This window comes from Schistocerca serialis, chromosome 6 (genome assembly GCF_023864345.2).
Source record: "Schistocerca serialis cubense isolate TAMUIC-IGC-003099 chromosome 6, iqSchSeri2.2, whole genome shotgun sequence".
Taxonomy (NCBI): domain Eukaryota; kingdom Metazoa; phylum Arthropoda; class Insecta; order Orthoptera; family Acrididae; genus Schistocerca; species Schistocerca serialis.
Window position 1 is genome coordinate 405,420,182 of NC_064643.1, and position 144,179 is coordinate 405,564,360.

At 43.2% G+C, this 144,179-nt stretch overlaps 1 protein-coding gene across 1 annotated transcript; it reads left to right on the plus strand.

The window, feature by feature from the left end:
- The first annotated feature begins 4,854 nt into the window (after window positions 1–4,854).
- Window positions 4,855–67,447, plus strand: LOC126484889 (serine/arginine repetitive matrix protein 1-like). The gene is made up of 5 exons (XM_050108487.1): window positions 4,855–5,057; window positions 18,895–19,157; window positions 23,417–23,554; window positions 48,678–49,121; window positions 67,323–67,447. Exons 1-5 carry the CDS (start codon window positions 4,855–4,857, stop codon window positions 67,445–67,447), a joined length of 1,173 nt encoding a protein of 390 aa, XP_049964444.1.
- The last annotated feature ends 76,732 nt before the right edge of the window (window positions 67,448–144,179 follow it).

Below are 144,179 nucleotides of genomic sequence, written 5' to 3' on the forward strand. Positions count from 1 at the left end.
GTTATACTTGTAGAAGAAATGGAGAAGGTCTTACGAAGTGTGGCATGTTTCCTAACGGTGTTGTTTAGTAAACGCGAAAGCATTGCGGCGATGATTTATAAGCTCTAAATGTTCCGTAAAAAACAGGTGCTGACAGGTATTACCGAACTATCAGTTTGATAAACCATGGCTACAAAACTCTGAATTCTTTACAGGAAAATGGAAAAACTGACAGAAGCCGACCTCGAGGAAGATCAGTCTGGATTCTGGAGAAACGTACGAACACGCGAGGCATTACTGACACTATGACTTACTCTGAAAGATAGATTAAACAAACGCAAATCTACGTTGTTAGCGTTTGTAGGCTTAGGGAAAACTTTTGACAGTGTTGACTGGAATATCGTCTTTGAAATTCTAAATGTAGCAGGGATGAAATACAGGGAGCGAAAGGCTATTTGCAGTTTGTACAGAAACTAGAAGGAAATTATAAGAGTCGAGAGGCATGAAAGGGAAGCAATGGTTGAGAAGGGAGTGAGACAGGGTTGTAGCCTAACCCAGGCGTTATTCAGTATGTACATTGAGCAAACAGTAAGGGAAATCAAAGACAAATTTGGAGTAGGAGAAGAAACAAAAATTTTGAGGTTTGCCGATGACACTGTAATTGTGTCTGAGACAGCAAAAGACTTGCAAGACAAGTTGAACGGAATTGACAATGTCTTGAAAGGTGGAAATAAGATGAACATCAACAAAAGCAAAACAAGTATAATGGAATGTATCTACATCTACATCCATATTCCGCAGGCCACCTCACGGTATGGCGAAGGGTACCTTGAGTACCTCTATCGGTTCTCCGTTCTATTCCAGTCACGCACTGTTCGTGGAAAGAAAGATTGTCGGTATGCCTCTGTGTGGGTTCTAATCTCTCTGATTTTATCCTCATGGACTCTTCGCGAATATACATAGGAGGGAGCAATATACTGCTTGACTCTTCGGTGAAGGTATGTTCTCGAGACTTCAACAAAAGCCCGTACCGAGCTACTGAGCATCTCTCTGGCAGAGTCTTCCACTGGAGATGTCTATCATCTCCGTAACGCTTTCGCAATTACTAAATGATCCTGTAACGAAGCGCGCTGCTCTCCGTTCGATCTTCTCTATCTCTTCTGTCAATCCTATCTGGTACAGATCCCACAACGGTGAGCAGTATTCAAGCAGTGGGTGAACAGGTGTACTGTAACCTACTTCTTTTGTTTTCGGACTGCATTTCCTTAGGATTCTTCCAATGAATCTCAGTCTGGCATCTGCTTTACCAACGATTAATTTTATATAGTCGTTCCATTTTAAATCACTCCTAATGCCTACTCCCAGATAATTTATGGAATTAACTGCTTCCAGTTGCTGACCTGCTATATTGCAGATAAATGATAAAGGATCTTTCTTTCTACGTATTCGCAGCACATTACACTTGTCTACATTGAGATTCAATTACCATTCCCTGCACCATACATCAATTCGTTGCAGATCCTCCTGCATGTAGTCGAACTACATCAAATGGTGCGGAGGGAATTAGATCAGGACACAAGTAGTAGGTGAGTTTTGTTATTTGGGCAACAAAATAACTGAAATTTTGGAAATTTGTCGTAAGTTCTATGGGACCCGCGTGGCTAAATGACTGATAATAGACGATGTAGGGATAGCATAAAATTTAGACTAGCAATTGCAGGAAAAGCGTTTCTAAAGTCGATGAATGTGTTAACATCGAATGTGGTTTTAAGTTTTAGGAAGTCTTTTCTGAATGTATTTGTCTGGAGTGTAGCCATTTATGGAAACGGAACATGAACCACAAACAGTTTAGCACTTAAGAAGAGATTAGAAGCTTTGGAAATGTGGTGCTGTAGAAGAATGCTGAAGATTTGATGCGTAGATTACGTAACTAATGAGGAGGTTCTGAACAGAATTGGGGAGACAAGAAATTTGTGGCACAACCTGACTAAAAGAAGGGATCCGTTGATAGGACACATTTGGGGCACCAAGGGATTCCCAATTCAGTATTGGAGACGGGGTGGTGAGAGGTAAAAATTGTAGAGGCAGACCAAGAGATGAATACAGTAAGCAGATTTGAAGGATGTATGTTACAGTTAGTTTCTCAGACATGAAGAGACTCGCACAGGATAGAAAAGATGGACAGATGCTGTAAGGTGTCAGGCAAATCCAACACCTTCCATGAAAATCCTGACATGATAAGCAAATCCAGTAGTATGTCACATAGCTCCGAATAAATCGTGACATTACATTAACCAAAGTAATACGAGTAACGAGTGAGAAAATGGAATACCACAGACTAACACAAGAATGCCTAAATGCATGTCATACCTTCCCACCGTGAGACAGACGCATTTCCGAGGGGAGAAACGAGAACAGAACCGTGTTAAGCGAGAAGGCCCTACGATAAAGGATGGACACCCACGTAGCCAGCAAACCGCTACGACTACACCACCCGCAAGTTTTAGCGTGAGACTTTTTCACGTCTCTGTTACGTTAGGACCACCCCCCAGCCCACGTTAAAAGCTAGAGCCCTCCAGAAGAACAATATAGATCTTACGATAACACAAAAAGGGCTACACCACCCGCAAGTTTTTAGCGCGAGACTTTTTCGCGTCTCTGTTACGTTAGGACCACCCCCCAGCCCATGGTAAAAGCTAGAGCCCTTCAGAAGAACAGTATAGATCTTACGATAACGCTAAAAGGACCACACCAGCTGCAAGTTTTAGCGTGAGACTTTTTCGCGTCTCTGTTAGGTTGCAAACTTTAAAAACATTGCCCCACCATGAAAAGTATAACGTTTCTCATTGGATAGACAGAATTTTTGTAGGCGGAGCGTAAGGTTAACATTGAGACCCTGATTGGTCAGATGAAAACACAGCCAGATAGTTTTTTTAAACCAACTTTGGTAAATTGTAGTAAGGAGAAGTTAGGGGAGTTGCTTCCAAGAGGGCAGGCTGGACGGAGCTGCGCCGGCCGCCGCCCCCTGACGAACACTGACAAGGTAATGGTTCAAATGGCTCTGAGCACTATGGGACTTAACATCTATGGTCATCAGTCCCCTAGAACTTAGAACTACTTTAACGTAACTAACCTATGGACATCACACAACACCCAGCCAACACGAGGCAGAGAAAATCCCTGACCCTGCCGGGAATCGAACCCGGGAACCCGGGTCTGGGAAACGAGAACGCTACCGCACGACCACGAGCTGCGGGCCAAGGTAATGAACGCAAGCGATGCAGCATTTTTGAACGCATAACGCTTCACTCAGAACTGCAGAAGTCTCATCTGTTACATCCCCTTTACGTAATACTAGTGTCGATCGTCAATTAAAGCTCATGGTGTTCACATTTGCCACTTGAAGTAAAAATCTGAAACGCGATGATTTTTCTGTTATATAGTTATTGAAAAGCCACATCAGCCACTGTAATTTACGACAAGTTAAATAAGTAATTAAAGATAATTGAGGGTTACTGTAGACCATTTTGATAGTTTTCTCTTTTTTGAAACTTAATTTAAACCTAGATTATAGATGTGATATGGCATAGGTCATCCTTCGATCCATTGTAGAACTTGGAAACCCACTCAGGGAATATTCGTCCACATTTTTGTTGAACGCAGTTGGTTTTTACCATCCTGTATTAAAACATTTCCTTTTATCAATAGTGCAATTTATAAACGATGTTTTGTGAGTAGAATAAAATTTCCAATGGTAAACTTAACTGCTTTTTCGACGTTATTTTACCAGATAACCAAAAATAGGAAAGCCTTGAACCCCTCCCACTAAATTTAGTTAGTATTAAAATTCTTTTACAGGGAGTGCAGTGGAGCTGACGCTGATATCATTAAGTATTTGGTTATATCATCGCTAGTCTCACTGAACTCTTCTGAATTCTACATCTCATGTGTGGTCTGGCGTCTCATTACCAGCAACAGGTCCCAGGTTCAAACTAGTCAATTCCCCAAAAAACACGCTCAGAGCGTCGTTGCGCGAAAGTGGTAGGGAGACACGATATAGAACAAACAGACACCACGCAGAATGTTTAGAATGCATCAAAACAATCTTCGGACGGAAGACTACGATAATAACGGAAATTTATCGAGTCGACCTCTTTAACTACTAAAGGGGGACGGGGGTATGGAAGATTTTGTAACCAAGATTACCCTCTGACATACACTGGAAATTGGATTGCGAAGTATAGATGGAGATTAATGCACAGCATGTGACATTTATATATGTTCTGGACCAACTGGCAAGGCCTGCAGCAATCATCGATAATCTGCAGGTGCCAAGGTAATTTATCTTAGACGCTATGTCCTGATTTTATCCTTTATCTGGAACTGTCTAGCGGACGAGGGGGCTTCTGCAACAACACCTCCACACTTTCCACCCAGATGTCCTCCAGCAGACACAGTTGTTGGCAAGATGCCGAATTTTCTTTCGATTCGTCCCAAATAAGTTCCAGTCATTCCTCAACTTAATGGTAAGCCTTAACAGGTAACGATGGACAGACTAGGTGCGTTTTGAAGTTTCCGTGTTCATCAGTTCGCGTGACAGGCGAGTCGGCTGGAATAAACTTGTTTCCACATAGCCACTCCCACCACGACGCCGCCATAACCGGTATACTGGCGTAAGGAAAGAGAGCTGAGCGCCGATGCGTGGGCGCCGCCGACACTTGCGCGGCCTGCCGGCCGGCCGGCTACAGCAAAGTTTGGTGAGGCGGGCGGTGCGATGCAGCGCTCTGCCGCTGCCTCTGCGCGATACCCATCTGAGATATCAATCAGGGCGTGCGCGGGCGGCGAGTGAGTTATAAGCCGCTGGCGCCAAACAAGATGGCTATCTGGCGCGCGGAGGCGAGCCGGACCGCGGCCCGCGGCCGGACGCAGACATCTGATGGAGCTGCGCCGCCGCCGACGCCACGGCTGATGTCCTCGCAGATCGGACGGCCCGCCCGGTACAGGCGCGTCGCAAGCCGCCGGCACACGCGCCCAAACCTCGCCAGCTCCTGCCCCGGCACTCGCTATTCGGTTGCCGTGTACCGCACTATTCCGAGCCTCTATGCGATTGCGCAAATAAATCACCCTAAGAGTAACGGAAAATTAGACACAAAGTTAAGTTTCATAATTTCAGTTTAAGGTAGGACACCTACTGCATCAGGTCCTACACATTTCGCATAGCGTGTCGTTCTAATAATGATACCAAGCTACAGATAGAGATGTCAAATATTGGGCCTGTCTAGCCCTGTTCCTCAACCAAACCTCTTTTCATGTTGCTTTGCCAAACATGCACTGAGGGTAAACCTCCGATTCTATAAAGAATCGAACTCACAGCTGTTTACAGCTTCAAACGATTGGTTGACTTGGCGGAGGGGACCGAACAGTGAGGTCTTCGGTCCCATCGGATTAGGGAAGGATGTGGATGGAAGTCGGCCGTGCCCTTTCAAAGGAACCATCCCGGCATTTGCCTGAAGCGACTTAGGGTTCAAATGGCTCTGAACACTATGGGACTTAACATCTGAGGTCCTCAGTCCCCTAGAACTTAGAACTACTTAAACCTAACTAGCCTAAGGACATCACACACATCCATGCCCGAGGCAGGATTCGAACCTGCGATCGTAGCGGTCGCGCGGTTCCAGAGGGAATCGCCTAGAACCGCTCGGCCACACCGACCGGAAATCACGTAAAACCTAGAGGAGGATGGTCGGACGCGGGTTTGAACCGTCGTCCTCCCGAATGCGAGTCCAATGTGCTAACCACTGCGCCACCTGACTCGGTAGTGTCAAACGATTCATTACTTCAAAAGCTAATTAATGTGTTAAATATCTGATGTTGGGCACATAAGCGAAAAAAAGTTTACAATGGTTCGAAACCACGTTGCTCGTACGGAAAGATATAGGTGTATGTTCTTTTCGCACGCGGTACGAGACTGGAATACTAGTGAATTGTGAAGATGGTTCGATGAATCCTCCGCCAGGCGCATAAAAGTGATTTGCAGAGTATCCATGTAGATGTAGATGTAAAGTTTGTTGCAAGTCGCTAAGCACTCTCACTACCAAACACTGGATGGCTACAGTCTGGGTAATGGGCGCTCCGTTGTAAGCAAAAGCTACATTTCTTACGCATCTCAATTTTTAAGACGTCATATTTCTGGAACTATGTGTCGTATAACAATAGAATTTTGCAGGTATATTCAGCATTCAGTAGTATAGAGGGCGGTTACAATTAAACTTAGTTACTTGAGAGGGTCTCCATGAAAAACGAGTGAACATAGGACAATGAAACTTTGTAGAAGCATTTGTAAGGACAGGCGGAAGAGAAATAACGAATAACCGTTGAACGAAACACATTTTAGTTTCCATATGAGAGGGTAATATTTGTGAATTGCATACTATGTTTACGTTGCAGGTAACGAAGGTCGCTATTTGTGACGACCACCTACATCCACGACAGCCTGGAACCGCACTAGAGAAACCGTATCACAATTGTTCGCAACAGTTTTCGAACGCTGGACCGAGGAATGTTGAGCTGTCATGACACAGCTCGTATACCGCTTGAAGGTCACACAGTGTGTGCAGCATTCTCAGCGATGGCAACAGAAAGAGTTTGCGGCGGAATTGACCGTCGGTTTCTCCGAGAAACAATTCCCAAATCTCCAGTTAATTCGAACCTGCGAAACGTGTTCTTCAACACCTGTGCGGAAAGAAGACATCTCCGTATTCCTTCAATGCGTCGATACTCGCGAAGAACAGCAGCACTATTTTGATCAAACAGCTTTACGAGTAAAGCCCTCATCTTGTCCAGACATGAGCTGACTATCTGCAGCTCTAATCCACACTGATGTTTATGTTTTAAGCCCACGTCGCCTTACCAGTACCGGCGCCTAACGGCAATTCGTGACACTAACGCTACTAACAACCCAAATCCTGCAGCGTGGAGTCTGAACATCATTCCTATTAACTTGCGAACAACTATCTCCAACACCAATTTATCCAATTTCCTTGTTTTTTCTCCTCTTAACAATTAATTTTTTTTTAATTTTCCATTTTGAAATTTCAAGTATTATAATTTCAAGAGGTAATCACAGCTCTTTCTTAAAAAAAGGACAATAGACCTCTACGTAGCTCCACCTCCATATGGTGCTGTATGGGCAATAGTACCCACAGCTTTAGCAGCATATTCAAATTTCGTTGTACGGTGGGGTCTATGGGTACCGGGCAGCACAAAATTCATCAGGTGCCGGGCTCCAGTACTCTAAATGCAGCGTTACACATACGGTAAATAGTTTCCGCCTACACTGGCTCAAGTAGCGAAACTTTTGCTATAGTCATCCTGTATGGGATACTGTCTGCAAAATGTGATGCGAATAAAATTACTGTTAAAGAATTATTAAATTAAAACTTTATACACGATATTGAAATTTTCTGGTGGATAACAAAAATGTACTAAGCGATACACTTTTAGTCCTCTCGCCCTTTTTTGGGTAGTGTCAGCGAGAAACAGTTTCGTAAGGAATCGAAAATATGTATAAAATTTGTTGGAAGCTGGTAAGTGCTCTCATTCTCAAACACTGAATGAATATAGTCTGTGTAACAGGCGTGTCGTGAGTTACGCTGCTTCAAGAAATACAGGGTTATTTCATGCTGATGTTGAAGCTTTCAGGGATGATGGATAAGGGTAAACGTATCAATCTGAAGTAAGGGACTATGGTCCCGAAGCGACCGAGTCGAAAGCTGTAAGCTAAAATCGTTCTGATACCTCAGACAGTGAAGGACATGTGCCCCTACTGTTGTTACTGAGACTACAGGATAGGCAACTTTCAGACAAAAATGTCTAGTAAACATTGGCTCTAAAATGCATTCCTTAAGAGCTATGAACTGCTGTTCAGTAGAAAAGATGTGTTTCACATCAGTGAAGATGAAAAATGGCTCATAGCTCTAAAGGTATGGATTTTAGAGCCCACGGAAAGATAGCCTTCAGAAGACGAAGAAAAATGTATAACATCCTGACAGCGACGAGGTCACTAAGGACGGAACACAAGCCCGATCTGGGGAGACGAGTGGATCATTTGCTTTCCAAAGGAATTATACTGACATCTGCGTTTAGCGATCTAGCGACGTCCTGACATGTCGGCGGGAATTTAAAGTGTTCTACACCTGAAAGCGAGACTACCACTGCGCCTCCGAGCCATCTCAATCAGTGAGCTCTACGGCACGGTGGCGGAAGCTATGTCGTAGTCAACATTTACCTCTGCGTCTCATAAATTCAGTTTCTTACTTTTTCATTTCATATGTGCTCAGTGCCGTGCATCTTACGCGAATTTGGGCAACGAGTCCAGTGCGCGTTTAAACGGGAGAGAGAATCTGGCAGGAAACAGCACCTAATATTACTGCGGTTCCACAGTAGAAGTAATAAATTCGGTTCGGGCACTCAGTTCTGTTTCACCTCACTAGTTATTTCACATATGAACACTTTATGAGTTACAATATACTACAGGACCTTACACAAGTGTTAAGACTTGCACAATTACATGACGTGATGCTCTGGCGAATAGCGGAGGCCTTGCCCGAACCTTAAATGACCCGGAGACTATTACTGTCTTGTAATTTATTTCGAACATAATATTTCATCTAAGATCGTGAAAGGTTGCGTATCGCGTGTTTTATGACAATAGAGTATTTTCAAGTGTCATATTGCAATTAAGAGATATTTCCTACAGAAAGAGGAAAGCAGATAAGTGAAGGTAGTAAGTTTTCGGTTTTGGATGGAAACACCAGATAGACAATGTACTGCAGCGACTCATATACATTTCACTTTATGTGTAATTGCTAATAGTGACAGTAAGGAGAAAATTTTAAAAAATGAGTAGTTGCTTCTGTTTGTTAGTGTCTCTTACCGAGGCCCACAAGGAAGACAGGCCGCGGCGCGTACGTCACGAAGGTAGTCCTGGACTCGTTCGCTCGCTCAGCTCAGCAGGCAAAATGCGTTTCTAAACCTGTTAACTCGCAGCTGGACGTGTAAGTACTAACGATAATTGCATCTTCCACTGGAATCTGCTATTATGAGATCTTAATGATTAACAGTACTACAGAAAAATTTTATGTAAGATCAATACTCGATATAAATGGTATAACGGTTTGTTTATAGCATTTAGTCTCTTCTCCTTAACAGTACTCATTACATGCTGGAAGTGGTGCCTTATGCAATTGATAATCATTTTAGCACGATTTTATTTTATTGTACGCCAGTACAGCCGTAACAAATTATAAGTAGGCCCATGAACTTCCCATCATTTTAGGACTAATAACAGTAATATTCCATAATAGCGGATTCCAGTAGAAGATTCAGATTTCTTTTGTACGGTCACACCTGGTTATGAGTTAACGGGTGTAGAAACGTAGTTTGTCTGGTGATTTGAAAGAGCGAGGGACTACCTTCGTGACGTACGCGCCGCGGCCTGTCTTTCTCGTAGGCCTCCCTCTTACCCAGACAAAAGTAACTACTCTTTTTTTTTATTTTCTCCTTACCGACACTATTAGCAATTACACGTAAAGTGAAAGATATATGAGCCGCCGCAGTACATCGTCTATCTGGTGTTTCCATCCAAAACCGAAAACTTATTACCTTCAATTAGCTTCTTTCCTCTTTCTGTAGGAAATATTTCTTAATTTTAACCCTCAAACATTTTTTCGCTGATAGAAAGCAGCGAAGCTTATTTACCACTGTACGTAAAATGGTGATTTCAATCAGATAAAATACATGTTATGTATTTAGTTTTCATGAACCTGGAATTCGGTCGTCTTCAGATGTAAATACTTGAGTCGCTTGGAGTCTACAGACAAAAACTCGCACGCAGCAAAACGGCACCATTTTAGCGACGGCATTACTCTTCGCTTGCCGCGCGGGATTAGCCGAGCGGTCTGACGCGCTGCAGTCATGGACTGTGCGGCTGGTCCCGGCGGAGGTTCGAGTCCTCCCTCGGGCATGGGTGTGTGTGTTTGTCCTTAGGATAATTTAGGTTAAGTAGTGTGTAAGCTTAGGGACTGATGACCTTAGCAGGTAAGTCCCATAAGATTTCACACACATTTGAACATTTGAACTCTTCGCTTAGCCACGATTTACTATACCGTAACCAGCAACGCAAGCATTTTGGTGATTTAGTTCGCACAACTGCTAAGTTCATTTAATAGCCGGTACTATCCGCGAACATTCATCCAGTTGTCCTGTCAGACCGTTGCACTCGGTTGCAACAACGCGACGCCTTCATTTGCATCCAACTACCTGGTTCTTGTTCGCACAAGATTGTAATCTAACACAAAATGTCGTATAACTATAAAGCGCAGAAATTTATACTCAGATTGGAGTAAGATGGCGTTCTACACACTAAGATGATACATACAGTAAATGCTTTGCTTCTCTGCCACACACATCATTAAGCAAGAATAATGCAATACTTGGCTCAAAAAATGTTATTCCACCCCGTGTTACACACAAAATATTCTTTATCTTTCGAGATATCAAGCCACAAGAACATAAAAGAAAGTAACATTTGTTTGACACAGAGGCATATACGAGACATTATGTACGAAAATGTGTTACACGAGTAACACCATATACTCAAAGGAAAAAGGCAAAGGATGTACTTTGTAGGAATGAAAGTTTCATTCTAAGTTTTAAAAGTTCTGTGCTTACAGATTAAAGAAGAAATGCTAAGCGAGAACGCAATAAAACTGACGTCAAAAAACATGCATTAGTTCAAATGAGACAGACGAAAACTGTGAGAGTCAATAAAATGTGGTTAGCCAATAACTTATCAGTTGTATAAGATTAGAGCCAGATAAAGATGCAGTAATACTTCAGCAATAGAGGGAAATCATCCTAGGATATACATTATTCTAATCGTCTAGTAAACAAATAACAGTATACACATTGATTCAAACTTCGCATTCTTCTAAACAGTATTACATTTTCTTAGAATGAAACTTCCTGGCAGATCAAAACTGTGTGCTGGACCTAGACTCGAACTCGGGACTTTTGCCTTTCGCGGGCAAGTGCTCTACCAACCTTTTTCTTTTTCATTTTGTTCGCTTTTGTTCGTTGCATCTGCTCGGGGCGGACGCCGTAAGACATCCGTTTTAAGTTCGTTCTTGATCGATTAACTCAGTTTTTTTATTGCAGAGGGTAGCTAAGCCTCTGACCGAACACGCTGAGCTACCGTGCCGGCAACCAACTGAGCAAGCACGACTCACGCCCCGTCCTCACAGCTTTACTACTGCTAGTACCTCGTCTCCTACCTTCCAAACTTCTGGAAATTTTCTTAGAATGTTGTTTTCATGAATTAATTACATCTTCAGAGAATTACATTCCTTATAACATTTGAGATAAAGGTGCGCTCTGGATGACATTTAAACTACTCAGGCGAACACCATGTCACAAATTAAACTGCGGAATTATCGCGAGAAGGAAGCGATTAGCTGCGGAACTGGACAAAATGAGGTACAACAGAAGCAGAACTACAAATCCCTCAAATCGAATTCTGTTGACCGTATCGCGGCATTGCCGATAAATAGCGCTGATGAAACTGGTAACAAACCATCTTTTTTTGAAACATTAAAAAACCAGTTTTAGGTAAGTGAGTTTTAAACAGATGCTTAGCTACGATTTTTTTTTACATTCTTCGTGTTGCTTTGTTTTGCTGCTTTATAATGTCATTTACTTTTCAAAGTTGCATCGCAGTAAAATCTTTTGTTCAAATCGAATAATTTGTAAACGTTTCGATCATCACCGCTTAATTAAATCATAGCTTGAACGAGATCTGCGCTTTTCCCTTATTTCCCACGTTATGGTAAGTTAATAACGGTTATCAACTTGAAACTTTCGTTTCTCGCAGCAAAAAGGTACCGTTCCATACACACAGTGTGACATCTTAGTACGATGCAAGAGTATAACGAAAGGATTCAGTGTAAATGGTGTTATCGAGGCACATGTGAGATGAGGGGATACATTACAGAGGATGAGGATGTTATAAGGATTAAAATGATTTGTCGGTTCCACCATTGAAAATTACACTGAAAAAAGAGTAGTTTATACTTAAACTGTGATTCTGTTCTGATGGATTAAATATAATAATATCTGACATGATCATCTTTAAACTTTTGTGTAAATAAAGCCTTCAGACATGAGCTGCTTTAGGCCTCAGCATTTATTATCCTGGAAACAGAGCTACTCCTGCTCAGAAGTTTAATCATTGATGGTAGTAGACACTGAACTTTATTTGCGACATTTACTGTATTTTACTGTATTTTAGCACTTCTCTGGTTTGCGCTAAACCGGCATCAAAAAACCTACGGATTTGTAGTCGATATGAGCTACTAATGGAGTCCAAGCCACGGTGATTATCGTTCTCTGCCCGACATTTTGTATCAGGGTCACTAGCCTTCGCTCTTATCCAGTTCGCGATGGAGCGTGCTAAAAACTGATGTGTGTGTAACTTCCATATATGCTGCAATTTCCCTTATCTTATCGCTATGACATTCACGCGAACTGCGCTTGCGTGACGAGTTGGCTCTATGAAATCATGTCAGTAGTCTTTCCAGAACAGTAACGACGCCTGTTATACAGAGAGCAGCTATTCCACAATAATCGCTCCACTGCAGTGTGAACGGAGCAGCTCAATCAAGTAGTGTGTCTCCCATAGCTTGTTCGATCGCTCTCTCCTGTTTGTCGTATTTTCGAATGATTGCGAAAAGGAACAGTTTTGAACGTAAGTTGAAGCCATAGCGTTTGACGCTTTAAGCACGGAAGTAATCCTCATGACACAGATGTTAGTGCCTATGAGTGTTCTCTGGCACAAATATGACTCAGAAGGGTAAGAAATTAGTAAGTTTGTGTGGTGTACCACTTCGAGCTCTATATGGCAACAATTGGTAGCTCACCAGTGTGAAACGAGTACATAATTACAGGTAATGGACCTGTGATTGACATGATTCAGTGCTTCAAGATACGGTGTGCGTGAACGCAAAGAAATCGAAAAGACCACTGTTACCACGATTACTCATCCAGCAAAAAGCAACTAACATGTGCGAATTTCAAAATGAATTTTTCATTCTGCAAGTCCCCGTTTAGTGAGTTCCCTTCGTGTTGTTTTGTTGCTTCAAATGTTCGCGACTGCGACATGCACTTCTACAGAGACTACTGCAGCTTTGATTTTCGTCACAACCATTCAGTGACGTGTAAACGAGCAACAACAATTTGCCCACGTTCGAATTCACTAAGCTCCAACATAATGCGCTCACAACTACACCGAACACTCTTCTGACCACGACTGACGCTTGAAACGTATTACGGGCACCGCACAGGTGGCGTTCGCAGTGAAATACAATACCGCAACTCGCAGGCTTCGGCAGAATCTGTATTTACGGTCAGTCATGCAGTTCTCGTGACGTTTCTATATTTTTGCACAACTCCTGTACTAGCAGAACTTGGCGCCCAAACAGGTGCCAGATGTGTAATTCCGTCCAGGTTGACATATTGCTGTACATCAGCAGAAGAAGATGACAATTTTTATTGTACAATACTGGAGATACCGTAGATTCCACGTTTTGTTATATCTCCTAATGTCCCCGTCCAGTGTCTCTTGTTCATATACAAATCAGATACACAACTAAATGCGGAACAACAACTGTCGCAGAGATCGAGTTCGTCAAGTGCCCTTCACCACTGGCAGCAGTTCCCCGTCGTATAGCATACACTGAGGCGACTGAAGTCATGAGATAGCGATACGCACACAAACAGATGCCGGTAGTCTCTTGTGCACACGGTATGAAAGGGCAGTGCATTTGTACTCAGGTGAGGCACTTGAAAACGTTTCCGACGTCATTATGGCCGCACGACGGCAATTAACAGAATTTTATCCTAGAATGGTAGTTGCCGCTAGACGTATGGGCCGTTCCATTTCGGAAATCGTTAGGGAATTCAATATTTAGAGATCAGCAGTTCCAAGAGCGAACCGACAGTACCAAATTTCAGGCATTGCCTCTCACCACGGGCAACGCAGTGGCCGACAGCCTTCAGTTAATGACCCAGAGCAGCAGCGTTTGCATAGAGTTGACAGTCGTAGCCGGCCGGTCTGACCGAGCGGTTCTAGGCGCTTCAGTCTGGAACCGCGCGACCGCTACGGTCGCAGGTTCGAATCCTGCCTCGGGCGTGGATGTGTGTGATGTCTTTAGGTTAGTTAGGTTTAAGTAGTTCTAATTTCTAGGGGACTGATGACCTCAGATGTTTAGTCCCATAGTGGTCAGAGCCATTTGAACCATTTTTTCTCAGTCGCATCAGACAAGCACCCTCTAACTATGGGATCACCTTCAGAGGACGTCATGTTTCCAAGTAGCGAAGGAATTAGCATATTTCATCAAAATATAAGAGGTACTAGAGATAAAGTTAGAGAATTGCTTATAGATGTTGAGTGAAACTATTGGTATATCGGAGTACCACTTAAATAATTTGACAATTCAGAGGTTTCCTTTCCCAGGATACAGATTAGCAGGCTGTTTTTCAAGGAGTTTCCTGCGGAGTGATGGAGTGGCCATGTACGTAAAAAAACAGTATTCCATTTGAGTCCATGGACATATCACGGCACTGCACTGAACAGACATTTGAATGTTGTGCAGCGGCAGTTGAATTTAGTGAACTTCTAATTTTTGTTGTTCATAGCTCCACTAATTCTAACTTCAGAGCATTTCTGCTCAAGCTAGAGAGGGTTCTTGATTCAATTTATAGGAAGTGTTAGAAATTATATGTGGTGACTTCAATATTAATTACGTATATGCTGGTGCAAGGAAAAGGATGTTGGCAGATCTCATAAACTCACATGATCTGATGCAAACTATGTTTTTTCCAATTAGGGTGCATAGCCATAGTCAATATTTTTATTCATTCCTCATTACTAGATTGGCATTGTGTTAGCAAAAGCGTGAATGGCCTTTCAGACCATGATGCACGAATTTTAACACTAAAAGGCTTTTGTACTCAAACAAATGTCACATATAATTACAAAGAGTGTAGGAAATTTAAACCAACGGCATTAGAAAGTTCTTTAAAAGTCGTCAAGGAACAAGAGAGGCAGGATATTTATAGTGCCGATAACATAGATGACAAATATAATGCTTTCCTTAACACATTTCTCATGCTCTTTGAGAGTTGCTTTCCATTAGCACGTTCTAAACGGGGTTCTATCAGTAAAAGGCAGCCTGGGTGGCTGACTAGTGGGATAAGGATATCATGTGGAACAAAGCGGGAACTGTATCAAAATGTTAGAAGTAGTCACAATCATGCCACAGTGGCCCATTACAAAAAGTATTGTTAGGTGCTTAAAAATGTTATTAGGAAGTCAAAGAGTACGTGGTACGCAAACAGAACAGGTAATTCACAGGGCAGTTGTGAAGGAAGTGTCTGGTCAGCAGCACAAGGCCGACGATATATAGTCAGTTCGTAGTAAAGATATTTCTGGTCGTAATAAATCAGATAAATGTGCAGTATTTAACAATCATTTTCTGAGCATTGTTGGTGAATTAAATAAAAATTTAGTTTTAACAGGAAATCATACAACTCTCTTGGCAAATGCCTTTCCGAGATTGATGTCTCAAATACTCCTCCGTGATACAGACAAGAGGGAGATTGAGTAAATAAGTAAATCACTGAAGACTAAGGACTCTCATGGATATGATGTAGTGCCTAGCACAATATTAAAGTACTGTGCCACACATGTCAGCCCTGTATTTAGCCGTATTTGTAATTTTTCCTTTAGGAATGGACAGTTTCCTGAACGATTAAAGTACTCAGTGGTAAAGCCGCTATATAAAAAGGAAGAAAGGGATACCATAGATAATTTTAGACCTATTTCTATGCCATCTGTGTTCGCTAAAGTTGTTGAAAAGGCTGTGTATGTAAGGATAATTTATCATTTTTTAATTTTATATATATATATATATATAAATTATATGTATGATAATTGATCATTTTACATCACATGATTTGCTATCAAATGTACAGTTCCGCTTTACAAGTCGTTTAGCAACTGAAAATGCTATATTCTCTTTTCTTTGTGAGGTACTTTCAAATAGTGCAGTTCATGACATAAGTTCATGGCTTGTAAAAAATAAACTAACGCTAAATCACAGTAAGACTCAGTTTTTACAGTGTCTAATACACAATTAAACAAAACCCGACGTTTTAATTTTAGAGAATTGGCATATGATTAGTGAAACTGAGCAGTTCAAATTCCTAGGTGTTCAGATAGATAGTAAACTGTCGTGGAAAGCCCACATTCAGGATCTTGTTGCCATTTTTACTATTCGAACGGTATCTGAAGTAAGTGATCGTTCGACATGAAGCCGGCTGGTGTGGCCGAGCGGTTCTAGGCGCTTCAGTCTGGAACCGAGCGACCGCTACGGTCGCAGGTTCGAATCCTGCCTCGGGCATGGATGTGTGTGATGTCCTTAGGTTAGTTAGGTTTAAGTAGTTCTAAGTTCTCGGGGACTGATGACCTCAGATGTTAAGTCCCATAGTGCTCAGAGCCATTTGAATCGTTCGACACGAAAATTAGTCTACTTTGCCTATTTTATATTTTACTTTGCCTGTTATAAATTTTGGGGTAACTACTCCCATTCTAAAAGGATATTTTGGGATCAGAAACGGGCGGTTCGGGCAATAAGTGATGTAAATTCGCGAACTTCTTGTCGATCCCTGTTCACTAGTCTGGGTATTCTGACATTGGCCTGTCAATATATACATTATTTACTGTTATTTTTTGTTACCAGTATCAGCTAATTTCCGAGAATAAGCCGCTTTCATTCAGTTAATACTCGGCAGAAATCAAACCTGCATTTGGATCAGACTTCCTTAACTCTTGTGCAGGAAAGTGTGTAGCATACTGCTGCATCCATTTTCAGTAAGCTACCACAAGAATTCAAAAATCTTAGCAGTAATCCAAGCGCTTTCAAATCGAAACTGAAGAGTTTCCTCATGGGTCACTACATCTATTTTGTCGAGGAATTCCTTGAAAAATTAAGCTGATTCTTGTTGTATTGTTGACTGCGTTTACTAAACTTACGGCATGACTTTTTTGGGGTGATAAACATTTTATTTTTATCTGTTATTACTTTTACGTTGTAATTTCACGTATTCACACGTTCCATGATCTTGGAGATTTGCTCCTCAATTTAGTCCTGCAGAACTTGACGTGTAAATAAAAATAAAAAATAATAAATAAATTTCGTTAAGAAACCGCAAAAATCAATGTGGGACATACGACAAATGTATCCGTTAGGACAGTGCGGCGAAATTTGGCGTCTATGGTCTATGGCAGCAGACGACCGACACGAGCCTTTGTTAACAGCACCATACCGCCTGCGGCGCCTGTCCTGGGCTCGTGACCATATCACTTGGAGCCCATACGATTGTAAAACCATGACCTGGACAGATGAGACCCGTTTTAGTTGGTGAGAGCTGATGGTAGGGTTCGAGTGCGGTGAAACCATGGACCCAAGTTGTCAACAAGGCACTATGCAAGCTAGTGGTGACTCCAGAACGGTGTGGGCTGTGATTACACGGAATTGACTGAATCCTCTTATCCAACTGAACCGATCATTAATTCTAAATGGTTATATTCGGCTACTTGGAGACCATTTGCAGGCATTCATGGACTCCAAGATCCCAAACAACGATGATTGACAATGCGGCGTGTCACTGGGCCACTGTTGTTAGCGACTGGTTTGAAGAACATTCTGGGCAAATCGAGGGAATTATTTGGCCACCCAGATCGCCCGACATGTCTCTCGTCGAACATTTATGGGATCTAATCGAGAGGTCAGTTCGTGCGCAGCGTCCTGCACCGGCAACACTTTCGCAATTATGGTCGGCTATAGAGACAGCATGGCTCAATATTTCTGCAGACAATTCCAATGACTTGTTGAGTTTATGCCACGCCTTGCCGCATTACGTCGGATGAAAGGAGGTCCAACACGTTGTTAGTGAGATATCCCATAACTTTTGTTACCGCAGTATAATAGCTGAGGCACTATACTACGTGTAGTCAAAGCATACTCGGAGCTACATATGTTTGTGGGGCCTCAGCGGGACGCCCTGTAGAATTAAGTTCTCTCTGCAGTTCACTGGCTGTTACGTTGCTGTAGCTGGACATCAGTTATCGTCAACAGTCGTTACTGCCCAAGCTATTTTCAGTTTGTCGGTTCGAACTGCAACGTTCCTTCTTGTCTGTTGCATACGTCTTTGTGACTAGTACATTTACTCTCTTCGCATTTTACGTCGCCTACTTAACCTACCGTTTCTTCTGAAGCATTTTCTTGTATTTTTTGTCTTGATTGAATAAGAACGTATAGACAAACGCCAAAATTGTTTTCTTCTTTTGCAGACTTAGTAAAATATTTTCAAAAATATTTCCAGCACCACAGCTGTGCTTTTACTTTTACGAAATTCAAACGGTTATATTTTCTGCTGCCTAGTGTAAATAAAACAGAAAGATATGCTGGGAGTTGTGGTAGTCTTTTGAAATTCCAGTACTCGCGGTAAAGGTACGTATAACGTGGAGAGCTGCGCCAGAGCGATCTGTGAGCCACATTGTATGCGAGCGCGTAGACACTTTAGAGCAAGCAACAGTGCCGTCCCCACGGAGCGCGGGACACCGTTGGAGATCGCCGCAAAATCCGACAGCAGCTGGCTCGTGCCGAGTAACGAACTCGCGAGCGGCTCGTGAGCCGCTCGGCTTGCAAGTGTGGATCCACCTTGAGACGTAGTCTATTGCTTCTACGTAACTGTCGAGCAGTGTAGACGTGTGGAGAAATGAATCATTTCGGACAGGGAGTGGAATGGTAGCGAGTGGTCGGGAAAACAGGCGGTCGGCGACGGTCGGCGCCGCTGCCGCCGCCGCCGCTGTAGGCCCGGCCAGATGAAGACGCTGGCGGGCGGCGGTTGGCGGCCGCGACGGACGGCGTCCGATGCGCATCTCGGCCTCATTAACGCGCCCTGCTCCGCTCCCTACCCCGGCAGGCCACGCGCTATCGGACATCGCGGGCCGCGTTGCTCTGCTCTCACGCGACACGACGCTGACTCGCCCGCTCTCAGTGAGCGGCGGCAACGGCCGCCTGTCTCCCAAATGTTCGTCTCCAGAAAACACTCTACGTCGCCTAGAAGAACAGTTTCAGAATATATCAATCAAATGTTGGCAAATACTGTACATTTCTTCGACAATTTCCACTGCGTTTCAACTTCTGAACGTTAAAAATATTTGTGGTTCCTAACGCTACCTGTCCACTATATGACCATTTCCCCGAAGCATGCAACAACGCGCGCGGCTAAAGTGAACGGGAAAAACTGGATCTGGTTAGACGGGTCACAAAGGTCACACATCAGTACTCCACGAGCAGAGTGCAAGCAATCGTCACACCGAATGCTAAAATAAATCAGCAGTGATTGCTTTCTCTGTGGCCGCTGCGTTATCTGACGTGGCAGTGAACAGCACGAAAAGAAGAAAACGGTCTTAATGGGTGAAAAATGGACGATCAGGTGCCAGGAGAGGAGAAGCTGACAGTTCTTCGAAAAAAAACTACTTTTAGAGCACGAATATTAGTTTGGAAAATAATTGAGAATGAGCTAGGATATTTATCTATCACTACTCGATTTGTGCAACAGAAATTTACGGAGCTCGGACCTGATGAAATAATTAATTACTTCTTCCGAGAAGTTATCGGCTGCTCTAATATTCCGTGCCATCGAAATCTAAAAATCATACTTTTGGTACTTAAACATCCTCACTGTCAGCACCTCTTCGAGATCTTAATGACATCTATTTCTTGACGGACGATACTATGAAAGCATAGTTGTTCTTTTTTAATTCCGTCCACTTTTCTCTGCTGCATACACTTCTTAACGTACAGTATATTTCATTCAATGTTGCGTCACTTTTATTCCTCTTGCGATAATATTCAATTTTCACGCCAAAAAGAATATGACTTCAGTTCATATTGTTTAAGTAAAACATTCACGTGGTTTTGCAGATATCTCACAGCCGTTCCTTATAAACTCTCTTTCGTAGATGTTCTACAATTCCCAAGAACTCCGCAAAGGGACCTTTTAGATTACTCCAGTACATGTTCTCCCATATTCTTACTCTTGTTTACTATACACCCTGAACCATTCCACAAGTGACTCATCAATGCACAACTCAAAAATGACAATACTCGTATCTTTCACAAGATTCTAAACTTTGTGGGTCGCTACATTTAAAGGCAGGAAATCTTATACATCATCGGCTTTCTTGTCTGAGCAAAACAGTTACATTTAAAAAGTTTTTCGGCGTGCGAATCCGACCGGATAGAATTTCGGATTTTTTTCTGAAACAAAGAGTCTTCTGTTGTGAGCAACCGCAGCTAAAGTAATCTATGTTTCCGGAATACGCTGCTTTCAGCTGTGTATGGACTTTTACAGAAACACGACAGGTTTGGTGATTTACAATCACATCTTCAGGTGTATATAAATCAGTAAAATATTTAAGCCCTCATTTGGGAAGGAGGGGGACCCAACCTTTCAAAAGTAAAATACCCTTACCCGCAACAAGTTGGTCGTCATAGATCAAACTGAGCAATCGAAAACCTGACATGTCAAAAGCACGTTTACTCCATACAGAAAGCGGCGGTTTTACGAGGATTGCCCAGATAGTAATGCACCACATTTTTTGTTCAACAATTCTTTATCGAACATAATGAGAATTACACACAAGAAAGAATGATGTTTCATCCACACACCCTATTTTTTCACCTAACCTCCATCCCGTTCTATGGCCCTCCTCCAGGGCGTGTATGCTCTGTCGGTATCAATCCTTGTCCTGGTGGCGGAGCCAGTTCTTCATTGTGTGTATCAATTCCTCATCGTCCTCAAAATGCCTTCCACGAATGGCATACTTTAGTGGCCCAAATGAGTGGAAGTCCTAGGGGGCTGGGTCAGGGCTGTAGGGTGGATGGGGTAACATTGTCCAACCCTGTTTTGCGATGTGTTCAGCAGTAAGACTTCTGTCGGCCTGGGCGTTATCGTAATGCGGCAAAACATCTCCTGACCTGCTGTGGCGTCGAAGTCGCCGGAATCGCGTCTTGAATTTTGTTAATGTGTTGAGACATGCTTCTGAATTAATGATAATGCCTCTTGGCATTGAATCAATGAGAATCATACCTTCATAGTCCCAGAACACGGTGACCATGACCTTATCGGCGGAAGCAGTTACTTTGAATTTTTTTCTTCTGTGGGGAATGGGAATGTCGCTATTCCATCGAATGTCGTTTTGTTTCGTGCTCAAAATGGTGGATCCAGGTTTCGCCAGCTGCCACAATCCAGGACAAGGGGTCCTCCCCCTCAGCTTCAAAACGTTGCAACAAATCAAGACAAATGTTTTTTCTGTGCGATTTGTGATCCACTATTAGACACCGCGGGACCCATCTTGCACACACTTTTGAATATCCAAGAGTGCGGATAACTGCATTCACACTTCCTTCGCTGAACGACAGATGCAGCAACAACTGCGGAGTAGTAATATGTCTGTCCTCGCGAATGACATCAGCTCGCTGCAACATGTCAGGTGTGACAGCCGTGGGTGGTCTCAAGGACAGCTGCAAATCGTGGAGTTCCGCCGAACCCCCTTCTGATGACCTCACCCTCCGTGCCCAGCTGTAGGACAGTTTCAAAATGGAGATCTCCATTTTGACAGCAGATCTCCATTTTGAAACTGTCCTACAGCTACGCTGTCTGTCGGAAGTGACGGAAACTTGGCGCACCATCTTAGGAGAGATTTCAAATAATATATACCTAAAGTTTCGCATTCGTAGCGTTGTTTTCGGCTGAGAAAAAAAATGCGGTGCATTACTTTCTGGGCAACCCTCGTAACACGTCACTTTTCTAACTGCTTAATTTGAACTATGACGCCCTGTTTATTTTGAAAAGGTTGAGTCCCCTCCCTCCCGCACCAGAGCTTAAATATTTTACTGACATGTACAACTGGAGATGTGATCCGTAATCATGAAACCGATCGTGTTCCTGTGAAAGTTCGTACGCAGCTGAAAGCAGTTTATTTCAGAAACACGCTTCCTGAAACCAGAAATTAACACTGTCAGAGCACGCTGCCGAAGTACCTCAGCGCAACTGGCCAGTGAGGCCCTTACTACATAGGCCGCCAGGCGGCGCAGCCAGCCACGCCATCGGTGGAGCTGCTCATCATTGGGAATAGACTGCTAGGGCGCTTATTAGACTGGGGTAGCCAGTGGCGCCGCCAGAAGCTGGCTGCCCGTCTGGCTGCCCGTAGGCCGCCATTGGCGGGGCACTGTATGAAACGAAGCCGTTATTACACTGGGTCACCAGTCCTGCCACCACCACCACCACTCGGTTTGGCCACCACGTCGTCAGTTCGCTGTGCACTGGTGATCAGGGCACATGTCGGACAACTACTATACATATGAGGTCCTCCTAGCACTTTTAATGAAAAGGAGAACGCGAAGGGAGAGGAAGATGCATGTACACCCTATGCTATCGTTAAGAGAATCTAAAAGGTTGTACTATACTCTTTTTGATGAATTGTGTTTGGACGACGACAAGGTTTTTAATTACATACGAATGTCTAAATCGTCTTCCTTTGAGTTATTGTCGTTAATAAAGACTGATATTATAGGGAAAGAAACGAAAATGAGAAAATGTATCTCACCAGAAAAAAATAACTCGTAGTCACTTTGAGGTAAGTAAACCGATAAATTGTATCGAAAGTTATTAAATTTGTTGCTTTGAATACTTACAAAGTTTATTTCTTTCAACGAAGTAACGCTGCTCAAAATCCGACAGGAGTGAACAAATAATTTCATTCCAAACATTCAGTTTTAACTGCTTATTATTGTAATGTTCAGAATTGTTGTCCCAAACTGCGGGTTGTTGTTCAACTGTACAAATTAAATCTTCGATATTCACTTCTGTGTCCAATAACTTCTGGCATTCTTTCAGTGCTTCTTCCAGCTTCATGTTTTTCCCTTTTGACGTGTCTACACTTTCACTCCTTTCCAGAGTGACACTCTGCAGTTCACTTGACATACTGAAGCAAATGAAATAGTGCGCACAAAAGTTTGCGAGGAAAACAGACTGCTCGACTAGCGAGAACTGCCGAACTACCGTTGCCTGAACAACAAGTGATTGTTGCGCCTCCTGTTGACTGCGCCGCCTATCGGCCTAGAGTAATAAGGAGCTAACAGGTGGAGATCATTCTATTGGGAAGAGTGCGCTTCCCTCGCCAGCAAACCAGAAGAGCGCTGAGGCTGCGCTCTGCGCACGGGCCCCATCTGTTGCGGCCGGGCAGGCAGGCTGGCCGTGATTACCCGCCAGCAACAGATGGGCCGCCGACAGGTGGCCGGCCGCGGCGGAGGCTGCGCGCACAGTGGGCGGCGCCGGTGCAACCTGCCCCTAGGGGATCTCCAGCTGCTGGCGCGCTCTACAAGTAAATCAACACGCGGAGCCGAGGACAGCAGGACGGAAAAAAAACATAACGACTCACTCGAACGTACGTAGAAAAGGCTGAAAAAAGAGCTATCTCTCTATTAACACGCTTGCATAACCAGTCTGCTGATCTCTGTTCACAGAGTGCCATGCGAAGCGGCTCTTTTGAAATTCTCGCGGACAGGGCCAAGGTTTTGACGGATTTTTCGTGGAGCAGTCCGCCAGATGGCTCACCCTGTGCGCAGATTTCGACGCCAGCGTCTTTCGGGCCAAGTTGTAGGCACGGAGAGAAACGGAGAGCCACGTATAGTAGGTGCGAACAGTAGTAAGAAAGTGGCCAGTAGCCAACACGGAGTCAGTTGGGGCCTGATACGGCGTGTTGGGTTGTTTATAAACCCAACTGTCAGCACCGGACGTGGCTGAGATGTTGCAGACATCGCCTACCTGGAGGGCGGTCGGTATTTTTTTCCCTGTGGCCAGAGAAGACTGCAACTCCAGCCAATTAAGAAGGGTGGTTTTGTTACTACTGCAAATACAGAACATTAGGGTTGTTGTTGTTTTTTTTGGGGAGGAGATCAAACAGCGAGGTCATCGATCTCATCGGATTAGGGAAGGAAGTCGGCCGTGCCCTTTCGAAGGAACCATCCCTGCATTTGCCTGGAGCGATTTAGGGAAATCACGGAAAACCTAAATCAGGGTGGCCGGACGCAGGATTGAACCGTCGTCCTCCCGAATACGAGTCCAGTGCAGAACATTAGGAGTGTGCTTTAACGGCCTACAGTGATTCTCAGACAGTTGACAAGTGATCAGTTTCAGAGCAGTGCACGGTTACCCTTTACAGTAATGTGAATAACCTATGTGTTTTGAGTTCCACGTATTCGTTACGGTCGGAGAATTGCAGAGTACGGCTTTGAGGGCATAATGCTGTGCCTTGTACCGTATTTCATTACAGGCTGTGGGCGTGAGTTACTGTGCCGGCCGGGATGGCCGAGCGGTTCTAGGCGCTACAGTCCGGATCCGCGCGACCGCTACGGTCGCAGGTTCGAATCCTGCCTCCGGCATGGATTTGTGTGAGGTCCTTAGGTTAATTAGGTTTATGTAGTTGTAAGTTCTAGGGGACTGAAGACCTCAGAAGTTAAGTACCATAGTGCTGAGAGCCATTTGAACCATTTTTTGAGTTACTGTTGCATCAAAGGGAAAGGTTCTGTACATTCGTGTATCCATCTTCTATTTCTTTTGGTCAGCAAATGAGAACTAACAGTAACATCATCAGCCGTATCTTTAACTTTCCTTATTTAAAGTGCAACTGGTTTTAGTGACACATCGCTCCATCATCAGGCCTCTGTGTACATCATATGTAACAGTAGCGACAGTAACCCACGAAATAAAAGGTATAATGTCAACATAAATGCTACCACATACTCTTATGTTAGTGAACAGTATGACACAGCAAATCACTTCAGCAAATCACATTACCAATTATTACTGATCAAAATATTTTACGATTAACGTATGGCTTTCTTCATCTAACAGATAACGTGATTTGCTACAGTGATTTGTATTATTACGCGTATGGTGTCTGTTCCTTCCGATATGTCCGAAAAACAGACACCATTGATTCGATCAGCCGCTGTATTCAGTACATGACGAAAGAAATATCATATATTTACCTGCAGTAAAGCATTAAGCGAACTCAAAGGCGACAGATGAAAATTTGTGCCGGACCCGGGGTCGAAACTGGATTTCCCGCGACGACATTACGATATGTCGTTATGGATAGGGGGCGCTATTCTGTAGCGTGCTGCATTTGGAGGTGTGGTCGGATGGGGGACCTGCTCGGATAGCCGAGGCGGTCAAGGCGACCGCTCACGTAATCGAATATATCTTTCATCATTAAGTCATTTTTTGTCATACTGTTTATCGAGATAAGAGCACTTGGTAGCACGTATTTTGATATTATGTCTTTTATTTCTTTGAACACTAATGCCGCGTATGATGTACATAGGGATCTGATCACACCACATTTGATGTACACAAGGACCTGATGACGGCGCAGTGCCACAGAAACCAGTCGCATTTGAAGAAAAATATTGTAAAGCACAGAGTTTGAATATTCTGTTGTATATTTGTTATTCGTGCTTGGTGTCCCCTTTCTGTGTCAAAGAGACTGAATCGAACTGCGTTTTATTTATATTATTCCATTAAGAGTTCTTTTGTTTCTTCTATTACTGTCTGTTGTTCAATTTATACAAGGATCAGCGCTTGCAAATACGCCTCTTATTTCTTGTTATTCTTTAACATTCATTTTGCCCGTGGAGAACTATTTACGTCGGTAATAAATGTTTTTGTAAAATAAATCCACAGTTGCACGGCTGTCAGCCCAAATCTCCTTCCACTCAACGCTACAACAGTTCTACGCTGAATGAAATACCGATTACGGTGACTGCAGTACTCGTTCTACATTGTATAAATTATAGCTTTGTCGAAGTTGTTAACGCCTTTTTTCAGTCTTCTGGCTGGTATGATGCGACCGAACCGGCATTTCCTCTGCTGTGTCAACCTCTTCATCACAGACTAAACACTCACACCCAGCTTCATCAATTATTTGTTGAATGTCTATGTCTTCCCAAACAGATTTTACACTCTACAGCTCCGTCTATTACAATGGAAGTTACTCCGTGATGTCTTTACACATGTCCTATCATCCTGCAGCTACTTCTAGTCGGTCTTTTCCATGTATTCCTTACCTCTGAGAAACCAGTTTCTTACCTTATCGGTCGTCCTAATTTTCAGCATTCACCTACAGCAACACATTTTGAACGCTTCGATTCTCTTCTGTTCCAATTTTACAACTGTCCATATGTACATACAGCGCTGTGCTCCAAACATACATTCTCTGAGTCTTGTTCTACAAGTTGAGATCGATTTTTAATACCAGTAGACTTATTTTGGTGAGGAATGCTCTCGTTGTTTGTATTGGGTTAGTTCTTATGCATTCCTTTCTTCGTCCGTCATGTGGTAATTTCGTTCCAAGCAGAAGAATTCCTTTTTGTTCATCTATTTCGTGGTCCCCAATTCTAATACTGAATTTGCCACTTTCTCGTGTCTACCGTTCCTCGTTACTTTCGTCTTTCCTGCTGCTATTACAGTCCTCAACTCAACTGCGTGGTACAAATATTTCTCAAATTTTGGAACAAATGCATTTATAACGATGTATTACTCTAGTGGCTCTGAGCACTATGGGACTTAACATCTATGGTCATCAGTCCCCTAGAACTTAGAACTACTTAAACCTAACTAACCTAAGGACATCACACAACACCCAGCCATCACGAGGTAGAGAAAATCCCTGACCCCGCCGGGAATCGAACCCGGGAACCCGGGCGCGGGAAGCGAGAACGCTACCGCACGACCACGAGCTGCGGGCGATGTATTACTCTGAATTGGAATTCCTTGGAACTTACGCTAGAGTCACGCACTAAGCACTGATATAAAGGGATTCTGAATGTTGTGTTAAAGCATTTTATATAGTTATTGGGGTGCTAGCAAATTACATTGACGGATGACGTCGACAGTAAAAAACTGTGTGAGACTCCTCCATCAAAGGCCTGTGGACAGTTTGGAGGTAATAGCAGTCGTGGTTCCTGGAAACGGTTCTGGAGAAGTCACAGTTTATTAGTGTAGCCGCCCCCCTCTCAATATAATGTTTTAATATAATATAATAATTTGTTTAGTCAGTGCTTTGTACCTCACTTTAACATAACTCTCAAGAAATTACAGTACAGAGAAATACAGCATTTGAAAAGCATTCATCAGAAAAATTCAAATCAGCAAGTGTCATGCAATTGATTGAATAATTTACACAATATAAAATCGAAGTGTGCGCTCACTTTTATCAGTTTTCAATAAGCACTGAGACTGTGAAGACAGATCTGCAAACTATGGTTAAGCGGTCGGGTAAATAAGGGAAATACTGTTACTTTCCGTCTTTTCCGCATACGTTCGGGATAGTAAGTCTTTCTTTTGGTTATCTTTCTAAGTGGAGAGTCTTTTTCTTTCTGTCCTGTCTTTCACAACCTCCTGTGGTTTGGCAGTTCTACATGCGGGTTCGTGTACTGTGTCTGGTTTGCTATTGACAGCAGGTACGGTCAGCCCGTGAATCTGCATCTATACTCCGCAAGCCACGTCACAGTGCGTGGTGCGGGGGTGCTTTGTGTTCCACTATCGCTGCCCCCTTTTCCAGTTCCAGTCGCGAATGGTTCAGGTGAAGAATGACTGTTGGCAAGCCTTCGTGTGAGTTCCAATCTCTGTAATTTTACCTTCATGGTCTTCTCGCGCGATATACGTAGGAGGAATCAGTATATTGGCTTCCAGGAACGTACTGTCTTCCAAGGTTCACAATAAAGTACACCGTGATGCAGACCATTTCTCTTACAGCGTCTACCACTGTAGCTGATGTGACGCTTTGGCACTTATTAAATGAGCCTGTAATGAAATGCACTGCTCTCTCTGGATTTTCTCTGTTTCCACTGCCAACCCTACATCGTATGGATCCCAGACTGACGAGCAATATTCAATTATTGGTCAAACAAGGGTTTTGTAGGCTACCTCCTCTGTTATGGACTACATTTTCTGATGATTCTTCCAATGAACCTGAGTCTGTCGTCTGCCTAATTTCACGCAGTCATTCCACAGTAAATCGTTCCGCACGCATACTATTAGATGTTTCATGGATTTAACTCCACCATTTCCAGGCTGGAATGTCCCCTGCAGGCGGTCACGCCGCAAACCCACCGACGTCAGCAGGTCTTGACACAAGCAACTTCAAAGTACGATCTTGTGTTAAATAAAACCAGTAAATTCCTACAACTCTTTTTCATATTCGAGACTCTCATTTTGCGCGCTACTTTATACTCCGGAGGGGAGGGGGGGGGAGGATTCCGTGGTAACATAGCGTCCCCCTTACATCCATCCGCGTCTGGATGTGACGGCAGACATTCCGTAAGCCCGTCCAGACACCCAGATTGTGTTGGGCCGCGGTTTTTCGCTGGGAGAGAGCGGCCGCGCTGTGGACGCAGCACTGCGCCGGCCCGCACCTGGCGCCTCGCCGCCACGCCACACTCCCTGCAGGTACCCGCATGGCCCGCCGATACGGTCGCAGCCAGCCGGCCAGCTTTCCACTCTGCTAGTCTGCTACTCTGGGGACCTCAGCTACCAGCTGCCCGCGACTCTCCGGCAAGTGTCGTCTGCAAACTCCTCCATCCCCCTCCCTGACACACACACCACACAGCAGGCAGTTGCCGGAGAAACAAGTCCCTCGACAAACGAGCGACGCATGGTGACGTCCGCCAGGTAGGGCGATCTGTCCGTGGATCGCACGTGTGTGGGCAAATCGCAGATCGCAGCGATCGATTGCCGATAGTTCGTAATTTCCATACATTGACCCACATGCGACGAATCGACCGCATGGTTGTCACTTACGTCAGGAAAGAATATAATCTAGTAACACTGATAGTTCTACGATATGCAGTGATCAGCTTTTGCTGTATAAGTAGAAATTCATGGGAAGCTTATAGAAATAGTTACAGATGGTGATCTTGAGTTCTATGTGAAACAAATAGCACCGTTTTTAAAATTTTTAATTTCTAGACAGAATGAGGTAATATGAAGTGGACATTTCAATTCAAATGCTTAATAAATAAAAAGAAACACCGCATGGGTCACAGTTTCTGTTCAACTCCCTGCAGGTACCCGCATGGCCCGCCGATACGGTCGCAGCCAGCCGGCCAGCTTTCCACTCTGCTAGTCTGCTACTCTGGGGACCTCAGCTACCAGCTGCCCGCGACTCTCCGGCAAGTGTCGTCTGCAAACTCCTCCATCCCCCTCCCTGACACACACACCACACAGCAGGCAGTTGCCGGAGAAACAAGTCCCTCGACAAACGAGCGACGCATGGTGACGTCCGCCAGGTAGGGCGATCTGTCCGTGGATCGCACGTGTGTGGGCAAATCGCAGATCGCAGCGATCGATTGCCGATAGTTCGTAATTTCCATACATTGACCCACATGCGACGAATCGACCGCATGGTTGTCACTTACGTCAGGAAAGAATATAATCTAGTAACACTGATAGTTCTACGATATGCAGTGATCAGCTTTTGCTGTATAAGTAGAAATTCATGGGAAGCTTATAGAAATAGTTACAGATGGTGATCTTGAGTTCTATGTGAAACAAATAGCACCGTTTTTAAAATTTTTAATTTCTAGACAGAATGAGGTAATATGAAGTGGACATTTCAATTCAAATGCTTAATAAATAAAAAGAAACACCGCATGGGTCACAGTTTCTGTTCAAAAATAGTTCAAATGGCTCTGAGCACTATGGGACTTAACTTCTGAGGTCATCAGTCCCCTAGAACTTAGAGCTACTTAAACCTAACTAACCCAAGGACATCACATACATCCATGCCCGAGGCAGGATTCGAACCTGCGACCGTAGCGGTCGCGCGGTTCCAGACTGTAGGGCCTAGAACAACTCGGCCACCTCGGCCGGCCACAATTTCTGTTATTACCGTCTACTGGTTTCTATGTTCTCTGCAGTTCATCTACAGGCCTGATACCACAAGGTGCAGTTTGTCAACAGTGTCGATGACACTGCTGTTCACAGACAGTACCGTGCAGCGCTAGGCCGGAAGATCATCTCCAGGACAGATCGAAATCGGTTGGTGTTAATAAAAGAAATTGTGACCTAGGCGATATGTCTTCGTTTATTATAACAAGCGGGACCACGGATCATATGGCATTTTGTCAATTATCAAATGTTTAGGAACTACAACTATTGTTTCTTCCATAATACCAGTTACAACAAGCTTTATGGCAATTAGCAGTGCTGCAGCTGACAAAATTTCTGCAGACGCATCGAGACTGCAAAACAACTGACTAAATCCTAAGACCTACCATAGAAGAAAGACTGATGAAATGCGAACCAAACCTTATAGCATTCGTAGATTTAGATTAAGCTTTTGGCAATGTTGACTGGGGTAGAGTCTTTGAAATTCTAAAGGTAGGAAGGGTAAAATACACGGAGCGAAAGATTACCTGAAACTTGTACAGAAATTTGACAACTGTTACAGGAGTCGAAGGAATGAAACTGAAACAGTAGTTCCGAAGAAACGGACGCAGGGTGTTATTCAGTCTGTACTTAGAGGAATTTGCCATAAACTTGAGAGAAAAGTTCAATGGAATCGATAATCTCCTGAAAGAGACCATAAGATAATTATCAGCAGAAGTATAATAGCGGCAATGACATTCATCGAATTAAATCATACGATTCTGAGAGAGAGTGAAAAATGAGACATTAAAAGTAGTAGATGTGTGCTGGTATTTGGACAGAAAAGTAACTGACAGTGGCCTAAGTTGAAAGGATATTAAATTGCAGTTTGGCAGCAGCAAGAAAAGCGTGCCTGAAAAAGACTTGAAAAGTCTTTCCTGAAGGTATTTTTTTGGAATGTGACGTTGTGTGAAACTGATAGTTAAGACAATAAGAGAAGCTTAGGAAATTTGATGCTACAGAAGATTGCTGAAAATTTGATAGCTAGATCGAGTAACTAATGAGGATGTATTGAAAATCACTGATGATAAAAGAGATTTGGGTCAAAACTTTCTAAAAGAAGGAATCGGTTGATGGACATATCCTGAGGCACGAAGGAAAAGTTAGTGTGGTAGTGGAGGTAAGAGTGGGAGGCGAAGACTGTAGAGGGACACGAAGGACGGACTACAGTGAGCAGGTTCACATGGATATGGATTGCAACAGTTTCGCAGAGGTGAAGTGTCTTACACAGGGCAGAGCAGCATGCATGAAGACCACAAAATAACACATAATATCACCTCATCAGCCACCTCATTAGGGATGAAGTAATAGCTCACTATCTCAACTGAATAAGCATGTTGGAAGGAACAATCCTTGAATTTTCCAAAATCGATTTAGAGAAAGATGAAGATCTTATTAATACAATTGCACCCGCATACCAGTCTACTGTCTAAACAATTACATTGTTTCAGTCGACAACACTGACTGCAGCAGGTATATGAGGCTCATGTGTAGCCGTATTACAGCGATATCCCTCCAAATGGTTTGATGATGTTTGGTTTGTGGGGCGCTCAACTGCGAAGTCATCAGCGCCCGTCCAGAGTTCCTATTTTTTCACAATCCAATTTTTTTCACGGTCCAGTGCAGCCACTGTCACGAATGATGATGATGATTATGATGATGATGATGACGATGACGAAATGATGAGGGCAACACAAACACCCAGTCCCCAAGCTGGGAAAATCCCCCACCCAGCCGGAATCGAACCCAGGACCCGGTGATCCAGATGGTGCGTAAGGGCCTTCGTAGCAGGTGCTGGTTACGCACCCATGCTGACTGCTGTTCATGGGACACGATGCCAGAATCTGCACGCCAATACTGCAAATGGACGTCCAATGAGTGATGATAGGTGGCCTTTTCAGATGAATCGCGTTTTATGATCCATCAGACAGTTGACCGTTGGACCGTTGAAAGGGTTCAGACCGGAGGAGGAATGATTTCGTGGCATTGCCTGGGTGATCCCGTCATCCTGGAAGGGACATTGAATCAACACAAGTATTCATCTCCCTTTAGGGACCATGTCCACCCCTACTTCCAGTTTGTTTTCCTCGTCACAATCGCATCTACCAGCAGGACAATGCAACGCGTCCACAGCTCGCAGTGTACGTGAATTTACCGTAATCCCCCGACCACCAATCTCTTTGGTTTTAAACCCACTCGGAAACCCGTGGTATCACCTCGATCGAGCTGTCCGCCCCATGGGTCCTAAACAGAGAAATCTGCCACAGCTGGCCAAGCGACGAGAGTCATGATAGCTCCACAGCCCTGTGGGTACCTTCCAGAGCCTAACGTCCCGCAGCAATCCGCGGTGCAAAAGGCGGTTATTCACGTTTTTGACAGGTGGTCACGTTACTGTAACATGATAGTGTAAACGCAGACACTGAGAAAATGTGTAATTGCTAGTTTTACGCTGCTATGTTCAGTAGACTTTTTTTTTCTTGCTTCCAGGAAGTGACCACACTAATACTGCTGCCGGACGTGTTAATCCTCGCTTGCACGTCTTGTTTGTTCCGTCTCGAAAGTGCAAGCTGACAATTAGTCTGTGTGTTGGATTAGCTGTACCAAACATGCAGCAGTGAGGAAGGGGCGGGGGCCGGTCTCAGAGCAGAGCCATCTACAAGGCAAAGCGTACCCGGAAGGCGGCAGTATTCATGAGGGCGGCCGATTACCATCTGTCGCGCATTTGCATGCCGTGTCCTTTGCCGTCCGTCCCACTTGCACAAAATGTTCGCCGATTTACATTCGGCCCCGTGGACAGACCGAATCCCGCTGCTCGGCGAGAATACGTTAAGCGGTGGGGGCGCCTGCATGCAGCCCAACACTCAGTTCACTCCGCGTTATCTCAGAAGGCTGAGCTGCCACAGTCCCTGACCTTCTTCCATAACCAAGGTACAGCGGTGGCGTCTCAGTTCTGGCGCGTGTGGCTTCTGCTGGTGAAAGAGCCATGACTTGACCCGCAGTGAGGGTGCATATAGTGTCGTACCGTTATAATCATCACAGTACGGGTTGATGTGCTAGGTTAAAATAACCCTATATCCTCTCGCCCCGAAGAATAAAGGCTGTTGCAATGTTGCTGATCTGTTGCTAAGCAAAGATAGCAGGGGTATCATAATTACACGTCATTCTAATGAAGGTAAAAATAAGTTATCAGACAGCTCATGAACTCTAACAACACGTCTTCAGATCGTAAAGAGCAATTTACGTTCTACTGATTCTCAGAGATGCAAAAGTTTCGTGTAAGATACAAGACCAGGAAAACAGTGAAATGGTACTAGTTCTGACCTTTGCCATATGGGTCTTTTCCAGTCGCACGAAGTCTATGCTCTTATAATTCTTAGTTTCTTTCTCCTTTTCTAAACTTTTCCATTTCGCACTCGAAGTAGGCAGAGAGTTACAGAAGAGCCTCAGAGTCAGTTTATTAGGCAAGTCGGAACTGAGGCAAGGAAAACATCAGTACGTTTTTTTTTTTAAAGGTACGTTGCTCATAATGCGACCTGAAGAACAAGTCGTCAGCCGTTGGTCATGAAGTCATTACCATTCCGTTTTACAGAAAAATAGTCGCACCTTCTATCGCAAAATATACAGAAACATTAAATTATAACTTTATGTACCGGGTGATCAAAAAGTCAGTATAAATTTGAAAACTGAATAAATCACGGAATAATGTAAATAGAGAGGTACAAATTGACACACATGCTTGGAATGACATGGGGTTCTATTAGAACCAAAAGAATACAAAAGTTCAAAAAATGTCCGACAGATGGCGCTTCATCTGATCAGAATAGCAATAATTAGCATAACAAGTAAGACAAATGGTTCTGAGCACTATAGGACTTAACTTCTGAGGGCATCAGTCCCCTAGAACTTAGAACTACTTAAACCTAACTAACCTAAGGACATCACACACATCCATGCCCGAGACAGGATTCGAACCTGCGACCGTAGTGGTCACGCGGTTCCGGACTGTAGCGCCCAGAACCGCTCGGCCACTCCGGCCGGCTAACAAGTAAGACAAAGCAAAGATGATGTTCTTTACAGGAAATGCTCAGTATGTCCACCACCATTCCTCAACAATAGCTGTAGTCGAGGAATAATGTTGTGAACAGCACTGTAAAGCATGTCTGGAGCTATGATGAGGCATTGGCGCCGGATGTTGTCTTTCAGCATCCCTAGAGATGGTCGGTTGATCACGATACACTTGCGACTTCAGGTAGGTAACCCCAAAGCCAATAACCGCGCGGACTGAGGTCTGGGGACCTGGGAGGCCAAGCATGATGAAAGTGGCGGCTGAACACACGATCGTCACCAAACGACGCGCGCAAGAGGTCTTTCACGCGTCTAGCAATACTTAGTTTTTTTTGTTCTAATAAAACCCCATGTCATTCCAAGCATGTGTGTCAATTTTTACCTCTCTACATACATTATTCCGTGGTTTATTAATTTTCAAATTTATACTGACTTTTTGATCACCCTGTATATGCTGTAGCCCCTGAACACTGCTTGAGTTTCAGTAATTCGAAAAAAGTTGTGCGAATTCATTGTCAATACTTATTTTATTGTATTACGTACCCACTCGTTTTAATTTTTATGAAAACGTGACACGACGTCAAGCAGAGATAAATCCGCGACAGCTGAATTATTGTTCTAATATTTCTCATTGGAGTTTACTATCACATTTATCTTACAATGATAAATTGTTTCGTTGATTTTTGAACATTTTCAGATCCATTCCAGATTATAATTTGTGTACTTTAGTGAGTTATAGAAACTGCGCACAGTACATGAAACTGACGGGTTGCTCCGCAATTACAGTAGATCTGAAGACACACTATGAACGAAACCAGTTATAACTGTAAAGACAAATGCGACTATAGACTGTAGCAAAAAATCAGGATGGTATTATTTTGTTTCCATGTGGACTTAAATCTAGGAGCAATCGTGTGAAAGTATTTTGATAGAAGTACATCGGACGCAGAAAAAACTTAAGAGTGCTATTATAAAGTGTACACGATCGTAACTTTTGTAAGGTTAGTTATGAGACACTTAAATAACATTAGCAGATTGAATTGTGCCTCCGGCGTAGAAAAATTTTACATGATAGCACGCCTCTGATATTTATAATCTCTATTTCGGTGCTAAATCGCAAAATATTCGAATTTTACTTGTTCTGTGAAGAATTATCAGCAATGTGCTTTGCCACACACTTACAATTACTTACCTATGGAGCAGTAATCATCCTTAAATGTACGGTGTCATGGGCTAAATTCATTGTAGCGTTTCCGTAAAGTACCCTTGTATATTTCTGAACTTTCGAAAACTTTCCGTACTGCATGTTGTGAGGTATCCGTTGCTGCAACTCGATCTATCCGAGAACGAATACAAACTCAGTCAGGTGCGTTAACGCGCGAGTAAGCTTCTCTGGACACAGCGATGAATTTTGCGGTTGCTTGTCTGTGCGCCCACGACAGAGCAGCAGTCGTTAAAGAGCAGTCTACAACGGCGGGCGTACGTGAATCGTCAGTTGGAGTAAGCAGTCGAATGACAGCCGAGCAGTGCACTGAATTTTACTGTCGCATATCGGGCGAAGCGTAATAAGAACACTGAGCAATATTCCGCAAGTCGGAATGTCGTCAGACATTGAAGCATTCATGGAAGTTGAGGCTTTTTTTTTCGAATTTCGTGGAAGCTTTTTTTCGAATTTCGTGGCATAATGTTACTATAACGCAATAATCAGTTTTGATGGCAATTAACAGTTAATAATCGATAAGAAGAAGAGTAATTACCTACGAAATAAGAAAGCAGGGAGCTCACAATACGTAGGTATTCAGGCCCGTTTTAAGATCCAAGCGTCACAAGCGGCAGTTATTCAATACACTGTCAGGTTTACACATGTGTAACAATTAGTAAACATTACAATATGCTTTTCCCATTCTTGTACAGTTCTCAATAAATATTCGAATATCCTGCCGTCAACTTCAACGTATTTGTCCATTGTTGGAACAACATGTTGTGCCTCTGCCCTTACCCTAATGAGGACAGCGGTGTTCCTGATGCGACCAAGCACTTCATCTTGCGTGTTCACCTTTCGATTGTACACCTCAGACTTCATCCAATCCCCTAAACAAAAATCTAATGGCGTAAGGTCTGGTAATGATGGTACCTAGTAGATCAATCCAACGATTAAGGTAAGTGCGGTTGAGACGTTCCCTCATCACACGTATTGTAAAATGTAAAGGGTCTCCGTCACGATAGATGTACATTGCAGTCTGGATGGCCAAAGAAACGTACTCAAGGTGTTCAACAAACGAATTTTCCCAAAAATGGAAGTAATTCTGTCCCGTCATCCGCTCTTCTAAAATGACTGCCCCTATCAACGTGTTACTGATCATGCCGCAACAAACACTGATCGAAAAACAAACTTCGAAATTTGTTTCCACTGTAGAGTGTGCATTTTTTGCAACCATCGATAATTATTACGTGTATTGTTGACCCTATTCCTTGTAAATCTGGCTTCATCAGCGAATAGTATTAATGGAAACAAATCACGATTTTCATTTAACCAGTGACGAAATTCAAATCGTGTGGCATTTTCGCTAATGTCAAGATTGCGGACACAGTGTTTATGAAATGGGTACAAATTTTTCGCATGTAATGTTCGCTTGGAAGTTTTCATGGGACAGTGATACGTGCAGAAAGTCGCTGCGTGCTTGTAGTGGGACTACACTGTTCCACAGATTGTTGAAATGGAGTATAATTAATTCTGCTAACTGACAGGGGTGACAGTATACATCGATTGGAGGAAAACATTCCAGAAACATGCGTCCGCCAACGAGTAGTTTGCGACGTATTAATTGCAATGTACGGTGATAATCCGCCACTGACTTAAGTATCAAACATTGTTCTAGTTAGTATATAAGTAATGGAAATGCTAATGTTTCGATTAAGTATCCGTCTAATCGGACTCAAATTTCATCCAAAGTCTACCTTAACTAATTCAGCACAATATAAGTCTTAATTTTTCTTTCACCTGTCGTCCTCACGTGATTTTATTAACAGCATGTTTCTGTTTCGTGTTACATATAAATTTGCCTTTTTCCTTTCAGTTGGACACGTAAAAATTTTGACCATTTTTATCAGTTTTCAACAACTGCCAAGGCAAATTTTGTGAAGTGCGACTACCTGCTGGTGAGTCTCCTACACATCTAACATGTAACTTAGCTTTATCTTTAAGAAGTCGGTATAAAATAAGATGATTTTTTTTCGTATTTCTGTCCTAGTTTTTCAATGGAAAGTGAAATAATCTTTACACTATGATATAAAAAATTCGTCTATGGAACTAAATTTTATGTTAAAATATAAAAAACACATTATTAAACTGAAAAATTCTTTTTACTCTGCTTTAGAAACAGCAAATTATTACTGAAACTATAGCAACAAAACAGTTCTATTTCATATTGCTTTCACTAAAAGATTTTTTAAAAAGTCCGGAATTATCTTAGATGGAAATCGTTCATTGTCTTAACATTTAGTGGTGGAATATGATTCAGACATTTATTTCTGCTATAGAGGATTGTCTATTAAGTACTTACGAGGGCTTGCTGAACAGTAATGCCTCCAAATGTTTTATTCAATTCTCTGTATCAGCTGAGGTATTACGTGTCATGCACATTACTCGATCGACTTTCCCCCTGCGCAAGTTGCAAACCCCTGCCGCTAGAATGTTCCGAATAGTAGCGTGTAACATGGTGGCGCGTAAGGTAAGTATGTCGGTGCGTGAGAAACGGCGTGTTGTAATCGAATTTCTATCTGGAGAAAACGTCCATTTTGAGCGCGATGGGGATGGGTTTCTTAACATCATTGTTACAGGTGATGAAAGCAGGGTTCACTATTTTGGCCCCAAAAACAAGAGATCAGCAGTAGAGTCTACCACGAAGTATCACCGACGCCAAAAAAGATCAAGACCATGCCACCACCAGGCAAACTCATTCTTACTATGTTATGGGATTATCAAGGAGTGATTCATTTGAATTCATGGCTAAAGGCACCACCATAATCTCTGCAAGGTACATCGAGACCCTCAGAAAACTGAAAGCACGAACTCGAAGAGTTCGTCCACACACAGAGCAACCTTTACTTCAGTAGAACAAAGCCAGACCACACACGAGCGCTACGACATCTGCGACAATCCGACACCTTGGGTTCACTGTCATTGATTATCCTCCATACGGCCCCGATTGGGTCCCATCCTATTTTCACCTAAAACTTCAGGAACGCCTTCGACGATTTCACTTTGATAGTGCAGAATCGGCACAAGCAGAGGTAAGTTTGTGGTTACGCCAACGACGTCAAGCCTTCTACTGTGATGGTATAAACAAACTGGTCTCTCGTTGAGAGAAATTTTTCGTCGCCAGGGTGACTATGTTGAGAAAAAAAAAACAGTAGACATGACGAATATAGATTTGGAATGTTAATAAAGTTTGTTTGTTTAAAAAGCTTTAAGAATTTTCAGATAAAAAACTTGGAGGCATTACTATTTAGCACGCCCTAGTATTTTAAAAGAAAAAAATTCCACGGTTTATTTGTATAAGTCCCCCCAGGAGCACCTAAATTAATTTTTGAGGAGATGGCGGGAGTGGGGCGTTTGAGGGGCACCAAACTGTCGCTTGTGTGAAAAAATGTTTACGAACCGGCTCTGTAGGTACTGCAGTGCGGATAATAACTGCCTGCGTACCATCGAAAGGTTAGTGATTGACCTCTATCGTTTGTTGCGTTCTGATTAGGCATCAACTAAAATACAGATGTTTATGCAACTTTCAATTCGTAATGCCCACATAAAAGTATAGGCAACACATCTCACACTGCCTTCCGAAAAATCTTGGATTGCAAAAATGGTGGTAGTGAACGTTCAATCACAGTTTTCATATGAGGAGAGGATCTTTGCCAAAAGTCTAAGGACCATTAGAAAAAACAATAAAAAATAAAACTGTTGCCTGTTCATTTATGGGCATTGTGTACCGCTGAGTGGCCGGCACGGACTGCAAAATCAGAAGAAAAGGAAATGAGCTTATCGGCAGCGTAGCTGCAACACGGCGAATCTGGGGAGAGTTACAGCGATGCGCGCGACGGCCGATAAGCGGCAGTCGATTACCCCGTGTTCTGCGAAGGCCCGGCCCGGCGCGGCCCAGCGGGTTGCGAGGAGCAAGACGTGTTGCCGGCGACCCGGGCCCCGGCCGCCGAGCACGCCGCCTCCGCTGCCTCCGCCGCCGCCGCCGCCGCCTGTAGCTTATCGCGGCGCGCCATCTCTTCGGCAGACTTCGCGCTTGCCTGCCGCGAGCCCCGCCAGCCGCTGTGTTGTCTTTTCCGATATTATCCACGCCCAGCCATCAGCACAGTAGGGAGTGTAATATGTGCCCACTCGTCCGAGGCCGGTCCGTAGCAATTCTTCTTACGCTTATTCTGATGCTCTGACAACCGAGTTCGTATAACAAAAGTAGTGTGTCACACAAATCATTGAAAGGGATCGACTATTATACAGGAAATCAGAAAAGAATACTTTCTGATACGGTCTGACGAGTCTGTTGACCTAATAAAAGAACGATTACCGTGTTCTGCGAAGGCCCGGTTGGGCGAGATCCAGCGGACTAGAATTGCAAGAACGAGAAAGAATTTACCTGATATTAAACTTCCTGGAAGATTAAAACTGTGTGCCGGAACGAGCCTTGAACTCGGGACCTTTGTCTTTCTCGGGCAAGTGCTCTACCAAATGAAATTCCCAAGCACAATTTACGACCCACCCTCGCAGCTTCAATTCTACCAATACGTCGTTCCCTACCTTCCAAAAGGTAGCTCAGTTGGTAGAGTACTTTCCCGTGAAAAGCAAAGGTCCCTAGTTGGACTCTCGGTCTGGCACACAGTTTTAATCTGGCAGGAAGTTTCATACCAGCGCACACTTCGCTGCAGAGTGAAAATCTCATTCTGAATTCATCCTGATGTTCGTTGGAGTCACTGTAATTTATTCTCCACACACACACAAACATATATATAAAGCCTTCCACGATGAACAATAACAACCACTGTTAGAATCACTGTACAATCAGTTTTCCATTTTCTTTGAAACTTGAGGAAGGTCCGCTATGAAGGAGCTCAGATAATAGAAAAAAGCAACAAAATTGCTAGTTGGATTCACGCTCTGAGGAGTCCACACAAACTTATTTATGTCTATAAAAAGTTCACCTATGGGTTTTGCTGAGTGAGTTTGTAAGTATCAAAATATGTGACAGAAGTGGCCGTTATCTTTTGATTGCATTCTCTTAAAAGCTTAAATCTTTACACCACCAAGGGACCATTGACGAAAATTTCAACTTGATACCTCCGCCCTTTCGTGGGGAAATGGGATCTTAAGAACGTACAGACAGACAGACGAACAACAAAGTGATCCTATAAGGGTTCCGTTCGTACCTACTGAGATACATAAAATTGAAAGAAAAAAAAAGATGTTTGTTCCGAATTTCTCTCGTCGGTTGCAAAGCATTACTAAACAATTGATGTGCCTGTGAAGTGTTCCGCTAGTCTGGTAATTCGTTTTTGTGCACGCAGTATTTTTATCGTCTTTTACTTGTGCTGATTTCTGCTCCTCAGCGTTTGTCCCACAATGTAGCAGGTCGACTCTTTTGCTTCTCTGATTACACTTGACACTGCAAGGTAACTTGTTTGGACTATTAAATGATTGAGAATGTTGGCAAAACTTAGCGTACTAACAACATTTATTTTTCAAAAAATGACATAAATTATAATAAACAAGTTACACATAGAATACCCAAGACAACTAACAGGTAATTTAATAGTCCACCGGATGGATCCTGGTTGGCAAAAACAGTTTATCTAGGTGATCAGTGAGTCAAGTGTTCTGGCCCTAAAATGTGGATAACGTAAGCTGAATTAATCTGACGCTGAGCAGACTGTGATTGATCAAATCTACTGAAGTTTCTATAAATAGGTGCAGCTGAGAGCAAGTGGCGATTGAGATCTGCACGCCCAGAGCGGCAGTACGTTACCCTGTTTACTTCGTTGGGCGATGTGACTTGCAACTGGCGAGATGTGTGCAGCGGAGGAGGTGAGACGTGCAGGCGGCACCCGTGAATCGATCGCGGCCACGAACGAAAAAGAAAAATCTCACGGTCTAACGATCAAGCAGACACATCGCAATTTATTCTCTACCAGAGTCCTGAAATCACAGTAGATTTCAGTGTGTGACACAACCGTTCACTGGTCGTACCAAGGACCAATTTGTCTCACTTATAAGACAGAGCGCACAAGAATACCAAACGTCAAGACTGGTAAACCAAGAACGAATAAGAGTGCCCTCGGCAAACGCGTAGCCCGAGACGTTTGAGAACTTCACCACAGGCTCCCCAGTCTAAACCACCCACAAGTGAAGTCAGTCTCAGAACAGGTCCCAAGTGCCAACCACACATGCCAGAGCTTCAACCAGAAGTCCCATTACCAGACCAAAGTCCTGCACCCCAATGCTTCGGACATCTCCAGCGGGAAAAAAAACGTTTCCCGTGCACGAACGACACCGCCTTGAGCCAATCACAAGGCTCTAGAGGCGCTAAATCTCCCCTCCCAAACGACAACACAAACTCATGTCGAACCAGGGCAAGAGTTAAGAAACCTGCATCTCTAAAACAAAAGAAACTGCCAATTACTGGCTTTTGTAAGTTTTCGCAGAAGGGGAAGAGATCACTTTTTCTCCAAAGTCGTGTTGCTTCCCATGGCAATAAGTGAACAGATACGATCTCAAAGATCTTTATCTAAATCGCCCGTGCCTTGGAGCTTGTTAGTCTAGCTATGAGGTGTAATGAAGATTCTATCTCTAAACGTTCCTCAGATGCCAGAGTTTCCTTATACAACAAAGGTGGCCAAGAGAAGTGGTTCACTGCCCTACTTGCACTATCGGCGAACACAAAAACATGTGAATTTTTATTACATGTGGCTCTGCACACAATGCCTGGTTTACGACTCCACTGGATAGATGTGTGCCGGCCGCGGTGGTCTAGCGGTTCTAGGTGCTCAGTCCGGAACCGCGCGACTGCTACGGTCGCAGGTTCGAATCCTGCCTCAGGCATGGATGTGTGTGATGTCCTTAGGTTAGTTAGGTTTAAGTAGTTCTAAGTTCTAGGGGACTGATGACCACAGATGTTAAGTCCCATAGTGCTCAGAGCCATTTTTTTTTTTTTTGATAGATGTGTTCTTTTAGACCATCGCCCCTGCCCTGGCTTCTGCTGGCGCCATGGCAGGTATTGTGGCATTGTTCTGCTGGAGCCCTGTCTCAATAAGGGACTGCCCTGTATGGCTGTGGGCCTGTCTGGCAAGATTTAGTAAGGGATGGTCTCGCTGCCAATTGCGTTCATCTCCCAACAAGCCGTTTCTATGAGCAAAAAATCATAAAAATACCTCATGCTTTTAGCGCCCTATGAGGCTCCATCAACGTCTGCTCAGGCCATTAGCTTTCTAGAGCCTTGCTCAAGGTGCATCAGGTTGTAATAAAATCTTTAATAATTTTCTATATGCGAAAAATAGGTGAGGGAGTGACTTGTCCTCTCTCAGCACGATATTGTACTTGATCATGATGGAGGCCACAATCTTGTGGTCTATATGGAGGAAATCTACCCAGAGTTGCGTTCGTCTCGCAATAGGTAGTTTACAATTTATTTTTAATGAAATCCGTGTTTTGTAGTTGTACTTGATATGCTCGCAGTACGTGTCTATTCCACTGCAGGCAGCTTTCTCTCATCTTCTCAGTGATAAGTGCCATTCCATATCATCTGTATGTCCCTCCGTTCGTCAAATGGCCATGAAGTATCAGACCAGACGTCCATGAAAGCATTTTGGTTTCCATTACATCAATTCATTGCTTTGTTTCGTTTGTTGCGGGCCAACCATCCCACCATACAAGGTAACTGGCTGGATTTTAGTGCGGTATGTTTCCGACTTGAGTTAGTAGAAGATCATTTTATCAGAAAGCATACCAGTCATTGTCAGCCATTGAAGCCACGTATTGCTAAAGTGGTTTGTGATTTCAGGAACAAGTGAGCTGTTGGCCGCGATTTTTGAGCCAAGGTACTTGAAGGTGTTTGTGAATGGCAGGACCACACTGTCGATCTTGATTGTGTCCATATTATTTGCATCTATTGAAAGGTATTCATTTTTTTTCTTTTTTGTACTGAGGCTTATTCTGGAGTGTTCAAGATGGTTCTTCCATGCTTGGACTTGTCCTTGAACATCGTTCTTGTCTTCAGCAGAACATCATAGCAAACAGCAGTATCCAATGCGCTAATTTCTGAAGATCTCTAGTGACCGTGTTAATTTTTATGATGAATAGACATGAAGAAAGAGCAGATCCCTGATAGACACCCATAAAAAGAGGAGAGTCTTCTGATACTACGGCAGAAAAAATGTTCGGCTTTTAGGATTACGATAGAGAAGCCAGACTCATTCAATTAAGCCTAGTTCTTCGGGTACTTCTTGCTCTTGGAGAACAAACGTATGAGATCTTGTGGTACTCTATCAAAAGTCTTTCCCTGGTCCAGGAAAGCGAAGTAAAGGTTTTTCATAATATTTTTCAATAACCAGGCGATTTGCATCAATTTCATCGGTAGTACCACAGCTTTTCACAAAGCCACATACATTGATGTTAATACCTACACCCTTGTGTATTCTGCTATCTGTGCTGCACTCTAAGTTCTTCATGTGTGTGACAGAGGTGTACAGGTCGGTAATTATAACACTCCTAACCAGGTATATCTTGGAATCATCATCACTGAAGGTAAGGTTTTAATTTTCTCCTGAAGGTAAAGACGCACAGTTATACGTGAAAAAAGGCAAATAATGGTGCTACAACAGCAAAATTTTCATTTTGGAAAAGCACTTCAATTTATGCTGAGGAAAAAGGACTACAATTGTTGGAGGCCGAAATTTGTTCTCTCGCCAATATTGCAAGTACGAAACATTGCTAAAATGCTCAACGAGTTATAGCTATTGACGGAGAGCAAAGCACGTCAGCTACGTATTTTATCAGCCGAATCGGTTTCATTTTCTTTTGACTTTAACAGGGCATCACGTGACCTTTTAGTAACGCACGATTAAAGTTTTTCTTTTCTAAAATCTGAGATACAGTGCTCGCAATAAATACGGTAGATATATAAAAAAAACAAAAAGTGGAGAACAGTCAATACATGGAGGCAAGGAAGTACTCATGCCTCCTAACGGATGAGGTTAAGCTACTCTCAGAGACGAGGGGATCTGACTGCAACATGGAAGATTCCTTTTTCTTTCCTTCGTTTTTTATTTTCATTTCTGTTTACATAAAGCCCACACAAGAAAACTTTTTTCTTGTGTGATGTTGAGGGTATGTCGGTTATCGTACATTACGCACGTAAAACATTTAACAATCTTTTACCAGTTACTCACTCCACACTACCTGAATGCAGAGTGCTTAGCATTCTGATGACTTCATAGACAGTAAGCCTGGCAAGAAATACAAGGTTTGAGAAACGAATCTTTGTTCTGAATTTCGCAGATTATTTACGAGTTGAAAGAGGAGATTCTAGTTTCTCTTACGTTATAAATCATATCACGCAACGTTTACAGATTCAAGACGAAACATATCTTTGTACTGAATCTACAGATCGTTTACGAGGCTGCAAAGGGGTACGTCACAATCCACACTACGCAGCGTCTTGTCTTCTGCAGGAGCCGTGCCAGTAAGGAGAGAAACACGCGACGGCTCTAGCGCGGCGCAGCAGGCTCCTTTCTTACGTCTACAAACACGAAGCTGAGTCCGCGGCGCTGCGAGGCGGCCCAAGACTAAAGGGGAGGCAGGGTATCGCCTGCATCTGCCCAGATAAGACTCGCGAAATGAGAGGAAACTGCAGAGTCTAATTACTTTCTTATCGCGAGTGTTAATTATCTCCGGCCGGCATAAATAAAGATAATTCCTGCTAGATCCCGGCAACACCGGAAGACCGCTCCGAGATGGTAATCGCGACGCGGCGGTAGCGGCGGCGCACACGTGTGGAGCACACACACGGTCGCATATGGGAAGGGAAACGCACGTGAGTCATGCGAGCTGTCCGTTACAACAAAGGCGGGCGCACAGCTCAGCGATGCACGCCCAACAGTAGAAGTGCTTCTACCAGGCGTTGCTGCAATGTTCAGGGGAGACTCCGGCGCTATGCGTCATTAGCTGTGGGCTGGAAATCGTTTGACTTGTAGTGACTAGAAGACTGACATAATAGGTCGAGTAGCACACGCAAATTAATATAAAGAGGCATCTACTGGACGACGCACCGTACTGGTTAATGTCAGTTTCACAAGAAGAACGGCATTAATAAATCAAAGGCAACGCTTGCAACCAGCAGACTGTAAATGAAAAAGTCAGCATACAGCTACACTTTTTTTTCTTTTTTCGTGCCATCCATTCTGATCTGCTAACGGTGGTGTACAACTTTGTAGTTCTGGTCTCTCATTCCAGTTTCAGAATATAAGTGCATTCGACCTTTTTTGAAACAAATTTCATTATTGAAGGAATATTAAACAGTTTATCTGTATATATATAGCCATAATATTTCTATTATAATATCCCTATTATAGCAGTTAGGTGTTGATTATTATTGTTTCTATCACGGTTTCTAATTTTTGATTTTATGTATTTTGAAGCCTATTTTTTTAACTAAGCAATCATGATTTACTAAAACACAATTTCAAGCTTTGTTCGTCTCAGGTAACAAATATTTGCCAAGTTAAAGACACGAATGTTTGGGGGGAGCAATTACCTGATTCGGATTCTAACTATGGCAGTTACTTTATGTTTATTTGAGTCTGACCCGACAACAGTCTTAGGTCAGGAGCTTAGCTGTCAGTGATACAAGAACTAAAGCGTCGGACGTTTCCCGGGAGACGTATCGAGGTCTCAGGGTATCTGAAGATAGGAGCTGACGGCCTATGTTTCTCTAATCCGTTATAGTGAGCTGCAGAGGAGGTTCACAAGGCATCCTCCATCTCATGGTCTGAGCCTACTAGGCTCCTTCAAATACTAAGGGACTTTCCGGTGACGTCAAGTATTCTTTAAATAATACTATGTTATAAATGTGAGTTTGGAGCCGAGCGACCGCTACGGTCGCAGGTTCGAATCCTGCCTCGGGCATGGATGTGTGTGATGTCCTTCGGTTAGTTAGGTTTAATTAGTTCTAAGTTCTAGGCGTCTGATGACCTCAGAAGTTAAGTCGCATAGTGCTCAGAGCCATTTTTTTTATAAATATGAGACTTTGTACAAGGGAGCAACAATTACCAAAACAGTGCTACTGCCGGAGGGAAGAGGGTGTCCGCCGCATTTAAGCCAAAAAGTCATTCTGCAACCAACGGTTGATTGTCTGAACTGTCGGATTGTTCACAGGATATTAGAAGTTGCTTGGAGATCGCGAAATGTGGGAATCAGCCAGGAGTCCTCTTGGCTGACCCGCATCTCGTGGTCGTGCGGTAGCGTTCTCGCTTCCCACGCCCGGGTTCCCGGGTTCGATTCCCGGCGGGGTCAGGGATTTTCTCTGCCTCGTGATGGCTGGGTGTTGTGTGATGTCCTTAGGTTAGTTAGGTTTAAGTAGTTCTAAGTTCTAGGGGACTGATGACCATAGATGTTAAGTCCCATAGTGCTCAGAGCCATCCTCTTGGCTGTAAGAGTCGAGTCTGAGACGAACACGATGTTTACAGGTGTTTCATATTCCTGAAGCTGAAAACGAGTGACGAAATGAAGTTGCAAGTATGGAAAGTTTGCAAGCGTTCACAAATGCGTTTCCCCTGTACGGCATTTTCAGATTTTTCTAGTCGTGTTTTCGAGCGCGCGCACGTGAGAAATGGTAATAGATCTTGGAGCTATTAGCTAGCTGGTGATGGTGTTGATGAAAGTGAGGGACTGGGCGAGATTTAACGAAAGTAAATATTCTGTACTTGTTCTCACGGAAATTTAGGTGCGGCACTTGACCTACGCTGCTTTGGACTAGTATATATCTGAGGAAATTTCTGCGGACGTTCCAAACGAAACCGCTGGTCTTGACTTGATTGTTAACGGCGTACATTTCCTAGTCTAGAGGTCGCTTTTCACTGGAATTCCATTCCTGCAGGGTGTTCACCATTCTTCTTGGAAGTCAGCGACCCTTGTTGCAATTGGATTACAAGCGTAGCAGTACCGAGAAATGATCCCGGTCCGCCGACAAACGTTTCCTGCTGTCAATGTTCCAATACGTTGCATAATTTGACTTGGGCGCCGCATATCAGCCGCGGACGTACGTGATCTTCTCGAGACACGGTGTCACACAAGGCGAAATCGAGAAAGGACCGTTTGAATTTGTGAACGTTAAGACTGGCAACCTCTGCTGTATTTTTAATCGGTATTTTTTGTGCCCCACCCACTATCCACCCTCTGCTTTAAAATTTAAAAGACGTTTAAGGCACACGCGTATCGAACATACCCAGTCTGACGCTTGATGAATACGAGGATGAATTACACCTCTCTTTCAGTTTACTTTATCTTAAAAGTATCGTAATTAATTAGCGCTATATGTCTATTTGAACTGTAAAATTAAAGTAGTCGGTTTCATTTATGAATATGAGTTCTAACAGAAAATTGACGGGAACACAAAATAGATAGCAATTCGTTAGTCATTTTAACAGCTGCATTTAGAAAACTGTTCAGACGGAAGCTTGCATTTTTATGATAGATATCCTATTTAATGGTTAGCACTATCCCTGTCAGTTTCTTTCCAACTCGACTGGTATCTTCTCCGGTGTCCAGTTTTTAATTGACTTCTGTTTCGTTTTTTATCCATACTAGTACAATACAATCTGCAGATAGCAGATAATTAAAATCAGATAATGTGATGCGAAATGTTATCTCCCGTCGTTATTAAAACTATTCAATAATCCCTCTAATAGAAAATCAACCTCTAAAGTATAATTACATGCGAGTTCGACCTGCATCCCTCACGTAATTATTAAACTGTTATGGCGGTGATATAACTCATTTTCCATTTATTGCGATTTGAATTTCGAGTACTATTACTCATTTTCAAGTAGAAGCCTCATACACTAGCGAGACCGCAAGAGTGAAAGAAACAGGTTAATGTCGTAGTTCTATTGCTTTCGTGAGTATTAGTGTACCTTATGACTTGGTCACCGCTCGTACTCGCTTGATGTTTGGACTAGTAGCTTTATTGATGCCTGACGACAAGTATTAGTAGTGGAAATTTCAATCTTAATGAACGAGAAAAACATCAGTTGCCACCCGTAAGTAGAACAACCAGGTTTCATTATCATCTAATTAAAATGTATAGCGTCCTAGTAGCCTACTAGGACAAATAAGACAAAAAAGTTGTGCTATTTAAAGGGATTTTATGCGAGACCAGTGTAGGTTACTTTGGCAGCGGGCAAGAGTGCCGAGGGTGAGAGATGCAGAAGGCGAGCATACAGACAGTATGGTGGTGGTGGTGGTGCAGCCCTCGCTGGAGTGGATAGCGAACCGGGCACAGCAGGCTGTACGGTGGCGCCGCGCCTGTACACATCCACACCCTCGCCCCCGCCCCCTCCCTCCACCACCCCGTCACGGCCGGTGAACAGACAGATCGCACAAACAAGCGGCGGCCGGCGGAGCCAGCCAGCGTTACGAGTGGCGCGACAAGATACGCCAGCCGCGCTGACGACGATATCGACGCGCCCGCTGCGGCTGCGGCCGGCTGCGTTGCTGCCTTATCTGTCGGGCGCACGCTCGCCCCGTGGTCCGCGCCGGCCGGCCGGCCAGAGCCGCTGTTTTTGCCTGCCGGAGACTTGGCTGCGCGTGTGCCCTCCACAACAGGGACTCGAGCCATACGGTGCCCACACAGCTCGGGCAACGCTCCACCGAAGGCACACAGTCACTTTCGGCTGCATTTATCACGAATGACCGGAACGGCGAAGGCGATGCATCAGCTCCGCCCCCGATACGAAAGAACTATGAAAAATGTGTTACTTGGTGACGACAAAAGCATCTTCCACCACCTAACGGCCAGATATAAACTCATTGTAACTAAAACGAATAACTCTTCAGTATACAAACAATGTATTACACTGAAATAAACACAAGTGACCACATCGTGTCAGTGAATGCCTACACAAATCGAAAAGTAACAAACATTTTGCTAACAAGTAACGCAGTTTACGAGGTTCTGAGACATAAGCAGCTCCAGTACAAGATCACTGTGATACCGACACGATATCGGCCGGGGAGCTGGAATACAAGAAAGCCGGAAGAATCAATAAGTGAATCATGAAGTCGACATAAAAGACGCCTAGCTATGGCATAGCTCTTTGCAACGCTGGAGGATGACTGTGTATGGTTCTCTAATACCCTGTCTGACAGTTCCGTCCGAGTCAGCTCAACTTTACGTCCACAAATACCAGAACACTCCCTGTCATGATTGGGCTTCAACATACAGCGCTGCGGACTATTAATCCAAGAAAGAAAATAAAGACGCTTGGCAAATGATTGTTACAGCCTATAACTGAAGAACAGCCCTGCAGATTAACATTAAAGTGAGTAATAATTTTTAATATCATTTTAATAGCACAACTATATACCATATTTTTAAATGCTTTTATTTTTAGAAGTAAGTAGATGCCATTTTTAATAATAACGTGGAGATGTAGCTAATACCGAGGGTTACTGATATGTTATATTTGAAGGAAACTAATAATTTTATTGCTTGAAAAATACAAACGGTAAAGCCATCATCAACCCGAAGGGTAGTTTAAACACCATGGCACTTTACTTGGAAAGGCTCTATGAGAGGTGGTAGTCTTTTGCCCTCCTTAGCGATCTTTGACCCGTCGTATCCAGCCAGTTGTAGAGTGACATAGACATCAACGTGAATTGCGAAGTTCTTTGCATTTTCCACATTAAGAAATCATCGCCAGAGGTGAAGAAAGTGATAAGTAATAAACAAAAACTCAAGGAATGATTGGGGATTTAACTTCAGTCCTCTACATCTGTAGTCTGTTACTTAACCACTAATCTATCGAATATGTTATTACACGAATTTGAATACTAATACCGACAGAGTAATGTACTTCTTATTTATCACCAGCTATCAGATCACACTGTCGTCAGCGAATTACTAAATAAATGCTACTTTTTAAACCCAAAACCTCTTGTGTTGTGTCTTACGAAGCGAGCTCAAAAGAAAATACTAGCAATCTTGCTGCAATAAAGGGACTGTAGAAAAGATTCGGTGGAGAATGGTTGTTTCTCGAATGAATTTTTCACTAAGTAGCAGGGTGTACGTTGCAATAAAATTCCCATGAGGAGCTGTGGCCACGTTCCATTCCTAGTGCGGCACAGAGTTTGAATGCGACACGATGTTCCAGTGGAGCATTCGTAATACTGACGAATTCTGATTTCTGGCATAAATACATGACTTATTATAAATTGCTTGTCTTTCATTTCAGTATACAGTCACCATAATAATGTAGCATTTCATTTAATGAGCAATTACTCTATACAGTCTCGCTTTAGACCCAACACACATCAGCTAGAGACGAACAACGGAAACCCACTTCCTCCAGATGTTCTGGAGACTGTGAGGAGGAACGCATATCTCTATATTTGATTCCTTTTTAACCTGACACATGATGTAGTTATAAAGCAGCGGAGCGGTATTTTTCAGAATTCTTCTTTTATACTTATGGGGAATGCTCCAGCGAAATCATTTTTTAATGTTTTTTTTTTAATTTTTATGATAACATCTAACATACTATGGAAAGGCGGTGGATAAGAGTCGAACGCAGTTCCCCCGTTTCTGTCATGACACGTCTAGTATAGCTTTATTTCCTTGGTATTAATATTCATATGGAGAACACAGAGCCCGTTGTCCATTTTCAAATAACTGAGTAGCTTCGTAAAAAGGAACAACGCAACTACGCGTTTTTTACTCTCATCGGTGGCTACAAACGTGGCAAAATCTTTGTGAATCTGAGGAAAGAATTGTCACATCACGCTTCGATCTCGACACAACACTTCAGTTTTCCTGGCACCTGCTAGGTAAGTTGGTCGCACCATAAGAAATCAACGATTTTCAGTAGTACATCGTGTCCTGCAAAGAACAATAAAATTCATAAGACGCAAATGAATTGGCTGCGAGCGGGCATTGATTGAAAGCAATGAGAAAGCTAGAAACTCGTGCCCGGGTTTCCTGCTTAGTAGGCAGATGCTCTCACCACTAAACCATCCGAACGCAGTGATCATTGTAACCACACGCACTACCCTAGCACGCCTCCCGTCAGACCCAAATTCTCAAGTTACCCACACGCCACTAATGTAGTGCCACTTGCCCATTACTCTCATTATTCGCGGCATTGCGCTGATACCCGTAAGAGTTCGAGCCTGTTGTGTATCTGTACTGAAGAGATCATTGGCTGTCTCGCCTTAATTACACGTATGTCTGAAAGAACAGACACCACTCATGTATAAAATTCATATTATATGGACACGCCAACATCTGCGTTATTCCTATCTTCCAGCGACGACATTCGACATTACATTTCTTTAGTAACGTGTGATTCATCGGAAGTTAAACCTTTCAGGGTAAAGATCAAATTTGTGTGAAATCTTATGGGACTTAACTGCTAAGGTCATCAGTCCCTAACCTTAGAGACTACTTACCTAAATTATCCTAAGGACAAACACACACACCCATTCCCGAGGGAGGACTCGAACCTACGCCGGGACCAGCCGCACAGTCCATCATTGCAGTGCCTTAGAGCGCTCGGCTAATCCCGCGCGGCTAAGGTATTAAAGTAATTTGTGACTCGAATAACGAATATTAAAGTAAGATAACAAGTACATAACTCAATACAAACAGCAAATAGTGAGGGAATTAGATTAGGAAAAAGTAGTTTATGAGTTTAGCTGTTTGGTCAGCAAAAATTGGACGAAGCAGAGAGGATTGGCTGTACAACAGCAAAGCTAACAATTAAAAAGTTGAGGACATAAAATGCATACTGACAATAGCAAGAATAACTTTTCTCAAAAAAGAACTACGTTTATTAAATCGAATATAAATTTAAATAATAGGAAGTCATTTTCGAAATTATATGTATGGAGTGTAGTCTTGTACGAAAATGAAATGTAAACTATAAGCAGATCATACAATAAGAGAATAAAAGCTTTTGAAATATCGGGCTACTCAAGAATACTGAAGATTATATGGGTACATCGAATAACCAATGAAGAGTCAGTGAATCGAATTGGAGGAAGAAGAAATTTGTGATTCAGTTTTACCTAAGGAAGGTGTCGGTTGGAAGGACACATACTAAGACTTCGAGAAATCGTCACTTTGGTAATGTAAGGAAGAGTGGGGGTGAAAATTGTACAGGGAGACAATTAAGCAGGTTAAAATGCGTGTACACTTCAGTAGTTAGGCCGAGATGGAGAGACTTGCAAAGGATATAGTAGCATGGAGAGCTGCATCAAACCTGTCTTCGGACTGAAAACGACAACAACAACAGTCCAGAGTGAGAAATTGAAATAAAAAACAAAGAAAGATGAGTACGTATTAAGTAAGGTGTAATGTTTCCCACCGCTGTTTCACTTACATACTGAAGAATTGAATAAAGGAGTGGGGTAGCAGAAAATCTGGGATATGAATAAAGCTAGGAAGGAAACATGGCCATTTCTAAGAACAGCAGATGTCATACCCGTTCTGACAGAAAATGATTACAACATAGAACTGTTGAATCGACAGGGGTAGATAGCTAGAACAAAATCAAGAACGAAGGGATCAAGAGGAGAATATCGGAGAACAGTGACTTAATAAGCATCCGAATTAGAGGCAATACAAGATTGAAAGACGTCTGCCATCTGCGAAGCAGAATTCCATAAGATATTATTTGAAACAGACTGCTTGCGAAGAAAGCTTTTCACAGATATAGAGCTGTTATAGCTATCAAGTTTTCACATGTCATTGAAGGAGATACCTCGGAAACTGATCGTGAGGAGCACTGAATTTTATGGAATTGTATCTTAGGTTAGAGAAAAAAGTGGTTAAGCCTTTACATGCAATGTTTCCAGCAGCTTATTAAACGTTAAGTATGGAAAGTAGAGATACTGAGGAAGTGAGTCTGAGGAAAATCCTTAACAGATAAAGGAACAGGTTAGCAGGACGAATAACTGGGGGATCAGAAAATAGTTGACTCGGGACTGAAGAAGCGACGAAAGAGAGAATTGTAAGTACAAGGAAAGATATACATCTACATCTACATTCATACTCCGCAAGCCACCAAACGGTGTGTGGCGGAGGGCGCCTTAAGTGCCACTGTCATTACCTCCCTTTCCTGTTCCTGTCGCGTATGGTTCGCGGGAAGAAAGACTGCCCGAAAGCCTCCGTGCGCGGTCGAATCTCTCTAATTTTACATTCGTGATCTCCTCGGGAGGTATAAGCAGGGGGAAGCAATATATTCGATACCTCATCCAGAAAAGCACCCTCTCGAAACCTGGACAGGAAGCTACATCGCGATGCAGAGCGCCTTTCCTGCAGAGTCTGCCACTTGAGTTTGCTAAACATCTCCGTAACGCTATCACGCTTACCAAATAACCCTGTGACGAAACGCTCCGCTCTTCTTTGGATCTTCTCTATCTCCTCCGTCAACCCGATCTGGTACGGATCCCACACTGATGAGCAATACTCAAGTATAGGTCAAACGAGTGTTTTGTAAGAGACCTCCTTTGTTGATGGACTACATGTTCTAAGGACTCTCCCAATGAATCTCAACCTGGCACCCGCCTTACCAACAATTAATTTTATATGATCATTCCACTTCAAATCGTTCCGTACGCATACTCCCAGATATTTTACAGAAGTAACTGCTACCAGTGTTTGTTCCGCTTTCATATAACCATACAATAAAGGATCCTTCTTTCTATGTATTCGCAATACATTACATTTGTCCATGTTAAGGGTTAGTTACCACTCCCTGCACCAAGTGCCTATCCGCTGCAGATCTGCATTTCGCTGCAATTTTCTAATGCTGCAACTTCTATGTATACTACAGCATCATCCGCGAAAAGCCGCATGGAACTTCCGACACTATCTACTAGGTCATTTATATATATCGTGAAAAGTAATGGTCCCATAACACTCCCCTGTGGCACGCCAGAGGCTAATTTAATGTCTGTAGACGTATCTCCATTGAGAACAACATGCTGTGTTCTGTTTGCTAAAAACTCTTCAATGCAGCCATACAGCTGGTCTGATATTCTGTAGGCCCTTAATTTGTTTATCAGGCGACTTAGCGGAACTGTATCGAACGCCTTCCGGAAGTCAACGTATTGTCTACGATTTTGGATGTAGCACACATACCAAGGAAAAAATTATCACAATATAGAAAGACATGAACGATGTCACCAAATTAATTGAAAGATGGAAAGAAGAAATAGCCCACTTCTGACACAATAACCAATATCTCAAAGTTTCTTTCCTTTGCGTATTCAATGTTGTTGGGATAAAATACCCAGGAGAAAGTTTCCACTAGACCGCAGCATCACAATGCTCTTCCAAATGAAATTTACACTGCTTTTATCTGGAGATGGAGGGAGATTTTAGCTAGTGAAGGCCGATGTACTGACTTCGTTACGATACTGTAATTTCACCCCTATTTCTGCAACATCCATCACGAAAAACAGAACGGAATTGATCGAAGGCAGGGAGCAGAGGCTGCACACGAGAGCATGGGCATGCGGTTCAGTGAGCTGGTGCAATGCGCCTGCTGCCGTGTTTGATGGCACCACTAAAATTCATAAGAGTGGAGGATGAATATTCACGTGCGCAGCAAAACTACTGTGAGGGAGCGGTCTGGACTACAGCAACAGTGTAATGAGAGTGCCATATATTCCGCTCTGGCACTGAGCCATCAAGGGCTGTCTAAGAGGACGCAGGTAGTAGGCCCGTCTGTGAATGGTCGTTGTTGTATAGTAGCGGTGGAAGAGAGGAGAAACTGACAGGTCCCTTACTGCATATATACCATGAGCGCAGTGTTGCTACCCACTGTTTTCCTTGCAGGTAGGTTGCAATCTGTTGCTACGATCTACTCAGCATTTAGTTTTTACTGCTATAGTCCTATTGTGCCGCTATTGCTCTGATCGACATTTTCGATGTAAATATCGTAACTTCGCAATTACATCAATGGAAACCTTCCAGCAAGGAATACTAATGAAATTTATTGACAAATCGAAACTGTATGTTGAACCAGTACCTTACCTTACCTTACCTTACCTTACCTTTCCCTGCCGGCTGAGAAGCTATTCAGGTACAACTCACTACCCGTCCTTACACTTTCTATTCTGACAGTATCTCTTATTTTCCGTATTTGAGAAAGGCTCCTGGAAGCAATGGCATACTTGTAGCCTACGGTTAGTTACCATAATGAATTCTTACCTGTGAAGCGGTTTTGAATCTTCTCGGCGGATTAAAGTTGTATGTCGGGTAAGGGCTCGTAATCATGTCGTCCGCGGGCAGTATTTTTACCGATCGAGAAATCCGGACACAATTTACGACTCACCTGCAACTTCAGGACTAAGAGTACCTCTCTCCTATGTTCCAGGAAGTTCCAAATCAGCGCACATTCCAATATGGAATCATCTCTAGGCTTTGTTAGGTCATTGCTCCGAAATATTCCTCCTTTCCAGGACGTGCCTGCTTAGCTGAAGGGCCGAGTTTCCCATTAATCCTCCTGAATTGGTTGCGACTGTAACCTACAGGGCGAATTTTAATAGCCACAGACAGTCAGTCTTTGTAATATCCATTGCAGAAAAAGTTCTTAATGTTCTACCGGAGGGCATCATGTACAGGGCTGTTGTAATCTGGAGCAGAAAATGGACAGTGAGAGTGCCTCCATTTCTGTTTCTGCTTCTGCTTCTGTATTCGTATTGGTTGGTTGGCCTGAACGTTAAACATTAGGTTCGTTCGAATAACGATCACAACTAGTCATGATGAGGCGAACGCGTTCGGTCGAGACATTTTTCTAGTTCTAGTGGGGCATGACTGGCCGAAAGCCGTTCGAGTGCGGGCCAATGGAACCTGTCTCGATTGGTCGCAGGATTTTCTTCTGGTGATTCCCAAGCATTTTATAATCTTGCTTCAAAGAAATAAACCGTCACATGCGCAATGTTTTTAGTGTTCTGCCTCGTACCGTTTCGCTGAACGGAAAAAAATACTAGGTCGCTGATACCCTTTTAAAGGGACGGTAGATTTCAAACTCGCGAAAATTAAATACAAGCAAGTGTAATTTCATAACAGATTTTTCGGCAAAATATCTTGTTTATATGAATCCTTCGTGTATGGAAAGCAAAAGGAACTGAGAACCCCGTGTCAGACTTACTTTCAAGATGAATAATTTTTCCGTCTTCCATACAAGGGTCTGACAACAAGATCCAATAATTGTGGGTCACATAGTACACTCGTTGCTACACATGACGGGGAGACGGCATGAATAGCAGTACGCATGCAATACTGTTACACATGTATTGGTGAAATTAAGCTGCCAGATTAATAACAACAGCTCAAAATGCTTGACTGTGTAAGTGCACCATTTAAAGCTCAGTTGTAAAGCAACAGAAGTCCACACAAAATGAAATATTAGCTAAATGTTTTGCTCAGAATTATAGTTATATTGCCACCGGCTTACCTGCTGTCAAAGGCCTGCCAGAGCAATGATTAACTTTTGAAATACATGCAGATGACAAAGTAATTGAACTGCACACTGAGGTATAATCCTGACAACTTAAATTGATATTATGTTAAATGTTTGTGGCTTTATAAATACAAATAGCTTTCCCATATGGAATTAACATTCACATTCGTTAATATACTTAATGTAAATACCGCTAGCCATACTTTTGTACAATGAATACATTGCAGCCACGCCTTACGAATTTTACCAGGATAATTTTTCTTGAAATTACTTAATTTCCAGCATTTGTAATGTCTGGACATTTAATATGTTGTAGTTTATCAACAGTGACAATAAATAGCAGATAATTAGTACCAATCAGCATCAAAAATATATGTTACCAAGATCAATTAGACAATCTTATTAAATTTTTCAGAAAATGCATACAGTCAAAACATGCAAAAAAAGTAATATGATACTAAAGTAGTAAGCGTCATGAATAATTTAGAACTTCTTCAGTTAACAGAACAACGCAATGAGAGCAAAGATCTCAACTAACGTTACAATGACCAAAGAACGAAACACGAATATACGTTTGAGTAATGCAAAGGTGTCACGACGATCACGAAGCTGCGCACGCGCAGTAGAAAGGGTTTGAAAACCGTCATGATCGGTCATGAAACCTCTACTCGAACAAACCCAATTTCGTGGAGTGGTCTGGAGCTCGCCAGAGTGATTTGGTATTACACTGTCAACTAGAATAAAGTCTAAGTGACGCTATACTCGAAGATAAAGGCACAACATTAATAGAGATACTAGATTTATTTCTGGAAATGTTTATAGGGGAAATTACAGCTTAAGCACTGTCAATTCAGAAAGAACATTACGTTACCAAATGGGATCATGATTTTATCTTTTAGATTTAATTAAAGGACTGATAAATATAACCCTTCTTCTATTGCTATATGCATTAATGAAAGTATTTTGTAATGAATAATTACACTGTCTTAGAAACCAGGAATGCCGTGGGAAATACTGCAAACTAATGACTACTGTTGATTATGATGAACCGTAGGTAATTATTTAGACCCAACTAACAAGAGTCTGATTTTTCAGATGTGTTTGAAGTAAACGGAGCCCACAAACAGTTCCAGTACTTGTTAGTTATTCACGTTGACGCATTTCCGAAGAAATCGTCAGATATTTATGGGAAGATAATAATAATGTTGTGGTGTGGGGAGTATTCTGCGAGTATTTCGAGCAAAATAAAGGAGCTGTAAATGCGAGAAAAAAGTAATTTATAGGAAGGGTTGGGGGTACTAGGTCTTCTAATTGAATGAAAGTACATGTCGATCCTTAATTGTCGAAGTACTATGTTTCGGAGCGAAAGGAAAGAACCGGAGTTGTGAGCAGCTGGTACGCACTCGTTGACGATATGATCAGCTTCCGAACTGTGTTTGTCTCGTCCGAGAGAATGACAGGGAAAACTCTCCAACGCGTGTTTTTCTTGTGATTTTGCCGCTGCAGCTGTAGCTGGCGCCCCGAGATTGATGTTACTCGGTGACGTCACGGGGCCTCGATAAGGGAGCGTGACGGGCTCGGAGCAACAGGGAAGGGCGGCGCGCGGCCGCGCTATCGCCTCTGTGTATTCGCGTGTGCACATGCCGCCGCGCGCCGCCCGCCGCCTGCTACGGTGCGCAGGCGGGCCCGCCTCCGCCGCTAGATATCGCTGCCCGCTGCCGGCCTAACGTCCGTCATTTATTTAATCGTCAGTGGTCATCGACTGACCCGGCGTTCTACGCCTCCTCCACCGCGGAGTGGTTTTCGCGCTGGCAGACAGGTTTCAGAGCGAGGGAGTGTGGGAGGCGCTGCTGTACGTGCGGCAGATAGTCGCAGACAGTCACCCCGCAGGAAAAAAGGCAATGGCGGAACACAGATAGTGGCAGACGTACACACAACGCTGTCCGGACTGTCTGGGTCTGAACTCGCCGGACAGCCGCAGTCTCCACGAATGAAAGTACATTTCGGTGGTTGACCTTCACACTGCTCCATTGACATCGATGCACCGGTGTCAAACGGATGGCAGAGAATTCCAGATATTAGGGTTTCTTCCCGATTTATTGGCGTATGAAGAACAGAAAGAATTAGTATGCAAATGCCTTTGTGCACGCTATAACTAATTATGTATTCGCGTTACATGTGGAATCGGTATTTACGGGGCTTAACTGGTCTCTTACTTTTCTTTGAGCTCCATGGTTTTATAAAACACATTTTTACATACAAGCACAACAAAGCTGCTAAAAATCATTATTGTTCTGTAGCTAATGTCGACGGCGTGTCATCGTCTGGCTGACTTGAATTTTTTTAAATTTTGAAGTCTGTCATGAATAGTTGCAGAATGATAATCGTTTTAGTAACTTTATGATCGTTATACATAAAAGGGTTCTCTCTTATATTGGTTCTTGAAAATTTGGAAGTAGTATACCGCGGAACAGTTAGCGTCTATCTTCAGGCGTCTGCCCGCACGGGTTTTGCAGCTCTACCGCACCATCCACTGTAACTACATCTGTTCATCGTTCTTTCGAACGGCGATTGCAGATGCACCTTTCAGTTCATGGTCAATACTTTGAACACATACCTAAATAAAGGCCAAAGTTGTTTTTTTGGTTGGTTGATTGATTGGTTGATTTGGGGAGGGGTGAGGGACGGGACCAAACAGCGTGGTCATCGGTCCCATCGTATTAGTGAAGGATGGGAAAGGAAGTCGGTCGTGCTCTTTCAAAGGAACCATCCCGCCATTTGCCTGAAGCAGTTTAGGGAAATCACGGAAAATCTAAATCAGGATGGCCGGACGCGGGTTTGAATCCTCGTCCTCTCAATGCGATTCCAGTGTGCTAACCACTGTGCCACGTTGGTCGGGATTTTTTTAAAGACAAAATTTATGTTACATGTTTTGGGTTGTCACCAAATCATTGTTAGTAAACTGTTTATTTCATTTACGTGTGTACGGCATTGCGTGTTTTGCAAGTAGCTGCCGTTATGCGCTTACGTGCAGCATGAAACGGCGTTTCGTTAAGAAGATTGTTTCTTTTTCGGTATACAGGTGGTCGCCAAAGCATTTTTAATATAAGTTTAGTCCCACGAATGTATCCCATATGATATAATGTAGAGCGTGTAGTTAGAAACAGTTGTACGACAGCATGTATTTTTCCTCTAAGAAGCACTTAGCCACGTACAGGAATATCTTCCTTCTAACATTTAGCTACTTCATACAGTAGTTGCCTTTTGCAGTGCATAAGACGTCTTCATTTTTGAATAATGAACAGTTGTTTTCCTCTTTCAGCTCACGTAAACCTGGGAGGATACGCAGATGTGATATAGTTTTCCTAAGAATTTGTGATACGCTAGACTCTAACCTATGTCGTGTTTCCATATACAACATTCGTAGATGAATTTGCATCTACGTCGAAAGTTGGTTCAAGGGGAGATAAAGCTTTATTCTCGTCGAGCACGCCTATGTTACACTATACAACCATGCAGCCTTGTCCGAGATGCCTGCTTAGCAGTGTTTGTCCCGTTGATGCCGTTTCCAGCCACCATGCTCTCAAATTTTAGGACATTTCTCGATTTTTATACCACAGGTTTCAACGTCAACATTAACAAACGCTTTATCAATGTAATTGTCTTCTGAAGAGATATCGAATGCAGTTATAAAAAGTATACGGTTACATTAAAGAAACGTGCTTAGTTCAACATCTCAGTCGATACCAGTGCTAAAACATTAACCAAACAAAAACAGACATGCCCCTCGATGCTCTAACATTTGCCGAAAACCGCGTTTCGATATGTGTAACCGTTCACGAAATAAAATGGGTGTTACTTCTTACGTGCCTCACCCTGTACATGTCGAGCAATTACAGCGACCATGAGTACTCTGCGAAGCTCAGTGTATTGGGTAGCCAATGAATAGCATGTGTGTGACCCACCATAGAATACTGCTCAGTTGTGCGTGGGATCCATATCATATTGGATTACCTTGGGATATCAAACGTATGCAAAGAAGGCAACGCTAATGGACACAGGTTTGTTTGACCCATGGCAGAGTGTCGCTGAAAGAGCTGAACTGGTGGGCGCTTTTCAGTACACACTATCTGATCAAAAGTTTCCGGATACCTGTTACTGGACATTAATGCGGGTTGCTCCACCCTTGTCCTTTCTGTCGGCTTGAACTCTTCAAAATGGTCGAAATGGCTCTAAGCACTATGGGACTTAACATCTGAGGTCTTCAGTCACCTAGAATTTAGAACTACTTAGACATAACTAACCTAAGGACATGACACACATCCATACCTGAGGCAGGATTCGAACCTGCGACCGTAGCAGCATCGCGGTTCCGGACTGAAGCGCCTAGAACCGCTCGCCCACAGCGGCCGGCCGACTTGAACTCTGCTGAGGATATTTTCAGTGAAGTGTCTGAATGCCAGTGGCGGAATGGAAGCCTATTCTTCATCAAGAGCCGAAACCAGAGAAGATACTGATGGACGCTGGGTCTGGAGCAAAGCCGACTTCCTGACTCGTCCCAAATGTGTCCCAGTGGGATTCGGTTGGGACTCTGGACAAGCCAGCACATTTCAGGAATATTGTTCTCCACAAACCACTGCCTCATAAATGGTGCTTTATGACAGAGTGTATTGTCACGATGGTACAAACATTGTCTCCGGACTGTTTTCTACTGCATGCAGTGCACATTGCTGTAAGATATGGTCATATCCTTCAGCAGTTAGTATTTTCTAAAGCGCAATAAGGGAACCACACATTAAACACGAAAATAAACAATAGCCAGACACTATCTCCTCCGAACCTCAGTGTTGACCCTACACACGACGGCAAGAACGTTCTCCAGACGTACACCGACCCAAACCCTTCCATCAGATTGCTGTAGAGTATAGCGTGATTCATCACTCCCAGTCACTCATTCCCAGTGGTCCACTGTCAAGTGGTGTCGCCTTGTACACCACCTCAGACTTCACCTGGGACCGACTGCAGAGATGTGTGGCTTAAGAGATTTCTCATCGACCGTTGTATGCCATTCTTTTGAACTCCCTACGCACATTGTGCTAGCTGGAGGGCTGGTACCACTTTGGAAATCACACGTAGTTCCTTCCGCTAATTTCACGCAATTTTTAGAACTTGCCTACAAAATGCTCGATGGTGCCTATCCGACAATAGAGGTCTGTCCGGTTCCTCTTCACGTTTTCACCTCACAATCGTATAACCAACAGACGACTTGGGCAATTTTAGAAGGGTCTGAATGTCGCTATTGGATGCGATACTCAGCTGATACCCAATGACTAGCGCACAGCCGAAGTCACTGAGTTCTCCTGGCCGAGCCGTTCTGCTGTTGGTGCTTTCCTACTGACAACACAACATTCCTTCCCTCCGTTTATAAATGCCGGTCCGCATCTCATGGGATCTAGTGATCAATTCCACGATAGATAGGGTGGGCTGGATAATTCTGATCAGGCAGTATACGTCAAATATCTCGCTTACTTACAACGTTTCAAGAACCACAATTAAGCCTCTTGGTATCGGTCCCATAGGATCGCAAAGACAAGATTCGATCAATTACAGCGCCAACACAGGCACGTAAGGAGTCACTCCTGCCGTGTTCCATATTCGAATGGAATGGGAAGAAGCCCTAATACGTGGTACAATCGCAGATACCCTGTGCCGCGTACTTCACCGTAGTTTGCAGAGAATGGATGTATTTGGAGGTTTGTACGCTTCCTGAAGACGAGACACATACCTGTCCATTTCTGAGACAAGTATCAGGTTTGAACGGAGCTTAGTCGTAGTAACTTGGTTACTGAACAAAAACTGGAATAGTGCGGTCAGTCTGTAGGGTACAGCTGCTCTGGCGACCGCGGCGGATCTGGGTCTCGAGAGTGCGGATGTGCGGAGGGGGCTGAGCGAGAGGTCGGCGCGCCGGCCGCGCGTGCGCTGCGCAGGTCAGCGCAGCCAGGTGGCCGCGGGGACACGAGATGCGGCCGCGATGCGCACCGGCCGATTAGCGGCGCCCGGGAGCGGCCATCGCGCCGGCGATCGCATTCCCGCTCATCAGCTCGGCGCACACACGCGCGCGTACGCAGCTCGTTAGCCGCGCGCTCCGCCACAGGGGTGGCCAAGTCCGTGTGGGCTTCTCCGCTTCTGGACGGCTTCGCCTGTTCAAATGTAACATTACTACCCTGCAACATACCATTTCCTGCCAGCCGGGGTGGCCGAGCGACTCTAGGCGCTACAGTCTGGAACCGCGCAACCGCTACGGTCGCAAGTTCGAATCCTGCCTCGGGCATAGATGTGTGTGATGTCCGTAGGTTAGTTACGTTTAATTAGTTCTAAGTTCTAGGGAACTGATGACCTCAGAAGTTAAGTCCCATAGTGCTCAGAGCCATTTGAACCGTACCATTTGCTGAACCGCGCCTCCGGAACTGGTTTCCGATATCGGGTAGAAGGTGGCTACCTCCGGCCTGCAGATGATTGGCTCCTCCTAAATGTGTTGTGGTCAGAGCCTATACGTCTAGTTAAACGCTTGTTAATTTCCCCAGGGTGGCAGGTGCTTTCCAGCAACCATTGGAAATCAAGTTTTGAAAGGCCCTGGCAGCAGCCAGCAGTTTGAAGTGGAGTGTTACTAGTAAGCGCGAGAAATGGCCAATGAAACAGCTAACCTGTTGACGCAAATGAGTCTGCTTGTCCGAAAGGCCAGAATGTTGAAACTGGGCTAGCAAAATCAGACGTCGATCGGCACCCGTCCGGGGAATTGTAGTAGTAAGCTTTCTGGATCGTAGGTGCTGATTCGAGAATGTTAGCGATTTCTTGTTCGGAGATCGAGTAACTCACAAAGTATTTCTTTCAGTAAGGAAAGCTGAGAGAATTAGGAAGTGAATTCCTGTAAGCGGGTGCCTAATTTTGTTGAGTCCTTTTTCGTTTTGTGTAGGTGTGTGTTGCGTTAAAGAGAAAGTGCACATCCTGACTGGACAGGGGTCTTATACCACATCCGGGTGCAGTGTTTAGAGGGAGGTGCTGTTCAACGAGCGAAGCGGACTTGGTGAAATGTAATTCAATAAATTACGTTTGTTTCCACGGTAACGTGAATGTGGTGCTCTTGAACGACTTTTTGCCTACTAACTTTAAACTGTATTTCTATTTTGTCGTTTCGCAAACCATCTGCGAAAATTGCTAGGAACCAGCTTGAGGCAATGTATGAATTGTTGGCCGTAAGGATTTTCCAATCCAGTGGTCGGCACTCAAAAACTTTCAGAAAGTAGATAGCTGCAGGACTTTTAATTGTTGACTTTGGATTTGTGAGAAGTTTTACGCTGTCTCGCGTGTCAAAGCCAGGCTAGCAATGATTTTATAATTGTAGCAGTGCAGAGAATTAATCAACGACCGCCAATAAAGGTTTCCGAGTAAACTTTCGCAACAATATCTTCCGTGAGTCGTTTCGCGCGTTGCACATGGTAACAGGTGTGTGGATTCTGAGCGCGGCCAAAGGCGGGAATAAGAGCGATCCCATGGTAGACGAAACGAACTTTTTACCGCTTCCTAGATATAACACAGTATCAACTCTTGACACATGAGGCATGGCGTATAATAGCGGAATACGGTTTGGAAAAGAAAAAAAAAACTACACATTATTTTGCTCACTGCCGTCGCACGTCATTACGGGCTTTGGGCCAGGAGGCGTGGGTGAGAGAGTAAAGTGGTGCAGTGGTTAGGACAGTGAACTCTGATTCTGAAATACCGGGTAGGTTCACATGAGAGTCTACAGCTGTTTATCACAAAGGAATAGCGGGATCTCTGAAAAACACAGGACTCACGGTACACTCCGGTTCAAAGCACAGTTGGTAGTATGCGGGTTATTAGTGTTTACAACATACGGCATAACTTTCAGAGAGTGAGGACCAGTTTGTGGATAGGCGCCCATGTCGGAAAACAGCATCAAACACGAACTGTACCGTAGTGACCAAAGCATGCCGTTAGGACACCCTTGCCGCAGCAAGCAGGTGATACACCCTTCTTTATAGACACGTTGTGTGCATCAGCAAATAGAGCGCCTTCACCCACGGTGTGATCAAGGCACGTCGAAATACGATAACTCCTTTCTGCCAATCTGTCACGTTTCGTCGTCGAGCCGTCTTACTGCGCTCATTCCATACAACCGCGTGGCAGATACACACGCCTCTCCGTCGTGCCTTTCATCACCGGTGGAGCTTCACATGACGACTAGTGTCAGTTCTACACCAGCTTTCTTGGGTCAGCAGTCTTCTGACCGGTTTGATGCGGCCAGCCACGACTTCCTCTCCTGTGTCAACCTCTTAAACTCAGAGTAGGACTCGCACACAGCGTTCTCAATTATTTGTCGGATATATTGCTATCCTTGTCTTCCCCTAATTTTTACTTTCTACAGCACATTATTGTATGTCTTACAAAAATGTCTTATCATTCAGTCCTGTCTTCTTGTCAGTGATCCCCTGATGTTCCTTTTCTCGCCCATTCTGCAGAGAACCTCTTTATTTCTTATCAGTCCACATAATTTTCAGTACCCTTCTATAGCACCACATGTCAAACGCTTCGATTCTCTTCTTTTGCTGTTTTCCAAACTGAGGCCGATATTTGATATTTGTAGTCTTCTTCCGGCCAGGAACGGCCAGTTTGTCTGTGCTAGTCTGCTTTTTATGTCCTCCTTGCTACGTCCGTCATTTGCTGCTTTGCTACCTAGGTAACAGAATTCCATAACTTCGTTGTCACAAATTCTGATGTTAAACTTTTTCCTGATCCTATTTCTGCTACTACTCACTGCTTTCGTCTTTGTTCGGTTTACTCTCAGTCCATTTCTGTACGCATTAGACTGTTCATTCTATTCAGCAGATACTGTAATTGCTCTTCACCTGGGGATAACAATGTCATCAGTGAATGTTATCGTGAGTATCCTTTCACCCTGAATTTTAATCGCACTGCTGAACCTTCCTTTTGTTTCCGCTATTGCTTCTTTGATGTACGGATTGAAAAATATGGCCGAAAGACTACATCCCCGTCTTACAACTTTTTTAAAGCGAGCGCTTTGTTCTAGGGCTTACATTCACATTGTTCTCTCTTGTTTCTTGAAAATATTGGGTATTATCCGTCTTTCCGCATAGCTGTTACGAACGTTTCTCAAAATTTCGAACATCTGATACTAATTTATGTTGTGGAAAGCTTTTTCAAAGTGGTCAGGTGCTACGAACGTGTGTTGCTTTTTCCTACGTCTTGCTGCCATTATCAATCTCATCATCAGAATTGTCTGCCTCGTGTCTTTATCTTTATGAATGCCCAATATACTCTAACACATTATCAATTATCTCTTCGTTCTTCTGTAGGCCCATATAATTGTAGTCACCAACTTGGATGCATGAACCGATAAGATGATAGTCCGACAGTGCTCGCACTTACGTTCTGTTCCCATCTTAGAGATTGTGTGGATGAGAATTCTTTTTTTTTTTTTTAATCTGATGTCTCCAGAGTCGTAGCTCCTACCTAGCAACTTGCCACTTCCCCACTGATTTGAGAAGTTCCCAAGGAATGTGGTCTATCCATTCTGTGTTATTCGACAGTAAGTCTTACAAAGCTCTGTCGAACTCTGACTCTAATTCTATATCCCCTATGTCTTCCAAGTCGACTTCCGAATCTTCTTCAGTCACGTCATAAGACAAGTCCGCCCACTCGTAGAGGCCTTCGACGTACCCTTTCCACCCATCTCATTTAACAGTGGAATTCACACTGCAGTATTAATGTTGACGCTGTTGTTTTTCATTTCACCGAAACGTGTTGTGACTTCAGTTTACGCTGAATCGATTCTTCGGAAGACTATTTGTTTTTCGATTTCTTCACGTTTTTCGTGGAGCCATTGCGCCTTGGCTTCGCTGCGCTTCCTATTGGTGTCACTTCCTACCGCTACTCAGGACGTGTGTAGAAAGGAGAGGGCGCCCACCTGCAGCGCGGACTGGGCGCGCTTTCGCCCGAGCGGCAACTCCGAGTCCGGCCGTTATTAATTGCGGCGGCGCTGCGCATTTGGCCGGAACGGCTCGTTTCCAGGCAGGCGGGCAATCGCGGGCCGTCCATCAGGGCGCGCCTGCATCGGCCCGCGGCCATCTGCGCGCCGTGTCCCTGCGCGAGCGCCAGCGCTAACGACGCGACGGTCGCGCGGCCGCCGCAGCAGATAAGGCGCCTACAGTAATTTGTGCGTGGCCGCACAACTTCCGGGCCGCGCCGAGATGCGGGCTGTCAGCGCATCCCGCGATAAGCCGCCGTTTTGTGCGGCGCGCGCCTCTTCGCAGATAACCCGCCGCCACGACTTTTCTGCAGGGGCACCAACCCGCGGGACGGCGCCACAAAGCACAGTCCGAGCCCGGCCGCCGCCTCTCTCCTGGCAGACCTTCCGTCTCGAATACGAACGCCGTAAAGGTTTCCCATTTACTCGTCCCTACGTCTCCAAAGAAAACGTCTCCCGATATAAGATGACGCTGTTGGCTGCGTACAAAATCACCTAATAGCGTGTGAAATTGTAACATACTATCTTATCGTTTGATTAACACTCGACACGTTTTTGTGAACAAGCAAAAGAGCAAAAGGAGAGAAACAGGTATGTTATCAAAGTGACCAGCGTGAGGCCTAGTTTGCATGAAAATACGTAACACCTTGAAAGTAATCCGGGTAACTAACGAAAACTTAATTAATGAGTTGAAGAAAAATTGAAATATTTCACGAAAAGCTGCTGCCGAGCTATGTAAATGAAGCGTTAAAAATTTCATCTGTTCAAGGCCTAGCTATTTTGCACATAAAATGATACATTGGTGCGGTATTTAAATATCAAAAAGGCTTCCTTCCAATCAAGTACGCTAGGAAGGCAAACGAGGAGTCAGTAAGATCGTGCTTTCTGCATAAAATTTGAAAATAAAAATTGAAAGAAATCACTCAAATATTTTATGAAATGATTTGTGTACAGCAAATAAGTAGATCAGAGAAACGTTCCACGTGCCTTTGAATGATGCTTGAAATCATGAACAGAAAATGAAGTGCACCTAAGGTTTACCAAATATTTTTTATTTCATATTTTTAGACAAATCACTTCACAAAACGTTTAACTTTCTTTTCAAAAATATTGCGTGCTTCACTTTTACAGACTATTTAGATTAATTGCAACGCTTGGCCTTAACACTGATTGCTGATGAATTATGTTCTCAACATCAAATATCTGCAAAATGTCATAGTACATTGAATTTATTAGCAGTTTAGTGTGTGTGGTATATTGGGATAGGTGAGTAAATACTCAAAGATTAAGTTCTTCGGCAAAACCTTAAAAATATACTTAGCGACGCAGTGTAAACAGTATACATAAAACTTTTTATACAGAATTGCAATTGAGTCAGTTAAAATATCACAGGAACCCAGGACGTTTTCGAAGCACGTAATTACGAACTATAACCCTACCGCTACACCACAACTAGGTGTTATGTTGGGTTATCAGTCTGTGTATTTATGTGTGTGTTTAGGGTAGTTAGGGTAGTTATTCATATAGTCAGTCATTCTTCCAAATGTATTGGCTGTTAAAAGTTCTTGATCATGTAAAAAACATTCGTATGTAATTTATTGATGAGATAGTCGAATGTACCTCTGCTCATTCACGTGTATTCGAAGAATTTGTCTGGTGATCTTCGTAGTTGACGATATTTTTTAAATTCTCCATGGAGATTCCTCCCTTTGAAAATTTCATGCACAGCATTCCTTTTCGCTTTATTTTCTTAAGTAAACCTAATTTTGTAGCCTCACTCTCCAACTACAGTATTCTACAGTTTAGCGGAGCCGTTTTATCGATACAGCTGGTTGGCTCTAAGCAGCCATCTTGTAGCGAGACATGGTCGCTCGCATGCAGGACACCTTAGCTTTTCGCCCGGTTCTGCTGCTTGTCGCTGGAGTGTCGCGTATCCAGAAGTCGCTCGCTGTCGGTCGCTTCTGTCGCTCACGTAGGACACGGCCTCACTGATAAGGGTAGTAGCAATTTTCATGGAGAATATTCAACATTGTCGTCCGGCTTAGCCCGTACTGGCACAACAACTGTCTGGTACTGACACGGCTCCCACGCCCGGGTTCCCGGGTTCGATTCCCGGCGGGGTCAGGGATTTTCTCTGCCTCGTGATGGCTGGGTGTTGTGTGCTGCCCTTAGGTTAGTTAGGTTTAAGTAGTTCTAAGTTCTAGGGGACTGATGACCTTAGATGTTAAGTCCCATAGTGCTCAGAGCCATTTGAACCATTTGAACTGACACGGCGGTCGCTTTCCACAGTGTTAATCAAATTTTCCTCCAGGTCTGGTTATCCGGACATTTCGGGTATGTCCTCCATGATTTCCTGCTTCCTGAAACGACCCTGTCTCAGAAAAACTGCGGAACACTGTTGCAAACGTTGAATGCTGTCGTTTTTGTCGGCGAGGATAGGTCTCTTGATACAACCTTGCTGCCTGCGGCCCTTTGCCATCTGTCTTTCCGTAAGTAAATACCATGTCAGCAAGCTATCAATTCGAATATGAAACCAATGTGCACAGCACTGTATCACATCCGCTAGAAGTTGAGTCAGCAAGAGAAGTGCATCGCACACAACATTACTAATTATTATGGCAGGAGAAGGCGCTAGGGCATGATGTATGACGAACAGTACCGTCCTCTAGGAGGAAACCATGCATACTGTAACTGTGGCTGCATGGTTCAGTGCGTATTAGACCGCAGTCTCTGTAATAAAGTATGATTGAATAAATGGTCTCTAGGTTGGAAACCACGCATTGCCGAACATAAGTCCATTATATCTTTGTTCTGTATCCTCTCATCGATCAGGCCCTTCAGTTTGTACACGATGGAAATAATCAGATTATATATGTGCTGTCTGTTCTTTCGGACATGTGCGTAAGAACAGACAAAATTTTTGATCCTACAGCCTTGTATAACTATTAATCAAAGGAATAATGACACTATCTGCCAGTGGACATTGAAATTAATCAGTGGGGGAAATTGAACATTTGTGCTGGACCGGGACTCAAACTCTGATTTTTTCGTCTATCGTGAACGGTGGTCTTGACCGTCTTTCTAATTTTTTTTTTTAAATTCTTCATTATCCTTGTTACTGTTCTCGTCGTTGAATACTTCACTCAGTTTATTATTATTATTATTATTATTATTACGACGGCCGAATGCTGAACTAGCGTGCCAACATTTAACACAACGAGGTCGGTAGTCGAATGGTCATGGCGCTTTTTCTATTTTCCTTCATTTTGATCATTGTTGTTCTCACCATTTCTTCTGGGCGGAAGTCACATGACACCTGTTCAAGTTCATCGTTGAATACTTTTTTCAGTTTTTGTATTACAATGAGCAATTCCTCTGGCCTAACACGCTGCGCCAGTGTGCCGGCGCCGAAAGACATCCTAAAATCCCAACAGACTGAAGTGTCCAGGAGGCACACGTGTCGTATTGAACGAGCGCTATTAAAGGAGACTGAATTGTCCGACACCGTTGACATATCGCGAGACAGAGTACGATAGGTTTTACATGAAGGATCAGTTCAGAGAAAACATTGTGCGAAGGGGTTTCGCATTTGTTCACTGCCGATAAAAAGCAAATGGGAACAAAAATTTGTATTTAATGAAAGAAATAATAACATTGACTGCTAGCGGGCACTGAAATTAATCAGTGGGGAAAGTTGAAAATATAAGTCACACCAGGGCGAGACGGCCAATGACCCTTTCAGACCGAATTCACAAACAAGTATGGACTCCTACGGGAATCAGCGATCGCTGCGAGTAGTGAGGGTAATGGGCAGGGGCAGTGCGTCAATAGCACGTGGATAAATTGGAATTTGTGTCCGTCAGGGAGCGTGTCCGGCACAGTGGACTGGACCACAGCCGGGTGGTATGAGATTCCGGGAAGTGAGGAAAGGCCAAAGCCCCCAGGGGACGGCAAGCAGTGTCCTCCGACAACGATTGTTGGCGACTAAGGTCCGGACACAGGCGGGAACAAACTCTAGACTCGTAGCACTCCTTTCTGAGTTTTTCGAATCGTGCTGTGAGGCTACGGACATTGTCGGGAGAATGTGCGGATTGCGTAAAACATTGTGATTTCAGTTTCCAGCGTTGAAATGAATGCTTTCTGGTGGTAGAGGAGAGCTTACATGCCATCGTTGGAGATTGGAAAATACGCAATTTTTGGCGATATCCTTGTGGTTGGACCACAGTGGTTCGTAATTTTGCGATTGGCGGCTGGCACAGTTCAGGCAGCAAGGAAAACTCAGGTCGTAAGTGAGCGCCACATGAGAGACATTAGCAATTAGGACGTGAAAGTGTCTGCAGCAGAAGACTTGCCAGTAGGACGTGAAGGTGTCCGCATCAGAGAAGCCCTTGCGGTTAGAATGCCAAAGTGTCTGGATCGACTGAGTCCTACTCAGTTGCTGACTGTTTCATCTTCGCAAAGGGGACTGAACATCTGCACTGGGCGGCTCGGCCCATCACAGTCTTACTTATGGCGAGGACCTGATTTCACACTTGTGAAGCCCAGGACGGTCGTCTGTCTCACCTCCTTTGCAGTGGTAATGAATGTGTCGCCTTCTGGATTTTAGTCACCAACTTCCAGTCACTGTGTCGATCAAGCATTACGGTACGCGATTTCATAATTGTCACTCAACATTGAACATCGGGAGGGAGTAAATTCTTAGGAGGGCACGAAGTAATAACAGTTAGGGGAGCGACACTGCTCTCCATTTAATCTTTATATAAAATTGAATGGCACTAATTATCAAAGGTTTTGCTTATTCAATAATATACTGATCTCGTAAATGTAATTATGATTAAATGTGAATATTGAGTTTAGTCTGTTTCTGTTCGACGCTTTCACATACATACATACATTAAATTGTACGTTTATAATCCATATCTTAGAATATATAACCAATCAGCTCAAAATTGTTACCAACATATTATTCCAGTCAGATAGCGGTAATTTAAAGTGAGTTATTTGTTTTGCAGATTCCCCACTGTAAAGAGTGCGCACAAGCATTTAAAGATTAGTTCTTAAAGAGGTGGCGTTTAATTTTGGATGGTTAAGGGAAATTCATCACCGCGAGGTTTTTTCAACTGGCATAATCACTTTTAGGTGAAGAAGTTCGTTGCCCGGAAGATGCAGACGGCGGCGACTAGGTTAAAATGGACTGAAGCAAGTGAGCCCGGTGACGTCTCAGAACATTCAGTTACTGTCTGGGTAAAGAAAAATAAATCCAACAAGACGTGTACACTACAAACGTTTTCTCTGTAAAGAGCTAAAAACGTTTCTGTTTGCCCTTGTACAGTATTCCAAGCACCGAAAGTGCCGCGCCCACATAGCGCAGTACACGGTGAGTAATTCGTGTGCTATGCGCAACCTCGTACGAGGCCGCCGGCCGCGCGTGTGACCAAGACGTCAGCGGGATGAGGCCAGCAGGCTGTGACAGCTGTTGGCGGCTGACTGATGCGCGGGCGGTCAGCGTCGCCGGCGGACAGCAGGGGACAGGAGACGGCAGATAAGGGAGCTCGAGAGGGGGGGGGGGGGGGGGGGGGGGCGATAGCGCCGGCCGGGCCCCGGCGGGGTCACCTTGCGGCCGGCCGCTCTTTGTTCAACTCGCCGCCACCGCCGCAACCGCCGCTCAAATGGCGCGCGATTACTTATTCACGATGGGAACGATAGAGTCGCGGCGCGGCCGCCTCCCGGGATATTCGTCAGGAACAAAACAACATGCAAAACAGTCGCCGAGATATGATTATTTGTATAGCTTATTTACGATAACCGCAGAAAAGGGGCGGAAAAAGCGCCACGGAATACCAATGAAAGGAAAACGAGATAGTTTTGCCCGCCTTATCGGCCGGCCGGAATCGCATTGTTGTATTATGTGGCGGCGAGGCGCGGCGAGGTGCGGCGCGACGCGGGGCGCTGCTGCAGCGCGTCCAGCGAGAACCCGCGTGGCGGCCGCGCAAACCAAACACTGCGTCTGTCACCTTCCGCCAAGTCAGGTTCCTTATGCAGATGGTAAGCGACGAGTGCCAAGAAGGCGCGTAACGTCATTTTATGGTGATAATGAAAGTTTCCTGTGGCTCAATGACCGAGTGCAAGTCTTTCAACACGACGCCATATCGGTGACTTGCGTGTCCATGACCTACCCCAGTTATCCAACTAAGGAAACGGGACCTACAGTTTAACGTGCAGTTCCTACAAAGTGTCGCCACTGACGACTCCTCATCGTTGAGAGGTGAGGGGTAGAATGAGGGCAGAATGAAAATATCCGTGGTCAGACCGGTATTCGATCCGGTGACCTCTTAGTTTCCAGGCACGCATTTCACTCCTACATCAGTCATGAATGTGTGTGTGTGTGTGTGTGTGTGTGTGTGTGTGTGTGTGTGAAGCGATGACTGGTGCAATTAACTCTGGACTGCGTGGAACCAGCATCATCTTAGTCGTCTTGGGGAATTGCAATTCACATTTATCTTCTGAGGATTACTTATTAAATGCCAAAGCGGCCTCGGCAGAAGGCTTTGTATTTTCAGATTTCTTTCAAATTATGCAAATTTTCTATTTTTTTACTACAGCGCTTACATTTAAATCGAACTGTAACACAGTTTGCATCGTTCCACAAAATGTTATTGTTGTGTGCATCTCTTGTAATTTCCCCCCCCCCCCCCCTTCCTTCCTTCCTCCGTATATTGTCCACACTAAACAATGCCCAGTCCAAGTAATTTATAAGCAAAGTCTTTTATGAAGATTTGAGAGGACCGAAGATTACAATGAACTTTCACGTTAACTTAGCTTGACATTTTGAGATGGCTCCAGTAGTTCTTGTCTAGGGGTCTGATTCTTGAAGCTGAAAATCTAACAACAGGTCCTCACGGTTGGTTTGAACTAAATAATTTGGAAGACTGTTGTTACAAAATTTTTTACGTAAATATATTTTCCACTGATTTTATCACATTTTAGTATATCATACACTATTTTAATTTTTCACATTAAAAAAGCCGAAATTACGTTATTCGCACCTATTGTACAAAAATACGTCCGATCACATCAGAGGCAAGTTTACGACTCCCACATTCTGTGGAAATAACAATATTCGAAAGTGTTTACAAGTCTTCTTAACAAATGAATTCCTTCTGGTTTTCGTTAATTATTAATTTCGATTATTATTTCATAAATGAATCTAGAAATGAACATAGTAAACAGTACAGCGGTGCGTAATTAATAACAGAAATGTTAAGTGTGCAAATAATTCGTAGTTTCAAATGTTTCTAGTAATTATAATAATAATAATAATTGTAACTATACACAGAAAACTTGTGCTTATCGATTATAACATCGAATTAAAATATTTTATGGAGTAATTCCTTTTCATAAATTTTAGCTTGAAATATAGCATACTGTGTATAACGTTATATGAAAGTTTTCGGAAAAGCAACTGAGATAATATTAACCTGTCCAAAATTCGAAAAGGAATACTGGTATCGACAACCATTGTTCAGGAAAAGTAATGCTAGAGGAGAATGTCCCGTTACACTCTCCATGATACTCTCTCCTGTACAACTCTATCTCCGAGTTACTACTACAACCTAGATCCTTCTGAATCTGCGTCCTGTATTCACCTCTTGGTCTCCCGCTATGATTTTTACCATCCGCACTTGCTCCAGTACTACGTTGGTGGTCCCTTAATGTCTCAGAATGTGTCCTATCAACCAATTCCATCTTCTGGTCAGATTATGCAACAAATTTCGTTTTTTCCTCAATTCCGTTCAGTACCTCCTCATTGGTTACATGATCAACCAATCTAGTCTTCAGCGGTCTTCTGTAGCACTACGTTTCAAAAGCTTCTATTCTCCTCTGGTCTAAACTGTTTATTGTCCATGTTTCACTTCCATTAAAATACTTTCAAAAAGTATATCCTAACACTTAAACTATATTCGATGTTAACAAATTTCTCTTCTTCAGAAACGCTTTCCTTGCCACTGGCGGTATATATTTTGTATTCTCCCTACTTCGTCATCATCATTTTCTACTGCCAAAACAACAAAGCTCATCTGCTGCTTTAAGTGTCTCGTTTTCTAATCTGATTCGCTCAGCACCACCTGATTTAATCGACTACAGTCCATAATCCTCTCGTTACTTTTGTAGCAGCTTTCAAGATAATGTCTATTCCATTCAACTGCTCTTCCAAGTCCTTTGCTGTGTCTGATAGAATTGATTTATTTACACAATAAAAAATTAATAATGAACACGTTTAATTACGAAGTCTTTCACGACGGATTTTTTCTTTAAACCAATCTCGATGCACTTGTCTCGTTAATTCATTATCAAAACCGGAGCTTTAATTGTGATCGTCAGGAAAGCAACTGACTCTCGAAGAAGTAACTCAAGCACGCACATGTAGCAGATCAACTATCCCACTACGTCAGTTCCAAGTGTGTGAATCCGTTACTACTTCAAGAGTCAGTTGCCTTCCTGGTGAAGACAATGATACTTTTTATTGAATACTCGGATTCTGAAATCTAATTTTCTCGACAACTGCATCGAGAACAGTTCACTACGAGCCTTTGTAAATAATATGTCTTACCTGCTAAGTAAAATCAAAAACCATGAACTGCACAAAGACAAATTAAAACTTATGCTACATAAACAAGCAACTGAAGTAAGGCAGGCCTTTATCCACTACATGAGGACTTGACGGATATGGAGGACCAATTTTTTGCTACTGCAACAACTAACTTGTGTTATGATGGCTTGAGTCGACGAATATTGGCTCCTGAGAAAATTTTTTTCTGGACGTTTGTTGAAAATAAAAGTACTAAATTACTTATTTTACTTAATGTTCTTTTACAGGAGACTCGTTGAAACCCAAGTTTAATGTCCTCGCCACTGTGCCGAGTAGTGCTGATTGTGTACTTATCTGTTTTTGTGCCATTGTCGTTGTAAGTGGAAAACTTTCGGCTATCTGGATCCACCTTGGCGTTAGTTTGGTTAAATATCTATACGGAAAGTCGCATAGCTTTATACAATAAAAACCAATGATTAGGTCACATTTACGAGAAACTTCCGTTTCACCTCCACATTGTAAGGAATGTGACAAGGAGTTAAGTGTAAAACCGCGAGCATTAGGCGTGTAGGTCACGCCCACATTCGCGAGGCAGTTGGGGTTTAGCGTTAGACAGTTAAAGGACCGCAGGTCATTCGCATATCTACGAAGGAGCCCTCGATAAGAGTCGTGGCATCTGACTTCATGGTTAGCTCATTTGCGGAGTTGTGACATGGCGGAAGACTAGGTGCAGACGGAGTGGATGGTATCAGCGGTATTAACGTACGAAGAGACAAATCCCCCTGCTGTTTCTGGTAGCAGCTATCTCATTCACGAGGCTATAAAGTAGCGCTAAGAACTGCCCACAACAGACATGTCCCCAAGTGCACAGGAGTGTATTAATTAATGCAAAATATGTGACTCCACCGACCACCTCAACGACCAAGCACCGAACCTACTGAGTAATGTTACAGAATAGCGGCAGTGGCAGATCAGGCTTTCTACAATATATTGAAATATAGTGGCAAAGCACAAATAAGGGTAAACTGGAACCCAAATATTTAAAAAGTCAGTTACAGCATACCCCTCAGATAATTCGTATTAGAAAGTGGGCAATTATTTAGATAACAGAGAGTATCGAATGGTAATAATTTTGTGTGGGTGAAAGGCCGAGGGCAAGTCTTTCTATCGGACGCCACTTCGGTGACTTGTGTGTCTCTAATATATCACTGTTATCTGCCTAGGGAAGGTAACCTACAGTTTAAAGTGGAATGCGAACCAAGTGTTGTTCATGGTGGCTCCTGACATCGTTGAGAGGTAAAAGCAAGATTAAAGGTAGACAGAAATTTTACTGGTGTGAGCGGGATTTTAATCCGCGATCCCTCGATTTTCAGGCAAATGCTTTATCACTATTTTTTCCTTCTTTCTTTCTAGCTGTTTCTTCGTCGTTTTTCTCCGGCTGTTCTGAGCGGATGTCGCATGACATCAATAAAAACTACGCTCAGTTTTTTTTTTTAAAGACAGTGGCACTCTCCTGATCGACACGCTGAGCTACCGTGTTGCATCAGAGCGCCACGCCTGACATAGGGAATTGTAAAAAAAAAAAAGTAAGATGTCAAGATGTCATAATTTAATTAATGTTGATGTAAAGTTCAGTTTCCAGGATCTGTGATGGATAATTTTAGTCTGTTTCCATTATCTTGAACTAAAGAACTCATTTACTGTAGTGAGGTGCTAGATCAGCTTTCTCTCACTGTTCTAGAATAAGTATCGTTAAGGTTCTGATGTCAGTCGAGTCGATAGCGTTTGAGTGTGTGTGTGTGCGTGTGTGTGTGTGTGTGTGTGTGTGACGACTTCTTCGCAAATGTGTACAACAAGCTGCAGTGCCCACTGTTGTCCAGGATGCTTAATATCTGTCACACAACGTGATTGACCCTATGCCTTGTTGATAATCATAGCGAATACAGCCGGTTACAGTGGCCGAGCGGTTCTAGGCACTTCAGTCCGGAACCGCGCGACTGCTACGGTCGCAGGTTCGAATCCTGCCTCGGGCATGGATGTATGTGATGTCCTTAGGTTAGTTAGGTTTAAGTAGTTCTAAGTTCTAGGGGACTGATGACCTCAGATGTTAAGTCCCATAGTGCTCAGAGCCGTTTGAACCATTTAGCGAATGCAGGCCGCACGGGAAACAGCAATCGCCTTAAATCGAAGAGCACATTTGAGTCACTGGGTGTCAACGCAGTAGATGGTTAGTTGCGTCATCTGTTGTTACATTTTGTGATAAGTATCTCATTGTGCTTCTATAGCATACCTCTCCCTATTATATCAGTTGAATTTTCACTGTTTCAAGTAGGACTGTGTTTGGGCACGACTCTAACATTTCGAACAGTTTTCGTCACAGTTCGGGAAATCTTGAGTTTTGTTCGATGTTTTGATCGGCCCGCGTTCTAGTGACTTTCATTGGTACTATACCCAAGACCTGCCTTATCGTTTATGCTGCTGAAGTAAAGAGGATAACTGGTAACCGACAGCTGAATCAGACCAACCGTAGGATCGGTGACGGAAACGACACAACGGTTAACTGTTATTTATTCGGTAGGTAGGTTGATTGGTTGATTTGGGCGGAGGGGACCAAACAGGGAGGTCATCAGTTCCATCGAATTACGGAAGGATGGGGAAGGAAATCGGCAGTGCCCTTTCAAAGGAATCATCCCGGCATTTGCCTGAAGCGATTTAGGGAAATCACGGAAAACCTAAATCAGGACGGCTGGGCGTGGGTTTGAACCGTCGTCCTCCCGAATGAGAGTCCAGTGTGCTAATCATTGCGCCACCTTGCTCGGTATCGTTTATGTCATCGTGCATTTTAATAATAAAACTAACTGTGAAGCACGGACCAAAATGTCTTCTGGAGTATATGTCATATGTAACAACGGCAACTAATCAGTAAATAAGATTTTGCATTCACGTGTTCCGCGACATAGTGACGTCTGATGGTACTGTATCCAAGAGGGGTACTGCAGCTGTAATTTATTCTCGCCACAGGAATCACAGTCAGTTTACGGTAACATGTTCCGTTTGATAGGCATTTAATTTCTCATTAATTTTCTTCATTGTTGCATCTGAATGGAGAAATTTGGTGCAAATCGGCCAAGAACTTGGAAGTAAATTCGTCAAGTACTTCTCAAGACGTCTGGTAACAACCCTCCTCTTTATATATTACATACACGTACGTTTCAAGACAGGTTACGAAATATGACGTTGACACTGATCTTCCTCTTGTCTTGAAGGTAAAGTACGCGAAATTTCATCAAAATCGGAATAAAATTGTGGATTGGTGTGAATTACAAACAAACGAACACTCTCATTTATATATATAGATACAAGGAACACTAGACACAATATACCAAAATTAACAACATAACGCGTTAATCGACAGCTACATGAGATAATATTTGAGTAGGCATGAATTAGTTAATTTTTAATAATTGTTTCCTTTGCTAGTTAAGATGATCTGTCTGATATTTTGAAAATGACGCAAGGATGAATAAACAACTAACATCACAGTCTGGTAGGAGTCTGGGCAGGAAGAGCCTGTAACAGCACAGTTCGCAGCACCTGAAGAACACGACTTGGCGGTCGTCGAAATAATGAGCGTAGATTGGCTGAACATCCGAAAGCACACCCTTTTTCAATGAACTCTAGTAGTGTTAGCTTTTTACTTGTGTTGCTATATTTGGAGTTTTTTTTGTAAAAAGGCTGGTCGCTTTCATGTCTCAGGTATCAAACAGCGCAGCAGACGTTTCTCTCAACACACATAGTTTCGACCACAGTCTAATAAATACAGTCACACTATTTTCTGGTGCGAAACTTGTTACCGTTTGACAGCTAGATTGACACTAGGGCTCCAAGCGGTAAGAAAGCAGTCGGTAACATGCGTCGTAAGGATAACGCTTGTTTTTAATTATTTTCTCCTTAACGCAATAGTTATTTGTAGTTGAGTTCCACACGTTAGGAAGTTACCAAGAGACGTGAATTATCGTGAAATACATGTAAAAACAGCCGAATCACACTGATTCAGAGACATAAGCTAGAATTCGTTTACGAAGAAATATGGAATATGTCTGTATTTGCAACTTATTCCTCTGAAAGAAATAGAATCTTAACACATTTCATACATGAGAAGTATATACACTCGTGTTTTGTTGTTTGTTGCTGTGAGTATAGACACTTTCCTTGACCCTTAGTCAGCCGCGTGGGGTAGCGGCACGGCCTAGGGGCCTTGCCACGGTTCGCGCGGCTCCCACCGTCGGAGGTTCGAGTCCTCTCTCAGGCATGGCTGTGTGTGTTGTCCTTAGCGTAAGTTAAAAATGTGTGTAAGCATAGGGATCGATGACCTCAGGAGTTTAGTTCCATTGGAACTTACCACCACCACCACCACCACCACCATCTTCACCTTGTCCCTTCATTTTTTTCATTTTTTTCCTTTTTTTGGAGCCCAGTGATTCGCCTTTTCTTACACTTCACTCGTCTTTCTAATGGACGAATATTTTAAGCGAATGCGTTGAAGCGTCTTGCCGTTTGTGGCACAACTGTGGAACTGGTTTCTCTCGTGATTGGAAACACTTTTATCGATTTTGGCGACTTTGTTCTTTGGTTGTGGTGGCTTATTTCATGCGTTAAATAATGTAGGTATTACATTCCGTAAAGGTTTCCTACGTTCGACATTCACTGAATTGGCTGAAAGTTTGACGATGATAACTCTACTTTGCTGGATAGATATACAACGTCTTTCTGTAAAAGATCAATTTTTCTCTTGTTTACTAGCAAATTTTTGTTATTAAAGGAAAACGACATTATTCAATAAATGTCTGTACATTGCAAGAGAATCGTAAATAAACTGACCTGTAAAGCCCAGAATTGTTAGCGAACTAAATGAACACAAATGTGGTATAAATTTTTAGTTATTGCAGATTATTAAGACACTACATACGCTATTGTTGCCAATCAGTGTACACGTTAGTATTCGCACTCATTCGATATCGTACTGAGGAGTGTCGCTCGCTGGCCGCTTGGAGCGCTGCTATTGCTGTGAGTACAAAAACGAGACGTAATGTCACGACTGTTTTTCAGACTATGGTTTTGACGCCTACATGTGAACAGAAAGGGCTAGTCGTGGCAGGTGAGACTCAGGACAGGCATAGTACGCCAGGGGCGCTGCAGTCGACTACTTGGGCCCGAGTACTGGATTGAGACAAGAAAGTCGTTGGTATAAAAGGAGCCTTAGGCGTCCGGGAATGCAGCAGAGCGCGGTGGCCGCGTGACTCGCCGAGTGTATATCGCGAGGGCAGAGTGGAGAAGAGGAGAGGAGAGAGCAGGCGAACCGGCAACGCGCCGCGGATTTAATTACTGGCCGCCACGTCTGGCGCCGCGACGTCTCAATTACTCGCCGCGTCCGGATTTATGTTTGCCTAAGAGAATTAGATTATTTCCCGTCCGCGTGTAAAACAGCCATTATGTTTTCGTGCGAGCATGAGTTACGAGGCGGGCGCGCGGCTCTCCATTTACGCGGACGCCGTCGGCGCGCCGATAAACGCGCCCCGTGGCCTCGGTGGGCCGGGGGTGGCGGCGGCGCCGGCGCTGGCGATGCTGAGCGTCGCTGACCTTTGTCTGCCGGCCGGCATCTCGGCGCCCGATGAGTTACGACTGTTGATTTCCTCGGCCCCCTCCGGTGGGGCAGCGAGCGGCGAGCAGCCGAGCCCGGCCAGCGTGTGCTTAATAATTTCTGAGCGCCGTCGTAAATCAGCCCGTGTGGGCGGTGGGGGCCCGGGCGGCTGGGCCTTCGACGCCCCGGTCGGCCGCTGCGGGGGCGTCGTTCTCGTCACCGTCGCGGGACGCAGCGGCGGCCGCTTAACGAATAAATAAATAACAGCTGTCCCCCCCGCGCGAACCAGGCGCCATTCGCAGTCGCTCCAATGACAACGCGCCCGACCGTTCGTGAGTTACGGCGCTGTAACCCGCATTATTGCAGCGCACGATCCGCTGTAGGTACTTGGCCCTGAGATAGTTAGCCGCGGTGACGCTCCGTTACGCATAAAATTATACTAGGAGTTCAGTCTCTTCAGCCCACTTCGTATCCTGGGGTTTACGCCAAAATGACCTCCTTAGAGTTTCCATTAATATTTTTCTGTTCTTGGGGGCGCGCTATAATGAAAAGAGACTTCTCAGCTGCGGTTGAAATCAGTCCTTACGTACATCATACTCCGCAAGCCATCTACCGATGTGTGGCGGAGGATATTTCTTGTACCAATAACTGATTCCCCCTTCCTGTTCCACTCGCGAATGCCGCGTGGGAAGGATGATTGATGGTAAGCATCTCCATAGCTCTAAATTATCGAATTTTCTCGTCGTGGTCATTTCGCGAGGTGTATGTGGGAGCAAGTAATGTGTCGTCTCACTCTTCCCGGGAAGTTCACTCTCCAAATTTCGATAGTAAACCTCTCTGTGATCCTCAACGCCTCTCTTGTAGAACCTACCACCAATGTTTGTTGAGCACCTCTGTAACGCTCCCGCGCCGACTAAACAGACCCATCCCAAACGTGCTACTCTGTTTAACATCTTCTCTATCCCTTGCATCACTCCTACCTGGCAAGAGTCTCACATTGATGAGGAGTGCTCCAGAAACGGTCGAAAAAGCGCCTTGTAAGCCACTTCCTTAAGATTCTCCTTATGAAACTCAGGCTGCCATCTGCTTTACTAACGTTTGTTTTATGTGTGCACTCCACTTAAGGTCGCTCTGGATAGTTACTCCTACACATTTTACGGTAGATTCTGTTTCCAGCAATTCGTCATCAGTAGTGCGTAGTAGTGGACTTTCAGGGTCAACAGCCAGAATCTGCAAAATTCGTAAATCCTCTGCAGGTCTTTTTCAAATCTATATTACCTTCTGGCGTTGCTACTTCCTTATGTACAAGTGCATCATCTGCGAACATCCTTAAGACGCTTCTACAGCTTTTATCAGTGGCTATTCACACGAACCCCGTAACTATTACCCGTTAATCAACACTTGTACCACACACCTTGCTCACAACTATTATTGCCGCCAGTACATGATCTCTGCAACTAGCACGAGACTTGTCATTTACTCGTAACCTCTCTCTGCAACACATCAGTAATCCATTTTGTCGAACTTCAGCGACGATAATCTTAAGAGTACTATTGTTTTTTACCACAATATCGACAGAAATACCGTAAACGAAAGGAAGATGACGGACACATATTAAAAGAAAAGAAAGAATACATTAACGAGCTCCAGTTCCAATAACCTTATTCAGAATGTACTTTTAAACTAACAATAACATCCAAGTTTCCGCCGAAACACTTTTCAAAACGTGCATATTGTACACTTCATCATTGCAGAATTTTCCGGATGAACACACGTCTTTCTGTGGTTTTCTTTTCCGTTTTTCGTACAAGAGCAGAGTTGACGCTGTTTATCTGATTAGAAGAGACTGCTCTTTTCAAGTTATGCATAAAAAATGTGTGTATTAGCTGTATGCCAATTCATGCACAGAATTAAAATGAGAAAGAAACGCCTTGCATGGATGTGTCGTTTTTCAAAGTACAGACTTCCAGTCTGACTAAATGCAAGGTGATAAAAATGCATTCTCCTCTTACTTATAATTTTCTGTGACGTAGTCAGCGAATTGCGCAGGTAACTGATCTTCTGGCATGATTCTCATTAGACCACAAAACACGTCTCATACTTCTTCAGGTTTCAAATGAGTTACAGAGAATCACACACCTCCTTTTCTCACACTGGGTCTTCTTTCATTTACAATGCATTTGATATCCACTTCTTCCTGCGTACCTCCTATACTGAAGATGAATCACGAGTGTGATTTCCCACGCGCCCAGCCAAATCATCACTTCTTACCGTAAAAATTTTGACATTTCAGTTCTTGTAGTTCGATCATCTCCAACCTTGTTCACCTACAGATTTCATGTTCCTAAAATATCTGAATGTAACTTTTGTATTAAGTAAGAGTGTCTGGCCACTTTCAGACGCATTACCTTTACACTGTTGTCCATTTTCACTATCACTATTCGAAATGTCTAACAGCACTTCTCGGTAATTTACTCGATTCAACACTACTATGCACATATATGTCGCCAGCTACAAGCTTCCTGGCCCGAAGGTGACGTTTCCGAACGCAGTTATTAGGCGGAGAAAGCGCCCTTCTACGTGAAGGGCAAGCTGAGGAACTGGAGTACGGAGATTAGTGGATCGTGCATCATACTTTCTTCAATGCGAACCTGATGCCTGCCCATCGGTGTGACTGCTTGTTGGAGTATCGCTACAGAACATTTCCCGTAGCTGAAGTTACGCAATGCACTGAATTGCTCGACCTGTAGGTTGTCAGTTCCAAAGTTAGCGCTGACAAAATAATCATCATTAATCATTTGACCGTTAGCACAGACGAGGCAGCGGCGTACAATTTCTGATGACCAGATTGTGCAGCAAAGTTAAATTTTAAACGCCTCTGCAATGTCTTACGGAGTAATGGCATGTGGAATTTTTTATGGTGCCTTGTCCTTTGCACGTTGCTTCGCGTTAACAACTCGCAAGATTTCCCCGAATGTGCTGTGTTAGTAATGGTTCTCGCTGTGCAGTTGCCTTTCAGCAAGCAGAGCAGGAAGCATCCAGTGTTTTACTGGGCAAGGTTGTGATACGCCTTCTGCTTCCTCCGCAGCATGGCCTCTCTCATCCAATTAGGAAGAAGGGAGGAAAGGGGAGAGGGGAGCCTTACAATTACTGCACATTTCTGCTCTCGCTGTTTAAAATCAGTTCGTAAAGAAACGCCAGACCTGAGATTCTTCTAATTGCTGTACAGCATGACGGAAACACTTTAAGAATAAATAATCTCTTACGCTAACGAGTTATGCGAGGACGAGGATAAATCCGAGGCAGTGCATTCATGAAAAATAAGTACTGATACTTGTAACATAGCACCGGACCTTAAAGTTCAGACTATTGAGAAACTTTCCTCATCTCTAGAAGAAGTAAAATATTTCTCTAAAGAGCCTTTGTAAATACACTTACATTTTTCCACTTAAACATTTTGTTGTGGTCTATAAGCAACATGAGGACACATTGAGACATTTATTAATACAAATTCAGTGCATTTCATTGTAATGACCCTAAAAATATGCGTACAAGTCTTATCGTTCCTATGTAACACGAAACACCGTTGGTAGCATAGTTGGCATAATTTGTTGCACAGCTGCAAAAGTGCGTATTTTCAATTGTTGAACATTAGTGATTTTCACGAGATGCACCTCGGTCTCGATAGACCCAAGATGAAACGTTGTGTAGGCGTTAAATCGGTCGATCAGGAAGTCCACGGCCTCGACGATTCAAGGCCAATTTATCTCCCAGGATCACCAGCACTCAGGTATCCCTGGACAATTGTGCAAATATGTGGAATTGTTCCATCTTGATGGCAAACGATAGTATCCAAAACGTCATCCTCAAGCAAATGTGCATCCAAAAACTGTCCCAGAAGGTGAAGACAGGTGCTACCAGTTACTGTTTTCTCAGCAATTTTGAATGGTTCATACGCTTTTGATCTTGTAATTTACATCCACATATTTACTTTTGGAGTGTTCCGTTCCCGTTTCTGTAATGAATTTGGCTGTTTATTTGCTCAAATGCTGCAGTTGTGTCTGTTCACAAGTCCACAGATGTGAAATGTTGCCTCGTCGAACACAGAATGGGCTGCATTAAATTTGCATTTATAAAGGCATAAGCCGTGATATACAGCATGTCCGCCAGCATAGTTCTCAACTTCGTCTACATCTACATAGATATTCTGCAAATCACACTTAAATGCATGGCAGAAGATTCATCGAACCACCTTCACAATAATTCTCTGTTATTCCACTCTCGAACTGGGAGCGGAGAAAACGAATGCCTATATCTATCCGTGCGAACTCTGATTTCCCTTCGTTTATTACGATGATCGTTTCTCCCAACGTATGTCGGCGTCAACAAAGTATTTTCGCATCCGGCAGAGAAAGTTGGTCATTGAAATTTCGTGAGATGATCCCTTTGTTTGAACGATGTCCACTCCAAATCCCGTATCATATCCGTGACAGTCTCTCCCCTATATCTCCATAAAACAAAACGTGCTACCTTTCTATGTACCCTCTGGATATGCTCCGACAGTCCTATCTGGCAAGGACACCCCCGCCTCTCCCCCCCCCCCCTCCCCCGCGCAGCAGTACTCCAAGAGAGACGGACAAGCTTAGTGTAGGTAGTCTCTTTAGAATAACTGTTGCAGCATCAAAATGTTCTGGCAATAAACCGCAGCCTGTGGTTCGCCTTCCCCACAACATTTTCTGTGTGTCCTTTCCAATTTAAGTTGTACGTAATTTTAATTCCTACGTATTTAGCTGAATTTTCGGGTTTCAGATTTGACTGAGTTATCAAGTAAGCTAAATTTAACGGATTCCTTTTAGCACTCATGTGGATGACATTACACTTTTCATGGTCAATCTTTAAGTTTGTGAACAATTTGAATATGGTAGTCATGAATCATCAGTCAGAAATGCAGTGTTTTCCACACAATCGTATGTATGTAATACCAAGTTCCCTGTTTAGTCTTGTGAGTTATGCTGAGGAGCTGTGAGTAATCGCTTCCTGAATCCTCTACACAGCTTCATCTGCTACAGTCGGCCTTCCCGAACGCCGTTCTTCAATAACACAATCAGTTCGCTTGAATTTAATGACCATGTCCTGAAAGGAACGTCTGATAGGAGCTGGTTTGTGAAATTTACGCTTGGAAGTGTTCCGCGACTCCTCATATAACATTACATGCAGTCGATCAGAATAAGAGGTATTCTTTCATCTGCTGTGTACATTCTTTTACAATGAAGCTTCCTGGCAGATTAAAACCGTGTGCCGGACCGAGACTCGAACTCGGGACCTTTGCCTTTCGCGGGCAAGTGCTCTACCAAATGAGCTACCCGAGCACGACTCACGCCCCGTCCTCACATTTTTAAAAAAAATGGTTCAAATGGCTCTGAGCACTATGGGACTCAACTGCTGTGGTCATAAGTCCCCTAAAACTTAGAACTACTTAAACCTAACCAACCTAAGGACATCACACACATCCATGCCCGAGGCAGGATTCGAACCTGCGACCGTAGCGGTCTTGCGGTTCCAGACTGTAGCGCCTTGAACCGGTCGGCCACTCCGGCCGGCTTCACAGTTTTATCTCTGCCAGGTCCCGAGTTCGAGTCTCGGTCCGGCACACAGTTTTAATCTGCCTAGAAGCTTCATATCAGCGCACACTCCGCTGGAGAGTGAAAATCTCATTCTGGATTCTTTTACAATACCTGCAAAAAAAATAAAAACTTTAACATTGTTACAGAAGCAGCAAGGGACTTTATAAAAACTCTGCAGTTTTTGTTATATTACCCCTATTTGCTTTTTATACTTCCCATCGTGCATGTCGAAATCTTACCTGTGTCCTTTCCTGATGCCACCATCTTGCTTATTCTAAGAGGGAGAGGGGCAGGTTGACGATTCAGTGTGACTTCGATATATCAAAATTCTAGAATGCGAATTACAGGGCCCTGTATCGTGTTTCTGGAGTAGGTGTTAACCGAACCTATCATTGACTCATGCGGCTTTAGATATCAGCCCAAAAACATAAACCCACGCCAGACCGTCGTTAATCCTGTGGGCGGATTCGATGTGAATCTGGCTCGCATTCCTATAGCACACGCAGACGCTCCACGTGTAACGCTATACGAGCGGGTGAAGCGATAAAACTTTTATCCGACCATTTGAGTATTCGTGCATCCAGCGCCTGCAGAGTTCGTAATCGAGTGCGTAAACGGCGGGCAGGCAAGCTGCAGGCGGCTGCGATTTGTCGCCGCATTTGTGTAAATCTGTGGCCGGCATTCCAGGACAAGTAGAAAGGAACCTGTCGGGCAGCGCGAGCTTAGAAAGGAAAACAAACCAGTTTGCGGGATTCTGAGGTCAGCGGCTGTCTGGCTGCTCGGCTGCCCGGCCGGAATCTTTTGCATCGCAGCGGCGGCGCTCCCGGTCGCGTCGCCAGCCGCGCCAGCTGCTGCCTCAAAAGCTGCCACAGCTGGTGCTGTGTTTTCACTGAGATGCAGAAACTGCTTCCGGTCTCGTGTTGACGGTCCACGGTACCTCACTCCGAAGACAAGTCGGTGGCATCGCTCAAGCCTCGTGGCGTCATTAGTTTTTTTCGTACCAACATACATAGGAGTATTTGCACTCAAAAACCGTTCAAAACTATGTTATGCTATTTTTCGCAATGATGTCAAATGAAATACATTATTTGACGTTAATTAAATGTTTATTTATGAAATGGACAAACCTGACATGCAAAGTATTACGAGATATATCTCTATTCAGTGTCACACTGTAGGTCATCGTCCTCTTCGTCATCTTTGCTTCCTTTGTAGTCTCGTCGCTATTTTTTTCATATGGGAGGTAAAGACGGTTAGCTTTTGACCATTAGACTGATGGCCTCTTGCAAAAATGGGACACTATTCGTATGGTGCCTTGGTCTGCTACAACTTATATACTGTCTGAATGTAGTAATAATTTGTGTAGTACATCTCTGCTGAATAACACGCGAAAATTTACGAGCAAAATTTATTCTGCATTGTCACTTGGGTTTGTTACGGGCCTCAGCAGCTTCCTCCGATAGTTGGCCGATAGTCAGAATTGCTTTAGACATGATTTCGGTACCATGCACTAAAACTATGCGAAGACTGGAGACATAGAATACCAGCCATACAAATCTGCATCAATTTTTCCAGTTTCAGGAACAAAAGCATCAGATTTCGTAGTATCAGCACTGTTGCGATTCTACATCATTTCCAGGGTTGCTTTCATCATTCACTTAAATCTACACTGAGGGCAGTGATTCGAGAACAGCATTCCGGGTCGGCAAAAAAATCTTCTGCATGAGTTGCTGTCATTTATATTCCCCCACCCAACAGAAAACATTACAATCCTAAGACTCTGAGATAACAAAAATTCCCATAGAAATACTGTCTGTAACGTACAATTTAAACAATAAAACAATTATGGTACGATATAAAGTACTTGTACATACCTTTCATTTCCATATGCAGTAAGCGTTATTATATAAACTTTTCCACAAAAGAGAGAGAAACAAGCATAACAAACAAGAGCGCACGGACAGGCACATGTATTTTTCGCTACGCTGGTTTCTGACGGACTTTGTCACAGGTAGCGTGAGCGTAGTGGAAAGTTCTGGACGATAGACGGCCAGGTTATCGATCTTGAAGAATAACATATCCAAAGAATTCTAAATTAACTTGGCGATTTTGATTCTTGACTGATTTTACAATGCATTGTGCATCCAAAGCAGAAGCCAAGACTTGAGGCGCTGTTATGTCATTAGAAAGCGAAAAGCGCATGCAGTATCAACACCTGAAATGCTTGGTTACTGAATTATGAAACTGTTGACGCTTGAAAGTTCAAGACACATTGCCTGATAACTTGGATGACATCCCAAGGTCGGTTGAGGCACGTTATTCAAACAATGTGACACTCCTACACATTTCCGTTGGCATATCCGAGAGTTGGGTAATTCACGTTAATATCAGGTCGATAGATAACGCAGTACTTTCCAGTAGTGAATAATAATAAAACATTTCTTTCTAGAGCAGTCGTGGAAGCATATCAAACCGTTCAGGTGTATTCTCATGTGTTCGGAACTCATTACAGTGCCAAATATTATATTCTCATTTTTGTGAGATGTTTTGAATCATTAGTAGGATTTCCAGTCTTGACAAGCTTTTCTTCTTACTTTTATACGAGGGGATCGATCCACAACCGTTGTCCACCATATCTAGTACATCTTTTCCTTGATCAGCAAGATATTCATGTACGAAGTCCCAGCAACAAGGATATGAACATTATTAGAATAAACAATTGCAACAGAAAACTCGTAAAATTACAAGAAAATTTTCACTTACAGACAACCAATGCAGTGAACAAGAAAGTATTACATGACCAAACTAATATAAGCAACAATTCACTGATCATGTTAGCCACTAAAACAATAACAGACTAACGTGTAGAACATAATAATTTAAAGCTATTCTTCCGGATAATATTTTGACAACCGACCTATCCGTCTTCTTCAGGTGCTGCGAGTTTCACATATATAGTTACATAGATGGACTACATCCTCAAGAAATTAATAGCAATAATAATAATGTGACGATATAAAAAACAAAATAACTAACACCGTCCGAAACAGGCCTCGAAAACCCAACGGCACCGACCGACCGCCGTGTCATCCTCAGACCTTAGGTGTCACCGGATGCGGATACGGAGGGGCATGTGGTCAGTACACTGCTCTCCCCACCGTTGTCAGTTTTTGAGACCGGTGTCACTACTTCTCAATGAAGTAGCTCCTCAGTTGGCCTCACAAGGGCCGAGTGCAACCCCCTTGCCAACAACACTCGCCAGACCTGGACGGTGACCCATCCAAATGCTAGCCGAGCCCGACGGCGCTTCAATTCGGCGATCTGAGGGAACCAGTGTTACCACTGCGGCAAGGCCGTTAGCAATACGACGATATGGTTACAAATAAACTAACTTTAAATAATGCGCAGACATAAAGAAACCGTTAGTTTCGGCGTGTTAAGGGATTTATTCCCTTTATAACGGACTTTCTGAGGGTTTCACTCATATTTTTATTTATTTTATCACAACACATATGGTTTCTGTTGTTATGATACATAGACCTTATGCGTTGTGATAAAGGAAGTAAAAATGCATGTCAAACCGTCTCAGCTTCCGTTATGAAGAAAATATGTGCCGTCACACATCTTAAACAACGGCAATAGAGGCTAGCAGAACCAAAAAGACTGTTAGAAAACGTGAGGAATTTACAAATCTACCAACATAAATGCACCTTCTTAGCACCATGTAATAGCGCAAAATAAAAATATCCCACTGAGTATGGCACAATAAGTGCTGGGACATATTTGGGAAAAGTAAAACAAACCATCGACTAATGTCTTGCCGTAAGGCGGAATACCTCACCAGTTTTTTAGGCAATTTCGCCTCCTGCAATGTTCTTCACACAGATTTCTTTCTTTGCCAATTCTTTTTATTATGTCTCCATTACGCCCCTAAATATCACATTTAGCTTTTTACGGTCTCTTCGAAGAACCACATTTGCAATACTCCCAGTTTGTTCTTCACTAATTTATCCACAGTTCACCTTTCATCACAGTATGATACTGTGATCCAGGCATAATGTTTCAGGAAATTTTGATAACAGTAGACCTCTACAGGTAAAAACTTTTCTCAGCCCCACCTTACGCCTGCGTTTAATCTTTCGCCTGCTAATGTTATTCTGCGTAATACTGATTCTCACAGAGCATTTGTTTTCATACGTCTAAAGTTAAATAATCCTCTACTACGTTTCCTATTTCTCTTTAGAGGTTTTGTATTCATTTACGTATTCTTAATTCTGACGGTGTGTTACATACATTGCCTTTGCCTTTCAGCTAATATTCTGTGCTTTTGGCTAGATGGGCTAATGTTAACTTCGGTATTTGTTCTCTCTTCACTTTTATTCGTAAAACTGCATGTTTTTATAGTTTCGTGTGCGCTTCTTCTACACGGAAGTCGAACAGTGACAACATGTCACGCTGTTAACACACTCCTTGAGACGAATGGTTTGTTTTTATGTTCCCACTTTCATTAGTCATTATTCATATATTTTTATTTATTGATTGATTCACTTATTCTGTAGCAGGATGAAGAAAATTAGCTTCCCGGTTACACCTAACATCTGCACGTTTTACTTACATTCATTTATGCACACACGTTATGAGAAGTCTTATATCTAATGTTGAATCCTACACTGGGAAATAAATAAAGGAAACTGCAATAACTGTAACAGGAAAAACATAGTTTAAATCCGTTCGTGAAACTGTAATAACACAGACAAATTACAGACAGTTTTAAACTGTGAGCTCTGGCAGTAATGCACATGTGAAAGGGTAGGGAAATGGAAAGAAATATGAAGCTGATGGAACGCAAATAATGAAGATAGGGCAAGAGTAAGAGGCACTAGTGACTGACAAAAATGAAGACATTGCTTTTCTATAGGAGAGAGGAGAGAAGAGACAGAGAGAAAGAGATTTGGGGGGGGGGGGGGCATACAGCCGTATGTTTCTTTTTTTGGGGACATTTTAAGAGATGGACAAAAAAAGTGCTTCAGCTTTCTTTAAATGCAACAGGGCAGAGTGAAAGATAGCTTGTTCCGCAGAAAGACAGCAGCAATAGAGTGGGATTTTGTGAATGTTTTAATTTTTTTAGTATACTAGATAGGGGATTCGTTAGGTTGCAATTATAACGAGACGATGCTGGGTAGTGGGGAGTATGTACACTGTGAAGCTGATGAACTAGACATATTTACAGCTCTGCACAGATGCTTTTCGCATAAAGGCTGTGTGGGTGTATTTGCGGATATCCATAATAATAATTATATTGTAGTTAAAAGTTCAAGGACGGTGCCAAAATTTTCCCCAATTTCCATTATAAACAAATAAATGAAGTTTGATATAAAATTACTAAACCCATCAACGATTCTCTTATACACATTTTCAATAAAAATGTGCAAGGCTTATTCCTTTGAAAAGCAGCACATTAAAGGGATTTTTCATTATGATGTATTAATGAATATTTTATAAATGAAATTTATGACTAACATTTAACAGTACACAAGATGCGACGGCAACTATTACCATGACTTCACATAACTTTCCCAACGTTACGGAAATCTTCCAAGAAATTTTCACAAAATACGTTTCAGTAAATTCTTCATTTGCGTTTCCCAGTGTTGCGGAAATGTTTTCAAGAAAACTTCACAAAAGCCGTTTCAGTAAATTCTTCATTTGCGTTTCAGTAAATAAGACAGGAAGTTGTGACGTACGGAAACTGTAACGAAACGTGAATATCTATGTTGTGTGGACAAGTGATGATGATCTGCTTGCAATTTCGTAGTCCAAGGAATGTAATTTACGAGATCCGACCTCAGCAAATGAATACTTAGGGCAGGCGCAAGTCTACCGTCAGAGATAAGTAGATGTGTATGCAGATGCGGGTATGAAACTTGCAATTGCAATCCGGACATCGACAGCATTTCTCTTGTCCATGCAGAACTCTACACGTAGCGTCTGGTAGTAACGCAACTTGGTGGCCGTAACCAACCTACCTGAACGTACAGAGCGCTGACATGGTCAAAAAGACGGATGTTGCAGATGTAATGCACACAAGCATTCGAAATTAGTTCTAATCGTCTAGAGAAGCGTCTCTTAAACTGTGTTCCACGGAACTCCTGGGTTTCGTGGGGTTCAATAAATGGTTCCGCAAAACTTGTGGCGTTCAACAAATATTCCACAATACTTTCTTAAAACTTTCAAGAAAGTAACTTTAAGAAATTATGAAATTAATATGCCTACAAAATTTAAAAAAAGATCACATAGCAACAAACCCTCACTTGCACTTACTAATTTGGGTAGTCGGTACGAGTGCGACACGGAGGCTGTATTATCAGCCTTGGAGAGGGCGAACTCAACCAAGAACTGCTCACGACGTAATTGTAGAAAGGCACTGAAACCGCCTTCTCCGACGGTCTCACGGAGCATCCGCATGCATATCAGACCGTATCTGATTGCCGTTTGTCGTCAGAGAGGTGATACGCCTTACGCTTTCTAACCTTAATGTACAGGGTGTTAAAGAAAAGCCAAATAATCCTAGTGCTTGGTCAAAACTAGAAGCAAAGTTCCTGCGAACGAAAACCTGTTGAGGTATGGACTACTTTGTTCTCTCATTTGCATCTGTTTATTACGTAGTAGACTCTATAGGCAGAGCTGTATGTGGTAAACACGCATACTGATAGATCCTTCAGCCATTCTTCGCAGTGAATCACGTACAAATAAACCCGGCTCCTTTCGCATTGCGTCACATGCATTTGTCACAAACTACAGTAACGACTGCATATTGTCAACGGATTGGACAAACACCAATGCTCTTAAATGTCCCCATGGCCAGAAATCTAACGGATTCAGGTCCGATCGATGAACAGGGACGCCATACGGCGACACTACCTCGATCAATCCATCGCCCACGAAACGTTGCGGTGAGGTAGTGCCATAAGATCTGTAGAAAAGTGGTAGTACCTCGTCTTATGTAAGCAGTAGTTCTGTCTTTCTGCAAGGATAACGTTCTCTAATAGTGCTGGTAATACGTCGCCTAGAAGTCGATGACACACGGCACCTATTAACTACCTGCTGAAGTGTATAGCCCAATGAGTCTGCCATCGACAATTCCTGTACATATACTGGCACTGAAGCAATCCTGATGCCTCATCCCCATGACTACTTGAGGATTTGCATTTGCTCACACGTGCATATTGTCATAACTGAGTAAGTGAGCTCTTGTACATCTTCTATTTTCGACCAATACGTGGGAAAATACTATTAAAAAAAACACTGTATGTACAGGGTTATTCAGCTGTCCCTACCGATCCATTATATGCAACCTTCACTGCGGCTGTATCAGGAAGGGTATCTAGACAGGCGATAGCCATGTAGTCGATGTAAGTTCCGTCTCAGAACCGTGGGCGGCTGTGAGGAAACGGAATCGTACAGCAAAAAATACAGGTGAAGATTGGCCATCAGGTACATGGTATTTTTGGACCAAGGTAGATCTTAATTCTGCCGTACATATCCAAGTGTCTCCAGTCTTTCTTCGTGCCATTAGCGGTGTAGTCATACAGATTTTGGATGTCTTTGCAAGTGTTTTCCCTTTATAGTACTTAATCTTTCGTCAATGGTTCAGAAACATTGCCTTATAAATTGTGTTTCACCATTGGACACAACGAAATTAATAGGAGTTATCAAAATGGGAAGTGCGGAAATAACAGTTTTCCGGTATGTACCCAAGTACAAAGATTAGTGACAGGATGATTCAGCAGTCCCTACAGATGTCAGTTTATGCTACCCCATATGACAGAACAACGTTGTCGTCCAATTCGCTCTGGAAATGTGAAGCAAATTCTCAAAATGTCGCAGAATAACGTTAAGTATACGAGGGCATCTTAGACCTACTCTACAAATTTTGTTTATGAAACTGCTTTAGCACATTAACGCACCAAGTCATACAGTAATCTTTTCGTTGGGATATATACTGGAATGTTGTTACTTACATATTTCCAATTATCATGTCTCCTATTAATTTCGTTGTTTCTGATGATGAAAGACACTTTAGAAGGCTTCCTTTCTGAAACGTTTACGAAAAATTAAGTGCTATAAACGGAATAAACTGAAACAGAAACATCGAATACCTGTATGACTACACCGCTAATTACTCAAAAAAGACTGGAGACACTTGGGTTTAGTATGGCAGAAGCAAGGTATTTATTGGTTCAGAAATACTGTTCAACTCATGGCCAGCCTTCACTTGTTTTTTTCATGGTATGGTTCCGTTTGCTAACAGTCACCCAAAGCTCTGAGAGGGAACTTATATATCGATTATGTGGCTGTCGCCTGTATGGATATTGTTCCTGATACAGACGTAGTGCGGGTTGCATAATAAAGGAACGGTAGGGGCAGCTGGATTACCCTTTATAAGTGTATATTTGTTATAGATTCTACAGCTCTTTTCCTGGATTGATAAAATCTTTAACACGTATAATGGATGAGTGTCTGTATGCTTCCTATAGAAATCTACAGTTCTATTCCTAGGCTAATAAAATTTTGTGCACTTCAAAAATGGTTCTAATGGCTCTGAGCACTATGGGACTTCACTGCTGAGGTCATCAGTCCCCTAGAACTTAGAACTACTTAAACTTAACTAACCTACGGACATCACACACATCCATGCCCGAGGCAGGATTCGAACCTGCGACCGTAGCGGTCGCGCGGTTCCAGACTGAAGCGCCTAGAGCCGCTCCGCCACCCCGTCCGGCTTGTGCACTTCTTTTTAAAAATAAATTCGTTTATAGAACACTGCATGAATAACATTCTGTAGAAACGAATGAGAGGGTCTTCGATAAAATTAGACATTAATGAGTGTTTCACTTATCGAAAAGATTAAGAAATGCTGGTCTAGAATTTTCACTACTTGTGGCCGTGTTGGATTACATAGCAACAGTGGAGATCTGGCGAAACAAGTGATTAGACCAGTTAACACTGCACGTCTCCTAGAAAGGATTTCCCCTAGGAAGGGCACGTAGGGCGATGTGAGGGCCAGACGGCGCGGTGCGGCGGAAGTGGCGTTCCGGATGCGGAGAGCGTGCTGCAGCCGCCGGCTACGGACCGGGCCCGCTAGGCTCCCACAGGCCGGCAAGGGGAGGAGGGGCGAGGCGATAGCGGCGGGGCGCGCTCGTCAGCGCGGAAAGCCGCCCGCCAGATCTGCCCGCCGATATATTTATTGGCGATGCACACACGGGCCTACATATTTCAAGGAGGTGTCTGTCGGGAAAAATCGAGGCCGGCCATCGCTTCTTAATCGCGCGGCACGAAGCGCGCCCCGCGCGGCCCGGCGGCCGTGATTTAGTGGACGGCGGGAGATACGCCGCACCGGCCCGAGCCGAGCGCATCCGCCGGCCGAGAAATTAAAAGTCGTGCCTCAATAAATAACTGGCAAAACAAACAGAACATAAATACGGCGCCGCGGGGGCGTGCGCGGCGATGACACGGGCCCGGGCGGAGGCAGAGGCAGGGGAACAGGCAGAGAGCGAGAGGCGCCCACCTGCTCGCTGGCCGCTGGCCGCGCTCCCACACCGGAGCCGGCGCTGCTCCAGCGTGCACTGTGCCTCACCCAGCAGTGGGCGGGCGCGTTAGCGCGAGCACCAGCACTACACCACGGGGTGGGGACTCTGCCGAGGAACGTAGCTTTGGCAGGTTCCTTCTGTGTTTTCCAACACTCAGGATAGTTTCAGTACTAATTTTCCAATCAGCTCTGTTTCTCACTTACTTTATTAGCAATCGATTTCGACGCCTCTCATGACTTCATTTTCAGCCACCTAAACATCGATATAAATTAAAGTACTGCCATCAATATGGCCAGTACAGTGCCAAGTACGGAGAAATAATAAACACGTATGTTTTACTAGTAACCATACAACAGGTGTAATAATAAATACGTATATGAATGTCTCACATTGTAAAATAGACTACGTAACAACAACTTAAAATACCTGACAAAAAATGCGAAACACGCAGGAGACACGGTCAGATGTTAACGCAACTTCGTATACGTACACGCAATCAGTGTGACTAGAGCTGCAGTTTCCTGGGACAGGTAGAACAGCCACCAGAGTGCATTAGCGTAGTTCGTGTTTTCTATTGTTCGCTGTGAAGGACACGGACATGACGAGTAGTCGTGTGAGAGGGTGTTTATGAGCACCTGGCAGAGTTTCTAATGGGCCTCATAGTGGGTTCCTGTTTCCCCGTCTGGTCGATTCGGGCAGTATCCAGATTTGTAGGACATTCACAGATCCGATGTTGGACTGCATGGAAATGTGTGGGCAGACTATTCATCGCCAAGATTCCGAGCGACTGTGTCTGATCAACACAAGATAAGATCTGATCAACACAAGATAAGATGTGCACCAAGCACATCTGCGCCTGCCATCTGAGAACAAGTAATCGACTCCTTGCAAATTTCCGTGTCATCAAGCACCATTCTTCGGGCAATCCGGCACCTCGACCAAGGAGTTACCGTCCCTTGCGCACGCTCTGTTAACACCACAACACAAACTTCTGCGTTTGGCGTGGTGCAGTGGACTGCTGAAGAACTGCGTCGCACTGTGTTCAACGGTAAATCGCGGTTTCGCGCTTTCGCGGATGACCATCTTCAACGAGTATGTCAGCGACCTGGAGAGAGATCCCATTTTTCTCATGTTTTCGAGACCCATAGCGGTGTTACTCCTGGCGTCACTTTGTGGAAAATCATCGAGAATGACATCGGGTCACGGCTGGTAATAACTGAAGGAACTCTGACGACACAACGGAACGTTACGAACATCATAGTGCTCATGCGTCACTTCTGATGTGACAGCCTCGTGGTGTAATTTTTCAACAGGACAATGCTCGTTCACACACGCCACATAACTCTATGATTTGTTTGCGCCATATTCAGGCATTCCTGTGGTCAGAAAGATCCCCACATCTGTCCACGATATAACATGCGTGGGACCAGCTCGTATGTCAACTCCATCTCAGTATCAGTATCCACGGTATCAAAACCCAGTTACAACAGTTGTAGGAAGGTTTACATCAGGACACGATACAACGGCTTTATCGAATCAATGCATGCATCACCCTGGCGCGGGTGAAACGTTATAACCGGCTGCGGTGGCCGAGCGGTTCTAGGCGCTTCAATCCGGAACCGCGCGACTGCTACGGTCGCAAGTTCGAATCCTGCCTCGGGCATGGATGTTTGTGATGTCCTTAGGTTAGTTAGGTTTAAGTATTTCTAAGTTCTAGGGGACTGATGACCTCAGATGTTAAGTCCCATAGTGCCCAGAGCCATTTGAACCCTTTTGCAACGTTATACTGGTATGTGGGCACACACTGACAAGTTACTTGTACATTTGGCTTGATTTTGTAATCACTTAAATAACATCACAGACCCAATCAACCCGCGAAGTTTAAAATCTTTTCACTCTCCTCTTCACCCTTTTTTTTTCTTTTGCCACGGCGTTTTTTCATGTCCCAATACGAAACTGGAGAAGAAGGAGCAGATCGAGATTTGGATGGGGATTCTCAGATCCTGCATTTTTCTTACAACTAAGAGAAACTTCCCGAAAACATTCACCTGAACCGAGAGACACGACATACTTTTAATTTAATTCTGGGACAATATGTCACAGACTAAAAATGGAAAGCCTAATGTAAGTAAAACTGTATTTACTTACGTGTTTATACAGAGTCAATGACTCGTTCGGCGTGGACAGTGTACCTAAGTCTTCCCAACCAAATGTGGATTTCCTTTTGTTCCTTTGAAGCCACATCACCACCTCCGTGATCCCCACTTCTTTACAGTGCTCGGATTTGTTCATTCCCCTTTATTTCACTTGTGGACCATTTTTTAGAGCCTTCAAGGTTCGCAAGCCTCTGCTCGAAGCTTTTATTTTAATTTAATTCTATTCTTATTTTTTAGGAGACCCGTTAAGACTAATGACTTAGGGACTTTGAATTTATGACAGGGTTTTCATTGCAAATTACGTCTCGGGTGAGTAGTACAATGTTTCTCTGTTGTTGTACTGTGGTGTGGATTCTTTCCGGAGTAACATCGATCACTTCGATTAATGTGTTCATACTGAATTCTTCGTGCAAGACTTGTGTTCGGGTGTACGTAGGTGTTCTTAGTATCCGTCTTAGGACTTTATTCTGTACAATTTAAAGTTTGATGCGCTGCCCCGTAGTTTCTTAGCCAGTACTATCACCTTGTAGTGCCTTACTTTTAGTGGCACGCTTCATTCTTTGTTGATGAATAGGTACGTTAACTATTCGGCCATTCTAAAGGCTTTGTTTCTTTGTTCTTGCGCGTGGCGACGAAAAAAAAAATAGTTGGTTATCAATTGGAGTTCCGCGGTATTTAATTTTTGGGCTCCAGTGTCAATTCCTTTTGTTGATATAAATTTTCTTGTAATTAGGGTCTCTTCTTTCTGAAATATATGCCTTCTATCTTCTCTGGATTGATTTCCATTTGCTTTCTTCTGTACCACGTCACCGTGAGGCAAACTGTGCTTGTTATCGTCTGATATATGTAAGCTGGCGTCTACTACTACTTGTGAAGAAAGCAGGAAATTAAAATGCTAGTATCACTTACAGTCAGTATAGACAAATGGATGGCCTCAGAGTGTGAACGCTTCCCATTGAACTCAACTATACACGAAAGATAAGCCGGCATCTCGTGGTCGTGCGGTAGCGTTCTCGATTCCCACGCCCGGGTTCCCGGGATCGATTCCCGGCGGGGTCAGGGATATTCTCTGCCTCGTGATGGCTGGGTGTTGTGTGATGTCCTTAGGTTAGTTAGGTTTAAGTAGTTCTAAGTTCTAGGGGCCTGATGACCATAGATGTTAAGTCCCATAATGCTCAGAGCCATTTTTTTGAACGAAAGATAACATGATACAATATCATTGCTGTACTAATCGTTGTTTGTAGTTACGGTTGCAGTGGTAAAACATGCTAGATTGACAAAATGATTGTATTTGGAAGCGGTAAGATAAGAGGTGGCATCTGTATATCTTGTAGGGAATGGAACAACGTGTATTTGATTTTACGAGGGCATGCCGAAAAGTAATGCGTCCGAATGTTTATGTGACAACTCTTACAGCTTTTTCAATCAAACAAACGTTATTAAAGTTCTTCATCTTTATTATTAATGTCTACATGTTTATTTGTGAACACAGTCACCCTGCCCGACGAAAACATTTCTCCCAACGAGAGACCAGCTTGTTGATACCGTCACTGTAGAATGTTTGTTGACGGAGCCACAACCTCTCCTCTGCTTGCAGCGCTTCATCACTATCAAAGTGAAGTCCGCAAATGTATTCTTTAAGCTTTGGAAACAGATGAAAACCGGACGGGGCCATGTCGGGACTGTATGGTGGATGGTCGATGACAGTGAGCCCAGGGTGTCGGATTGTTGCAGATGCCGCAGCGGTCGTGTGTGACGTGGCATAGTCATGCTGAAGGAGAGGGTGCTCCATGTGTGGACGAACTCTTCGAATTCGAAAATCGATTACAGCACGCTATTTCCCATCCACCGACACAATGACGCTGTACAGCGCCAGGTTACCTGCTACTAATCGGACCCCTCTAGCAGCAGATTGCTGTAAATATGTAGACATGAAGAATAAATATGAAGAACTTAATAATGTTTCTTCTAGTTAAAAACTTTAACAGTTCTCACATTAAAAATTCGGAGGCATTATTTTCAGAAAGTCCTCGCACTTTGTATTGATACGCAGGCACCGGAAGATGAAACCATAAAAGATTTCATAAGCGATTTGCAACTAAGTAAATGACAACTGAATGGGAAATTAATATGAAAACAGCCTGTGTGTTCCAAAACAAAAGAACGTACAGCTGAGGTCCCCATTATCGAGCCGGCCGGTGTGACCGAGCGGCTCTAGGCTCTTCAGTCTGGTACCGTACGACCGCTACGGTCGCAGGTTCGAATCCTGCCTCGGGCATGGATGTGTGTGATGTTCTTAGGTTAGTTAGGTTTAAGTAGTTCTAAGTTCTAGGGGACTGATGACTTCAGATGTGAAGTCCCATAGTGCTCAGAGCCATTTGAACCCATTATCGAGCGTCATGCAAGGAACAACAACTTTTCATATAATAAGGACTACAATAGGGCAAAACATGTCGACAGGGACATATCTGACATCACATCGAAACAGACACACACAGAAATCAGTATTGCTACAGACACAGAACTAATGTTCCCTCCTCCCCCCCCCCTCCCCCCCCCCCCCCCCCACTACCTACACACACGTACAACTTTACTAAGAGAGATTAGATATGGCGCCAGCGTAGCGTAGCCTTTTGGTCACTTTAAAAGTGTGAGAAGACATAAGTTACAGATATAATCACGCTCGTGTGTTTTCGGAAAATAAAAACGCTTAAAGTGTGAATAGTTTAACACTAACCTAGAATGAACGTACCGGATTGTGATAGATGTACTAATGTACGCAGGACAATAATACACAGTAACATACTTCACTAACATCAACTGTAGAGAAGCGATAAAAAAGAAAAAGACCGTGCTGCTCGGCGGCTCTGTCACATATATTCGTTGTTGCATATCAAGCCGACTGTAAAGGAACACTACTTGATTCATTATCATGTGTATTCAGATTTACACACACTGGAATTCACTATTATGAATCTCGGTGCTGTGTTTAACAGTTCATATGACAATGAAACGGTAAAGTTGATTCCAGAGTCGCCGTGAATCGGAAGAACGCCCAGTTTCAATACTAACATAGTTCGACACTGGAGGTCCTTGTTAGTAAGGAATGAGTCGTGATCATTATTTTTGAAAATACACATGTCTTTTCAGTCTGTCGATCGCTCTTTTATATCTAAAGATTACCAGTTCTAGGGACTGTCGCTAATCTTCAGGTCACAATCGTTTTTACACACTAACTCACCTTACAAAACACTACCAGTTTTCCTGTCATATGAATGATGTTCAGGATATTGAAATTTATAATAGTGAATTCTGTGTAAAATTGAGTGCATATGCCAGTGAAACAAGTAGCGTTTCAGTACATACTGTATAATTAAAAATTTTTTCTTCAGATGGGCTACAGTGTCTGAAACCGATAATCTTAAGATAATAAAACAGTGATAGACAGGCTGAGAATGAGTGTGTTTTCTAGTTATGTGCTGATCCGCAATCATGAATGGTTGGCTTGAAGTGCTTCCGAGCCGTCTCTAAGCTGAAAACGATGGCGGGACTTCGGCTACACTAAACCATTCATACTATCTGTTTTTTTTTTGTTCTTTTTTTCTTCGATCTTCTTCAAAAACTGAAACTAAATTTCCTGTTACCGCTCTTTAGTACTAATCATATCTTATCAAAATAATTGGGAGTTTGTCCCTAATAATAAACCATGAAACCAAATGTTACGCTTCCTACTTGGCGGGTCACGACCAGGTGTGGGCTTGGTCGACGTACGTATAGGCTGACACAACAGTTAGAACGCATGTGGCTCGCGCGACCTGCGATGGAGGTTCAGACGATGGGTCCTAAGACGCAAGCGGCGGTGAATAAAAAAGGAAGTGACCAACTCTCAGAGGTGACGTCATGTGTGCTGGCGGTGTGTAAGGAAATCGAAACACTGTCTGCCGTCACAGACAAAGGAGGTACCGCTGACCGCGGAGGCCTTTTGCTAGAGGCACAGATTCGCGCCGTTTCAGTCGGAGTCTCGCGCTTCCTCTGCTCGATTAGTCAACGGGGGAAGTTCAAATACGTGGCTACAGCTGACCGCCTTCTGCTTCCGGCAAGAGTTATTAATACATTTGCAATCAAAAACCTCGAGAAACTTTCGTGTGCGTCTTTTGTTCAGAGGCATTTCACACAGAGAAATAGAAAAGTGATTAAAACTGTATTGATATATTTTGAACAGATCATCGAAATTCGTAAAGTGGACTCTGTGTAAACTTGCATAGTTTTAGGTAGGAGATAATCTGAATTCGTGGTCGAAGAGGAAACAGCTGTTCGAACGATGTGAAAAGCTCTATTGATTGCGACAGAATTTGAAGTAGCTCTAATACTGTAATCTTTGGCTTGGAGAGCAGAAAGAATACCCCAGCGAGATACAGCAAACCCAAACCTTAAGAACAACAAATTGAACATATTTGGGGTGTGGTTCTGAGCACTATGGGACTTAACATCTGTGGTCATCAGTCCCCTAGAACTTAGAACTACTTAAACCTAACTAACCTAAGGACATCACACACATCCATGCCTGAGGCAGGATTCGAACCTGCGACCGTAGCAGTCGCGCGGTTCCGGACTGAGCGCCTGAACCGCTAGACCACCGCGGCCGGCAATTGAACATATTTGTACATACAAAAAAAAAAAAAAAAAAAAAAAAAAAAAAAAAAAAAAAAAAAATTATTGAGTGAACAGTTATAATAAAAGCAGTTTTACTATTTTTGAAATCAAAGTTACGAATTACAGTCATTTTTACTCGGAAGAAAACTACTTTTCAGTCGATTTTCGTTTTGACGAATATGAAAATAATTTATTTTCTATTTACAAAAGCAGTACTATTCTCAGAGAATACTGATTTATATTGCACGTAAAGCATACTGGAACCACTTGGTTTCTCCCAGTTTCCCAGGACAGTTCCAGAAAGAGACGTTCAGAGCGCGCTAGTTAGTTATCCAGCGCCTGAGTACAGCCCCCGTATGTTTCCACCGCTCAGCCCCTACAGCAGTATAGGAGATAACCAGAGAGAGCGCACTCCAACTTACTCGCCAGTTATATAGATGAAGTGGAAGATATCCTCTGACCAGTCAAGGAGGCGATTTGTTACAATAATAAAATGGAAGCTTTTGGCATCATTTTCGAAATGGCGAAGTTCGTGAACTCTCTACTATTTGCCTCTCTGTATACATACTACACGAATCAACCGCGATGGTCAACTTTAGAGCTACATATTTTTCCTCTTTTTCTACAACGTCCGCGTAGTAAATTTTCTATTCGGTCACTGTGGTCATGGGCCATTAACCAGTCCTTTCTTCTGGTATAGGTTTCCTGCGGATTTCTTCATTCTCAGATTTTTATAGCACCTCTTCGTATCTTGCACTTCATTTATAGCTACTGCTGCACTATCTCCAGTCTTGCAGTTTCTCTTTTTATCATTTTCTTAGGGTCCATTTTCCATCTATGTACGATTACATACTCCAGAGTGAACTTTCAGAAACATCTTCCTCAGTTTTGTGTTCGTATTTAATGTGTGTAGAGATTCTTGCTGAAGAAAATGTTCTTTTTCTATGTCAGTTTTCTTCTAATTTCCACAGATATCTCTATATTTTGCAAGCCTGTATAGCATGCGACGAAACGTGGCGGCGTTTAAAGCCAAGCTGTCATTTGAGAGTCCCTCCTCGCACCCTTCCGTTAGTGGGCAGTTCGCGCGCCATCAATATTTTCAAAAACTACCTCTCTTCTTCACCAAGAAACTTCAATACGATCTCACAAGAAGCAAATATATTACTAACGTAAGTGGCTGTTATGTCTGCAGTAAATGGTTGGTTTTCAACGGTGCGCCGTTCGAGTGTTGCACTGCTTCTTTTGATTCGAAACTCTGCAAACTGTATTTTGTTATAAGGACGACAAGTAGAAAAATGCGTATAAGTGCGAGTAGGATTTGCATACTGAGGGTCCGAACAAACTTAGTAATGTTTATAGATAGTTAACCCATCCCGGGAGTTGAGAATGTAGATATTTTTGCTAGTTATCGATATTGGTACAGGTACGATACAGGTTTTTTTTATTTTAATTTTTTATTTTATTTTACTTTATTTTATTTTATTATTTTTGTTATGGGACTTAACATCTGAGGTCATCAGTCCCCTAGACTTAGAACTACTTAAAGCTAACTAACCTAAGGACATCACACACGTCCATGCCCGAGGCAGGATTCGAACCTGCGATCGCCGGCCGGTGTGGCCAAGCGGTTCTAGGCGCTTCAGTCTGGACCCGCGCGGCAGCTACGGTCGCAGGTTCGAATTCTGCCTCGGGCATGGATGTGTGTGATGTCCTTTGGTTAGTTAGGTTTCAGTAGTTCTAAGTTCTAGGGGACTGATGACCTTCGATGTTAAGTCTCATAGTGCTCAGAGCCATTTGAACCATTTTTTTGAACCTGCGATAGTAGCATGTGTGTGTTTGAAATCTTATGGGACTTAACTGCTAAGGTCATCAGCCCCTAAGCTTACACACTACTTAACCTAAATTATCCTAAGGACAAACACACACACTCATGCCCGAGGGATGACTCGAACCTCCGCCGGGACCAGCCGCACAGTCCATGACTGCAGCGCCTCAGGTACATGCAGTACAAGGAATGGAAACAGAGTAAAATCTACAGTCGGCGTTGATGTCATTAGAGAGGAACTGAAACTTACATAGAACTCCAAGGGGCAGAAAATCGATCATTGTCATTTTAATGGAAACATCGTGACATTCATCTCCTGATATTTACGGAAACCCTGAATAGCTTAAGACTGATGACTAGATTCCTCCCAAATAACAGTCTAGCGCACTAATCATCGAGACCACACCTGAGCAGATGCATGGTACGAACTCCGATACATAGCCACGAAGATTACCAAGCCAAGAAGACGTCAGAGGCATATTGCCCTAGACGGAGGGGGTTTCTTATTTAACAAAAGGATCTGTTGATACAAATATTTACATAGAGGTGAGAAAAAGCGTTCTGAAACTGTGAGTTAGGTCCTCAGCTGAGTCTTAAAGTGCAACATTGATCTTAGTAGGACAGGAAATTGTAAGGTTTATTTCACAAAGTTGTCAAACCCTTGCTGGGTGCTTAGACCGCTCGGCGATCGTAGCAGCCGCGTGGTTCCGGACTGAAGTGGATACTGGTCTATCCAATCCTCAGGCCATAATAGATGGACCAGGCAGTCGGGTGACAATCGACAAGAAATATTTTTTTGTGTGATATAATTACAAATTAACAGTTTTCGGATTTTTTTGCTTTAGCTGTATTGCTGTTAAATTTCATGATGCTAAGTCAACGGGAAGGTTTTGATGCGTGAGTTATAGAATTCCAAAATACGCAACATAAATGGCCGTATCTTTTGATTACATTGACTTAGAAGCTTCAATAATTTACAAGGCCAAGAGACCGTGGACCTTAATATGTGACATAAATTTTCAACTTGATACAACTACCGTTCCCGAGAGAAAGTGTTTTTGACAGTCGGGCAACAAACAGACAGACGGACAGCTAAGTGTGCCTATTAGGTTTATGTTTTTACCGATCGAGGTACGGAACCCTAAAACAAGAGAAGTAGGAGAGGTAGGAGATGGTGAGCTATGGCTGATGAAAAGAACGGCGACAGTAAGAGGCGACCGCGACGCACGAGGCTTTGCGCGGACCGCGTGCGTTGACGGATGGCGACGTGCGCGTACTGGTGGTGGTGGTGGTGGTGGTGTCGGTGCCGCGCTGCGCCACGCCGGCGGGCGGGCGTCGGTCGTCGCATGCGGCGGCGGCGGCGGCGGCGGCGGTATCTGGCGGCCGATAGCGGCGGACAACACTTCTTTTCCATCAAGACAAGGCGCTGGCGCTATCGCGGCCGCGGAACCCACCCTCGCTATCGCCAGGAAGTCAGTCCGGCGGCGGCGAAGCAGGGCGAGGGTGGGGGAGGCGGGCCGCCGCCAGCAGCTGCGATAACACACACACACACACACACACACACACACACACACGGGCAGTAGGCTGTATCGAGCGCCACGCCTGCCGCTGCCTGGCTAAGTCATCCAACTCACACGTGAGCCGCTGGACGCGCCTGCACCTGTACTGACAATATTTTCCTGTCCTCGAATCCAAGTTCCGGCGTACCTTGTACATACGTAGTTTTTGTCTGCAGTAGACTTACGTGCCGCCACGAATTATCTCGTATGGTACTTTTCGTGTTATATTCTAAAGGTCAGTTATAATTTTCTACTCAACTAGCAGTGACCTTTTGACACAGATAACTATATTATTCAGAGATAAGACTGCTTAACTTATCACGAATAAACTTTATATAGCTCATACGAACGGTGTTACATCTACAAACAGCACAATTAGTCTGCATTAATCATTACCAAGGGTAGTAATAAGAGTTCATATGAGCTCCTGTCAGATTAGGACACCCACATATCCGCTGACGACGCACTGATACACGGTGTACAATAATTAACATCGAAAACTGTCACAGGTCAGAATGTCCTATAGCAGAAACAATCAAGACCCGTATGCTAGATAACTGGAAATGCTTGTTTAGGAACCACCACTGACCTTCTCGATTAAATCTCCATCAAACTGCGTTCGAATTTTACCCCTGGCGTAACTCCAAAAAAATACAATACCGAAGCACGTTACCTGTTAGAATTCGCTGTACTCTCATAACTGGCAAAAGAGGTGTTCCACGTGTCCCCTCACATTCAGAAACCATTATTCACTCCTCTGAGCCGCGAGTTTTCAGTTTTTTCAAATCCCCTCGGACCATCTCGCAAATCTGGACAAGACTGTATAAATCGCTACCTCAGTTCTTCTGCCCGATCAACAAGAGTGTTATAAGTTTCAATTCTGTGATGACCCCACACAGAAAAATCTGGATAATTGAGGTCAAGTGACCTTGGAGGCTAAGGTACAGGCTCCGCTCGTCCTATCGGTCTTGGACAATATTAGAGCGTTATGCTATAGATCCGGCCGGAGTGGCCGGGCGGTTCTAGGCGCTACAGTCTGGAACCGCGCGACCGCTACGGTCGCAGGTTCGAATCCTGCCTCGGGCATGGATGTGTGTGATGTCCTTAGGTTAGTTAGGTTTAAGTAGTTCTAAATTCTAGGGGACTGATGACCACAGCAGTTAAGTCCCATAGCGCTCAGAGCCATTTGAACCATTTTTTTTTTTTGCTATAGATCACAGCAAAATGAGCTGTTTCCTCATCATGTATTTTCCAGCCATAGGCCAAGGGTGAAGTTGGAGACCGATTAGATGGGGATTTAATAGAAAAGTTTACATTTCAAGTACGTTTGTACTAACTAGGACAATTTTTCATGCTGAAGTCAGTGGCAGAGCGTAACCACAGTTTCGCAATTTCCTCTAAAACGGTTCGAGTACTGACCCGTGTTTACTCGAGTACCTTAATTCGTGACAGTTAACGTATCGTAATTATGATACATCCTCTATAAAAGGAACGTACACTCGGAGAGAAACTGTAGCGATTTCTTAACGACTTATACAAAATACTGTTGAAGTATGATAAATGACACCTTCAAAAATGAGATAACGTACAGATAAAAGGGTGAATTTTTTAGACAAACATTTGTGCTATACCACTTGTCTCAGTCGTATCTATTAAATAAGTCATCGCTATTCTTCGAAGTGATGTGAATTAGGATGTAAGCGCAAAATCTAAGCAAACGGGCGAGATAGATGTAAACCACACAACGTACTTGAGCGTTTTACCATCGAGTAATATCTGAGGAGTCGACAGCCTTGCCACAATGGTAACACTGGTCCCGTCAGATCCCCGAAGTTAAGAGCTGTCGGGCTTGGCTAGCACCTGGATGGGTGACCGTATGGGTCTTCCGAGTGCTGTTCGCAAGCGGCGTGCACTCTGCCTTCAGATGCCAATTGACAAGCTGCTTGATTGAAGAGTAACACCTCTGGCCACGAATACTGTTAAAGACCGGGAGAGCAGTGTGCTGACGAAACGCTCCTCCGTATGCGCATCCGGTGACGTCTAACGGCTGAAGACGACACGACGATAGCCCCTTGGGCCTTCCGAGGTACGTTCAGACGGAGAGTTTAATATTTGAGGAAGACACCAGAAGTCAGTTGGCACAATCGGAGATAACTTTATACAGTAATAGACACTGTACTGGTATCAGATATTCCTAAAAGTGAGCGACTAAAGCAAAGCATAGAATGGAAGCGACACGTGGAACACCTGAAGTCGGGAGGAAAACACACTGAATGTGTTGGGTGGTGCTGTCGATAAGTAACAAAAACTAAGTGTAGAGATAAAGTAAGAGATAAAAAAACTGTGGAAGATCGTTTCCATTTGAAATGACAGGTTGGTACGACATCCACGAATAGTTAACTTGGCCCTGGAAGGAGCATTATGGTTGTGGAGGAAGAGAGAGTGAGGGGAAGGGGTCAATAGGGGCATACAAAGACTAAAATAGCTTCTGAAGAACGATGGACCAGCAGATGAAAAGATTCACCCCATACAGGTGAAGATAGAGGATAGCTTTAAATAAGTCGAAAGACTGATGTAAAAAAAAAATTGCTGATTGTCTCGATTGAAGGACCAGCGAAAGAACCCAGATATGTATCACCAGTTGGCTCAGTCAGTAAGACATTTTGATGGAGATAGTGATCTTACACGAAATGGTTGGACAATAATCATGTTCTTCCGACTAAATGGAACTAGTTAAAGAACAACCTTTCCAAGTTGACTGGCTTCATCGAAAATATAGAGCGGCACCACAACCAGTACAATAACAGAGATCAGGGTACCTACGGAAACAAACAAACGTTCATCCCACGATTAATTTGCTGTACGAGTGACTAGGACCGGTTATACAGACTGCAAAGAAGTTTAGAAAGTATTCATGTAAACGTAGATACTTCAAGTTAGAAGGGATCTAAATTTGGTTGCGTATCACACCCTCATGTTTCGTTCTGCATTCGGTTTTCTGACAATGAGGCGGGTCACAAATTATTAGCAAACTCCATCTCAACTCGATAGCGAACTGCCTTGTGCAGCCCTTTCTCATCGTCGTACCTCACCGTACGCGCGGGTCACGGAGATACGGACTCTTCTAAGCCATTAAATATCTGTCACGGCACATTTCACACCGGGAATAGACACTGTGATGTTAGTAGCATGGCATATCTGCAGATTCTGAAGCAACTGTTATAAATTAAATAATCTAAAACAAAAATATTGAGAGATAGTCGTTAAATAGCACGAAAAAGATAATCTACTAAAAATCTGAGCCGAAATACGTCAAGAATGCCTCGCACGGAATCCAGATCTCCGAAGATAATTGCTACTATTTTAATTAGATTTTAAATACTGCAAAAACTGTGGTGTTATTCTGAACTTTATAACTTCTTTGACAATGTTTCTGTCTCAAATCACCGAAGGACATAATGTTGTAGTTGTAAAATTATGGAAAAGGGATTTGGAAACTGCAAGGGAAATATTATTTAAAGATTCAAATGATTTTTTAAGATTATTCTGGAATACATATCGGATAAAGGAGGGATTTGACCTAGCGTAATAGTCACCATAGCTAATGAAGCAAAAATTGAAAAGTAAGATTTCGTTATGAATACACAGATGTAAAAATTAAAAATGTTCTCATGCTTCTTCTTCAAATGATTTCTTCTGCCTATTCAACGCTGCGGTGACACGTTAGTGGTCCCTGCATTATTACTGGTGTCCTTGCCGGTCCTCATCATCGTACAAACGTTTATTACGATGTACTTTCATGGACTAATAAATAAATATTCAACAACTTTTTAAAACTATCCCGAATATATTTTCGCTTACAACCATTATAATACTTTCAAAAGGTTAATAATACTTGGCGTGCGTACATTTTATACACAAGTCATTATACGCGTCTCGTCTCTTTCAGACCTCAACACAGACAGACAGCTATTAATTAATTAGTGCGCACTGGATTACTCATTAATAATCATCTCTGGCCTCGCTATCTTTTATCGTTGTCACAGATGTTATCCCTATCTAGCGGCCAGAGAGCGCATCTCTTAATCAACTTAAAAATTACCGCCATATTTTACTTTAATGTTCTGAATGAGGCTCAGTTCGAAATACAGGTTGGAATGTTGTTCAGACTGTGCTTTGCAGGATCTACATCTTTAGTAAAGTGTCGACTTGCCGTTGGGAGCCGATACTAGTACGGCGACGTAGGGCTGAAACACAAGCACCAGTGAACATTGCAGATGCGGACAGTCAACACGGGTCTGGATAAGGTTAGCAGGGCTGCCGCTTTTCGTATCGGGCCATTAAAGGAATACAGAGAGGTCCTCTTTCCGCACCAGGATTGAAGAATATGATTCGGAAGTTCGAATTAACTGGCGATTTGGGAATTGCTCCTGGGAGACGCTGATGCCCAATGAGCCACAAATTGTTGAAGTTACTGGTGCCATGGCTAAGTATGTTGGACGCAATGTGCGAACTTAAAGCAGTGCACGAGCTGTGTCATGACAGCTGAACATTCCGTAGTCCACCGTTCGAAAAGTGCCGCGAACAGTTATGGAATGGTATCTTTAGGGTGGTTCCTGACTGTCGTAGATGTATATGGTCGTCATATTGACCAACCTTTGTTACCTGGAATGTAAACATGGTACGCAATTAGTAAACATTAAACTCAGATGCGAAAATTAAAATGTGTTTCTTACAATTGTTTATTCTTAATTTCCCTCCCACCTGTCTTTAAGATGTTTCCACAAAGTTTCGTTCTCCTCCGATCACTTATTTTTCATGGGGCCTCCCGAGTAGCGAAAGTTAATTGTATCCACCCAGTACATAGTCGTAGCTGCTGCTCTCATGTTTACGGAATCTGAGCAGCTGGGCTGAATATCTGTTTGGTGGCAGTGTATAACTGGCAATCATCAGACGGGAATTGTATTACTGGAATCACCAGAAGAACCTACGTTTCTCTGAGAATGGAAGAAGTCTATCAGTTGCAATGGGCTACGGTGGAGCACAAGACCCTATGTTTTATTGATCAATGTACTTGTAGGAATATATCGAGTTTCACAATTATAACACTATTCCCAATGATGCCTTGTGTCTGAAATCAACAACATGTATTGAAATGTGATGCATTAACAGGAATTAAATGTTCCGCCAGTAAAAACCACTCAATTTTTTGTACGGAAGTAAAAGTGAAACGTTTTGTCTCTTCCGAAAGACAACTAAGACAATGGATTTGCATTTCTCAAATGCAGCTCTCACTCACAAACAGAGAATCTTACAAGGCTTACTGAGACGTAATCCCAGCAGTTTGTCAATAACAAGCATTGACAAACATATCATTAATTTATATTAGATCCGATTTTACATGACCAATTTGAATCGGTATAACATTACAGATAATGAATGCTGAAACCAAAGACAACAGCTTCCACTATCATGTATCAACGATCACAGCCACCATGTCTTCCCTTCCCTACGTATGAGCAAAAGTGAGAGAGTGAAGAAAGCAAGATTAGAAACGTAGCACAAGCAAGAGTAAGACAAAGATAGGAAATTGGCCACATCCCTTTCAAAGAAACTCTTTTTGAGTTTGCGTTAATCGATTTAAGGAAACGATGGAACACCTAAACCTGGATTGGCAGGCCTGCATCCTAAGCCAAATCACTCATTGGAAGACACTGAAATCTCTACAATTTAAAAACTAAAGAATACTTTTAATGGTACCAGAAGTCCACTGCTAAATTTATAGTTATTAGATTGCAGCTATTATACAGGGTGATTCAAAAAGAATACCACAACTTTAAAAATGTGTATTTAATGAAAGAAACATAATATAACCTTCTGTTATACATCATTACAAAGAGTATTTAAAAAGGTTTTTTTTTCACTCAAAAACAAGTTCAGAGATGTTCAATATGGCCCCCTCCAGACACACGAGCAATATCAACCCGATACTCCAACTCGTTCCACACTCTCTGTAGCATATCAGGCGTAACAGTTTGGATAGCTGCTGTTATTTCTCGTTTCAAATCATCAATGGCGGCTGGGAGAGGTGGCCGAAACACCATATCCTTAACATACCCCCATAAGAAAAAATCGCAGGGGGTAAGATCAGGGCTTCTTGGAGGCCAGTGATGAAGTGCTCTGTCACGGGCTGCCTGGTGGCCGATCCATCGCCTCGGGTAGTTGACGTTCAGGTAGTTACGGACAGATAAGTGCCAATGTGGTGGCGCTCCATCCTGCTGAAATATGAATTGTTGTGCTTCTTGTTCGAGCTGAGGGAACAGCCAATTCTCTAACATCTCCAGATACTGTAGTCCAGTTACAGTAGCACCTTCGAAGAAAAAGGGACCAAAAACTTTATTGGCTGAAATGGCGAACAAATGTACAACTAAATGAAACTTTATAGCTCCCTTAATTCGCCGACAGATAGTGCTTAGCTCTGCCTTTTGTCGTTGCAGAGTTTTAAATTCCTAAAGTTGTGGTATTCTTTTTGAATCACCCTGTATTTGCGAAAGCGGTGTGTTCGTCGAAGTCTTACGTACTTACGTTATGTGCAGAGTATTAACTGTCCTCTTCACTAGCAGCTTTTCACTGAACTCAGCGCATCATCGTTGCATAATTGAACCTCGTCCCGTACTTACCTGAAAGAAAAAAGGAAACACTATGAATTTGTTCGTGTTCGCTAAACGTTAGACAAAAAAGCTAACAGACGTCAAGAAGTTGAAGCAACTACTGAGTAATGTAAACACAATCTTTTTAATCCACTGCTACATCATGCGTTGGATAATACACTTGCAGAGAACAGAAAGTGTACCTTGTTTTGTGAACTGCATGGCTTAAACGATGATGAGACAGGTTTTACATCAAAGTAGCAGCTCAGAAACAGATGAGGCAACCATAATGTCCCGCAATATTGCTGCTACTTTTCTGCACACGACTCAGTATACGTCTTATTTCGATTTATATGAACAGACGCAGGACAACAATTCGGTAAGCTTTTTGCGTTACATATAATGTATTAAAAATCACGGATCGCCCCTTGAAATCTTCAGAAAGTTGCCGCGAATTTAGGTCACGCATGCTTCTTGATCCTCAGAATTAAGCAGCGATGAAACTTTGAATACAAGTAGCACGTAACTGAATCTGCTATTTGAAAAACCACACAAGTTATGTTCATTTTCAGCCAAATGCGTTTAATGCGTAGATAATAATAAGAGACATAGCTTCATGTTTCAGAGAGAAAGCATAACATGTCCGGTTCGTTTTAATAGTACTGATGAATTCTTTATAATCGTGTTCATTTCAGAAATCACACATGTCCAGGATATGAGTTTTTCGTCAATTAAAAATTCTGACAGCCACCATATGAACTACTAGCGCTATTCACAATTATCTTCCCGCCGAAAGTCAGCTGTTATTGTAGTTCATCATGGAGGAAGATAATGGTGTTCTGGGAGTTGAAGTTGAAGAAAGGAAAGAAATGGCAAAAGCAAGTGGAGTAGAAGTGTGATAAAACAAAGAGCGCCTGAGTTAAATTTTTACATCGTGAAAATTGGAAAGAAAAAACCGTTGCAGAAAGACAGTCTGGAGAAACATGCATGCAAATATTTGCAACATAACTTTTAAAATTGACTTCGATGGAAGACTTCCTCAGCGTACAGGTATGGGTATTGACATTTACCTTCTTATATTTCAACAGATAAGCAAAACAGTAGTGCACAAACATAATTTCTGAGGAGCAGCAATGGGAAGTGTTCAACGAATTTAATAGTTCTGATACCAAGAATGAGCAGGACACGTATTTTCAGAGCTTGATGGAAGTCGTTCCAGTACAGAGAAGGTGCCCATGCGTTACTGGTGGAAGTAAACGAAAAAGTCATGGAATTAAACGCAGAACTTCGATCTCACCTTCAGGACAATATGTGGTACGTAAATCAGCATTTATCAGTATGCATGACATCACAGAAAATCGAGTCCCGTAGGCTGGTTACCTACTAGCTGCAGGAAAATATCCTGCGGATAACCGACGAAAATGTGTATCAGTGGGGAAATAACAAGCGTAGCCATGGACCATATAGCATCTTTTCCCTATCAAGAAGCCCATTATTCAGGAAATGACTAAAAATGTCTTGAAGAGAAACTTAATGTCATGTCTGAACTTTTGAAGAAAATGCATCCTGGTAGCAAAATTAAATATCATTATTATTGCAAAGTATTCTTGAAGGGTTCTCTCTATCATTGTGACGACCTCAGGTTGATATCTGTAGTAAGTGTGAAGGATTGAACATTAGGACAAAAAGTAGAAATCTTAGTGCAAATGCTAAGCGTGTAACACTAGCTGAGCTTCATATTCCCAAGCGAAGATCTGAAAAGTTGTTTGTTAAAGTGAAAGCAGTGGAAGAGTTAATGCAGACAAGGAATGACATTGCTGCTATCAGTACTGATTACATGTAGGATCTCCACCTCCCCACAGATCCTGCCCAGGAGGCGTTTTACCTTAGACAGCTCATTCTTAACGTGTTTTGTGTACACGGTCACAGATCGGAAAAAGTAACATTTTCTGTGTACTGTGAAGATGTTGGAACCAAAGGGCCGAACGAAGTTTGATCATTTCTCGTAGAGTATCTTGAGAGTACTTCACAAGAAGTGAGGGAATTACATGCATCTTCAGATGCGTGTGCTCCACAAAACAAACCATACAGGTCTGAGATTGTGGATTGCACTGACAGATCAAGGCATGTTCAACGTCGTACATGACTATTTTCCAATACGTATCGCTCTCTTATGTCATGTGACAGACATTTTCGAGTACCTACAAAAAAGGTGAAAAGGACGGATAGAATTTATGTACTTAAGGAGTGTTACTATAAAAAAATTTGTCTCACATTACACTCTCAGACGTAATTCTGCTTGAAAGGCTCGTGGCAGTTAGCATCTGAGTCCTGTCACGGGGGTTTGTGATCAAGACGACGTAATCACCTCTGAATCAAGTTGGTCGTGGATCATTTTGTACTGAGTACGGTCCAGTGTGTGAATTCTGACCTACAGTGTTTAAATTATGACTAATGACGCTCGAATGTGATTTGTTAATCCCTAAGGCAACTTGGTATCTTTTTTTTTATAGTGACTCGCAGAAGTAACAAATTACATAGGTGAAACATTTAACTGTATCAGCGAATGCCGACGATTCCTGGAACGCTAACAATCAAGAAATACTCCACTCATTAATCATGTGTGTTAATGACGTGCTTACGTAAGCGGCATGGCCTTGTTTCTCTTCTTTCAGTAACACTTATCCGTTGGTCTCCAAACTGTGGTACACATTACTTTGCGTAGACGAGCGCTGAGAAAGAAAGTAACAACATCCTGAGATAAGAGTCCAGATATGTCTCACAAAGGTTAAACCCGAAAGAAGAAAATGATTTGCTGATAGAAAGTGTAAGCACGCAAAACAGAACTACGCATATGGGTGAATAACTTCACTTCCGAAGGCTACGGCCTGAGTTAATGCATTTAGTACCGTAACGGCAAGCTTTCAGAACTCAACGGATTCAGAAAAAGAGCACTGTCTGACTTCATGCAGTTATTTTCAGTAAAATATTACTCAGATATAGCATAATGAAACTTTAATTTTACTTTAATGTAGTCGTCGGCCCCGTTGTAAGCCCTCTTTCGGACTGCCGACGCTTTTGAAAACCCAAGTACGATCGATGGGTCTGGCTTGACCATCACTGCACCCTCCTCTCCCCAGCGAGCAAACCCACGTCCATATTTGACGCCGGGTTGCTCTCACGCCACCTGAGTTATCAGACAGTGCTTACGTTTCCTGTATTCGCGACAGTAATGTGCATTGGCTTTGGGCCAGGATTGGCATTTACGGTGTCTTCCTCTTATTGAATTCAGCGTGCTACGAAAATCGATATTTTTCAAACTATTTCGAATTCATAATGTTGTATCGTTTTGTATTTCTTCATATACACACCTAAAGCTGAGAATGAACTTCAACACCTGAAGTTCTCTTCACAATAACACTTAGTTAACTCAGATAAGAGAATTAGTCTTTGCCATATAATCCTGTTCATGGAGAAGTGCCTAAACTGTAAAGTCGAAAATCGTGGGTGCCGTGAATACGGCATCTCTATCGCTACATACTTCCATCCCTGATGTGTTCGATTGGGTTCAGAGCTGGCGACTTGGAGGACCAACAAGTCAATTTGAACTCTCCACTATGTTCCTCGAACCACTACGTCACATTCCTGGCCTTGTGACATGGCCCATTATCTTGTTGAAAAATACCACTGCCGTCGGGAAACATGACCGTAATCAACGGGTGTACGTGGTCTGCTACCCATGTCCGATACTCCTTGGCCGACAACGTGGGTTGTGCGAACTTCCTTGGACCCATGGATATCCACGTGAACGTTCCGCAGAGCATAATGGAGCCGTTACCAGTTTGTCTCCGTCTCGCAGTACACGTGTCAAGGAGCTGTTCTTTGAAAGACGACGAATTCGCGCCCTCCCTTCGGCATGATGAAGAAGGTATCGGGAATCATCAGACCATGCAAAGGTCTGTCACTGCGCCCACCTCCAGTGCCGATGGCCACGTGCCCATTTCAGTCACAACTGTCGATGTTGTGTTAACATTGGCACGTGCATGGTCGTCGACTGTGGAGGGCTATCGTTGGGAGTCTTCGATGCACTGTCTGTTCAGATACACTTGTACTCGGCCGAGTAAAGTAAAGAAAATTTAAGTAAAGTAAAGAGACATTAAAGTCTGACCTTAGTACCGCCACAGCTGCCGACTCAGTCTGTCCATTCTACGATGTGCAACATCTGTAATGACGAGTGTCCACTGAACCTCACGACATTTCGACGTGGTTTGAATTGGCTTCGCCACGTGTTAAAGACACCACAGCACTCCTTGAACACCTGAAAAGTCATGTAGTTTCCGAAATGCTCTTGGCGAGCCACCGGGCCATCAGTATCTGCCCTCGGTCAAAGTCAGATAGATCGCGCGCGATCCCTATTTTCTACACACGGATAGCACGCTCACTGGTACTACATGCAAGTTGCACGTGTCTGACTAGTAGTGATTCCTCGCCAGGTGACGCATTGTCGCCTGGCCGGGTTTATGGTTCAAATGGCTCTGAGCACTATGGGACTTAACTTCTGAGGTCATCAGTCCCCTAGAACTTAGAACTACTTAAACCTAACTAACCTAAGGAAATCACACACATCCATGCCCGAGGCAGGATTCGAACCTGCTACCGTAGCGGTCGCGCGGTTCCAGACTGTAGCGCCTAGAACCGCTCGGTCACTACGGCCGGCTGGCCGGGTTTATATTGACAGTAAGTTGGTCATAATGGTCTGGCTGATCAGCGTATATTCTTATGGCTCATTTACAACTGTGGGGCAGCTGTTTTACACAGGGGCTCTCGAAAGTAGCGTGTGCAGAGCAGATCCCGCCTCACTCCGCCACGCTCCATTGTCGCCAGTTTCGCTGACAAATATAAATATGTGAAACCCGACCACGCCAGGGAAGGAACTGCAATAAATCAGCTCTAGTTGGCTGATCACGGTCTGCAACCTCTCCATTAATATTTAGAAACAGGCTGTAAGGTGCCTGGATCTGATGTATTACACAGAAATGAAATTCCTCGATTAAATTGCCTCATTTTGGAGATTTTAACTCCCAATAACACTCTCGTTTCTCAAAGGTTTGTTCCATAGCCAAAACCTAGCTGCTTTAGTCTAATAAATTGCCTATGCTTTTGTAGACTGAGACGTAGCCAATGAGCTGCCAGTTTGTTTTGTACCTGAATTAGAACACAAGTTCGTCGTAAGGAAGAACGGTCGGTGCTACGATTATCAGCTTGGGCCGGCGTGGTGTGGCAGACAGACAGCGCCGGCATTGATCTGGAGAGGAGGCAGCCGAGTACCGAGTTTTTGGGCGCCCCTCGCCTGCGCCTTATCTGCAGCTCAGCCCAGCGCATCACGCGACAGCACTCAGTCCGCCGCTATCTGGGGCCCCGAGATGCGAGCCCGATAGCGCCACAGCCACAGCCACAACCAAACCCCCTGCCCCTCTTGCTTTCCTCTACATTCCTATATCACGTGTGCACAACGTCCGCTTCTGCTGCACTATGTCGGACACACATCTCCGTTACCTTGCAGAGTCCAGGCATGGAACTGGCGTTCGGTTCAAGGGCAACGCGAGGCGAGAGTCACTGTCACTCACTGCTTTCCCCGACATAACGTGCTGTCACCCTCATTTCAACAAGCCACAGACAGCTAACATTTTAAAAATAAATAAACGCCACACGACAAAAAAAATAAAGCATACTGAAAAGGGCAGGGGGGGGGGGGAGGGGGTGGCGAAATTAAACTTCACCGGTTGAGAGGGGATGTGATTTAATTTTTAGTGATCACAAAACTGAGACAAATTTACAAAGTACATGGCAGCATGAGCCCACTTATCAGTACGACGTTGCACCCCACTGCTCTGGCACTGGGATATAGTTGACGCTCGACCTTGTCCCACGCAAGTTCTGTCAGGTACACATCTAGTGATATTGTTGGCCACAAAAGTACCTCAAAGTCACAAAGACAGTTCGTAGACAACATGCCATTTATAGAGTAGCATTGTCCTGTCGAAAAATGGCTTCACTGTACTGTCACATGAGAGGTAACACATGAGGACACAGGAAATACGTGGCATGCCGTTATGGTATCACCACCAGCCCTCATCTGAAGTCATACCCGATGGCTCCCCAGACCGTGACGCCAGGAGTGACAATGCTATGCCTCTCCGCACCACTGAAAGAATGAGACCCGGCCCCAGGTCGTCACCATAATCGCCGACGACGATCATTTCGGATAGTGCAGATCCACTATTCATCGCTGACGACTCCATTCATCAGCAGTCCGTTTTTTACTGTGGTGTTAAAGACAGGCTATGCATGGGACGGTAATTCCCTGCTAGCCTTGCACCAATGGCGCAGTATGCCTCAGAATGTAGCAGCGAGTCCACTACTTGTCCTCGGATGGCGGCTGCAGATGTGGAGGGGGCTGCGACGTGCCTGACGCACACTACGGCGGCACCTCCCTCATGGCGGTCAAACATTGTTGACTAGAACCTTGAGGGTGAGTATACCTGCCCTCACGTTATCGTGCGGTCCAAAATCGAGTAATATCCGAGTACCCAACAAACATGGATACTGCGTGATTTGAGCAGCCAATCAAGCGGAGACCGAGAACGACGACACTTTCGAGCACTATCAGGTGCTGTTAACGCTGTCTCACACGTATACGCGTCATCTTCGTGTCCTTTACAGCGGGCACTCGATGTCGGAAGCTGCTCATCCCCTCGTGTATCCTACAAGGCCTGCTAGCAACAATAAACGCATACGATGCTAAAACATGCTGGTGGCTGCTCTACATGTCGCAGAGGGTAGAATATTTAATCATTTACATACCCACCGCTTACGTGTACGTGTAATAAGGTGACCGTGTCATCTGAGTGCTTCACTTTTTTCCAGGCGCGGTTTTATTTTTATTGTATTAAACGTGCTTAGTGCTTAGTACAAACGGTTCAGCATAAGTACCAAGAAATTGCGATTCAGGTAAATACGTCATCTGTAAAGCTTTTGTCCAAAAGTTTGAGAAGCACCTGTGCCATGCAGTAGTTTAAGAACTGTGACAGCAAAAAAACTTTTACAAATTAGTGAACTTCATAATTCATACTGTGTAAAATCGAAGTGTGCACTCACCATTATTAGTATTTCACTTAGTTCTGTGACCGTAAACACAGGTTTGCAGACCAGGCTACGCTGTGTGTATGTGTGTGTGCGGGAGGGTGGGGAGGGGTGGCTGCCGTATCTTTAAGTCGTTTGTCGTTTTCACCTACGTTTGGAAAATGCAGTCTCTCTTATTTTTTCCTCAGGGGACTATCTTTCTCTTTCTGTCTTCCCTTCCATCATCTTCATGTGGCTTGCGGCAGCACATTTGGACTCGCGGACCGTGTCAGATTTGTTAATGGCAGCCGGTATGGGCAGCCTGTGAATGAGACATTTTCCTGGCGGTATCACTTCTACATTTTGTCGGGCAGGAAACCAGTTTACGTGAGCTGAATCTCGAAAAATTGGAAAATTAATGTATGTAAAAATGTAAGCTACTTTTAGCAAAAGTTTGTGGAAAAGAGGGAAGGGAGGGGGCAGTAACTGTAAAAGGGGACGGCATTCCATCTCGTCATACAGGCACTGTAAATCACACGTTCTGATGATAGTACCATAAAGAAGAATCTGTAACATTTTCCGCTAAGTCATATTACAAGCTGGACAGTACATTTATTGACAAAGTTTTTCATTTTCGTTCAAACGTAAATCTGACAACTACATGAAGACGAGGTGACTTTTCGATGTGCTGTATATGGAAACGTCCATTGTACAAAGTACAGATCATTTGTGGGTGGAAGTTCCTCCACCATTTGTTATTACTAGCGATTTAGCCAAGAAGTAACGACAACTTGTTTTGTTTATAGGGACGAGATCCCGTCTGTGTCCGAATAGGTAGCCGCACGCGATGTCGGAACAAGCAGATGTACGGAAGACTGCCTGGTCTGTGTTAACAATACACCTGAGTATGCACAAGAAAAAGCATGCCATATTTCCTCTCGGAATTTCGATGTTTAATCGGTTAAACATCATTTCAGATTGATGGTATTGGTTTCAGGACGCTCAACGGCAAACTCATCAATGAGCTTGAAGAGTATGAGCTAAACGCTTAGTGAGAACAAAAGGTTTCCTCATAAGCTATTTTCTTGGCTTAATGGCCTGTAGACACATTACATGACTGTATGGCAATGACAACAGAAACACTGGTTGCTTATCAACGTATTAAAATGGATAATACAAATCACACGTAAGAGTATTTGTTTACATGCACGTTCACATCTTTCCTCAAACTTACATGAAGCTATAACAAAGCCATGACATAAAAAACTAAATAAAACGATAATTAGTTGAAGAAAGTGCTAACTTCCCTGGCATATATCGATGGCTGAAGACTGGTTTGATGAGAGGCACCGCGAATTCCTTTCCTGTGCAGACCTCTACATCTGAAGAGTAGCTCTTGCGCCCTGCTTTCTCAATTATTTGTTGGATATATTCCAGTCTCAGTTTTTACCCTTTACAGTTTCCTCTAGTACCATGGAAATTATTATATGATGTCTTAACACATGTACTATCATTCTGTACCTTCTTTTCGGTGTCTTCCTTATGTTCCCTTCTTCGTCGATTCTGCTGAGAACCTCTTCATGCCTTATCATTCCACATAATATTCAACATCTATCTATAGCATCACATGTCGGGCTCATCGATTCATTTCTTTTCCAGTTTTACCACAGTCCATGATTCACTACCACACAATGCTGTGCTACAAAAGAACATTCTCAGAGATTTCTTCCTCTATTTAAGGCGTATGTTTGATAACAGTGGTTTTTATTTTGGTCATGGATGGTCCCCTTTTGCCTCTGTTAGTATGCTTTCAATATCCTCCTTGCTTCATTCGTCATATGTTATATTGTTCGAAAGTAGCGGAATTCATTCACTTCGTCGCCTTCGTGGTGACCGATGTTAATTTTTATCACTAATGGATCGTTCAGAGTCAACTCATCCAGAAATTTAAGTAAATGAAACCTTAACCTCACAGAAAACATTCAGATTTTGTGTAATGAAACTTTAGGAACCTCTATGATGGACTCCAAAATTTTATTCCATTTGGTTATATGATTGCAACGCTATAATAAGAATAAACTTGGGGTTTTGCAACCACATTTTAGAAAGCTTCACCTGTCGTTGAGAACATAATGTTATAGTTCCTATACTTTTTGCAGTAGGATATTGACGTTTTAAATGACAGAGACTAGTGTGGTCTTTGGAAGCCACATCCTTAAGTTTAGAGGTATTAATTTTTTTGGTCTTACATTGCTTGTTGTTATAAAGATGAAATAAAACCATTGTCTGCAAATTAATTTATTTTTTTCCAATTTATTTTTTTCCAATGTAGTCAGCTTAGGAAATCTTCCCCCATCGTTCCCTAATCCGATGAGACCGATGACCTAGCAGTTTGGTCTCTTCCCCCAAATCAACCCAACCCCTAGAATGCTTATGATATTCCTACGCGTTAGTGAGTTCATGGACAGATTTGAGCAATACTGTAAGTATACATCATTTTACATCCTGAAAAACTTACTGGCATATTATTTTCCTAAATTATGCTTACAATAGTACCATCTTTTCTACGTTAAATAGTGAAAGGCTACTCAAGTAGAGAATATTCTCAAGATGTTACATTGCAGATGAATGTGATGGTTCCCTGACAACTGTTTCTGAGCTAACTAAAGAAGAGCAAGAGTTACTATTATGGCGCTGTGGTGTTGTATCTTTGCTATTAGATCAAATGCACTTATGTACTAAACACAAAGGAATACATTTATTAAGATTCTTACTACATAAAAAGCGATGCGTTGACCCTTCCAGGTGTCAAAAAGAGTCTTATGGTTTGCGTGAAGTGATTTTACAGCAAGAAAAGGAACTAAGAGAGAAAGGACTTTCACTGTTCCTGTGAAAAGCTATGCCCAACTTGTAGAAGGAAGGTTAGAGAACATAAGAAAGGAAATAAAGGAACTCCTTCAGAGAATACCATTGACACTGGAGACGTTACAATTCAATCTCTAGAAAGAGATAAACTAGACACAAGTTTAACAAATTTGGAAATGTCTGCTGCTAAATTTCATTCTATTTCTCAACACAAGAGGGCTTCAATAGCCAAACGTAAACTGGCATCCGCAATGGAGGGTTTAGAAAATGAACTCTCACGTATGTGCTTTGTTGAACTGGGAGAGAAATATTAGCATAAACTTTCACGTATGTACAGTATTGAATTGAGATCGAAATATGAGCATGAAAACTATGAACATGAACAGAAACTAACCCATTTTGATAAATTAATGGAACAAATAAAAGAGAAAATGAACCATTCCAATTATACAGAAAAAAATCAACTTTTGACTCTTGTGCCAGAGGCTTGGGCTCGACAAAAAGTATGTGAAATGTTTTAAGTCTGAATATTTGGTACGTCAGACACGTACTCTTTTGAAACCAAAGGGAATTTTATCACTCTCTGAACAAAAAAGGGGAAAGACATCATCACAGGAAACAGCTGAAAGATTAAAATATTTCTGTCTGGATGATGAAAACTCGAGAATAATGCCGGAAAAGAATACAAATTGAGCATCAGGAAAAACATACATGAACAGAAACGACTGATTATAAGTAATTTAACTGAACTATACTACCTACACAAACATAAATTTCCTGAAAACGAACCAGGCATTTCTACATTTGCCCATCTTGGGTCGAAACAATGTGCACTAGCAGGAGTATTCATTCCGTATGTGTGTGCACCATTCATCGAAATGTTCAGTTGCTACTACATGCCATTAATCTTAAGAACAACCTACCAACATCTAACGGGATTAATAACTTGCAACGTCAGTCACAGCCCCTGTATGATTCATCTCTGTGACAAATGTCTTCCTATATCCCTACTTCAAGAATACCTGCAAAATCAGATAGAAGATTTTGAGCCTGATGAAAGAGTTAAATATAGTCAGTGGGTTTCTAAGGACAGGATGAATTTGGTTCTTAAAGTAAATACATTTGTCAGAAATTTGTGAATTGACTATAAAGATGATAGAGAAACTTGTACCTCATTCCTAGTTCTTGAAACAAGAACTTGAATTGCCTGTAAGTGATACTGAATATTTCATAGACGGCTGTGCTGCACAGTATAAAAACTGCAAGAACTTTTTGAATGTATGCAATCATGAACAAGACTTCAAAATTAAATGAACTTGGCGATTTTTTGCAACTAGAAACGGTAGTTCTCCCCGTTATGGAATTGGTGGCATTTTGAAAAGGCTTGTTGCAAAAGCAGGTCTGCAAAGACAGTTTCATGGACAAATACTTAGTGCTGCGCAAGTTTTTCAGTTTTGTCAAGAAAACCTGAAACAGGTGTCAGTTTGCTTTATTTCAAACCAGGAGCTAGCTGAAGTTCGTAGTCGTCTTTCTGCACGTTTTTCATCTGCAAGAACTGTTCCTGGAATTAAATACATGTAACAGTTCTTACAAGGGAACCTCCCCATCGCACCCCCCTCAGATTTTGTTAGAAGTTGGCACAGGGATAGGCCTTGAAAAACTGAACACAGATCAATCGAGAAAACGGGAAGAAGTTGTGTGGAACTATGAAAAAAATAAGCAAAATATACAAACTGAGTAGGCCATGTGCAAGGTTAGCAACATGTAGGAGACTGTCAGCTTGCGAGCGCCATGGTCCCGTGGTTAGCGTGAGCAACTGCGGAACGAGAGGTCTTTGATTCAAATCTTCTCTCGAGTGAAAACTTTAATTTTTATTTTCAGACAATTATTAAAGTTCAGGCACTCACACATAATCAACTTCGCTCTCCAAAATTCCAGGACATGTTTAGATTTGCTTGGACATATGCAGGATTTGACGGTCTACACACGGAAACATTTGAAAACGTAAAAAACGTGTGTTTTGGCAGAGCACAGGGAAAACTGCGCGACTGTGAAACTCATTTGTTCAGTTTATGTGACAACTCTTATGTTTTCATCACTTTTTTGGGAGTGATTATCACTTCCACAAGAAAACCTAAATCGGGCAGGGTAGAAGAATCTTTTTACCCATTCGTCAAGTGTGCAAGTTCGGTGGGTCGACAACATATTCCTGTCATGTGACGCACATGCCGTCACCAGTGTCGTATAGAATATATCAGACGTGTTTTCCTGTGGAGGAATCGGTTGACCTATGACCTTGCGATCAAATGTTTTCGGTTCCTATTGGAGAGGCACGTCCTTTCGTCTACTAATCGCACGGTTTTGCGGTGCGATCGCAAAACACAGACACTAAACTTATTACAGTGAACAGAGACGTCAATGAATGAACGGACAGATCGTAACTTTGTGAAAATAAAGAAAAAAAAAATTTCACTCGAGGGAGGACGCGAACCAAGGACCTCTCGTTCCGCAGCCGTTCATTCAAACCACGGGACCACGGCGCTCCTGAGCTCAGATTGTCCTTGATGTTGCCTATCATGCACATGGACTACTCAGTTTGTATATTTTGCTTATTTTTTCATAGTTTCACACAACTTCTTCCTGTTTTCTCGATTGATCTGTGTTCAGTTTTTCAAGGCCTATCCACTGCGTCAATTTATAACTAAATCTGTGGGGGGTGCGATGGGGAGGTTCCCTTGTTAGCACTTTCGACAACTCAGACTGAAGCCAATCGCTTAGGCTGTGATACCAGCTTCAGTGTCATTTCTAATTTCTCTCGAAGTGAGCCGTTAGTAGCAGAAGTTGGTGTGCACGTTGGTTGTATGATTCATTCTGGTATCAAGGTATTGTTTTGAAAGTGAAGGATGAGGAAAGCGATGTAACAGGCGGATTTATGCATCCGCATGGGCCATCATCATCATTTTACTGGTCTGAAAATGATACTTGTAATAGTCCAGTTTCCCACATTTTACGTCAAGTAGAAATCAACACAATGACTGGACGCACTTATACTCTGAGCCTTTTTGTACTCCAAGTCTCTTCTAAATTGGTGATAGCAAAATGGTCCTTATTTAAGAGTAAAATGAATGTGCAACTTGACACATTACAGATCACAGTATTGTTAAGTGGATTGTCGTTTTATTGTAAATTGACAGTAAACTGAGTGTAATTATTGCACTGATATGTAAGCTGAGAGTGTTTGCCTGCAGTGATTAGATTCTGGTGAGTAACATATCTGAACAACATGTACGAAGGGTTCCGAGCTAACCAATGGCAAGCCCCACGTTTTTGACATATACATGATTTTTAGCATATTTACCAAGGCAGGCAGTCACAACTTACAATGCACACTCCTGAACAAATTTACATTTTGTGGCATGTCATTATCTTTTCTCAAGCACTCCATATTATAGTTTAATTTATTTTAAAATTTATCCTATTAAAAGACAAAATTTAGGTCTGAAGAAGCTCTTCTATTGGCTATTGTACAACTTTTTTAGAAACAAAGGTTCCGCTTTTTTGCCCCATTTTCAGTTTTCTAAATGAAATATTGTATCCTCTCATTTCTCAATCTTCAGTTTTTTTCTGTAAGACGGGGGCTGTTTGCGGAATATGTAAAAAAGTCGTTAATTTCGGAACGGGAAACACTGAAAAAAACTGTGGTCATTTAAATTAATCTTAGTTTTCAAATGAATTGTGCAGCACATTACATTTGATTCCATTACTATGAATATAATTAAGATACTGTTATAAAAATTGGCAAAATTCCACGATATCACATATTAAACAAGTATGTAAAATTTTAACGTGATACCTAAAACATGGGTGGTCTTTTGTCGATTTATTCTCAGTACATATTCTGTACTTATTAGACTATTCATTCCCTTCAACAGGTCCTGTAATTCTGACACAGTTTCATGGACATAGCAATGTCATCAGCGAATCTTATCATTGACACTTGTTCATCACGATCATTTTCTTGAAACTTTCTTTCGTTCCGTCATTGTTTCTTTGATGTCCAAATTGAACAATAGGAGCGAAATACTGCATCCCTTTCTTACACCATTTTTAATCCGAGTGCTTCCTTCTTGTTCTTTCATTACTGGTTCTTTTATATGTTATATCCGACTTTCCATGTAGCTTACTCCTATAATTCTCAGAATTTTGAACATTTTGCATCATTTTACGCTTTTTCTAGGTCGATATATTCCATTAACATGTCTTTATTTGTTTAAGAGCTTGCTTCCATTATCAAAACATATGTATTTTCAAAGAGGAAAAGATTATGGTTACGTCGACGGTGAGTTCATTAGAGATGAGCACAAGCTCTAATTGGTGAAGGAATTGGCCGTGGATTTGCATAGGAACGATTCTTGCATTCGGAGAAACCCGTCAATATTTCATCAATGAAATGTTCCGAGAAAGCTTGCATTCCCACATTCCAAAACAAATTTAGTTAACATTATCTCCCATTCTTTTTGCAAATAATAGTGGACGTTCACAGTTTGTTTAAACATCGCAAATTATTTTCCATGACAGAACTTCCTGATATAATAGCGTTGGTTACAATTGATTGGCAAATCGCTCAAGTAAGGTTGGATGGAAGGTAATGACCAATTGCAGGTGATATTGCTGCCTAGAGTGTCAGTGACATTTCACTCTTGTGTTAGGACCTAAATGAACTCTTTTTCAATGCGCGTATTGGTGTGTGAGCCTAGGGGGTATAATGGCGTGAGAAATAACGTACAAATGATACTGCATTATATTATTCATCACCGAAATGAAACAAAAAGTTAGCGATGATGACTGTAATGTTGCGCCTATCGGATACAGTAGCAGCTGATCATCAAAGTTAGCAGCGAAGGGAATCAAAATATTAGCAACTCAAATTCCAGTGACCTCTAGCAATTCAGTTCCATGGAGGAGAGAATCCAAGAAAACATTGGAGCACTGTACTGGGTTGAGGATACAATAAACGTGACCCATCTTACTTAATTCTACGTAAGCAGAAACAGCAACTTGCCTTTCATTCTATTAATAACGGCTATGGTTTCAAATGGTTCAAATGGCTCTGAGCACTATGGGACTTAACATCTATGGTCATCAGTCCCCTAGAACTTAGAACTACTTAAACCTAACTAACCTAAGGACATCACACACATCCATGCCCGACGCAGGATTCGAACCTGCGACCGTAGCGGTCACGAGGCTATGGTTTACATGGCAGTTTAGTTTTCTGACAAAGATACAGCTTAATGCATAGAATATAACTTGAATGTGTTAGAAATTTTTGTAAAAATTATTGTTTGTTGTGGTATATGTAAGACAATGTGTCTCAAGACATCATGGTGAAACAAATATATTTTTTGCAGTACAGTATTCTGATTTTTCGATAATTATAAGATTTATAAAAATCATGCTCCTACAGCACAAACTGCCTCAGAGAAACTGTTTCTAGCTGTTTGGATGACTGGTTTGCAAAATCGAAGTACTCTGAATATAACTGCTGTGTAGAAGACCTCGCTGTTCATTTAACATACGTGGGTGTAAAAATGTATACAATGCGGCCGCAAAAAGGTGAAGATTTGAAGCCTGAGTTTTGGACGCCTCAGATTAACGGAATTCGGATGTCTATTAGTGCCTTACCTTCTGATCTCTATCGTTGCCCCTTGATCATACAGCATTTCACGGTTTTCTTGAGACTTCACTGAACGCGGATTCGCACACTCAAGTTGCTCGCCAGTCGCCTCGTCTGGAACAGTTGCTAGGCAACGACGTGGGCGCTGGGGGGGGGGGGGGGGGGGGAGGGGGGGAGGGGGTCACCGCATTGTTGAGAACTGCGTCAAGTCGCGATTTGTGCTATTTGCTCTAAGAGGAGACGAGGAAAATAATCACCGCACACATAATGAAGCTATCACACGATAAAAGCAGGGACATAACAAGGGTGGGACGACTGGAGCCATGCAGCCGAGGGTAAGGATCCTGGTCTAACAGGAACGAAAGAGATAAAGGAAAAGTTAAAACCAGAAGGAAAAGTGCAAAAATTAGTAAGATTGATCAATCAAGAGAAGTCTTTCGCGATGTTAAGATAATGACAGATTGTTTTGGAAATAATTCTGAAGAAAAGCTATCCGAATCATTTATCTTCTTTACCCACGTTGACGATAATTTTGCATAGATGCAAGAAAGCGTTTCGGCCAAGGCCCAAGGATAGCAAGTCATCCATCGTGAAAGGCTTTTACTAACAACTGAAAAAAGTGAAAAAAGTGGTTGTGACATTACTGTAACGATGTGATGTTATTGTCACATATCGCTACGCAATTTTAATTCACAAGGAGTCGTCCCCTCCATGCAGCGTATTTTGATAGTAAATAGTTGAGAACGGTGAACTTAAATTCCGGGCATTCTGGTCGGGGCCGTCGCAGAGAGGGGGTCATCTCCGACTACCATTCTTTGTCGATCGGCGCACGCTAGCTGCGTAGGAGAAGTGTCGCAACAGCGGAAGCACTATTCATATTTTGTGCAGCTCGTCACTTGCTTACTTTGCCACACAACATGGGTGTAATTTTTGGCTTCTTGTTGTAATGGTAACTCTGATTTCACGAGCTGCCTAGATAAGCAGTCTTCCACAATTTTTGGTATCTCCCCGCTGTATTGGCGCGTTTAGTAATTTTATTTAAACTGTATAGAACTTTACTCTGTGTTTAATTTATTGTGATTTGTGTCAGTCATTAGAGAAAAAATTAACGGGTAGTCTCAGTCTTGACTTAGATTTCAAGATTCTGTAATTTGTGGTCAGGCGACACAGTGAAAATTAAACATAATCTGTTGTACACCCAGTTGGTTCACTTCACTGTGTCGGCATTGTCCTTGTTACCAGTGGCCAACTACAAGTATAACTTACTCATTATTTGTGAGAGAAACGAGCATTACACTTGTTCGTCTTGCATCAGTACGATTTAGTTTTACTTGTTATCTGGTGACAGCAACGTAAATTGCACTCGGTCCGCTTGTAATATTAAAAGTTGATTTCATTAACAAAGAGGCTAGAACTTCCATCCTCACAGACGCTACAGAGGCTAAAAGGCTAGCCAAGCAACAGGCTTATATTTCGAAACAGTTGAGAACACCCACAAATTTTTTGCCGCAGCTGCAGATTTTAAAAACTTATTCTGTGTTTTTTTATAAGGTAACTTTAAGGACAATGGCAATTACGATAAGTTCTATAGGTTTAAATATAGATTTATTGACATCTCAAAACTCTGAAAAACTTAATTCGTACGACTTACAAATGTAACGAGCCTTCGTTTGTAAACACGGATGTTTTACCATTCTCGGGCCTTGACCGAAGTGCTTTCCCACTAGTCCCTTTCGTCCTGTAGGTCTGATTAAGTTATGCAGACTGATATTTGACCTGGATAAAAGAGTTCATTGATTCTCATACTTTTACGTCCGAATGATTTCCAAAACAATCTTTCATTATGTTAAAACAGCGAAAGACTTCTTTGGCTGACCCAAGCCTTAGCATTAGGTCTTAAAAATGTAATTGAATGCTGCATGGTTGTTATCCTTTCAAGATTCAATGTAAAATACTGGAAAGAATCAATATAGTAACTACGGCCTCGCAGGCACTGCACCTGAATGTGACTTGTTTGAAATGGAGATGTCAGAAATAAAAGAAGGAAGATTTAATTTAACGACCCGTCGTCGACGAGGTCATTAGAGACGAAGCCCAAATTCGGGTACGTGAAGTATAAGAAAAGAAGTTCGTTGTGTCGTTTCCAAAGCCCGCATTTAAGAGGAAATCGCAGGGAACCTAAATTGGACAACCAGACGAGGATCTGGATCTCGGGTGCCAGTCGGCCATCTCGCTTGCCGTCTGTCTGTCGTACTTCAACGCTCATCCGACAAACTGCTTGAAACTTTCAACATCTGTGAAAGACGGTGAATAGAGTGCAAATTGTGTAACGGATTAGAGCAGCGGAAAAACACTTCGAAAAGCTTGGAGAGGACTAGAGACTGACAGAGCCGGTAACTAGACTTAAAAGTAACGTTCTTTTTTACCGAGTGACTGCCAACATTTACTCACACCTAAATACTTGATTTTAAGAAATGTTCTCCTAAAAATTAAAATCCAGGTGTATTATCCCAATTTAATTCTCGTGCTAATGCGAACTCAGCGGGGTTGAGGAACAGCTGTAATCGCCAAAATTCAACAAAACCCGAAGACTTGATGGAACCCTTGTCAGATTCTATAGCGAATTGGCGGAAGTATTAGCCCCACTTTTAACTATTAGCTAGAACAAAAAATTGTGTCAAGTAGTTGGAAGAAAGCAAAAGTCACATCCATCTACAAGAAGTATAGCAAAAGTGATTCACAAAATACGGTCCAATATTCTTCACATTCACTTGTTGCAGAATCTTACAACGTTTTCTGAGCTCAAACGTAATTACATATCTGAAACAGAATAACATTTTCCATGCTAGCCAGAGTACATTCTGAAAACATCGATGCTGTGAAACGCAACATGCACTATTCTTGCATAATATCCTGAAAGCCATGGATCAAAGCACTCAGATAGATGCATTTCCGAAAACCATTTGACTCAGTACCACATCTACCCTTATTCTTAAAGGTACGATTGTATGGAATACCAAGCGAAACTTGTGACTGGATTAGAGATCTTGGTAGGGAGGAGGTAGTAAGTTATCTTGGATGATAGTACTCGGAATATCTCCATCTACGTCTACATACACACTCCTCAAGCCACGGTATGGTGCATAGCGGGAGGTACCTTGTACCTGTACAACAGTTTCCTTTCTTGTTATACTCGCAGATAGAGCTAAGGACAAAGGACTATCTATACGCCTCAATACAGGCCACATTTTCTCTTATCTTCGTTCTCCTGAAGCGAAATGTACATTGCCGGCAGTAGAATCCCTTTGCAGTTAGCTTCAAAAGCCCATTCTCTAAATTTTCTGAATGCTGTTCCGCAAAAATAACGTAGTCTTTCCTTCAGGGATAACGACTTGAGCTCGTCACCATAATAGTCACGTGTTCATCGAAGCTACTGGTAATAAATCTAGCAGACTACCTCCGAACTGCTTCGATGTCTTCCTTTAATCAGACCTGGTGGGGATCCCAAACACTCAAATAGTACTCCAGGATATGTTACACTAGTGGTCCATGCGCGGTCTCCTTTACAGGTGAACCATACTTTCCCAAAATTCTTCCAGTAAACCGAAGTCGACCATTCGTCTACCCTACCAGCGTCCTTACGTGCTCCTTCCACTACATATCGCTTTGCAACGCTACGCCGACGTGACTGTGCCAAGCAGCGCACTAGCAACGCTGTATTTTAACATTACGGGTTGTTTTCCTACTCATCCACATTAACTTACATTTTTCTACATTTAGAGCTAGCTTCAGTTCATCACACCCACCAGGAATTATGTCTATGTCGTCCTGTATCTTTCTAGTCACTCAACTTGGTCACCATACCGTACACCATAGCGCCATCAGCACATAGCCGCAGATTGCTCTTCGCCCTGTCCGTCAGATCATTTACGGATAAGAGAATAACAGAGGTCCTGACTGTTCATTGGGGCACTCCTGACTAAATCCTTGTCTCTGATGAATACTTATCGTCGAGAACAACGTACTGGGTTCTATTATTTAAGAAGTCTTCGAGTCACTAACGTATCGAGGAACCTATTCCGTACGCTCGCGCCTTCGTTACAGTATACAACGGGACACCATTTCTAACATTTTCCGAAAGTCTAAGACTATGGCCTCTGCCTGTTCCCCTTCATCCATGAGTCGCAGGATATTACGTGAGAAAAGGGCGAATGGAGTTTTGCTCGAATGATGTTTGGTAAATCCTTACTGATTTTTGGACTAAAGCTTTCTCGTTTCAAAGAAATTCATTTTATTCGAACTGAGGATATGTTCAAGTACTCTGCAGCAAATCGATGTTAAGAATGTTGTTCTGTCATTTTGTTGGTCCGTTTCTTTGCCATTGATATATAGTGGAGTCAAGTCGCTTTTGTTCCGTCGCCTGGGACTTTGCGCTGGGCGAGAGATTCGCGATATATGCAAGCTAAGTAACGGGTCAACACGTAGTGTACTCTCTGTAAAACCGAATTGGGATTCCATAGAGACCTGGCAACTTATTTGTTTTCAACTCCTTCAGTTGCTTCTCTACGCTAGGGATGCCTGTTACTATGCCCTCCATAAGGGTGTCTGTGCGATGATCAAACGACGGCCTGTATGTACGATCCTCCTGCTGGAAAGATTTCTTAAATGTTAAATTTAAAACTTCAGCTTCCCTTTTGTTGTGTTCTTGTAACATCCTGACAGGTCAACGAGTCATTGGACAGAAGCCTCTGATCCGCTTTGCAGTTTTACGAAGGAAAAATGTAGAATAACTTCAGTTGCGCCGCAGGAAAGAGTTCTGGGATGCTTGCTGTTCATGTCAGCCTTTAATGACCTTTCAACCATTATCAGTAATAACCTCAGACTTTTCGCAGATTATACTGTTCTCTGTAATAACATGCCGTCTCAAAAAAAGCTGACAAATATTCAGTCGGATCTTGATAAGATTTCAAAGTGGTGCGAAGGTTGGTAACTTCCTTTAAATGTTCACAAATGTAGAGTTGTGCACTTCACAAAACGAAAAAAGTAGTATTCTATGACCACAGTCAACTACACACGACTGTAACCGGTCAGCTCTTTAAATACCTGAGTGTAACACTTTGTAGTGATACGAAATGAAGAGATCGCGCAGCCTCAGGTGGCAGACTTAGGTTTGTAGTGATACGAAATGAAGAGATCACACAGTCTCAAGTGTCAGACTTTGGTTCATTGGTAGTATACAATGGAAACGCAGTCAGTGTGCAGAACAGATTTCTTACAAAATAATAGCGCGATCCACCTTCAGATATCGCTAAGGTAACAAATAGGACTAACAATAGACGTTAAACAGAGGCACAGACTGGCAGCTCGAATGGTCACAGGTTTGCTTGATCCGTGGCAGAATATCACAGAGATGTTAAAGAAACTATACAGAAAAAGTCTACATACCAAGTTCAAGAACTACCTTTATAATGAATTTAGGAGACTACTGCAATCTTCTACGTATCGCTCCCGTATCGATAGTGGCGACAACATTGCGTTAGTTAAACCGCGCGCAGCCGTTCCTCCCGCGCTACTTACGTGAATCGAAGTGACCCTGATGTCTGATACAATGAGACGTACCCCCTGCCCTGCAGTTAACAATGATTTGCAGAGTACGTAGGTGTAGATTTAGATGAAGATGCTATAGAAGCATAGCAGCAACACACAGTGTTGCATTTATGTGCTGGATATCTAGGGCCCACACCATAAAGACTTGAAGTAAATATTTAACTTACTTTTAATACTCTGTATGGGCCTCCTTACGATAATGAAAGATGGAGACGTAATTATTTTGCAATGGCTTATTTGTCTGAGCTTTTTAATGGGCAGCTCATATGAATTAAACCAACACTAACTTCTTAAATCTCGCGCTGCCTCGTGTCGTATTCCCCGTATAATGTTGTAGGCCGACAACACCCAGTTTTTAAACTACGGAAACTTGGCGCCGATTGGCCGCGGGATTGCGCTGTTGCCAGATGCTCTGGACAACGCATGACCGCGATTGCTTTGCCTGCCGGAGATCGTGATGTATCCAAAGCGGCCAGCACGCTCTTGGGGCCTGAGGGAGGGTCCGCCGGGGTCCCGACACATCCGTTGCAGTTTCATGGTAAGGCGTTACGGGGACAAACCCGTCAACAGCTGTTAGTGCGACAGAAAGTCTTTTACAAATTGCGCCGGTTCTGAAAAGGGCCTTTTTTGTAGCTAGGACATTACTTACTTAAAGCAAGTGCTCGAACTGGCGATCCCCTGACGTGACACACGCTTGGTAACCTCGAACGGTGTTTTGCCGAACTCTTTCAAAGACTCCTGGCATTGCCCTGATGTGATTCGTGGCATGTTGAATGCGATCCATTAATTCCTCATCGTTTCTAGGAGGTTCGTGTGCGAGTGGATGAACTAGAGCCTTGGAGAAGCCCCAAAGGAAAAAGTCCGGTGGCGTGAGGTCTGGTGATCGCGGGGGCCACGTCCTACGAGTACCTCTGCCAGTTACCCGGACGTCAAAGAGTTCATTTAAACATCCTCGCACAGCACGACTGTTATGTGCGGGTGCCCCATCATGCTGCAACTACAGGCCAAACCCACGGGCAACCAGAGCGCGTGGCGCCACGTTTCCGTGGTTTAAAAACGGTGCGTAGTCGACCTGCACAACATTAGTAAGTGTGGTTCCTACTGGTATCAGCTGTCCAGGGTTAAAATTTCGTGACACAATTTTTCTCCACCTATTAATGACAGATAATTCAATTTTAGTGAAAATCGGACGCGTGCAAAGGGTGGTGTTCATATCAGATACATAAGCGACTACTGAAGTTCACCTTGTACCTAAATCGTCCTGTGCACTGTTTCCTACCCATATAGGGATCTATGCTTAACGACGACTCTGCAATAATAAACGTCACTGTTTTAACACAGTTTCTTTATTCCTGAAACAAGTTCATCGTCCGCAGTCTCACACACTCTTATCATTTACTCTGTCTAAGGGCAATGAAAAGGTTCACAAAATAATTTACTTTCAGAAAGATTTAACTGCCTGTCCAGCTCCCTCGTAAGTTACATGGCCACTTCCGGTATACAATTATGTATTTACAGTATTCAAATTGTCTTGAGCCACCAAGGGCTGCCATTCAAGTGTTACTTCAATATTGTCTATTCTAAGGGGCACTCGAATAAAAACATGACAGATGGAAAAAAAGTAAGTAATCATTTAATAATTTCAAAAATAATCGCCGTAAATGTTAATACATTTATTCCACCAAGAGGCAAGATTGATAAATGCTGTCTTGGTGAAATGTTTGCAGTTGCCTACGGAACCATGATTTTGTGCAGGCGTGCACCTCTTTGTCTGAAGCAAATCGACGGCCACGAATGAGCCCGGCCACAAGTGGCAGGGCCTGCTGCGAGTACGGTGCATAAGTTACACTGTGAAGTTTCGATCTCTGCCCATACGTTTTCCTTATTTTTGGAGTCCTGAAGAAAGACATTCGTGGCCGTCTATTTGGTTCGGACGTAGGGGCTCACACCCGGATGGTCATGGTTCCATGGTTCCGTGGGCACAACAGCGAACATTTTTCCATGCAGGCATTCACCGTCTTACAGTGAAATAAATGTATTAACAGTTATGACGATTACTTTTGGAGTAATAAACAGTTTACTTACCTTTTTTCATCTGTCTCGTGAGTGGCAGCCATTCAGATAAGTTAGTTTATTCAGATTAAGTTAGCGGGTGCATCTTCTTTGATGATTTCAGTATTTCAGTAGGAGGCTTATTTTGACGAAATAAAAGATACAATTCCCAACATTGTTTTACATCTACAGTTAAGTGACTTCTCTGCAATTTACGTTTAAGTACCTGGCAGAGGGTTCTTCGAACCAGCTTCAGAATATTTCTCTACCGTTCCATTCTCTAACAGAGCGTGGGAAAAATGAGCACTTAAATCATTCCGCACGAGCTCTGACTTTTGTTATTTTGTTACAATAAAGCGTCACCAAGATCTCCTGTATTTTCGAAATAATTCCAAAGGTTTTGCTCGTTGTCCCATTTTTCAAAGCAGCTTGTAACTGAAATTTTCCACTTGGCAGTATTAGTTCGTTACTCTAAATAGTTCAGTGAAAGACATGTTGTATAAAAGTTCTACTCTGAGATAAAAAGGCATTGATTTAAATTAATGCAGCTGTATGTCACTATAATTCGTAAAAAAACGATGGATACTTGTTAACATGAAGAGAAAAATGGATAAAGTACCGCTTCTACTCTGGAGATGTTTTTCTCTCTGGGTGTTTCTTTGGACAAGATAAAACGTAGTTAACGTTGTGAAAGCCTGCTGGTAGACAATTTCGTGAAAGAGAATAAAATTAAAATTCCTGATTTGTTCCTCTGGGCACATTTAAGAGACGATCCTTACTGACTTCGCGACGGCTGCCTCTAAAACGATGTTTAAGAATTTCGCGAGCGTAGTTGTGTATTTCGGATTTCTTTGGGTTATTTGGTTCCGTAAAGTGATTTGAGAAATCCAAAGGAACTCTAAATTTGTAAAGGCGGGCGGGGATGTGAACCCAGTTCTCCAGAGTGCGAGTCCAGTGCCGTATCGGTGCGTAAAGTCGCTCGGTTCTTGGCAATTGCCTGGCAGACGCTGCCTTCGCCACACGACGGTAACCGAACCGCTTCAGAACCTGCCGCTATGGCGCCGCCTGTTTTTCGGTCGCCGGAGACGATCCCTCCGACCCCAATGCAAATCACATTCTTTTTTTTCCCTCGCCGCTGCGCTTCTTTATTTTTTTTTTTTTTCTTTTTCCTCTTCTTTTCCTACACAAGCGACTAGCTCGCTAACATTTGCCTATCACTGGCTCCACGGAACCGAACACACCTACATGCCACGGTCGGAGCTGTTCCTCACCGCCGATAAAACATCCCATTATTATCTTTAAGTATCTTAATGGCTCTCCTCTCCGCGCCACGATTTATACAGCTGTTAAGAGCGGGACTCTGAAACTAATCGAAGACTACTGCTGTACAAGGCTGAGAACCGGGAAGAGGACAGAGAGAAGAGAGAGTGGGAGAGAGAGAAGCAGAAGAAGGCCAGGCGCGCCAGCGGCAATCAGCGAGGAATCCATTTGAGCGCGGGCGCGCGCGCCAGATAAAGAATGTATTAAATTTCTCGGCCGAGGCGATTAGGTGCCGGGGACTGCCGGCGTAAATCTGCGCGGCGAGATCCTACACGATATTGTAATTAGGAAGCAGTGACCGGAGGAGGGCTTGCGCAAACAGCGGGTAATAAAGTGGCGAGCACCGAGGGGCGCAACAGGTGCTGCGAGCCGCCGGCGCGCACCCGGCCACGCAACGCGACGCGGTGACGTCGGCGTCGGCGACGGCGTCGTCCGGCGCGGCTTCAGCGGGGCCACTTCCTCGCTCGTTTCAAATCTTCAGGGACGCGCACACACCGTCCGTCCAAAAAGTTCCGAGACTGGTTCTATTCCTGGCGGATAAGTGACGTCAGCGCTGTAACTATGATGGCAGCTTGAACTATCAACTGTAAGTAACAGAAGTACGTTTTGTTACGCGACCGTTTTTCCGGAAACGGTCACGACGCGAAAGCAGTTTCGTAATGAAACACACATGTGATAGGAATACTTAATTGGTGAAATGTATTCACAGTTGTGAATGTGGACAACCATCGGCTGTATAACAGAATGACAACAATGAAAATTTATGCCAGACCTGGACTCGGACGTATATTTCCCGCCTATCGCAAGCGGTCGCCTTACCTCAAGCTGTATGGAGATGGCATTATCACAAGCTATTCAAGTACGCTTCGCGGCCAGACCCAAACTTCCGTATGACGTCAACTCTGTGTCTACAACCTGCACTCGTAAATCCATTATGTGTATGTCTGGACAGGAAAGACAAAAAAAAAAAAATGGCTCTGAGCACTATGGGACTTAACATCTGAGGTCATCAGTCCCCTAGAACTTAGAACTACTTAAACCTAACTAACCTAAGGACATCACACACATATATGCCCAAGGCAGGATTCGAACCTGCGACCGTAGCAGCAGCGCGGTTCCGGACTGGAGCGCCTAGAACCGCTCGGCTACACCGGCTGGCACAGGGAAGACACTTTAAACTGAAAGTCGCTTGCTCAGTGTCGGCAATCAATACGATACTGCAGTGCCTGTGTTATTAAGTAGAACGATGCAATGTTCCTTCAGAATACGGTAAACAGCAATAACTGACTAATCAGCCTTACTCTCCTTTTACTTTTCATTCGAGTTTGTAGGCCTTGTAGAAGTGAGAGAACGTTTAAAGCATTCTGGGCAGTGGAAAAAATACCCCGATCACCAGTGGCAGTAGAGTCGGCCGCCACCCTTAGAGCCAATTCACAGTAGAACCAGTGAGGGAGAGGGGGAGGAGACAGCCCATCAGGCTACGACCATGCTTTTCTAGTTTCACACTGGGATGTTGAGCTTCGTTGTGAACGCACACAGACAGGATCTCCTGTGGCGCAAATCCTGGGAAAACATTTTACAATCTGGGAGTACAGTGAGAAGCTTCGGTTTTTAGCAGAAGACACTGCTGTGCTCATATGTAGAATGCTGGCTGTTTCTCCAGAAAGCAGCGGACGCCAGAGATAGACGTCTTGAATATGTATTGGAATGCCCAGTTTTTGGCTTTTGAAAACGTGAGACACTGTTGAATGTATCGACTCAGGAAAAAATATTGATGCAATGTAAGAACTATCAGCATTGGCTAACACAAATAAACTAAAAGTTAGAGACAGAAACAGGATGGTGACAATGAGGTACCGCCTCATTGGTCACAGAGAGAGAGAAAGAGAGGGAAAAGAGCGACTTTTTTATGTGGTAGATGATAGGACGAACGTTATTGCTTAACCAACTAGAGTGTTTTCTAAGGAGTATTTTAATCGGTCGGCACCCGGAAGACCCAGAGCCCAGCCAAGCTGAATTTAGAAAGAGCGACAACATGCGGCAATCTGAGTTTCCTTGCAGTAAATATTCGATCAGAATCACTTCATCTCCTACTTCTCAACCTTTGGAAGATTCCAAAGTCAGACTTGCATGTTGAGAGCCTCCATCATCTCCACTGCCTTGCAGCAGGGCATGGGCCTTGATATTGGGGACTTAGAAAAATTTCAGGCTCATCTGCTCTTAGCTACTGACAAGGGTCGTTGATCCCGCCAATGAGTTAAGCTGTACTGTGGTGAGATCCAGCTGCAACTGTGTGACGATGTGTAGGGGCATTAAAGTCAACTTACTGTAACTCTGCTATCTCAAGCTTCACTCTGAAGACTTGATTTTGAGGTCAGTGAACAGTTTTCTTTCAACTCCGATGACAGATGAAACATATGCCCTTCTGTAGTACTATCAGTTTCCAGTTAACACCATGAGAATCACTGAGTTCTTTGAAATTACAAGTAATTAACTTGAACGATTATTAGCATTCTTCCCACTGTCCCCTACATCAGATATTCCATGTCCTGATTATATTAATGTTGCCATTGTTTGTCATTTGTTTTGATAATAATTTTATCGGAATAAATCAAAACAGTTGTGATTGGTGTCTCATTTAGTAGTCACAGGTTTCCCTGTCAATACCCTAATCTTATGCATGCTAGGCTTATCTAGCAGTTTTAAAATCAAGCCAATTTGCTATTCGACGTTAACTGTGAGGAGGCAGTATGAAGTATTGGATATGCGATTGTAATGTGTGATCGTTGTTGTGTCATAAATAACATCGGCGCAAAGATAAACCACCAGAGAGACAGTGCCGTCATTGATCATGTGAGCAGGAGTTTCACAGATTTTGTCGATCTAGAAAAGGCATTGACAATTAAAAAGGGTGATGTTCGAAATTCTCACTAAAACAAGAGTGAGGTAAGGGAAAGAAAGGCAAATAGTATATAATATGCACCGCAATCAAGAGGGAAATGTAAGAATGAAAGATCAAGAAAGAAGTGCTGTAAGAGAGCCTTTCGTCCCTATCGTTCAACATACACGAGTACACCGAAGAAGTAATGATGGAAATAAAAGAAAGGTTCACGATGGCAATTAAATTCAGGGTGAAAAGATATCAGGGATACATTTCGTGGCGGTATTGTTATTGTGAAAATATATCAGGGCTATATTTCGTGATGATATTGTTATAGTTAGTAATAAATTAAATGTGGTATGGTACTGTTGGCTAGTTAACCACATGGGCTGGATTCGGTCGCCTAGTGGAAAGGGTATTCTTCCACCGCGCACACTGTCCCCTTTTGTTGTTGATGTGTACGTTTCGTGTTGTATGTGAGCATTTCCATCAGTGCAGCGTGATGTTTGCGTTGTGTGGTGACGATGAGTGGGCGGAGAGGATGAAACCCGGCCTCGGCACACAGCCTACCCCTCCCGAAAAGTACTGGGTGCCCGCCGGGAGTAACGACGACGATGCCCTCTCTTCGTGGGACACTGGGATGAATTTCATTCAATACATTGGCGCAGAGTCTGGTGATTTGAATCCTTATGCCACTTCCTCTCCTTCCCGTGGCTGCCGAACGTCGCTAAAAATTTCTTCCACGATCCCGATTCATATGGGCTGCTTGCGGATTGAATGTATTGCACAGATGTACGTTAGCGATCTCGGCTTAAAAGTTGGGAAATAACACGGTGACAAGCTGCCGTGACTTCTAAGCATCAGGTGGTGATTGGTGGTATTCTTCAGGACAACCGATTAGAAAAAAGTAGCAACCGAGGTGGTTGGTGGGAGAGCAATTGCACAAGGACAATTCATTTGCTGAGGGATAGGGAACACTTGTAACTTAAAATGACTTGGATTAAAGGTAGTGCGAGAGACGTTAAGAAAATGTTTAGGTCTAGATTAGCTGTAAACTAAAGTACAAGATCAATAATTTCGGCATCCCGAAAGATTCATCGTTGTGACATTTGTTACAGTGACTAAGATTTCGGAACGCCAGGAAAATGCACAGAGTCACATTCGTGGTTTCGTCATGAGCTCAGCACATTAATCAGAACAAGGTAGAGTATGCTGCTTTAATTTAACGCGTATTAAGGGGTATTTATTTTTAGTTAGATGGTACTTGCAGTGGCAAAATTTTCTACAGCGTAACAGTTTTCTCCGCGACATGAGTGCAATAAAAAGAGAGAAAATTTAAAGAAGAGCATAGCGTTTCGTTACAGGTTCATTCTGTAAGCGTGACAGCGTCACGGAGATATTCAGCAGACTCCAGTCGCAGACGCTGCAAGAGAGGCTTTCTGCATCACGGTGTGGTTTACTGTTTAAATTCAGAGACCCTAGATTCCTAGAGGAGTCAATCAGAGTACCCGTTCCTGCTAAGTGTAGAGGTTGAACAAATACATGGAATTACTGCGAGAAATGTATGTTTGTACATAAATGCAGTTGCGCTGTTGTATTTGACCATAAACAGCACCTGTACAATGTCCTCATTACAACTGTCAGTCGACGTTGGAACACTGTTCACCGTAGTTGTAAGTGCCTTATGTCGGAGTTAAGTGAATTTGAATGTGGACAAATTGTTGGTGCTCTTATGGTGGGCGCTTCCGTAAGCAAGGGGGCTTAAATGATTGGTATTTCAAGAGGCACCGCATCGAAGATTTATACTACCTACAGGGAAAGTGGAAAACATCATCCGCCAAGTCGGAGCGCAGACGGAACAGTGTCTGAGGCGTTGAGCGCCCGTAAACTCCAACCGCGCGCGCGGGCACACACACACACACACACACACACACAACACACACACACACACACACACACACACATCATTCATCATTGATGTAAACGTGGTGTGCAAGCCACAAAATCTGAACTACGGAGCAACGGATGAACGTCATTTGAAATTAGTGAAAAAGCAGTCAAGATCGCGATGGTACTTTATTAAACTGACCGGACATTTTAATAAAATGTTTTTTCACTGATCTTATATATATATATTACAAAATCACTGTTTCCCGTAAATGTTACCGAAAATTCTGAATGTAATTTGGTCGGGTGAGTCATGTTTCACACTCTTTCCAGTTTCCGGCCAAGTTTACGCCCGATGAGTGAAATATGGCTGGGTTTCGGAGAAGATTTGGGCATTCGTATACATGGACGCAATGGCTACTCTGCAAGGTCGCATTACTGCCGAGGATCACACGACCATTTTGGTTTATCGGTCCGTCCCATTGTGCAATGTTTGTTCCGCAGTCATGATGCTGTGTTACAAGACCAGGACTAATTTTGTGAGCACGAGGATGAATTATATCCCCTGGGCATCGGAGTCACCAGATCTCAATGTTATTGAGCTTTTAGAGAGAAGTGGGCGCGATCGCTACTCACGTTCGTCATCGTTACCTGAACTAGCCACTTTCTTCAGGAAGAACGGTATACTCTTGAAATCCACAAATGACTTGCATTTAATCTCTCCGACACAATTTTAAGCTGTTTTGAATGACCACGGGTTTCCTACACCGTATTACGTATGGTAACGTTTTATGTTTTTGCAGTATCCACATTTTTGTCCAATCGCAGTCTGTCTTGCGAAAAGCCCACGAAGGAAGAATGAGAGAGATTAACCTCACAAGAAAGCATACAGGCGAACGTTCTTCCCGCGACTGGAACAGAAAAACGGGAAGTGACAATGGTGCAAGAAATATTCTCCGCTATACACCTTAAGGTGATTTTGGAACATAGATATAATGCAGAATTGAGAGGAAATTTTTATAATAGCGCATTAGCAATAATCTTATTTCAAGAATATTGGTAATCATCCTTTTTTCACACAGCTACGTGCCGTGAACCTTCTGTAAGAAGAAATGCGAATTCACTCTCCCACCACATCACTGATTATCCGGCCGCTGTGGCCGATCGGTTGTAGGCGCTTCAGTCCGGAACCACGCGGCTGCTACGTCGCAGGTTCGAATCCTGCCTCGGGCATGGATGTGTGTGATGTCCTTCGCTTAGTTAGGATTAAGTAGTTCTAAGTCTAGGGGACTGATGACCTCAGATGTTAAGTCCCATAGTGCTTAGAGCCATTTGAACCTATTCTGAACAGATCAGTTAATCTCATTTGGTAGAAGACTTCGCTGCCGCTGGCACGCCATGTTGATCACAGTTACTTATTACCGTGTTAGTGGTGTCTCGTAAA

Bases quoted from the DNA above. Each gene is read 5' to 3' on its own strand.
- LOC126484889 (XM_050108487.1), top strand. From the start codon at position 4,855: ATGGCTATCTGGCGCGCGGAGGCGAGCCGGACCGCGGCCCGCGGCCGG. The intron at 5,058-18,894 runs GTACCGCACTAT...CATTTCGGACAG, and splicing joins ACTCGCTATTCGGTTGCCGT to GGAGTGGAATGGTAGCGAGT. The intron at 23,555-48,677 runs GTAAATCAACAC...TTACTTTGGCAG, and splicing joins GCTGCTGGCGCGCTCTACAA to CGGGCAAGAGTGCCGAGGGT.